Here is a 144,179-nt window from a genome sequence, read left to right as displayed (position 1 = left end):
AGGCCATTGATGTAAACCTGTCGCCGGAAGTGAGAAAATTGCCATTGAGGCATGCAAGCTTCAAAGTACTGAAAGGGTTGTTCCTAGATCGACTTCTTGGATAATGAGCTGATGTCGACAAGAAGCGATCCGTCATAGGAGGGCCTTAATGAATCCCAAATCAATGACACGGAATGGAGCAAATGATTTTAATGGAGGTGAAAACGATCTGGTGATATAAGGTTCAGGGTGGCGGTCCTGAAAGAATGGAGTGTAAATGTATTGCAGTGGGTGAGACACAGGTGAATTCTCTGAGCGACTTCTCTTGAACATATTGGCAACACTGACATGATGGATTGGTAGCATTAACCCCAAATGTGGATGGTGTGATGGGACCATGGTGATGTGACCAGTGAATGGAACAACCCAACCCGACTTGGATGCAGAGTGAAAGTGTCATGTTCAAGAACGACTTGCTACCAACAAAGTTTCTTCAAGTTTTCTTCCCAATTTTTCCCCAGTCATTGCTGACCAGTACCTCTTTATTTTTGTCAAGCTTGAGGAGGATAACATATGCTTGTTCTATAATTTGCCCTTCGGGCAAACCCATCGCTATGTTTTAACGAGCCTAGCGATAATGAAACTCGTTCTTGTCTGTTATGGACAAGTTTGTCGCTATTAGGTTTTAATGAGTTTAACGACAAAGATAACTCAGTCCTTTTCAATTTTAGAGAGTCTGAAAAGGGACGTAAAGGAAACTCCAAAAATCCTTTTTCGTCATCTAATCCCTTAAGTCCGAAAAAGTATAAAATAATACAGAAGGGATGAATTTTCGGTACTTTTAACGAGCCGAACAAAACAAGCGCTCGATCTTTTTGTGTAATAATCCCTCAGGTCCAAAAAGATTAAAATCTAAAGGAGGGATAGCACTTCCGGTCACTTTAACGAGCTGGAGAGGCCAATGGCTCGGCAATCTTTTCATATTTTATGAGTCAGTTGAAAAGAGCTTAAAGGAGACTCGTCTTTGAGGAACGAGTGATAAATTCGGGTAGCAGCTGATTCTAGGTAAGGTTTGGAATTTTCCAATCATGGCAGTGTTACAAGGATGGCTAACATGATCACTCTTCACAACTATTCCTCAAAAGGGGTAAAAAATCAAATGGAGGTGAATGATCAACCAATACAGAGTGGAGGTGGCAATGAGAACACGACCAAGGCTTTAAAGGCTGAAGTACTACATTCACGATGGTTATTTACCAGAAATTGGTTCATTTTTTAATGAGCTTAAACGCTGGGGGAAAAACTTGCTCATTGCTTATGTTTATTTTTTAACGAGCATGAAGTCCGCGTTAAAACTGCTTGATCCAGTCGTATAATAAGAATGTCTCATGTAAAAACGGCATTTTTTCAAAGCTTTGCCCCGCATCCTTTCTTTATACAAGTTAGGAAACGACCAATCCAAAAAAAAAAGATAAATGGTCGCTCTTTGCTTGCATGCCAAAAGGTTTGCATGCCCCTAGGTATAGTGAAATAGAGTTTCGAGGTTACCGCTCAATTTGCAGACAAAACATTTGTTTTATCGGGAAAGGCTTACCTTTTTCAGGTTACCAAAGATTGTTCTATTCGTACCACAAACAAAACACTTCTTCGGCGATGTCTACCGAAATAGACAAAGGCGAGTGGCGCAAACGCCTCCACTCACATAACTTTGACGAGGGAATCTTATTCCAGTCTAATCCCATTTTCCTAAATGGACGGGTGTGTCAGACTAGTCATATATCCCTCGCGGAAACCTACCCTATACTTGAAGTTTTCCTGCCGAAGCAGACGAGGGTGCATGCCCCCTGGGTTTCAGTCATGTCCCTCGAATCACTCGCGCTCATCAGGTGGTCGGACTGGGGATTGATGAGACATTCCTTGTGTGAAAATACCATTCAGGGATGGTATATGACTATTTGCTATGCGTGAACCGCGGAATGAAAGCTGGTCTACGAGCTTGACCACTCTTCCTTCGTGCGGAAAACACATTACTCTAAAGAGTGAGGAGACAATGGCCTCCATGCAATAAATATAGTCTCGTCCAAGGAGTAGATTATAATCCAGGGGTCCTTGGACTACCATTACATTCATGTGAACGGTTTTCCCTCTCAATGTTATGGGCACATTGGGAAGGATCCCTAACGGTCGACTGGTTCCTTTGTCAAAGCCTGTTAGATTTCTCATTTTAGGCAAAAGCGATGGCGAACCAAGCGCTTTCCAAGTAGTTGAGGAAATGATACTCACAGAAGCCCCTTCATCTATGATGGTACTGGCCATGACCATTATATATATTTGTGCAATGATTCAGAATGGTATACTAGCCGGTAAACGGGGTCTGCCTAGTAGATTCCAGTCAAAGGAAACAACTAGGTTTCTTGGAGGTGGGACTGAATAGACGGTTGGATATGACTCTGACGAACTTCCTTCCTGCAGTAAAGGAATGGGTAGACTGCCCCCATGTTCATCGGAGTCTATGCTTACGAAAAGAATTTGGACGGTGTCATCCTTGTTCTTTTCGGTGATTGTATCATCTGAAGATGGAACCTCTGAAGGCAAGACCGGGTCAACTGCCGCCTCGACCTTTTGACTTTCATCTGGTATGGATTCAGATGGTTTTTCTTCAGTGATAGATACTTCGGCCGACCAAAAGGGCGTGTCAGCCGGATTTTCAACTAGTGACGGACTCGGCAAGAGTTTCTTATATCCAGGAGGAAGCCGTAACGGTGAAACCGGACGGTCGTCCAAAACTCTTTTAGCCTCATCTGAGAAGGGACAACGGTGGATGACGTGATCACCTTCACACAGTTTACAAGGAAATTTACATTTTCCTTTTTGTCCAAGGGCTTCACTTTCACTAGTTGACGGTGTATTTTCAACATGATGATCAGAGGTTGACGACACCGGGTTGTGCAAACGAGGAGACCAGTCCCTTAAGGTCCGAGGGATGCAAGGACAATCTCAATGATAGTGGTCTCCTTTGCAAATGACACATGGTGATTTAGGCCTGGTCGGTGCAGTGTGTGGATTTTTGCTAGACGATGCTTGGTTGCCCCTTTTCACCTTTGTCTCCTTATTCTTCTTCTCGTTCTTCTTCTTTTCCTTCTTCTTCTCAGGTACTTGATTTTCGGCTTTACCAGCTTCATCAAGCGAAGAGGAAGGAGGAGAGGAAGAATTGGATGAAGTAGAGGGTTGGGGGGTAACTCTGGAATCGTTTAGTTTTTGACTTGATTGTTTAGGAATCGCGGTGTTCTGAACGACGGAGGTTGAGAAGAGCCATATGGGCAAGCCAATTGTCAATCCTGGAAGTGACAATGTGGCCATATGGGGTGCACCAACATCTCCCCAAGAGGAGAAGGGACTAGGATTTCCTCCAAGGGGAACTCCTTGGTTGGTGGACTCCATTTTCCTCAACCTAAGACCAACGTAGGAAAGGTGATAATTATTCCGTTTAAAATAAATTTTAGACGCTTTGACACAACTTGTTTTTTCAATTTTTAAGAGTTGAGAAAAAACAAAAGATGACTCCAGTCGCCTTCGATTTTTAATGAGCCTGAAGTGACAAGTGCTCAGATGGACCTTTTCCGTTAAGGAGTCTGAAAAGGAATGAAAGGGACTGCTTTGGAAATCTAGACAAAGGGATTACCAAACCAATCGCAAAACTGCAGAATACTTTTTACGGTACGGCAGTCAATCTTCCCGAATGCTGTGTTCAGTGCATTGCGATTGATAGGGCGGCAGACACGGCTTCCTATGGATAAAGGATAAAACCTATTGTGGTCTCCAAAAATATACTCGACGGTACGTGGGAGCACAAGTCCGTACTGGCACTTATCGTCTCAAAGTGGAGGAATCACCCAACCGACAGTGAAAACAATAGTTACCAGGCTTTACGACGCCGGAATACGTCTCTAGCCTAGACTTCTAGATGTTGTGCATTAGGTTCCAAAGCGTTTTTAGATTCATTAAATTTATTTATAGTTGATCTTGCTTAAGAAATTTTCCTTTCAGGTTCACCGTGTGATGTAGACGTGCAATTCCTAAAATGCAATCTAAGATGATAAACAGTCATTTAGTCTTCTTTTTGCAAATGAAAATCCTAGCTACTAAGGAAAGAGAGATGGCGTTCTTTCAACAAAGAGCAAAGAGCACACACTATATGAACTATCCTAAATCAAAGAAACAAACAGTCTAAATGCAAATGCACATGCATGTATTTTTTTTCAGCCTTCTTAATGTGTAAATGATAAAAAAAAAGCTAAGCGCAAATCTGAATTATTTTTCAAAGCGACAAATACTAACAAGTTTCTTTTTCAAAACACAATGAGGACAATGGAAACACTTTGCGATTTGGAATTGAAAACTTGCTTTCGACACTAGAAAAACTACTAATTCAAATCAAATACAAGAGTAACAGGGTAATCGACTATCAAGAACAATCAAGTTCTCTTCTATGACTGAAAACGACACTTACGACACTTTCAAATCAAGAAACGACAGTACAACTACGATACTTCTTTGTAAAGGAGAACTGAAAATGACTCAAAAAATACATAAAAACATTTACAGTTCTTTGCACAATGGAGGCGGAATAGCAGCAAGGAAAGGGGTTTCAAACAGAGGTGTACTGACTACAGGCAGCAAAACTCCTGAATAGATCTGAAAAGAGTGAACACAGAAACCAAAATTTAAGAACAAGGCCTTGTCTGATCAGTGCACCTGTAACACAGTGAAACTGAAATGAAACACACCTACTACACTCACGAAGTGCGCTGCATTTGAAGTTCACAGAACAGACAGTGCACTGGACTAGGGACGAGACTTTGATTGGGTTCCGGGTCACAGTTTACACTTCAGTTCAGGGATTTTGGCCAAGCAAGTGGTAATCAGTAAATCAATCACAGGGGTAGATCTAAGGAGGTTACTAGAGCCACCACAAGGGCAATTAGAGAGCTTGTAAATCAATTGTTTAATTCATAAAAAAAACCCGGAGATTGACTGAAGCAGCGTTGATCTACTTTGCACTTGCATAGAAAATGCAGTTCGAAGGCTAGCTGGCTTGACTTCAGGCTCTGTCTGTAAGTTTATAAAGTAAACAAATGTAGATAAACAAACAATCTACTCGCTCCCCAGTGGAGTCGCCATTTTTTACCAGGAATAGTGTCTATGCAGAGCTGCTAATCCCACTAAGGCTGGTAGCTACCTTAGAAACAGACAAACTTAAAACTACTTTCGTTTTCCTTTATGAGAGATAGATGAGAGAAGAATAAAGGAGACCAACCTCTGCTTGCGCTTGGTTCCTTGCTCGATTCCTCTCTCCTCTGATAGTCCTTTGCTACTTGCTTTCTTGTATACCCAGCTTCATAGAGTACCTGTAGAATCAAAGCAGCATAACACTATATGAGAACATAGATCTATTATCATAAACAATATAGGATCAGATGTATATTAACCATACAAATTCATAAAACATCAATCACACAAGTGTATGGAGGAAAAATTGAATAGCTTTATTGATAATCAAGAAAGAGCCAAGAGAATTACAACCAATTGTTCTGACCCAGCATCATCCTCTCAGCAAGAAGCCCTTCTTCACCTCATGAAAAGCTTAGATCACCCAACACTATGATGTTGCACCAATAAACCAGCAACACTTCCTTACAAGATACAAAATTCCAGCCTCCTGGATCTTTGGGACGAGGGATCCATATATAGATGTCTGTAAGGGAGATGAGTCAGCTTTAAAGATTTGATTAGTGTCTCCCCTCTAATAGTTCTTGATTCCACTTGGATATTGATGATCTCTTACTCATCCCTGGTCGAATTCAGAGAGGCAAGTGTCACAGGAGAAGTTTCTGGAAGATTCCATGCTTCTCCACCTCGCGGATTGACCCTGCCATTTGTCCCTTCTCGCCCATCGCACCCCATAGAAGGGATTTTTGACATGCAACGCACCTACTGTGTGTATTTAGGTGGGATGCAACGCACTTTGCCTATGGAGCAGGTGAAATGATCCAGTTTTGACCAGTTCTAAGTGGTTTTTCATGGAGAACTTCTGGGAGATGCTATAATCAGTTGACGTTGTTCTTTTAGGGGTTGGAGCAACACCTTTAGGGACTTAGGAGCCCTCGGTTTATGGACATTTATGCTTGGGGTTGCAGTGCCCAAAAATGTCTATAACAGTAATATCCCACAATACTCAGGTCAATCTGGAATTAGAGTTTGTCAATGGCAACCAACAATGCCAGTTCAACCAAGGCTTGTGTATCCAACACAACCAATGCAAACTTTGTCAGCTATTCCTACTACACCTATTATTACTACTGTACCACAGTCACGAGTTCAAACTGTTGTATCTCAACCTGTACAAACTGATCCTTCTACCTTGCAATCACAAGTTTCAAGTCAAGAAGTTCAAGTTCCTGAAGTTGTTGTACAACAACCACTTGTTTTTGGAGTTCAGCAACAACCTCAGGTTAGTGTACCCTTATCTGGACTGACCCAGGCTTACACTGGTATAGTTTATTCACAACCTAGCCAACCTTTCATTGCTGGACAACAACAACTGTTAAATCAACAACATTTTTACCAACAACAACAACCGTTGATTCAACAATTGTGGCGGCCTCAATTTCAACAACCCTAATTCCAGCAATTCCAACCCCAGTTTGGACTTGTTCCACAAGCTCAACCTGGTTTTGGTTAATCTCAAGCTTACCAAGGTCCTGGTCAACAAGGCTTTGTAGGTTATGGACAACCACACATTCAACCTGGTTATCTACAACCACCTTATACTGGTTTTGTTCAATAACCATACCAAGGTTACCAAATGCAGATGCCCTATGTCGGTATGCAAAGACCTATTTCTCAGGCAATTCCATCATATCCCGAGTATGCTCAACCTGACTTGAATCGACAATTGTTGTTTGTAGCAACTTTAGAATTACCAGATTTAAATCAGCTCACTAATGATCCAAACTTATATGCACCATGGTGGCCGGTAATTCCGCATAAGTTACCATCTGACATTTTGAAATTTAATAGAAATCCTGGAGAAGACCCATCAAATCATGTTATGACCTTTCATTTGTGGTGTTCATAAAACTCCTTAAATGATGATTTGGCTAGACTTTGTCTTTTCCAAAGAACACTTACTGGTCTAGTTGCTAAATGGTACATTGAATTACCAAGAGCTTCTTTCGATAATTTCACCACTTTAGCCACTACTTTTTTGACCCACTTCCAGTTACCTATCAGATACGAGATTGGAATGGAAATCCTAACCAACTTTAAATAGACTACTGCTACCCATATATTAGATCATATTCATGAGTGGCGGTGTCATCGTCGAATGTTTAAGACATATGTTCTTGATCATCTTTTAGCTGAGTGGTTCATAAAATCCTTGTTGCCATCAATCACTGAGGATGTGGCAAAAGGTGGAATTGTCATAGAAGAGCAAGTTATTGCTCATGCCTAATACTTGGATTTGATTTACAGACAATCCGGCACACTTTATGATAAAATTCCTAATGCACCTCGACCAGCTTTCACTGTTCCCCCTCCTCTACAATCGAGTAAGGACTCTCATGCTAGCGAAAGTGTGATCGGTTCTTCAAGCACATAGTCAACAAGAAGACCATCTGGTCAAACTCTTGCTATTTCCAATCAAACTACCAATGCATCAGAAAATAATCTTGCCTCCGAGATTAATGTCGTGTCATCTGACAAAGGCAAAAATCCAAAGCAACCAGGAAGTAAGAAAAAGGGGAAAAAAAGGAAACAAGAAAATTCCCCTCAAGAGAAATCATCTGATTCCTCTACTTCGGCAAGGAAACCTCATTATCCATGTCTGATATGTAATGATGAGAATTTTACAAGAGATTGTCCACATCGCTCTGAGGTATCTAAGCTTTTAAAGACTTCAAACACATTGGCGATGTTGACTGATCCGTTTCCAACCCCGGAGACACATTTGGTTGTAATAGACCATGCTTCCACATCGCAAGTAGTCATGTTATCCATCACAAAGCCACAAAACAAAGTTTTGGTGTCAACAAGAAACAAAGATTATGGAAATCTATCATCGTCAAATAATCAGGCCATTGATCAACCTAATCCTTCGACTTCGACTTCATCTGAAGTTGTTCCACCCATTGTACTTGAATTGACAATAAAATGACCAAAGGGAGTTGTGCACAAATCGACATTCAACCCTCGAGCTTGAGCAGCTCAAAATTATAACATAGTGGAAGATCTTTCTCAATCACCTTCCGCTATGTCAACACTCGAGGTGTTGCAAAACTGTCCCTCCCAAAAGCAGGCTTTACTGTCAGCAATAGGCGGAATAGATCCTACGGATTCAAATCTTGTGGTTTTTAACCATGTGGGATATTCACCACATTTACCAACGCAATTAGCTTTCCTAATCCAAGTAAAAGCTCTCAATAAGAATGTTCACCGAACTATTATTGATGAGGGGGCATCTACTTGCATTATGTCCATATGCCGCTGGAAAACACTTGGTTCACCACCATTGTCACGATCACCAACTACGTTGAAAGCTTTTGATTTAAGAACATATACTCCATGTGGGATTCTGAGTAACTTGCAAATCGAACTTGGGGGAAAAACGGTTACTGTTGAAGTTGAGGTAGTTGACGGACCCCTCGATTAAAACATTTTACTGGGAAGGCATTGGGTATATGCTATGGATGTTGTGGTTTCGATGTACTTTCGTACTATAGCGTTCCCTTTTAAGGGTGGAATCACAGTCATTGATTAGCTAGCTTTCTTTGCCAATAGTTCACAGGATACGGGAAGCATTCCATTGGTACACATACCCCCACGATCACTTCAAAGTGTTGGAGTAGGTCTCTTTAAAGATCCTTCCCAAATGGGCACTTTTACCCTCCCATCACCATCTGATTTGGCGGAAGTGGAAAGAGTAGAGACTTGCAACATGATTTCCTCCACCTCATCTGATTTAAGGAGGATTACCAACCAAGTTGAAGTTGAAAGTATTATGGAGGTGTTTTCGTTAAGCCCCATTGAATCATCATAGCAATCAATCTTTCGGGCTTGTGCGGCAAACCCAAATCCGCACTCAACATTTGTATGGGTAGATAGGTCGTTAGAATATGGTACCTCTTCGGATCCTTTTTCACGTATACATTCTACGGATGAAGGAATCATCCAATCAATGATGATAGGAGAGGAACCGTGGGAAGATTATCATCATCATTCCCATCTTCCAGATGACATCGAAGATTATTCAAATGAACTAAACCACCCATCAATTGTTGATTTCCTGTCGAATTCTGTTAGAGTAGATACTGTAGATTTTGAGCGTAATTTGTCAAACATAGAAGAAACAATTTCTATAAACATTTCGACCAAGCCTAACATTGTAGAAAACATTCATGTCGAAAAATCTTGTTCTCCATTGGAACTTGATAATTACCGTGCTCTTTTTCGTGAATTTAGAGATATTTTTTGCATAGTCTTAAGAGGAGATGCCAGGAATTGACTCAAGCATTGTTGAACATGAGATCAAAATGTACCTTGATGTCAAACCAGAACAACATCAGCTTCGACCTTTTCATCCTAAGAAAGTTGTTGCCATTAAAGTAGAGGTTGAAAAACTTTTGCGTGCTGGCTTCATTTTCCTTGTACCTCTTACTGACTGGGTATCTAACATTGTTCCAGTTATGAAAAAACAAGGGACAATTCGAGTGTGTGTCGATTATAGGGATGTAAATCAAGCATGTCCAAAAGACAATTATCCTACACCCTTTATCGACCAGATTATTGACGAATGTGTCGGATGTGAAATCTTCTCATTCATGGAAGGATTTTCTGGCTACAATCAAATCAATATCCGCCCACAGGACCAATCTAAAAAAACTTTTATTTGTCCGCGGGGCACATTCGCCTATCGAAAGTTATCTTTTGGTTTGAATAATGCAGGGGCTACATTTCAGAGGGCAGTGAATTATGCCTTCTATGACATCAAGCACATTGTTCAACCTTATCTTGATGATTTTGCTGCTCATTCACGAAAGCGGACTGATCACTCGTAACATTTGAGAGCAATATTTTTATTGTTCTGACACTACAAGATACGACTCAATCCACACAAGTGTGTGTTTTGTGTCGGCTTTGGTCGATTTCTTGGATTCGTGGTCTCAAAAGATGGAATTTGACTCGATCCAATTAAGGTTCAGGCAATCCTTGACTTGCCTCCACCTTTAAACTTGTTACAGTTAAAAAGACTTCAAGGGAAGGCAATGAGGAGGTTCATTCCAAACTATGCTAAATTGGCTAAATGTTTTACTCGTCTATTGAAGAAAGGGGTACCCTTCCATTGGGATCAGGTTGCACAAGCTTCCTTTGACGCTCTTAAAGTTCCCTGGTTAGAGCATCATTAATGTATGCCCAAAAATATCAAAAAGAGTATTACCTGTATCTCGCCGTTACAAATACAACCATTGGCATGGTTTTAGTCCAAGAAGAAAGTGGAATTGAACATCCTATTTATTATTTGAGTCGTAATCTCAACAATACAGAAAGTAAGTATTCCTATGTCAAAAAGTTAGCTTTGGCAGCCGTTCAAGCTGTGCAGATATTTCGTCATTACATCCTCCTCCGTAAAACTACTATTATATCGGATTGCAACCCTATGACATACATTTTGTCACGTCAATTGCTGGGGGGGGAATATTCAAAATGGATAGTTATTTTGCAAGAGTTTGATTTGGAATTCATCAAATCTAAATCAAAGAAATCTCTTGTTTTCGTTGAGTTACTTTGTGACCTTCCCTCATCCTCCAATGATTTAACATCAGAAGTATCAATCTTGGATGAGTCTCTGTTTCTTATCTCGTCAAGTGATCCGTGGTATGGAGATATACTGGTCTATCTCCATACCCAAGCTTTCTGGCCTAATACCTCTCACTCTGAACAACGACGTATGGGATACAAAGCCAAAGATTATCTGATCATTGGTGATACGCTTTATCGTCGTGGTGTTGACACGATTTTACGTAGGTGCCTCAGTCATGAGGAAGCCGAGGAAGCTTTGAATGAATGTCATTCAGGTGCTTGTGATGGACACTTATCTAGATATGATACCATGTAGAGAATTCTCCATGCTGGTTACTTCTGGCCAACCATATTAAAAGATTGCATTATTGTTGTTAGACGCTGTCATGCATGCTAGATATATGACCGAAAAACTAGATTACCACTTCCACCTTTACATCCAGTCGTTTCTCTTGGACCATTCGCCAAATGGGGCATTGACTTTATGACATGTAACCCCACCTCGGCCGGCGAGCATGGGTATATTATAGTCGTCGTTGACTATTTTACCAAATGGGCTCAGGCGATGCCAACATTGAACAACAGTGGCGAAACAATTGCTTTATTTTTCTTCAACCATGTGGTTGCCAAGTTTAGTGTACCACAATCCATAGTTACAGATCATGGATCACATTTTAGCAACCACATGATGGTTGAGTTGACCGCAAAGTTAGGACTGTCACATGATAGTTCTACTCCATACTACCCGCAAGCTAATGGAAAAGTTGAGGCCATCAACAAATTCCTTAAGCACATGTTGTAAAGAATGATTAGAGTTCATAAAAGAAATTGGAATTTAATCCTGTACTCGGCTCTGTGGGCATATCGAACCTCGGTGAGAAATGCGACTGGATTCACACCCTTCAGTTGGTGTATGGTTTGGAAGCAGTCTTACCAATTCAATGTGAAATCTAGTCTCTCAAACTCGCAATTGACTTGCTACTCGACACTTCTGAAGAAGAAATGCATTTCTTGGAGTTAATCCATCTGGATGAAACCCATCGTGATGCCACATTGGCTAATGAAGCGCATAAGAAACGTATTAAGGCGCAATATGATAAAAATGTCAAGCCTCGTGTCTTCTCAGAAGGTGACCTGGTCTTGCTTTACGATCAGGAGTCTGATAAACTTGGAGTAGGAAAATTTGAACCGCTATGGATGGGCCCTTATATTGTTAAGCGTGTTTTGACAAAAGGTGCCTACGAGTTAGTGGACTATGATGGGATTCCATTGTCGTAGCCCCGAAATGGGTTGTACCTTAAACGTTACTATGCTTAGTTAAGTGTAGTAAAACTCACTGTATATATGCTTTGATTGCATGTGTGTGTGTGTTTCTTTTAGAGTTTTTATTTGGTTAAGTAATCCACTTTGCATTTGTTGCAGATGTCGAACTTTTCGGAACCATTTGTTGGTTACACCGATGGGGCTAGTCGTAGTACGCAGAACCTATCCTCTGTAGCATGGGCCATTTTCGCTCCAAGCGACGAGTTAGTGAGTTTTAGAGGGATTTTTATTGGTCGATCGACGAACAATATCGCTGAGTATAGTGCGTTGATTGAACTTATCTTTGATGCCATTTCACTTGGCATACACCGAATCATCATTAGGCTAGACTCATAACTCATTATACTACAACTTAATAGCATTTATTCCATCCGAAATCCAACAATTCATCGTATGTTGCTTAGAGTTCGTATTTTGGAAAAGTATTTTGAGTTTATTCAATATTAGCATATTTCCAGAAATCTAAACAAGTTAACTGATTCTCTAGCGAATTATGTGTTAAATAGACATTTGCGACATATGTAAAGTAAATATTTTCAATTCACATCATCAGTTGAATAGGATTGCATCACATAACCATAATAAAACTCTGAAAGTAAAATAGATAGTTGTTTTAAAAGTTTTTACAAACAATTTGTGTCCAAGACAAAAATTGGTCATCTGACCCAAAAACTCAAAATGTATGCAGAAAACATCTAAGTAGACTAGTGCTGCTCATGATAATAGGTCACAACCTATGCTATCATGCGTAAAAGTCTCATCCAATGACTCAGAACACCAATGGTGTGGCGCTGCAGTTGCATAGGAAACTCCTCGATCCGGACATCCGGAATGCCTAGGGTCAAACCCTATATGTGGTCCTGTAGTTCAGCGAGTGTCTTGGCTAAATCTAAGTCTCGGAGAATTTCTCTCCCAATAGGTCTCTGTGCTGGCCCACCAGCCTCTCGTTGGTGACCCACAGGTTGAACAGGTCCAACGACTGCATACATAAAAAAATGATTTTGTTTAGTCATGGAGATAATAAAAAAACACAAAAAATGTAGAAACTTTAAAATAAAAAAACACTTTGGTCCAACAATTTACCTATAGCACCCCACTGTGCTCCAACTAGTAACATCAAGTATGGATCTCCACGAAAATCCATCCCTGAATATGGATACTTTGCGATGGCCATATCTTTTCGATCAAGCCACTCAAAGAATGCAGGGGTAAATGAGATCAATGATTGACCAGCATGCCTAGCCATAAGATCTACCCATCTCTGCATCCATGGATCCCTAGGTCCAGATACACCCAGTGAAACATGTTGCGGCTGTATAAGTGGAATTCTCTCCAAGGAGAAAGAAATCAAGATCAACCCATAGTCAAAGTTCTTTGTCCTTACGCTTTTTACCTTGGTCAGTTGTTCTTTCAAGGATGAAAGTACTGCCTCGCACCAGTTGAACACTTTTGGCTCTAAACACTCTAATGCATACTGCATGTATGATTTGTTTGCCAAATGTAGTGTTGCGCTGCCAGCCAATTTGGCAATGGTAAAGAGGATTGTCCTCAATGGTAAATCACTAACATCCTTGATGTTAATCTTTTCATCCCTGCTAGGTTTTGCACCTGGCTGACAAAACTGTCGTATGTAATCTCTCACTGAATTCACCACCTTTGGAAAATCTAGAAAGTGAGATGGGGGCACCTCGCCTCGATAGCCCGGTAAGAAAGTATATGTCATTGATGGTAATTGGGACCACTTTGTCTCTAATGTGAAATGACTGATCAGTAGGATCCCATGAACAAACAAGGAACTGGAAAATCTCAATTTGTTGCCTCATACTAGTTAATTAGAAATATTTGAGTAACCCACAATTCCTTAGGGCCTCAACTGTGCCCTAGTTATTTAGGGAAATCATATCTTGTTCTTCGTGCTCTCATTCTCTCCATGTAATCGTCATTCTAATCTGATGAATACCTGAAAATACAACCATAAGACAAATTAGGATCTATTTCTTGCAAAAAACAGAGGAATTTTTGGGTAAAAACAACTGAATGAAATTGGGTTTTGCGCTCAGTGCAACCCAGCCTTAGGGACAGTGCGCTGCAATACAGACAACCTTCTAGGTAAGTGCACTGCAACACAACTTTCGATGATGAAAGGGTGCACTGATCCCAGATTGGAAAATGGAAACCCTAGGGGCCCCAAAAACTCAGAATTTTTGCCTGAAACTGAAAATGAATGACATGAAATGAAAGAGAACAGAGATAGCTCCTACCTGGTCTAAACGGCACGAGGAATGGTCCACTGAATCCTCCGCAATCAGCTGGTGAACTTCGAGGTAAAAACTGCTCCAAAGCACCAAAATCAAAGGGTAAATGTGAAATGGTAAAACTTGTTTTTATGTTTATTTCTTGCACATTAATCGAGTAAACATTAGTTTTTATTCATTTTATCCATGAAACAGGTATTTTTAATCTATTTTGATGGTGTTTTGAGTAGGTTTAACAACTGACATGTAGAATTTGACGTGCTCAAATGTAAATTGAACATCTTTGACCACAAAGCAAACTTTTATCTCTTTTTCGAGCTTTGTTAAAAACTAAAAAGGAACCCCTTGGAGTTTTCTTTAAGCTCTTTTCAGACTCTCTAAACATGAAAAGATTGCCAAGCGCTTGTCCTTTCCTGCACGTTAAAGGATTGGAAATGATATCTCTCTTGTATTATTTTTACGCTTTTTCAGACTTGAGAGACTAATTTACGAAAAAGAACTTGTGGAGTTTTCTTTCGTCACTTTTCAAACTCTCTAAACATGAAAAGGACCGAGTTATCTTTGTTGTTAAACTTGTTAAAAACATTAAATAGCGACAAAATTGTCTATCTAGACAAGACCGAGTTTCACCTTCACTAGACTCGTTAAAGCATCAAATAGCGATGGATTCACCCGAAGGGTGGAATTATACAACAAGCATATGTTATCCTCCTCAAGCTTGATAAAAAAAGAGAGGTATTGGTCAGCGATGACTAGGGAAAATTGGAAAAATGGGAACCACTTTATGGTAGCAAGTCTCTCTTGAACATGACACTTTCACCTCATCACCATGAATATGTGGGTTGGGTCATTCAGCTTGATGGTTATCACACCATTGGTCTATCATACCATCCATTTCTTTGTTTTGGGTCAATGCTACCAATTCATCTTAGTGTCCTCGACATGTTCAAACTTCATCCTTTTCAATACCGTAAACCTTCATTTTCATGACCGCCATTCCTGAACCTTCTGTCGTCAGTCGATTTTTCATCTCCAAAATCATTTACCTAGTTTCGTGTCGTTGATGTGGGATACATCAAGACCCTCCTACGATGAGTCACTTCTTGTCGACATCAGCACATTATCCAAGTAGTTGACTTAGAAACACCCCTTCTGTACCTTGAGGCTTGCGTACATCAATCGCAGGTTTCTCGCTTTTGGCGATAGGTTGACATCACTAGCCTTCGAACGAAAGACTTTGTATGGTGTTCGACATCAAATCATTTATTCACACCATGCAAAATGTACTGTAGTAACTTGAGGGTGATTATCATTATCGATGATTCCTCTCGCGTCTGTTAATGGCTTACATCATTGGCTGGTAATCAGACGATGTCTTCCCATGTTCGACTTCAGATCATCTATTCACATGGTTAGAATTGTACTTGAGCAAAAGATTGAATGAGATTGAAGACCCCGGATCTAGTTTCATCCATCTGGGTTGTGATATTTTCAGGAGTACTAAATCAAATGTACAATGGCCTTACATTCATGGTCATCCATTCATGGGTCTATATCTGTAGACGATTATATTTGTACATGTAATGAAAGTTTATAAGCTGAGCATGGGTATGCCTTCCCTCAGCAAGTTCATGAGAAAAAATCAAATTATCATGATAGATGTATTGTAATTGATGCAGGTCACATTCCGCTTCGAAACCTCCTCTCCACATGATAAAGCATTTCACTCGACATACATATTTACGACTTCATGCTTTAAGGGGCAACTGTTACATATCTATTTGGGCACATCAACCCCAACTTACATATCAGTACTATTAGGGCCCATCAAACCATAATTCAGTTGCTACATGCCCTAAATGAAGTCAACCATCAGAATGTTGGGTGTGGAGCCTGATTATCTTCTATATTCAAAGGTATTGCCACATTGGACCCCAGTTTGAAATGGGGGCGGCAACGCCGCCCGTAAAATATTCGCTATAGGGGGGGTACAGGGGGGGGGGGGGTTGCGACCTTTGGGAGCCCCCCCTTGGCGGGGGGTTTTGGGGGCAGCGCCCCCGAAGCTAAAAACAACTGTAAAATTTCCTTGTAAAAGTATAGTAATTTCTAGTCAATCTGGGCCGTTCATTAGGCGGATGATCGGATGGTAGAACTTATGTTTAGTTTAGGGTTTTTTTCCCTAGAAGGCAACCCCTCTCTTTGTATGAGGGCATTGTATTTTGAGGCTGTGTGATAGATGTGTATTCTGTGAGCGGGAAATAGAGAGGTGAGACTGTGAGAGAAAACAAAGGATATTACAGCGGATCTGCTGTAGGTTGTGTCTCTTCATTTTGCTGGATAATAGAAAGGAAGGAATGGCTGTTTGGGGTGGACGTAGCCCAAACTGGGTGAACCATGTATATCTGTGTCTCTCTTGTTTTATGCTTTTTTTGTGTTTATATTTCTGCAATATTTTATGTGTTCCATTGCTCCATAATATATAATTTTCTAACAACTGGTATCGGAGCCGAAGGTCTATTTGGCTGATTAACTCGCAGGAAAGAAGGGTTCCTAGTTCGAGTGGGAGCAATGGTAGAAGATGGTAAGTTTAGGGTCGAGAAATTTAACGACCAAAACTTCTCACTATGGAAGATGTAGATGGAAGATTATCTGTATCAGAAAGATCTATACCTACCATTGGGAAAAAAATCAAAGATGCCGACAGGTATGACAGACGAAGAATGGAACCTTCTCGATAGAAAGGCACTCGGAACAATACGGTTGTGCCTTGCCGCGTCAGTCGCCTTCAACATTTCGAAGGAAACCACGACAGAGGGTTTGATTCAGGCGTTGTCAAAACTATATGAAAAACCCTTGGCCTCAAACAAGGTATTTCTTATGAAACGGTTATTTAATATGAAGATGTCAGAAGGTGGATCTGTTGCAGACCATTTAAATGATTTTAATACAGTTACAAGTCAGTTAAGTTTTGTAGGGGTAAACTTTGATGATGAAGTTAGAGCTCTGTTATTCTTGTGCTCATTACCAGAAAGTTGCAATGGTTTGGTAATGGCCATTAGTAACTTCGTTTCTGGATCTAGTACTTTAAAGTTTGATGATGTTGTCGGTGATATCCTTAGCGAGGAAATGCGATGGAAAAGCTCTGGTGAGACATCGGGAAATGCTTTGAGTGTAGAGTCTAGAGGAAGAAAATGGAAAGAGGAAAGAGCTCAGGATATCACAGTAAATCAAGGAAAGGCTAATCCAAGTCCAAATCAGGGATAGTGTGATGGAAATGCGGAAAGAAAGGACACCTAAAGGAAGACTGTAGATCTCGGAAGGGAAAAGAAGGAGATGCACAGCAAGAAAACAATCATGAAGCAAATGTGACAGGTGAGGTGTTACAAGAAGCTTTGATTCTTTCTTTCGAAAATATTATTGATTCCTGGGTGGTAGATTCAGGGGCTTCATTCCATGCCACACCTGATAAGAAATAATTTCATGACTATGTTCAAGGAGATTTTGGACAAGTTCGTCTGGGTGATGATAAACCCTGTAAAATCGTTGGAATGGGTAAGGTTCTTGTAAAACAGCAGAATGGAAACCAATGGCTATTAAAGGAGGTAAGGCATGTTCCAGATCTAAAGAAAAATTTGATTTCAATAGGGCAGTTAGGCGGTGAAGGTTGTGTGACAACTTTCACAGATAAAGCTTGGAAGGTCACCAAAGGAGCCCTAGTAATAGGAAAAGGCGAAAAGGTTGGTACATTGTATTTATGCAATGGTATTTCTAACTTTGTTAATGCTTTAACTTCCAAAGGAGCAGATGCAACATTATGGCATCATAGGCTCGGACAAATGAGTGAAAAGGGGATGAAGATTCTTCACTCAAGGAATTTGTTGCCGGGTTTGAAGAATGTTGATTTGGACTTCTGTGAGAATTGCATTTATGGAAAACAGAAGAGAGTCAGATTTCTCAGAGTTGGGAAAGAAAAGAAGAATGAAAAATTAGAGCTTGTGCATACAGATGTATGGGGACCTGCTCAGGTATCATCTCTCGGTGGCTCTCGTTATTATGTTACTTTTATTGATGATGCAACTAGAAAAACTTGGAATTATTGTATTAAGAATAAATCTGATGTATTTGATACTTTCAAGAAATGGAAAGCTTTGGTTGAGATTGAGACAGGAAAGAAATTGAAGTGTCTTAGATCAGACAATGGAGGTGAATATTGCAGCAAAGAGTTTGATAGGTACTGTTCAGAGCATCGAATTCACAGAGAGAAGACAGTTCCAAGAACACCACAAGAAAATGGTGTTTCAGAAAGGATGAACAGAACAATCATGGAGCGTGCAAGGTGCATGAGATTGCATGCAGGATTGCCTTTACAGTTTTGGGCAAATGCTGTAGATACTGTTGTTTATCTAATAAACAGAGGGCCTTCAAGTTCCTTGGATGGTGGTGTTCCAGAGGAAGCATGGACAGGTAAAAAGGTAAACTACTCTATTTTAAAGCCTTTTGGTTGTGAGGCCTTTGTCCATATTAATAAAGAAAATAGAACAAAGCTTGAGGCAAAGTCAAAGAAATGTACCTTTATTGGATATGGTGTTAATGATTTTGGTTATCGCTTATATGATTACGAAAATCACAAAATCATTAGGAGCAGAGATGTAATATTCAATGAAATGGTCTTGTATAAGAATTAGTTGCAGGAAAAGAAACAAGAAAAGGAAAACAAGGAATACATAGTTCTTGATGAAATCACTGAAAAAGTAAAGGTGCCTGAAAATAATAATAATCAACAACCACAACAACAGCAACCACCACAACAACAACAGGCACCCCAAACACCTGAAAGTGGTGTTAGAAGATCTACCAGGATAAGTAGACCCCCTGAACGATACTCTCCTTCATTATATTATTTATTGTTGACTGATTCCGGTGAACCCGAATGTTATGAAGAAGAAATGCAGGTTGAAAGCAGGAAGAAGTGGGAGGTAGCCATGGAAGAAGAGATGGACTCCTTAATGCATAACCAGACTTGGGATTTAGTCAGGTTGCCTATAGGAAAAAATACATTGAAGAATAAATGGGTTTACAGGCTGAAGGAAGAAGATGGAGGAAAACAGAGGTATAAAGCTAGACTTGTGGTGAAGGGGTTTGCACAGAAGATAGGTATTGATTTTGATGAAATATTTTCTCCTGTTGTTAAAATGACTTCAATCAGAACTATTTTAAGTCTTGTAGCAGTTGAAGATTTTCATCTTGAGCAGTTAGATGTAAAGACAACCTTTCTCCATGGGGATTTGGAGGAAGAGATATATATGCAGCAACCACAAGGATATGAGGTGAAAGGGAAGGAGAAACTAGTGTGTAGGTTGAAGAAGAGCTTGTATGGCTTAAAATAGGCTCCAAGGCAGCGGTATCTAAAATTTGACAAGTTTATGTCTGAACAAGGTTATACTAGATGTCACTCTGATCATTGTGTTTATTTGAAAAAGCAAAATGATGGCAGCTATATTATATTGTTATTGTATGTAGATGACATGCTTGTTGCAGGATCTAACATGCAGGAAATAAATGTGCTCAAAAGAAAATTGGAAATTCATTTGCAATGAAGGATTTGGGAGCTGCAAAACAAATCCTTGGTATGAGAATAACTAGAGACAGGAAAAATCGTAAATTAACATTGTCTCAGAATGAGTACATACAAAAGGTGTTGAAAATATTTAACATGCACAATGCAAAACCAGTTAGTACACCTTTTGCTAGCCATTTCAAACTTAGCAAGGAAATGTGCCCAAAGACCCAAGAAGACATGGATTATATGTCTAAAGTTCCATATGCATCAGCAGTTGGAAGCTTAATGTATGCAATGGTCTGCACAAGGTCTGATATTGCACATGCAGTGGGAGTTGTTAGTAGGTACATGAACAATCCAGGAAAGGAACATTGGATGGCAGTGAAATGGATTCTCAGATATTTGAAAGGTACCACAAATCAAGCATTATGTTTTGGTGGTTCAAACATCTCCCTACAAAGATATGTTGATGCAGATATGGCAGGTGACAGAGATAACAAGAGGAGCACTACAGGATATGTATTTACTGTTGGAGGAACAGCTGTCAGTTGGGTTTCAAAAATCCAAAGTGTTGTTGCACTTTCAACAACAGAAGCAGAGTATGTTGCTGCTACAGAGGCTAGTAAAGAAATGATTTGATTACAAAGGTTTATGGGTGAATTGGGTAAGGAGCATGATATGGGCACGTTATATAGTGATAGCCAAAGTGCCATTCATCTTGCAAAGAACTCAGCATTTAATTCTTGGACTAAACACATACATCTCAAGTACCATTTCATACGATCAGTGTTGGAAGATGGAGAGTTGAAGCTGGAAAAGATACACACTAGCCAAAATCCTACAGATATACTAACAAAAGTTGTAACCAGGGAGAAACTGAGAATATGCTCAGTTTCAATTGGTCTTCAAGGATGACGATGAAGATGAGAAACAGCCAGGTCCAAAGAGGAGTCATTGTCCAGCAAATGGAGCAGCGGTGGAGTTGCTACAATCAGTCTCCAAGCGGGAGATTGTTGGGTGTGGAGCCTGATTATCTTCTATATTCAAAGGTATCGCCACATTGGACCCCACCGCCTGTAAAATATTCGCTGCAGGGGGGGTTTTTGCCCTAGAAGGCAACCCCTCTCTTTGTATGAGGGCATTGTATTTTGAGGATGTGTGATAGATGTGTATTCTGTGAGTGGGAAATAGAGAGGTGAGACTGTGAGAGAAAACAAAGGATATTACAGCGGATCTGCTGTAGGTTATGTCTCTTCATTTTGCTAGATAATAAAAAGGAAGGACTGGTTGTTCGGGGTGGACGTAGCCCAAACTGGGTGAACCATGTATATCTGTGTCTCTCTTGTTTTATGCATTTTCTGTGTTTATATTTCTGCAATATTTTATGTGTTCCATTGCTCCATAATATATAATTTTCTAACACAAAATTCCTTCTTCCCAAGAGATTCCATGACTGAAATCATCCAAAAACTGCCTCTAAGAAGATCAACGCAGGCAGGCCTTTATCAGGGTGCACTACAGTGCAGTCCAGTATACTGTCAGGGTGCATTGCAACGCACTTGAGCCCTCTTTGGCCTATGCTAGGTGAATTTGAGTGAAATTTCATTGGGGTTTGGGAATATTCTTATCCATTGGATGCATCTAGAAGCTTCCCAAGTTTATCCACTCCTTTGGGCTCAAAATTGGATGAGGAAGGGAGTTAAGGAACATCAATCCCTTTATCCCTTCCTCCATGGAACTAAATCCTAAGTTTGGGAGGGCATTCATTATCACCATTTATGGCATAACTTCCTTCATTCAGCTATAAAAAGACCACTCATCTAAGTGATCAGGGGCTGGAAATCATTGAATTATAGGGAGATGCTATTAGTATGAGACTTGAGTTGGTTTCAAGTATTGTAATGATGTCAAAATGTCTTTCTTGTTATGAGGAGAGGATGGGATTGAACTGGAGGAGTGACACTGAATCAAGAAAATTGGGTTGTAACTCTTCCATATGTTTGTATTGTTCATTGATGCTTTCATATGTGTATTATGAACTTGATTCAATTCTATATTTAATCAATAGATCATTATCATATGCTTTGATTGGTTTTTGTCTTATATCTGTGTGCAGGTACTTTTCAGGCGGATTAAGTACGGAAAGGAGCGACAGAATTGGTCAAGGGAGATAAGGAGTAAGTGAAAGCTACAGGTAGGCTTCTTTACTGTCTTATTTAATCTATTGGTTATAGAAAAGGTAGAGAATGCTTTGCACTGTTGTTATAGACTTAGCTACTAGTCTAGGGGTTTAAGCGTTTATCTGTAAACACTAAAACTTCCCAAAACAAGAAGGAATTTTGAGACAGGGTATGCTGAGAGTATATTACCTGGATCTTCTTTATTGAAAATATGTTGAGACAATAGTTGTGACTAGATAGCATGTTGAGAGTGTAATGTGAGATTACTTAGATCAGAGACTGTGTTTAGTTACATTTTTCAACAATATCTAACCTTGGTTCTTCCTGTTTCATTCTCCATTCGTTGGTGTTAATTCTTGAGATAATAGAGATACCTTATCTATCATAGAATCTCAATTTGATCCTATAGTCACATGCTACATGTCGTTCATTATGACACTTGTGAAATTCTATATTGGGATTGAATATCGACGGGAAAGGCCCATATGACCTGTTATATCATAACGTGTAGTTTGATTTCCAATATGTCTATTCCCAGGAGATTGATAGTATCTTCTATACCTGACATAATAATTCGTGACATGGGCTTTACAATCCCTCGCTTTATGTCCAAACTTCAAGCATGAGTAACAATGGCAAAAAAACATATTTTTATACATGGTGGCATGAAGTTTTCTTGATGCAGAATATCTCTAGAATTTATTCCTTGGAAGAGATTCATCTTTTTAATTTTGATTTTTTTTTATTATCTTTGACACCTATTCCATTGCTGCTTGTGGATCCCTTGAGAATATTTGCTATCATGTTGGGAATTATACCTCCATCATTTTCTTACTTGGGATGGATGTAGCTTGCTAATTCCTATTGCCTTTTTGGTTGTCATCTAAAATATTGAAGTGAACATGCTTAGGCTGATCCATCACTTGTTTGGAATCTTCAATTGAGTTGCTATTAGATCCAATGATTGTGTGTACATGATTTTGAGGTTGTCCTTCATTTGGTGTTATTTAGAGATATTTATCTTTGAATATTTCACTATCTTATTGATAACTAAGATCTGTTTTTATGAGATATTTTTTGATGTTGAGGATGTGATTCAATGACTTTGATGTTTGAGAAGCTTTAAGTTGTGATTCAATTGTTCCAATTCTCCTATAAAATGCACAACTTCTTCTTCTATTTTTTCACAAATTTCTTAACTTTTGTTCAATTGTTCTGATAGAAACTCCTTTATCCTTTTGGCTTCTTCAAGTTTGTTGGGATGGGGTCCCTTAGGTCAGTTTTGGGCTTAAAAACCCAAGTTTTGATGTAAATGTTGGTAAAAGATGTAAAGTCTCCGCGATTTGTGGATGCAGAGTGCATAGGTAATTAGGAGTAAAAGGGGTTTTAGCCCCTTGATTATGTAAAGTTGAGTCGGTTTTGAGATCTACCCATGGTCCGTAGACCATGGGATTATATAAATAGTTGTGTCTTAGAAAGTATAAGGCATAATCAGATGATGATGGATGTAAGATAGTGTAGAGAAGTGATTCATAGAGGAAGGAAAGGCTCTGTAGTTGAGTGTGCAGATGCCTAAAGTAGAATCTGCAGATGAGTGCGTGGACCCTTGCAGCTAAGTGCACTGGGAAATTTTGAGTTTGTAATACCATATTGAAGATCAGTAAAGCGAATTGTTGAAGAATTCATGTGTTTATCTATTTACTTATGTTTAATTATAATTGCAATACATGATGTGATCTAATAATGTCTTTAGAAATATTTGTCTATTGATGCGCAACTCTATGGTATACATCTTGATAACTGTGCGCAATGCATGTTAAATACTTTCGTGAAGATTATAATACATTATGTTATGTTTATTAAATACTTAAGGAGATCTGCGGGAGCTCAGATCTAGGATTATTTTATGGTGCATGTAAGTGAATGATTTACCTGTTAAGGGTCCGCAAAGACCTATCGTGGACCTTTGCGAAGGTCTAGAGGCTATTTAAAGGAAGTACAGTACCGAGTCCTAGGGGCTTATATATCTGTGCGAAGGTAGATCTAGGGCAATAAAAGACATCACACTAATCTCTGGATGCAGAAACTTGGTTCCAGATTTCCCCCATACTGCTTCGGGTGAGACTTCATCCTGCGCTACGCGGGTTGATGTCGAAAGAGCCAGTAGTGTAGGGTTTTGTTTGGCGTAACTAACTCTAAACCTGGGTTAGGACCCACTAAGCCAACAAATGGTTCTGTTTCCAGGATCAATATCTGCTTAAGGATATGTGTGATTTCACATCACTGTAATCCGACCAAGAAGGAAATTGAGAAGTAGTTGGATAGAAAAATTCATGAATTCATGGTGCAGGAGAACATGAATCTGCACCTGTCAAAGGAGCAGTGGTTGGACAGATATTTGTATATGAAAATACACAAAATTTTATTCTGCACCTTCTTGATCGAACTATATGAGTGGATAGCTAAGTTGGCAGAAAACCAATGAAGGTGGAAGCTTGATTGTCCAATAGTGTGGACTACAGAGTTGGTACGACGATAAGAAGCCTCTGAAGACAAAGTCGCGCACACTGTCAACCACTGGCTCGATCAGATTATAGGAGGATTTGTTACAAAGTTCACAGTTGATACCTTAGTCAGCTACACCGAAAAAGAGAGACGCTTCTTCAAGGGACTACGAGGTAAGTATCTGAGATATTTGAATACCTAGATTAAAATGCTCTTGTGTGAGAAATAGGTTATGCCATTGCCTTGATGTTTGCAGCTACGCAAAGTGGAAAACTCTTTAGAAATAAAGAGAAAGCAGGTCTTGAATATATCCCGTTGATTGGACCTCCTTCGAGCGATGACGAGGGGACGATACAAGCCTCACCACAGAGTGCTTTTCAGCTGAGAAGACAGGGTTTTGCATGGATACACCATCCATCCAATCCACCTCCACCTTCACCTCCATAGCATACACCTTCACCCACACCTCCACCACCACCACTGCCATTCAACATGTCGAACTCAATAAAGCTACCAATTTTCAAGGGTATAGGGAGCGAAGATACATATCAATTCTGGTTTGTTGCGAATGCTGTGTGGACTGCGCAATAGATCACTGATGATAACATAAAGAAGTCGCAGTTAGTTACTTCTTTGCAGGATCGCGCACTAACGTGGTATATTAAGTACTGTGCTGATCATCCTATAGAAACGTTAGCAGAAACTAAGGATGATTTAAACAAATAATTTAGTAAGACTAAGTCTAACTTGCAATCAGTGGTTGGATTTAAGGAAATCACGACGAGGGTTGATGAAACGCCTTGGGAGTTAGATCAAAGGTTGAAGTGTGTGATCCGAAAAGCTAATATGCAGCTCACAGATGGTCAGCATCGCGAGTGGTTTATCGCCTCACTTCTGCCCCACCTGAGGATTGATTTGTCAAAAAAGAAGATAGGAACTCAGGCAGAAGCCCTGGAAATCACGATGAGATTGCATGTGACATTGATTTAGGATGTGACTTTGGGAGTCCAATAGATTCACTCGTAGTTGCATAACCTTTGCTTGGAATTACAGAGCTTGAAAAAAGAAAAGGAGGTTAGGCCAAAGGTGAGTAAGGAAGTATGGTGCCTGAAATGTAAAATCCAGGGGCATGATAAAGACCATTGCCCTATCTTCACTAATTATATTATAGGAGGAGGACAAATTCCCATGAGGCCAAAAGCACAGCAGGACCAAGTGCGGGGCCCGCGCTATGGTGCGCTATTTGTCAGGTGCCTGGAAAACATGTAAGGGATAATTGTCCTTTGCTGCAAAAGTTTGTTCAAACACCACAACAATTGTTCTGTGATTTCTGCAAATCGGTGGGCCATGATGAGTGCCACTGTCGCAACTACGATTTGATGATGGAAAGAATGCCTACCTACAGAATGCAAGAAGAAAATCGGCCTCCGGATTAGGGCACCAAAGGAGTGCGCGGAGGATATCAGGGATGAGGATGAGGTCGAGGAGGAGGAGGACCTGGTAGAGGTCGCAGTTAGGTTATTTGCTGTAACTGTGGGACATCAGGGCACTACACGCAGGAGTGTCAGAATCAAACACGCCTGTCATGTCAATACCGCATCTAGTTTGACGACACTATAAAAGAATTCCCTGTGTTAATAGCTAAGATGAAAGAGAAAAAGGCGCGGCCTTAGAAACCTACACAAAACTTACAAATGATGAGAGTTGAGCCTCGCAAGGAAGATCTGAATGTAAAGATCATGTTGAGAAGCATGACCAAAATTGGGGATGATAAGGGAAAACAACCTGAAGAGGACAGATGGGTCCGTAAGGCCCCAGAGAAGGAAGTTGGGTTCAATCTGGAGCACTGAAAGGAGATGTTTATGGAGGCCAAGAAAAGCTTTGCTGAGGCATCTACCTCAGCAGGTCAGAACAAAGTACCAGAAACCAATGCACCTACAGAGGTTGATCCCTCTATGCTTACCACATTCTTACAAATCTGCATGAAACTTCTGTGCGATAGCAAGGCTGTGAAAGACCTGCAGGAATTGATAAACAAGTGTGCTAGTAAAGAAAATGCCACTGATGGACAACGCGTAGTAAGAAAAATTGGCAAAAATAAGGCAAGAACAGTGCGCGAGATGAGGCTCACCACACATATAGGAGATTATGAGATGGACCAGGTCATTCTGGATCTGGGGTTTGATGCAAACATTTTTCCTAAACAAACATGGGAGAGAATGGGGGGACTTGTGTTGTAGTGGTCTCTGATCCAGCTTAGAATGGAAAACAACCAGAAGATCATCCCTATGGGACAACTACATGGAGTAACAGTGGATATAGAAGGCGCAAGCGCGTTGAATGATTTCGAAGTAATAAAGATCATCGATGACAACAATCCATACCCTGCACTCCTTGGAATTGATTGGGCCATAGATATGAATGGATTCATTAACTTGAATAAGAGGACAATGTCATTTGAGAGGAAATCGCTTTGGGTTGTGTTATAGACATTTTTGTGCCTTACAGCTATAAGCATGAAATGTCCATAATCTAAGGGATCCAAAGTCCCTAAACATGTTGTTCCTACCCCTAGAGGAACAAGGCTAACAAACCACAGCAATTCACAGAAGTTCTTCACCAGAAACTGCTCAAAAACAAGTCAATTCAGGATCAATTCAGAGGCTCCACTAGCTGCCTGCGTTGAAATGCAGAGGTTACACTGGCTAGTTGCATTGCAACGCAGGTGGAAGCACTACCAGGGTGCGTTGAGTGGGAAATGACAAATGTCAAGGTCTCTTGTGAAAGGTGTCAAGACTGTGGAAGCTTCTAGAATCTTCCTCCATGACACTTGCCTTGCTGAGTTCGACTAAGTGATGAGTAAGAGGCTCTTAGTCTCCAAGTGGAAGTAAGAACTGACAGAGAGAGAGGACACTAGTCAGATCACAAGCTGACTCATCCTCACTCCAAACATCTATATATGGATCTCTTCTCCATGAGATCTAGAGGCTGGAATTTTGTTGTTGCAAAGAATTGTTGTTGGTTTGAGATTGGAATCATTGGGTGCTTAATGCTTTGAAGGGAGGTGAAGATAGGAATTTCATTTGCTAGGAAGGAGATGCTGGATTGGAACTCTCTTGGTTGTATCTCCTCCTGAACCTTGTTATTCATCAATAAAGCTATCTTGGTTTCTCCTATATGCTGATGTGTCTTTGATGTATGATTGCATTAGTGTATTTGGTTTATTTCTAATCCTGAACTAGTTATGAATATGAATCTATGTCTTTGTGTAGTGTTCCCTTCTTGTGATCTTGCAGGAACCTGTTGAAGCTGGGCGAGCGAGAAGGCAAGTGGTTGGGAACTCTCAAAGAGAAGAGAAACCGGATCGAGGGAAAAACGGAAGACACCGGTTAGTCCATCCATCTCTCTTCATTCTTAATTCATAAATGAAGAATACTAGAATAGCTGTGTCTGTTTGTTGCTAAGGCACTGTCACACCTTAGGTGGATAGGATCGTCCTGCATAGGCATTTTTACCCACAAAAAATTGGTGACTCCGCTGGGGAGATCTGTTTAGTCATTTTATTTGTGTCTCTATCATTGTTTGTTTCATAGACTCAACAGCAACAATCGAACTGCATCTGCTATTCTCAGATGCAAAGTAGGCAGCTACTGCTTTGATCCAATCACTGGATTTATCTATGATCTGAACAATGGACTCACAAATGATTTGATGATCCTTTGTGATAGATCTTAGTCCTCCTTCAAAGCATCCCTTTGATTGTACCTTGCTTGTTGCTTTGATTTGGCCTGAAACTGTAGATTAAATAGCAAACTGTAACCCAAAACCCAGAAACAACTCTCGTTTCTTCTTCAGCACAGACTCTATGAAGAGGTTCTGCATTTCGACGCAGGTCCCGTGAAGGTTACCTGCGCTGAATGTCAAAACCTCTGTGTTGGGAGTGCGCTGATCCAGTTAGGCCTTGTGCAGCTGGGGTTCTCTGCTCTGTTTTGCCTTATTTTGATCTCTGATTTTTTGCAGCCTGTAACCAGCATAGGTACCTGTCTGATAACCCCTTTTCTCTGCTTAAATTCTGCCTCCTTTTGTACAAAAATACTGTGAGTGTTTTTATGTGTTTGTGGCGTCATTTACAGTTTTCCTTTGCAAGAGTGAAATAGTCATCCTGTATCCCTTGATTCAGATCTGTTGATTGTGATCTTAGGAGAGAGTTCATTGGTTGTTTACAGTTGATTATACATTTACTTTTGCTTTTGGTTTGAGTTTGTCTCTTTTAAGTGTCGAAACAAGTGTTCATTTCGAAAGTCGTAAAGTGTTGTATTCTCTTCTACCCTTTCTGATTTCGAAAAAGTAAACTTGTTTGTATTTGTCATTTAAAAGAAAATTCATAGTTGTACAAAAAGCTTTCTTTTTAGGCATCAATATTAAGAGAGCGGAAAACAAACACCTGCATTGTGCATTTGCATCTTGATAGTTTGCGTGCTTGATTTAGGAAAAGTGCATTTAGAGTGTGTTGATTGCTCTTTGAGAAAAGATGGTGTCTTTCTTTTCCCTTTGTAGCTAGGATTTTCATTGTTGAAAAGATATAAAAGCTTGATTATCATCTTTAGACTGCATTTAGGAATTGTATCATACATCTCGTGGTGATCCAAAAAGGCAAACTTCTAAGAAAGATCAACCTAAAATAAATTGAATGAACTTAACAACGCTTTGTAACTTAACGCACAACATAGAGGTCTAGGCTAGAGACGTGTTCCAGCGTCGTAAAGCCTGGTGACTGTCGATCTCGCTGATGGTGGGTGATTCCTCCTGAGGGACGATAGCGCCAGTACGGATTGTGCTCCCACGTACCGTCGAGTATATATTGGGAGACCCCTATAGGCATAAAACCTTTATCCTTAGGAAGCCGTGTCGGCCGCCCTACTGATCGCAATGCACTGAACACAGCATTCAGAAAGATTGACCGCCCGTACCTTAAAAAGTATTCTGCGGTTTTGCGAAAAGTTTGGCACACCCTCTACCTAGAACTCCAGAGAAGTTCCTTTTGGCCTTTTTCAGACTCTATAACGGAAAAAGTCCATCCGAGCATTTGTCACTTCGGGCTCGTTAAAACATCGAAGGAGACTAGAGTCATCTTTAGCTTTTTCTCGACTCTTTAAAATTGAAAAAGCAAGTTGTGTCTAAAGCGTCGTTAAAATTTATTTTAAACGGAACAATCACCCCTTCTTCCTGCGTTGATCTTTAGGTTGAGAAAATGGAGCACACCAACCAAGGAATTCCCCTTGGTGGAAATCCTAGTCCCTTCTCCTCTTGGGGAGATGTTGGTGCGCCCCATATGGCCACATTGTCACTTCCAGGACTGACAATTGGCTTGCCGGTCTGGCTCTTCTCAACCAATGTCGTTCAGAACACCACTATTCCTGAACAGTCGAATCAACAGTTAGACTAGACCAGAGTTACCCACCAGCCTTCTAGTTCATCTAATTATTCCTCTCCTCCTTCCTCTTCGCTTGACGGAACTGGTAAAACAAAAAACCAAGTTCCTAAGGAGAAGAAGGAAAAGAAGAAGAAAGAGAAGAAGAAGAAGGAGCCAAAAGCGACTGGGGGCAAACAAGTGTCGTCTGACAAAAATCTACACACAGCACTGACTAGGCCTAAATCGCCATGTGTCATATGCAAGGGAGACCACTTCCACAGAGATTGTCCCTGCATCCCTCGGATACTAAGGGACTGGTCTCCCCGTTTGCACAATTCGGTGGCGTCAACCTCTGATAGCCATGTTGACAGCACACCGTCAACTAGTTAAAGTGAAGCCACAGGACAGAGAGGGAAAGCTAGATTTCCCTGCAAACAGTGTGAAGGTGACCATGCCATCCACCATTGTCCCTTCTTAGACGAGGCTAAAAGAGTTTTGGAAGATCACCCGGTTTTACCAGCACGACTTCCTCCTGGATATCAAAAACTCCTGCCAAGTCCTTCACCAGTTGAGAACCCGGCTGGCCCTCTCAGGTGGTCAGCCGAAGCACCTATCATTGAGGATGAAACGTCCGAATCCATACCTGACGAAAGTCAAAAGGTCATGGTGGCAGTTGACCCGGTCTTGCCTTCAGAGGTTCTATCTTCGAATGATACCATCACAGAAGAGAATAAAGATGACACCGTCCAAATTCTCTTCATTAGCACAGACTCCAACGAACAAGGGGGCAATTTGCCCATTCCTTTATCGCAGGAAGGAACTTCGTCAGAGTCATACCCAGCCGTATATTCGGTCCCACCACCAAGAAACCTAGTTGTATCCTTCGATTGGAACCAACTAGGCAGACCCCGGTTGCCAGCAAGCATACCATTCAGAATTATCGTTCAAATATACAGAATGGTAATGGCTGGCACCATCATTGATGAGGGGGTATCTGTGAGTATCCTTTCCTCTATTGCTTGGAAAGCGCTTGGTTCACCAGCGCTTTTGCCTGAAATGAGAAATCTGACAGGCTTTGATAAAGGAACCAGTCGACCTTTAGGGATCCTCCCCAATGTGCCTATCACATTGAAAGGGAAGACCGTTCAAATGAACATGATGGTCGTTCAAGGGCCCTTGGATTATAACCTACTCCTTGGACGAGACTATATATATTGCATGGGAGCCATCGTCTCCTCACTCTTTAGAGTAATGTGTTTTCCGTACGAAGGAAGAGTCGTCAAGCTCGTGGACCAGCTTTCATTTCCCGGATCACGCATCGCAAATAGTCATATACCTTCCCTAAATGGTCTCTTCACGCAAGAAATGTCTCAACCCATGGTCCGTCCTCCCGATGAGCGCGAGTAATTTGAAAGGATATGACCGGAACCCAGGGAGCATGCGTCCTGGTCTGCTTCGGCAGGAAAACTTTGGGTATAGAGTAGGTTTCCGCGGGAGAATATGACTAGTCCGTACCCCGTCCGTGATTGAGACAGGGGTTGTTCTAGAATAAGATTCTTTTGTCAAAGTTATGTGTTTGACAGAACAGAGTCACTCACCTTTTTTTATCTCGGTAGACATCGTCGAAGAAGTGTTTTGTTTGAAAGATTAACAGAACAATCTTTGGGTAACCTGAAAGAGGTAGGCCTCTCTCGGGGATGCGTAAGCAGGCTCGACTGTTAAGGATGCGTAAGCAGGCTCGACTGTTAAGGACCGGAGGCGCTCGACCATAGGATGCGTAAGCAGGCTTGACTGATAAGGAGAGGACCTTTAGGTACTCGACCATAAGGGCCGCCATCGAGAGGACCCTCACCATATGAATAGTGAGTGACTCCGTCGGTTAGGCCATGAAAGTGACTAAGGCCATCATTAAGGTTGGATGTTCTGTAGTTCAGAAGAGGCTTCTTCGGTAGCAGTACCAAAGCAAGGATAGGCAGGTGCGGAGCCACCATCTCGTCCAGATCCAACTAGTAACACCTAATCCAGATCCACCAGTAGCATCTAAGTAAGCAGCATACCTTCCAGCAGCCGCTTCAGTCGTTTCTGTTGATGGAGCAGTTAATTAAGCACTTGAAGTTGACCGATAGTGATGCTGGTATATATGCTATCGTAGCAATAATATTGATCACCTATCGGGCATAGATAGGGCAGTTTATCATCATTTTTTTTTTCTTTTTCGGTTTGTTATGGAGCGAAGCCGCTTGCCCGATGCGGACAAGCTTCCAAATCAATGGCGGCCCCCCTCTCAAATGCAAACCTTTTGGAGTGTAATCAAGGGGCGACTATTTTTTTTTTTTAATTTTTAGGACCTCTAACCCTTTAAACTCGTAGGATTAGTCATTTCCGAACTTGCATAACGAAAGGATGCGGAGCAAAGCTTTGTAAGATGAAGCTCCATAAAAAATAGAATCTTAATGAGACATTCTTATCATATGACTGGATTAATCGAGCAGTTTTAGCACACAGTTCATGCTCGTTAAAAAATAAACGCAAGATCCGAGCAGTTTTAGCACATAGTTCATGCTCGTTAAAAAATAAACATAAGACTGAGCAGTGTTTTTCCGCGTTTAAGCTTGTTAAAAAATGAACCATCTTCCGGTAAATAACCACTGTGAATGTAACATTATCAGCCATTAAAGCCTTGGTCGTGTTTGCACCGTCACCTCCACTTTTCCATTGGCCGATCGTTCACCTCCATATGATTTTTTACCCATTTTGAGGAACAACTGCGAAGAGTGATTTCACTAGCCATCCTTGTGACACTGCCGTGATTGGAAAATTCCAACCCATACCTGGAATCAGCTGCTAACCCGTTTTATCACTCGTTCCTCAAAAGACGAGTCTTCTTTAAGCTATTTTCATCTGACTCGTAAAATATGAAAAGATTGCCGAGTTTTTTCCTTCCAGCTCATTAAAGCGACCGGAAGTGCTATCCCTCCTCTAGATTTTAATCTTTTTGGACCTGAGGGATTATTGCACAAAAATATCGAGCGCTTGTTTTGTTCGGCTCGTTAAAACTATCGAAAACTCATCCCTTCTGTATTGTTTTATACTTTTTCGGACTTAAGGGATTAGATGACGAAAAAGGACTTTCGAAGTTGACTTTACGTACCTTTTCAGACTCTCTAAAAATGAAAAGGACCGAGTTATCTTTGTCGTTAGACTCGTTAAAAGCATTAAATAGCGACAAACTTGTCTTTAGACGAGAACGAGTTTCACTATTGCTAGGCTCGTTAAAACATAGCGATGGGCTTGCCCGAAGGGCAAGTTATAGAACAAGCATATGTTATCCTCCTCAAGCTTGACAAAAATAAAGAGGTACTGGTCAACAATGACTGGGGAAAAATTGGGAGAAACTCAAGAAAATTTTGATGGTAGCAAGTCGCTCTTGAACATGACACTTTTCCTCCGTACCACAGTCGGGTTGGGTTGTTTCATTCACCGGTCACATCACCATGGTCTCGCCATACCATCCATATGGTGTCGCCATATGTTCAAGAGAAGTCATTCAGAGAAGTCACCCGTGTCCCATCCACTACCATACATTATCCTTCATTCTTTTCATGACCGCCACCCTGAATCATATATCATCAGATCGTTTTCACCTCCATCAAAATCATTTGCTCCGTTCCGTGTCACTGATGTGGGATACATTAAGGCCCTCTTTTGACGGATCGCTTCTTGTCGACATCAGCTCATTATCCAAGAAGTTGATCTAGGAACACCCCCTTCAGTACTTTGAAGCTTGCATGCCTCAATGGCAATTTTCTCACTTCCGGCGACAGGTATACATCAATGACCTTCGACCGAAAGATTTTGCGTGGTGTTCGACGCCAAGTCCTTTATTCATTTCTGCGGAAAATGGAAATTATCTGTCGTATGCTTCCCAGCTACCTGAAAAATAGCATACCATAGCGCGGGCCCTGCACTTGGCCCTGCTGTAGCTTCTGGCTTCAGAGGCATTGGTCCTCCTCCTACAACATAATTTTTGAAAACTAGATAGTGATCTTTGACATGCCCCTGGCTTTTGCACTTTAGGCACCATACTTCTCCGCGCGTCTCTAGCCAAGCTTTTCTGTCTTTCTTCAGACTTTGCATTTCAAGGCAATGGTTCTGCAACTGCACATGAATCTGCTAAACCCCAAGATTATCATCCTACATTGGTATCTCGTGCAATCTCATCAGGATTTCCAGAGCTTCCGCCTGGGTCCCGAACTTTTGTTGTGATAGTGCAACCCTTAGATGAGGCAGGAGTGAGGCGACAAACCATTCGCGGTGTTTCCCATCAGTCAAATTCATGTTGGCTTCATGGATCGTACACTTTAATCTTTGATCCAAATCCTAGGGCATCTCTCTAGGCTTCATCATGATCTCCTTGAATCCCACAATTGATTGCGCCTCAGACTTAGTTCTACTGACTTCCTTATTCAGCGCAGTCTGGATATCTGCCAACACGGACGTCGGATTATCCGTGCAGTGCTTAATGTACCAAGTTAGTGTGTGGTCCTACAAAGCACTAACCAATGTCACTTTATTCATTTTATCATCCGTGATAGCCTGAACTTCCCATACAGCCTTCGTGACAACCAAAACTGGTCTGGATCTTCATTTCCTACGCCTTGAATACAGGTAGCTTTACGGAGTTCACCATGTTGAACGGTGGTGGAGGTGGTGGTGGTGTGGGTGAGGGTGTAAGCGGTGGGGGTGAAGATGGAGGTGGTGTGGGTGGATGAGGTATTCGCGGGAACCCTTGTTTTATCAACTGAATAGTGCTTTGCGGAGAAGCCTATGCTGCTCCCTCGTTGTCACTCAGAGGAGGCTCAATCAGCGAGCTATATTCAGGGCCTTTTCCTCCTCCATCCCTAAAATTCCTTGCACTTCACGTAGCCCCAAACATCAAGGTAACTGCATAACCCTTTTTTCACATCCAAGTATTAAACAATTTCAAATACTTACCTCACGACCCCTTGAAGAAGCGGTGCTCTGCTTCGCTCTAACTGACCGAAGTATCGACCGTGAACTCTGCTGCAAACCCTCCTATGATACGGTCAAGCTAATGATCGAAAGCGTACATGATCTTATCTTCAAAGGCTTCCAATTTCTCACTAACTCCGGGGTCCACACTATCGAACCTTCAAGCCTCCACCTTCCTTGGTCATCTGCTAACTTCGTGATCCACTCGTATAATTCAACCGAGAAGAAACAAAAGAATATTTCGTGTATCTCTGTGTACAGATATCTATCCAACCACTGTTCTTTCGTCAATCACGAATTCCTGTTTTCTTGCGTTGCAAATTCGTGAATTTTTCTATCCAACCAGTCTTTGATCTCCTTCTTAGTTGGATTCCAATGATGCGACATCACACATCTAGTTATGCAGATCTTGGTCTCGGAAACAGAACCATTTGTTGGCATGATGGGCCCTAACCCAGGTTCATCATTAAGCATCCAAGAAAATCCCTACATTACTAGCCCTTTCGGCATCAATCGCGGAGTGCGGACTGAAGTCTCACCCGAAGCAGTATGGGGGGATGCAGGAACCATGTTTTCGCACCCTGAGATGGTTATGATGTCGATTATATGCCCTAAACTTCCTTCGCACAGATCGATAAGCCCTTTAGGGCTTATCAAAGTACTCCTCTTATTCGTCCTTGAAGCCTCTGCAAAAGTATCTGATTGTCTTTCACGAACCCTAAATAGATAGATCAGGCACTTACGCGCCTCTGTAATTACTCTTACTTATGTATCTACTTAGATTCTCTTAAGTATTGGTTACGTAAACATGCATTACGGTTATCTTCATGTAAACAAATATTCTTACTTACATTCATATGACACAGTAAAATACATAGATTCACGCATCAATATAGCATTAATTCATACCCCAGTATTCAACATAACATAATCACAACATACATAACATAAGTAAAATAACACATACACAGATAATTGCATAATACTTCTCTTTATTGATAATTCATATTTCTAGTACAGACTCCAACTACCGTGCACACACATCTGCAGGGGTCTGCGAACTCAATGGTGGACCTTTACCCTAGGCCTATGCGCACTCAGCTGCAGAGCCTCTTCCCACGCTAATACTTTTCGCTCTTAGCCCTTACAGACCCATAAACTTACTCAGAACTCTACCAAAACTTGTGACTTCGCTGCCTTAGACTCTTCTAAGACTTCCTTTTTATACAATCCCATGGTCTGCGGACCAAGGGAGGATCTCATCAAGCCAACACAACTATCTAAACTAAGGGCGGAAAACCTTTTTGACTTCTTATATCTTCACGCTCTGCGGTCGTAAAATGCAGAGACTTTACATTCTTTCCTTCAAAAATTGGGCTTTCTGCACCAAAACTTGGGCTTTTAACCCTAGAATTGACCCTAGGGGACCCGTACCCAACAAACCCCCCGTGACCCCCCCACTGTGCAACGAAGGGGAAGCTTTTCCCCCCCTCTAATACCCCGGCTTTCCTACTGGGGCTAGTCGTGGAAAGAATATAACACAACCCAACATAACATTTATCTTATTAGCATATTCTTTAATATTAGTGTGTCTTATTTAATTCATCAAATAGCTACCATAACAAAGAGACAAGAAAAAAAAATGTTGGCTTTCTTCTAGGGCCAAAACCTCTCCCTCTTAGAGAGGAAAACTCGCACAAAATTCTTCTTATAGAGATTCCAATTGATGAACACCAAGACCATAACCCTCGACTTCTTGAGCCACTCCAAGACCAAGACACCAATCCTTTTCTTCGTCTCAGAACATCATTATTATTTTTGCTTCACTGAGGTCATCATTATTGTTCTTTCACTGAGGTTGTAGCACTATTGTACATTCATATAGATCTTTCATCGTAACATATAGTAGTACTGTAAATCCATCGAGATTATGATCTTCCATCAAGATAGTGAGTATGCCTAGACAGATATATCCTCATCACAAGTATACCAATACTTATGACTATGATTTTTCCTCCTACATTGAGGTCTTCATCATTTTAGATATGTTGCTCCTGAGACAGAGTATATATCAAGATATAGTGAGATCATCATGATACTTACCATCGAAACTGAGTGTTCCTGTAGGATCTGCGAGATCATCATAACTGTGCTGAAATTGAAGGGATCACCGAGATACATTAGAACTGTGTTTGATTATGACTGCGTTCAGGATGCCGAGAGTATGTCACACAGCTACCCCGAGACTATGACTGATGTTTCATGTGATCCTTCTTTATTACACGTATGATGAGATTGTATCTCCTCATCATAGGTGTGCCGAGAGTATATTACAGTGAATTAAATTCACTGAGATTATTACCATTAAGAAGGAGACAAAGCATCCACCAAGATATATTATACACCGAGACAGAGCATACATTGAGGTAGAGTATCCACCTAGACATGTTACAGTCAGATAACGTCGATATCCTATACTTCGCTATGCCCATCGAGAATTTCATAGTTCTATCTTTTATATGTTATTGTTGTGACCCTTAGAAACACACACACACACACACACACATATATATATAGTGTTCATATCTCCATAATAAGCCGACTTGACCCATTGAAGAATTGTGTCGTTTATGCAAGCCGACTTGTCTACTTTCACTTCATTTTTTTGGACGACTTCATCAAGAGTGATCGTGCTTGTCATTGGAGGGATTTTAAACTCTAGTATACATCAGGTTGACTTATATTCATTACATGCATGCTCAAGAAGATCTCTTTAACATGACTTTGACTCTTTGACTCTCCTAGACCTATGCAATGAACAAGAAACTCATTACAAAAATAATATTTGTTTTTCTTGATAAGTACAAAGAGCAAAATTACATTTGTAAATATCGAACCTAGTTACACTTTCTTCAACACTCCCTCTTAGCTAGGGAGGTATTTATAATGGTACTTGGTTATTCTCAATCTGAATAATTTCTCATAAGAAGAATTAGATTGGTAACCTCTGATATAGCATCATAGTAACCAACATTGTTTCCGCAGCAAAGCCTTGACTTAAAGCTCTATCTATTATTATATCAATGCACAATGTTGGCAAGACTAATGACTATAGACACCTTCATCATTGTCTCTCAAGGTACATACCCGTCCGGGTGTTCACTGAGTATGCCCTTCTAGGACTGTTCTTATCTTGGGTTCCCATCCCTCAAATAATATCGGTTCTCTTGACTACTCTTGACTTGGATGCCCTACACATCCTCAAAGATCATTGAATGCCATATGATTACCCAATCCTCCATTCTTTCTTCCAAAGTGAAGAAAAGAATGTTGTGTCTATCTCTCCCTCTCAATTGGAGAAGATATGCCCAAGTTTCCTTTGGTCATAAACTTGCCCAAGCTCCCTTTTAATCAGGAACTTGTCAGAGCTCCCTCATAGCTAGGGACTCTTCCATACATCAGCAAATTCTTCTTTGTGGGTCCTTCAGCTGCTTGATCAACTTCTCTTCTTGATGTCATGAAATTCAATAGAGCTTCTTCCTTGTAGGGAAACAACCATTGATAATTTTCCTTCTTGATTTGTCATGTCATTTCTCTCTTCATGTATAGCAGCCTTGTTAGTACATATCTGGAACCTCCTTCATATGGCTACTTCTTTTCTCTTCATGCTTCTTTCAGGAGTTTCCATCCATCACATGAATACTAGTTGTACTTGTACTTAAAACTTTTGTTCCAATAGCCCTGCATGAACTCATCTAGAAATTATACAAGAAATCAAAGCATAATATTAAATATAATTGTATCTTTCGAGATGACTCTTCATCATGACATATCTCTGTAGGTATCAACATCCTGCATACATGTTGACACATTTCCCAAAGATATACATTGTCAAGGGTCTCTATCGTGTCTAGACTTCCATCAGAGTATTCTTATCTTTCAGGGAGATTTCCTAGTCAACTCTTCTTGGTCTTTTGGATGTTTATTTCCTTCATCATGGTTGCATAGCTCATGATCTCTTCATTCCTCACACATTCCATTCTCAAGGGTTTCTAATCAGAGTTATGTAGTCGTAGTCAATCACCTCATACTTTATATGAGGACATGTTATGTTGATTTCATCTAGTGTGACTTATGCCTTTCTGCATCCTTTCAAAGGAGGAGATCCTTTTTCCTTGATCATGCTTCTCAAGATAGAAGTATTGATACCTGCAACCATATGACATGAGATTATACAATTTAAACATAAGAATACATACCTTATTTTACCATTAGGTCATCTAGGTTTCTTCCAACAACTTTCTTGATTGAAGTGTCTTTAATCCCTTGATCTGCTTCTTTTCTTATGTCACCATACATCATCCATGAATTCCATAAGTTGGAGTTCTTGATGAAACACTTTCTTCCTCTCTAGGTTAGTGAATCTTCCAATAAGGATTCCATCAAAGAATCTTAAGGATCTTGAATATCCTCATCTTGTAGATGTTTCCTTTTTGACTTGATGTATGATGAGACCTATCCTAGATGACTTCTTCCTTTCCTTCAATTTCCAATGACATTCTCAAGAGTTATATCCTTCATGTTTGACTTTCATGGATTTTATCCTTCATGATTCCCATGGTGATGCCACGAGCTCTTGCTTCTAATGCTCTCATGATGCCATGATGCATCTTAATATCGTGGTCATATCTAAAGATTTAGAATATTATGATATGACCCATTTTGTGAGGGAGGTCATATAATCATAGTGGACATCTGTTGCTCGCTCTTTCCTTGGCCCCTTTCTTCAGCATCCTCCATCTTTCCGATGATATGAACTTCTTTACTACATTTTTAGAGAATATACCTTCTATCATTTCATATATATCTCTTTATGTATCCTTTTCTACTACATAGGCATGAGAAACCTTTTGAGTGATTTCATATGAATCCTATGAGTCTCTTGATGCATTCAAACAATGCTTGACCTTCATAGACATCAATGACTTCTCTTCCAGAGATTATATCTATCGTCCTTTCTTATGCAAGGAATTTTGATGACCCAACCAATTTATAGATATCCTTGCAAATATGAATTCATTTAACTAAACTTGATTATAAAAATGAAAGATACTTACTTGGCATGTGAAGATAAAATCTTCACCTTGATCACTTTGATGTTGGTTGAAGAAAATGTATGAGGGATTCTTCTTAGGTGATCTTCTTTCAAATGAGAAAGCCTCTCCTCAATAGAAAAAGGTTTCTCCTTTTGATGAGGATGATTTTTTGCTCCCTCAAATGATCTTCTTCTAGGGAAAGGAAATGATCCTTGCTTTTATAACCTTGAAGATGATGACAATGCTTTTTCTTCTTCAGTATGCTTTGCCTTCTTTCGTAGATCAAGATTGCTGCTAGGGTTTCAACTTTCTCCAAGATGATGTGATCTTCATTTTGAAATCCTTCGAGGTATCTTGTTCAATAGACATCTTGATGAGGGTCTTGGTGGCTTTTTGATGATGATTGTAGAGACACAATTTCGTGTTGTTGTAGACTGTCTCCTTGATTGCATAAACAAAAACCTTTGCTGATGTAGATTGTTGTTGTAGATTGCTAGGGTTTGATTAAGATCAGGGTTTGTTTCTTTAATGCATATCTTGATGTCCTTCAACTTTCTTTGATGCCCTGCTAGAAACTTGATCCTTGAAATGTCTCTTTTTTGCCCTTCTTTTGACTATAACCATAGCTCCAATACCATGTTGAAGAATCTAGGGCATGGATTTAAAGAGATTCTTCTTAGCATGATAACTATTTGTGAGGTATTTAACATTTAGCTTATTAGCATATTCTTTAATGTTAGTGTGTCTTCTTTAATTCATCAAATAGCTACCATAACAAAGAGACAAGAACACAAAATGTTGGCTTTCTGCCAGGGCCAAAACATCTCCCTCTTGGAGAGGAAAACCTGCACAAAATTCTTCTTACAAAGATTCCAATTCATGAACACCAAGACCATGACCCTTGACTTCCTAATCCACTCCAAGACCAAGACACCAATCCTCTTATTTGTCTGAGATCATCATTATTATTGTTGCTTCACCAAGGTCATCATTACTGTTGTTTCACCGAGGTTGTAGCATTGTTGTACATTCATATAGATATTTCATCATAACATGTAGTAGTACTGCAGATCCATCAAGATTATGATCTTTCATCAAGATCATGAGTATGCCTAAACAGAGATATCCTCATCATAAGTATTTTTGCCTCCTGTGTTGAGGCCTTCATCATTTTAGATATGTTGCTCCTGAGACAGATTATATACCAAGATACAGTGAGATCATCATGATACTTTCCATCGAAACTGAGTGTTCCTGTAGAATCTACAAGATCATTATAATTGTGTTGATACTGATGGTATCACTGAGATACATTATAATTGTGTTTGATTATGACTGTGTTTAGTATGTCGAGAGTATGTCACACAGCTACCCCGAGACTATGACTAAGATGTCTCGTGATCCTTCTTTATTACACGTATGTTGAGATTGTATCTCCTCGTCATAGATGTAACGAGAGTATTTTACAATGACTTCAATTCATTGAGATTATTAGCATCAAGAAGGAGACATAGCACCCACCAAGATAGAGCATACACCGAGATAGAGCATACACCACGGCAGAGTATCCACCAATACATGTTACAATCAGATAATGTCGAGATCCCATACTTCGCTATGCCCATCGAGAGTTTCATAGTTCTATATTTTCTATGTTATAGTGGTCATATCTCTATAATAAGCCAACTTGACCCATTGTGGAGGTGTGTCGTTTATGCAAGTCAACTTGTCTGCTTTCACTTTGTTTTGCTAGCCAACTTCATCAAGAGTGATTGTGCTTGTCATTGGAGGGATTTTAGACTCTAGTATACATTAGGTTGACTTATATTCATTACATGCATGCTCAAGAAGAGCTATTTAACATGACTTTGACTCTTTGACTCTCCTAGACCTATGCAATGAGCAAGAAACTCATTACAAAAATAATATTTATTTTTCTTGATAAGTGCAAAGATCAAAATTACATTTTTAAATATCGAACCTAGTTACACTTCTTCAACACTCCATATTAACTAGGGAGGTATTTATAATGGTGCTTGGTCATTCTCAAGCTGAATAATTTCTCATAAGAAGAATCATATTTGTAAACTCTGATATAGAATCATAGTAACCAACATTGTTTCCACAGTAAGGCCTTGACTGACAACTTTATCTCTTATTAGATCATAGCACATTGTTGGCGAGACCAATGACTATAGACACCTTCATCATTGTCTCTCAAGGTACATACCCACCCGGATGTTCACTGAGTATGCCCTTTTAGGACTATTTTTATCTTGGGTTCCCAACCCTCAAAGAATATCGGTCATCTTGCCTACTCTTGCCTTGGATGCCCTACACATCCTCAAAGATCATCGGATTCCAAATGATTACCCAATCCTCCATTCTTTATTCCAAAGTGAAGACAATAATGTTGTGTCTATCTCTCCCTGCCAACTAGGGAAGATATGTCCAAGTTTCCTCTTATCAGAAACTTGCCCAAGCTCCCTTTTAATCAAGAACTTGTTAGAGCTCCCTCATAGCTAGGAACTCTTCCATACATCAGAAACTTCTTCTTAGTGGGTCCTTCAGCTACTTGATCAACTTCTCTTCTTGATGTCATGAAATTAGGTTGAGCTTCTTCCTTGTAGGGAAACAACCATCAATCACTTTCCTTATTGATTCGTCATGTCATTTCTCTCTTCATGGAAAGCGGCCTTCTTGGTACATATTTGGAACCTCCTTCATATGGATACTTCTTTTCTCTTCATGCTTCTTTCAAGAGTTTCCATCCATCGCATTAATGTTGGTTCTACTTGTACTTACAACTTTTGTTCTAGTAGTCCTGCATGAACTCATCTAGAAATTATTCAAGAAATCAAAGCATAACATTAAATCAAATTGTACCTTTTAATATGACTCTTAATCATGACATATTTCTGTAGGTATCGGCATCTTGCATACATGTTGACACATTTCCCAAAGATATACATTGTCAAGAGTCTCTATCTTTTCTATACTTCCATCAAAGTCTTCTTATCTTTCAGGGAGATTTCCTAGTCAAATCTTCTTGGTATTTTGGATGTTGATTGCATTCATCATGGTTTCATAGCTCATGATCTTTTCCTTCCTCACACATTCCATTTTGAGGGGTTTCTAATCAGAGTTCTGTAATCATAGTTAATCGCCTCATACTTTATATGAGGACATATTATGTTGATTTCATCTAGTGTGACTTATGCCTTTTTGCATCCTTTCGGAGGAGGGGATCCTTTTTCCTTGATCATGCTTCTCAAGGTATAAGTATTGATCCATGTTACCTACAACCATATGACATGACATTATACAATTTAAACATAAGCATACATACCTTATTTTACCATTAGGTCATATAGGCTTCTTCCAAAAGCTTTCTTGATTGAAGTGTCTTCAATCCCTTAATTGCTTCTTTTCTTATGTCACCATACATCATCCATGAATTCCATGAGTTGTAGTTCTTGATGAAACCCTTTCTTCATCTCTAGGTTAGTGAATCTTCCAATAAGGATTCCATCAAAGAATCTTGAGGATCTTGCATATCCCCATCTGGCAGATGTTTCCTTTTTGACTTGATTTATGATGAGACATGTCCTAGATTACTTCTTCCTTTCCTTGAATGTGCAATGAGGTTCTCAAGAGTTATGTCCTTCATGTTTGACTGTCATGGATTTTATCCTTAATTATTCCCATGGTGATGCCACAAGCTCTTGCTTCTAATGCTCTCATGATGCCATGATGCATCTTAATATAGTGGTCATATTGAAAGATGTAGAAGCTTATGATATGACCTATTTTATGAGGGAGGCCATCTAATCATAGTGTACATCTGTTTCTCCCTCTTTCCTTGGCCCTTTTCTTTGGCTTCCTCCATCTTTCCGGCGATATAAACTTCTTACTACATTTTAGAGAATATATATTCTATCATTTCATATATCTCTCTTTATGTCTCCTTTTCTCCTACATAGGCATGATAAAACCTTTGAGTGATTTCATATGAACCTATGAGTCTCTTGATGCATTCAAACAATGCTTGACATTCATAGACCTTTCCATAGACATCAATGACTTCTCTTCCGGGGATTATATCTATCCTCCTTTCTTATGCAAGGAATTTTGATGACCCAACCGATTTATAGATCTCCTTGCAAACATGAAGTCATTTAACTAAACTTGATTATAAAAATGAAAGTTATTTACTTGGCATGTGAAGATAAAATCTTCAACTTGATCACTTTTATGCTGGTTGAAGAATATGTATGAGGGCTTCTTCTTGGGTGATGTTATTTCAAATGAGAAAGCCTTTCCTCAATAGAAAAAGGTTGCTCCTTTTGATGAGGGTGATTTGGTTCTTCCTCCGATGATATTCTTCTAGGGAAAGTAAATGATCCTTGCTTTTATAACCTTGAAGATGGTGACAATGTTTTTTCTTCTTCAATATGATTTGCCTTATTTTGTAGATTAGGATTGCTACTAGGGTTTCAACTTTCTCCAAGATGATGTGATATTCATTTTGAAATCCTTCGAGCTATCTTGTTTTGTAGACATCTTGATGAGGGTCTTGGTGGTTCTTTGTGATGACTGGGGACACATAATTTCTTGTTGTTGTAGACTGTCTCCTTGATTTCATAAACAAAAAACTTTGCTGATGTAGATTGTTGTTGTAGATTTCTAGGTTTTGATCAAGATCAGGGTTTGTTTCTTTAATTTAGATCTTTATGTCCTTTAGCTTGCTTTGATGCCCTGCTAGAAACTTGGTCCTTGAAATGTCTCTTTTCTGCCCTTCCTTTGACTGTAACCATAGCTCTAATACCATGTTGAAGAATCTAGGGCATGGATTTAATGAGATTCTTCTTAGCATGATAACTATTTGTGAGGTATTTAACATTTATCTTATTAGCATATTCTTTAATGTTAGTGTGTCTTCTTTAATTCATCAAATAGCTACCATAACAAAGAGACAAGAACACAAAATGTTGGCTTTCTGCCAGGGCCAAAACCTCTTCCTCTTGGAGAGGAAAACCTACACAAAATTCTTCTTATATAGATTCCAATTGATGAACACCAATACCATGACCCTTGACTTCTTAAGCCACTCCAATACGAACACACCAATCCTCTTCTTCATCTAAGATCATAATTATTATTGTTGCTTCACCAAGGTCATCATTATTGTTTTTTCATCGAGGTTGTAGCACTGTTGTATATTCATAAAGATCTTTCATCATAACATATAGTAGTACTGCAGATCCATTGAGATAATGATCTTCCATCAAGATCATGAGTATGCCTAGACAGAGATATCCTCATCACTATTGAAGAATCTAGGGAAAATTAGTGTAGTGTGATTCTTCGTTACTTGATAACAATTTATGGATTCTTTTTACTTTTCTTGTTAGCTTATTCTTCTTCTTATTATTATTAGTTCATATGTGTGTGCTTCATCAAACTGTTACCAAAGCACAAAAACAAGAACATAAGATATTGGATATGTTACCAAAACCCTTTAGTGAATTTCTTTTATTGAAGCTTCTATTGATAAATGCCAAACCCTAGACCTATGATAAAGATAACCTCCAAGCACAACTCAAGTCCTTCCTTCTTTCTGGACCTTATTCCCCGACACTTCTCCCGGCACTTTTTCCTTTGGCACTTCGTCCTCCTTCTTTTGACACTTATTTTTCTTCTTTTGAATCTTGTATAGAGATAGACCTTCTTTGAATGAGTCTTCTAGATAAGATGTTATTCTTAAATCCCTTTCCCAAGTATACTTCAACTTTGACCAACCGAAATCCTTCTTGAGTGTATGACTGTTTCGTTGTTCTGCTGCCCTAGTTTCTCACACGTGTGGGAGGATTACTGGGTGTTATCATCCCTTCTCTTCTTCGCTTGAGTGTCTTTCTTCCATGCTGGAGTAGGAGGCCTTGTAGGCCTAGTTACTAGCCCAAACAAGGAGGAATATATGATTGTTGTCCCATTGTTGATATAGCCGCAGATTCTCCTTTATTCTCTCACACGTGTGACTGTATATACCCTAGAAAAATAGTCCCTTACACTACGTTGTTCTTCCTCCTTACTTCGTTGTTATAGTGAACCCTTTTCCTCAGCTTCCTCTATTCCTCGTTTCCTCCTTTTCTTGTGGATTTGAGATCTGAGTGAGTGCATTTTATTTGGAGTGGACAGCCTCTATAAATAGAGGATTGTCCCTCCATTTAGGTCAACTAGAAGGTCGACTAGTCAATTGTTTGTAGGTCGACTTTGAGGGCAGATTGTAGGTTGATTTGTTGAGCAGTTTGCGGATAGCTTCCAAGGTGGTGTAGCATGCTTCAAGCCACTCCTTGAAGGTGCCATATCATAGGAGTAGACTTGACTTTTCTTTGAGGTTTTCCCTTTGACTTTAATATATATTTGTACATGGTGTAACATGCCCTTAAGGCCTTCAATATTTTATCTTGACTATTTGACTCACCTATAACACTCTAACATGTGCTAGACCTACTTCAATGAGCAAGAAACGCATTGACATATATTATAAAAATAATATTTATTTTCTTGAATAAGTACAGATATCAAAGGTATATTTATGAAGACTGAACCTAGTTACACTCCCTCTCAACTAGGGAGGCATTCATACAACATTATAAGGTGTTTGGTTATTATCAATCTTGAAGAATTCACATAAGATAAATTGGATTAGAAATCCATTTGTTATAGCATCATATCCATCAGCATTTTCATATTGCAATGCCTTGACTAACAACTCCATCTCTTTACGATACCATGAGCTATAATGCTGGCGAGACCAATAATTTATAGACACCTTCATCATTGTCTCTCAAGGTACATACGCACCCGGGTTTTCTCCGAGTATGACCTTCTAGGACTATTCTTATCTTGGATTCCCAACCCTCAAAGAATATCGGTCCTCTTGCCTACTCTTGTCTTTGATGCCCTACACATCCTCAAAGAGTATCGAATGCCAGATGATCACCCAATCCTCCCATTCTTTCTTCCCAAGTGAAGACAAGAATGTTGTGTCTATCTTTTGTCTAAATTTCCATTCATGGCCTTCATCTAGACTTACAATTGTTAGTCCTGGTCTAGTGCATGACCCATGAAATGGAAAACACAATTGTCACTCCTTTGTAATCACTGGTGATCCAAAACTCCCTCTTGATCAGGGACTTGTCAAAGATCCCTCTTAACTGGGGACTCTTTCCTTCATCAGCATCTTCTTCTTCGTGGGTCCTTCAGTTGTTTGATCTCCTTCATTTCTTGATGTCATGAAGTCTTTGTTCGAACTTCTTCTAGGTAGGGCACCATCCATCGATCACTTTCCTCTCTGGTTTTTCATGTCATTGCTTCCTTTGAGGATAGTAGATTTCATGTCATACATCATGTTTTCTTGTCATATTGGCGACTACATTGGCATCTTGTCCATGCTTTGGAATATTATTCTCATGGATGCTTCGTTGTACTTGCTTGTTTACATGCTTCGACCTAGTAGCCCATCATGACTTCATCATGATATTGCTTCAGCATTGCCTTTTGTTGGATGGTTCCTTCATCACGACATCTTCGTAGAGTAGAATCAGTTATTTGCATCTTTTATATCTCCAAGGCCTTCATAGGTGTCAAGGGTCCTTTCTTTCTTTATCAGAGTTGTATTTCCTTCTTTCGGGAGATATCTTCAAAGTATCTTATCAGATAGTGATTCTTGGTGATCACGGTGTTCTTCTGCATCCTTGATCTCTTTCTTCATTTACTTCTTATTCAATAGATAGGTCAACCATCTAATGATTCTTGTGAGAGCATTCCTTCATTGCTTGCTTCCTGGACTTGTCAACATTTCTTCTTACTTCTTAGTCAACAGTCTTATACTCCTTATGTGAGAATATTCTTTGGTTTACCTTCATTGCATTATGGTACATGCCTTCGAGCATGTTCTTGGTGAAAGATATTCTTTCATGCTTGATCATGTTATAGAACTATCCCATGACTCAATAATATACAAATGATAACATGACTAAACTTTAATGCATACATACCTCATCTTGATTCTCCTTTGATCATCCTTTAGTGTGGCCCTTCTTGCTTCATCTTAGCTTGCCCGCATATCATCCTTTTTTTGAATCCCATGAATGGGATTCCCAATGAGACATTTGCCTTGGTTCATGAACCTTCTTTTGAATATTCCATCATAGGATCTTAAATACCGTTGCCTTGCAAATGTTTCTTTTCCTTTGATGATGGAGGTATTCTAAGATACTTAATCATGATCAATTTTTTCTTTTATCATGGATGAGGTTTTATACTAGGTATGCTCCTTCTATATGAATATCTTGAGCTATATCTACCATGCTCCTATATTCTAGAAGATATTTCTGCTCATGCATTTTTATTATTATTAAATGCTACATCTTCATGAGTATCTAGAACTCTATGTACATCATGTTGCTAGATTCTAGGGGATGTTTCTAGCCATGCAATTTTAATTTATTCCTACATGCTCCTATCCTACTCAAAACTTTGAAATAAGTCTAGAAGTAAATAGTTTTACCTAGTCATAGTAGAGATCCGGAGGATCTTCCTTCTTTTTCTTCTTTCCTTCTTCTTTCATCTCTGGAGTTATGTGAGCTTCTTCCATATTCCTTTTGTTTTTGTTGTCCTTCTTAAGCTTAGGACAATTCCTTTTGTAGTGTCCATATTCTTGGCATCCAAAACATTGGATTTTGGACATGTCTTTGTTGCTTGTTCTTCCTGGACAAAACTTTCCAAATTTACCCTTTCTTTTGGCCATGGTAGCAAATGCTTGCTCCTTTGATCCCACATCTTCTTTTGCCTTAAGTATGGTTTCCTTTATCCTTCATAGAGACCACATTTCACTAAGAGTGGTTGCTTCCTTCTTGGCATATATGCTTGATGTGAAGTTTCCCCACTCCTCGGGTAGAGCACTGAGTACTACAGTTGTCATCTCCCTGTTGGACATGACTTCCCCAAGCTCTTGAAGTTGATCTCTCATTTTAGATATTTTCATGAAGTAGGAAGTTATTATGTTAGAAAATTATATATTACGGAGCAATGGAACACATAAAATATTTCAGAAATATAAACACAGAGAACGCATAAAACAAGAGAGACACAGATATACGTGGTTCACCCAGTTTGGGCTACGTCCACCCCGAACAGCCAGTCCTTCCTTTCTATTATCCAGCAAAATGAAGAGACACAACCTACAGCAAATCCGTTGTAATATCCTTTGTTTTCTCTCACAATCTCACCTCTCAGTTTCTCGCTCACAGAATACACATCTATATCTCAGCCTCCAATACAATTCCTTCATACAAAGAGAGGGGTTGCCTTCTAGGGAAAAAAACCCTAAACTAAGCATAAGTTCTACCGTCAGATAATCTGCATAATGAACGGCCCAGATTGACTAGAAATTACTATACTTTTACAATGTAATTTTACATTTGTTTTTAGCTTCGGGGGCGCTGCCCCCGCCGGGGACCGCCCCCGGACCCCCATCCGGGGGGATCGGCCCCCCCAGACCCCCGCGGGGGGGACAAGTCGGCCCCGCGTGGAGGGGTGTACAAACTTCCTGGGGTATACATCCGGCTAAAACAAAGACCTCTGAATAATCATGCTCCACACACAACATATTCCTTCCTCTGTTATCTTCATCTTGTATAATTCATTCCTTATAGATATTACTTCTCCAGTTGTAGATACCGAGAATATCTCTAATATCTTATCATAAATTTCTTTCGGTGTCTCAAACTTGGAGACATAAGGAGTGAGAGAGTCTTTGATTAATTCTATCAAAATCCTTTGAGCACGTGTCTCATCCTTATTGTACTTGGCTAAGGCTTGATTCTGTTCCTTAGCAGGGATAGCGATATTCCCTTTGATATGTTCTAGGAGTTCATTCTCCTTGAGAAGTAGCTCAGTCCTCTTCTTCCATGTAAGAAAGTTATTGGTACCTACCAATTTATTGCTTTCCTCGCAAAAATAAATTGATGTATATTCAGAAGGGGACATGTACTTACTTGATAGATTTTGAGATGTAATGGATTTGGTTCCTCCTTTAAGACTTGATGTCTTGTCTTCCCTGGATATTGATGTTCTTCAAGTTTCCTTCTCCAAGTGGACTCACTTGATGATGCGATTTGCTTGAATATTTGTAGCTTGATGTAGGTCCTGCTTCAATCTCTTCTTCTTTGTAGGTGCCTTTATATAAGGCTCTTCTTGTAGCTTTGTAGACCTTCTTGATGAATGATGGATTGTATACCCTTTTTTTCCATGAAGTGATTGAGACTTCTAGGATTGATGCTTCAACTTTGTAGATGCTTCTCCTTGATGAGTGTTCTTGAGTTGCCCTATCCTTGATATGTCACCTTAGCTATGGTACCATATTGAAGAATCTAGGGAAAAGTAGTGTAGTGTGATTCTTCGTTTCTTGATAACAATTTGTGGATTATTTTTACTTTTCTTGTTAGTTTATTCTTCTTCTTATTATTATTGGTGCATATGTGTGTGCTTCATCAAACTATTACCAAAACACAAAAACAAGAACACAAGATGTTGGCTCTCTGTCAGTGCCAAAACCTCTCTTCTCTTGAGAGGAAAACCGTTTAGTGAATTTCTCTTATTGAAGCTTCTATTGATCAATGCCAAACCCTAGACCCTTGACAAAGAGAACCTCCAAGCACAATTCAAGTCCTTCCTTCTTTCTACACCTTATTCCCTGACACTTCTTCCGGCACTTTGTCCTCCTTCTTCTTTTTCTTCTTATGAATCTTGTCTAGAGATAGACCTTCTTTGAGTAAGTCTTCTGGATAAGATGTTATTCTTCTATCCCTTGCTCAAGTATACTTCAACTTTGACCAATTGAAATCCTTCTTGAGTGTATGACTATTCTGTTTCCCTAGTTTCTCGCACATGTGGGAAGATTACTGGGTGTTATCAACCTTTTCTTCTTCGCTTGAGTGTCTTTCTTCCATGCTGGAGTAGGAGGCCTTGTAGGCATAGTTACTAGCCCAAACAAGGAGGAATATATGATTGTTGTCTCATTGTTGATATAGCCACAGATTCTCCTTTATTCTCTCACACGTGTGTGACTGTATATACCCTAGAAAAATAGTCCCTTACACTACGATGTTCTTCCTCCTTACTTCATTGTTCTAGTGAACCCTTTTCCTCATCTTCCTTCATTCCTCTTATCCTCCTTTTCTTGTGGATTTCAAAGCTGAATGAGTGCATTTTATTTGGAGTGGATAGCCTTTATAAATAGAGGATTGTCCCTCCATTTAGGCCGACTAGTCAACTGTTTATAGGCTGACTTTGAGAGCAGATTGTAGGTTGATTTGTTGAGCAGTTTGCAGATAGATTCCAAGGTGGTGTAGCATGCTTGAAGGAGATTCTTGAAGGTGCCATGTCATAGGAGTAGACTTGACTTTGCTTGGAGGTTTTCCCTTTGACTTTAATATATATGTGTACATGTTGTAACATGCTCTTAAGGCCTTCAATATTTTCTCAAGACTTTTTGACTCACCTATAGCACTTTGACATGTGATAGACCTCCTTCAATGAGCAAGAAACTCATTGACATATATTATAAAAATAATACTTATTTTCTTGAATAAGTACAAATATCAAAATCAAATTTATGAAGACCGAACCTAGTTACACTTCCTTCAACAATCACAAGTATACCAAGACTTACGACTGTGATTTTTCCTCCTACGTTGAGGTCTTCATCATTTTAGATATGTTTCTCCTGACATAGAGTATATATCAAGATACAATGAGATCATCATGATACTCTCCATCGAAACTAAGTGTTCCTGTAAGATCAATGAGATCATCATAATTGTGTCGAGAATGATGGGATTGTCAAGATACATTATAACTACGTTTGATTATGACTGCACTCAGGATGTCGAGAGTATGTCACACAGCTACCCCGAGACTATGGTTGAGATGTCACGAGATCCTTTTTTATTACATGTATGTTGAGATTGTATCTCCCCATCACAGGTGTGCCGAGAGTATATTACAGTGACTTCAATTCACTGATATTATTACCATCGAGAAGGAGACATAACATCCACCGAGAGAGAGAATACACAGAGATAAAGCATACACCGAGGCAGAGTATCCACTGAGACATGTTACAGTCAGATCACGTCGAGATCCTATACTTCGTTGTGCCCATCGAGAGTTTCAGAGTTCTATCTTTTCTACGTTACTGTGGTGACCCTTAGTTGCATATATATATATATATATATATATATATATAGTGGCAATATATCCATAATAGGCCGACTTGACCCATTGAAGAGGTGTGTCATTTATGCAAGATGACTTGTCTGCTTTCACTTCGTTTTGTTGGCCAACTTCATCAAAAGTGATTGTGCTTGTCATTGGAGGGATTTTAGACTCTAGTATACATTAGGTTGACTTATATTCATTACATGCATGCTCAAGAAGAGCTCTTTAACATTATTTTGACTCTTTGACTCTCCTAGACCTATGCAATGAGCAAGAAACTCATTACAAAAATAATATTTATTTTTCTTGATAAGTACAAAGATCAAAATTACATTTGTAAATACCGAACCTAGTTACACTTTCTTCAAAATAAAGTGCCATAAATGGGGTCATTTTTGTTGCAATATGGAAGGAAGTTTTATACCACCATTCAGCTAGAGGTAACCACTTGACCCATTATGTTTGTTTATCAGATACAAAGAAACAAAGATATCCTTCCAAACATTTGTTCAATATCTTAGTTTGCCCATCAGATTGAGGATGATAAGATGAGATATGAGCTAATTGAGTACCAAGACAAGAAAATAATTATGTCCAAACATTTACAGTGAAAATGGGATCTCTATCACTTACTATAATCTTTGGATTTCCATGAAGCTTTTGAATTGTTTCCATAAATGCAGTAGAAATTGTACTGGCTTTAAAAGGATGAGATAATGCACAAAAGTGTGCATAATTGGTAATTCTATCAACTACCACCATGATGACACTCTTTCCTTTAGACTTGGGTAAACCTATGATAAAATCCATTGAGACCTCCTCCCAACACTAACTTGGAATGGATAAAGGTTGTAATAGACTCGGGGTCTTAATTGTCTCAACATTATTTTGTTGGAAAACCAAGCATTCTGCCACAAACTTATGAATATCATATTTAAGGCCATCCCAAAAAATTCCTTCTTTACCCTATGGTAAGTTTTTAAAATCCTGAGTTCCCTCCCAAGGGAGAGGTGTGCAATTCCAAAAGAATATTTTGTTTGAGTTGGGAATTCTTACAAGGATATAAGTGATCTTTGTACCATAATGAATCATTTTTCCAGTTAAATGTATTAGATGTACAGGGATATTGCTGCAACTTTTTAATTAGTGACCACACCTCTTCATCATTCTTCCATTCATCCATTGCTTTTTTTATCCACTTAGGTTGGATAATAAAAATGGCACAAAGAAATCCTTCCACATCCTCATACTTTCTTGAGAGTGCATCTGCAACAACGTTTTGCTTCCCTTTCTTGTAGATGATTTCAAAGGTATAACCCAACATCTTTGTCACCCATTTTTGCTGCTCTTCTAAAGATAATCTTTGGTCCAAAAATTATTTAAGACTATCATGATCTGTTTTTACCTTGAAGTGTCTTCCCATTAGGTAAGGTTGCCATTGCTTTAGTGTATGTAGTATTGCCAGCATTTCCTTCTCATAAATAGGTTTGTGTAAATACTTTCTTTTGATTGGATGACTTTCAAAAGCAATGGGTCCTCCTTCTTGCATTAAAACCACAACAATTCCATTTCTTGAAGAATCACATTCCACAATAAAAAAAATTGTGAAGTATGGCATAGCTAAGACCGATTCTTGGCACATTGCCTCTTTAAGATGTTCAAAGGCATTCATTGCTTCTAGATTCCAAGAAAATGCATCTTTCTTCAGTAATGATGTTAGAGGTGTTGCTATTCTCCCATAATTCTTAAAAAACTTGTGATAATACCCTGTCAACCTGAGAAATCCTCAAATTTGCTTTATAGTTGTGGGGATTTTCCAATCCTTAATGGATTTAATTTTGTTAGGGCCTACCTTAACACCCTCATGAGATACAATATGACCCAAATATTCCACCTCCTGTACTCCAAAGAAACATTTGGAGGTTTTTGCATATAATTGTTTCTACTCCAATAGTTTGAGCACCCTGTCAACATGTTGAACATGATCTTTCCAAGAGTTGTTGTAAATTAATATATCATCAAAAAATACTAACACAATTTTTCTAAGGAAGGGTTTGAAAACGGAATTCATCAAACCTTGAAATATGGAAGGTGCATTAGTACGGCCAAATGGCATGACCAAAAATTCATAATGACCCTCATGAGTTCTGAATGTTGTTTTTGGAATGTCTTCAATCTTCATTCTAATTTGATGATATTCTGAACAAAGATCTAGCTTGGTTCACTATATTTTCGGAGATATGATATGAGGAAGTTAGGGTTTTTGCAGGCTTCATAATTCAATCTCAAACAGGTGACCTAGGGAAAATCGTCACAACTTTCGTTTCAGGCATCATATTCGAATTCGGTAAAATGTAGCTGAAAGTGCACGAACAATAGTTTTTTGTGTATCAATTTTAGAGCTGAAGGTTGAAATAGTGACACATGGCATCCCATACAACTTTGATCTACTGAACCAGTCTATAATCAGGTCATCGTGGGAAATTTGGCATAACTCTTTCTTGAAGAATCCAATCTCGATTAGACATCTAGGGTTAGAAATAAGACTTAGAGAGCTACCATAAGAAGCGATTTCAGAACTTGGAGATCCTATATTAAAGAGTTACAATCGTGTCAAGATCGAGCTCCTAAAAGCAAGAAAAAGGTGTGTATTTTTTTTTTTAATTGCAAAATTTTTGTTTGAAATATCAGTATGAAGTGATTCCAAAAGAATATTGAAGATATATATCAATATTTTGAATTATTTCATCTATATCACATGTTTCTATTATGAAGGTAAATCCGCTCTACGGATAGAGGTGATCCCTCTAGCCCAATGAGTGGGTCTAGCAACAAACTAACATACACTTTCCTAGCTTATGTTTAACAAATGCAGAGAGAGAGTTTCCTATCTCACTCTAATGCTAATCTCTCAATCCTTTGGATATGACTTTGAATCCTTTGCTTCCAGGCTTGCTTCTTACTTTTTCTTTACATCTGAGTACCTACAACAAAGATCAAAGAGTTATGCAAGATACAAGAGCATATATGGTATACATGAAAAATAACCTACTTAATAGATCGAGTATTAAGCTAAAAGAATAAATATTTACAAAATTATGGAAAGTGAACATCATATGTATATATTAATAAGCCAAAAAGGGAAGAATACAACCTATCCTTGATGTTGGAAACCTCCTTTTGGTGGATGTCCAAGTCCAAGCAAAGACTCTTCATGCACTCCTTCTCCAAGTTAGAATGGGTAACATGTAAGCATAATCTCATCATAGGAATGCAGCAATCAATGAACAACCATTTGGGGGTGGAAGGGAGTTGATTTATAGAAAGGGAGAGGGAGTTAGGGATCCACAAAAGAGGGAGGAAGGTCCACATATCAAGGGGAAATCCCATAATGATAAGATCAAGAGGTCCAAATGGTAGAGCTCAACCATATCAACAACAACCAATATCCAGCTCGTTGTTCTTGAATGTTCTAGTGCACGAAGCTTCTCCTCCAGTTTAGTAAAACATGCCAGAAGAGGTTCAGCATGGCTTTTCATATCAAAGCCTACGGTAGCAGCACTAGTGTAGAACAGTGCAACCTGCCATCAGCATGGGTAGGCAGTGTAGCAAAATGTGTCGGCCCTAAAAATTAGGTTTTTAGTTAACCTTCTTCAGAATTGACTTAGGGTAGTTTTCCTTTGATTCTTCACGGAGGTTTTGGTATGTACATCATGATGGATATGCTGCATAGTTGTCAATGTTTTGGCACTTCGGGATATGGAACAGGAAATGAAGAGGAGGTGTGACAAAATACTATGTAACAGATGCTCCCTAAAGCATGAAGGCAGAACATGGAGTGATGGTTGAGATTCTTTACAAATCAGTGCAAGGACTAGAACAACAGTGTCAGGAGACCTGCAAATCAAACATATCCATATACATCTCTGACATCTTTGATGATCATGCCTAATGATACATGAATATGCATCGAATAATACACAAATCCACGCTATAGACGCAACCATCCGAACAGAAGGGATCATGTGTATGGATCCATAATATGGTCGCAACCATCTGAATAGAAAGGATCATGAGTATGGGCCCACGGTATGGTTGCAACCATCCATCCAAAGGAAACATGTGTACAATCATGAATAACTCATAACTCCATGCAACCTGGATTCTATCAGACAAAAAACCAGGGTCTTGCGCTCAGTCTCGACCCGATCAATGTATGAATTATAACATGCGAATAGATGTGTCAAATTTGAACATGATAGAAAACCACCTGATTACCAGTGAATAATGTAAACCATTAACAGCCATGAGAAAAAACACCAATAATGACAATGGCTCTCAAGGTACAATCAGCACAATCCCCGAATGTGAATAACAAAGTTGAAGTCAGACACTTGTGGAATCATCTGATCGAAGGTCAATGATGTAAACATGTCGTCGAATGCGAAGAACTTTCCATTGAGGCATGCAAGCTCTAAGGTACCAGAAGGGTTTTCTAAATCATCTTCCCAAATAATGTGTTGAAGTCAACAGGAAGTGATCTATCAAAGGAGGGCTATAATGAATCCCACATCATCAAAATGAAACAAAAGGATGTAGTAGAGTAAATAAGTGATCCAAGACTATGGTAGAAAGTCAGACCGTGTATAAGCGGTAAAGAACTCTAGATAAGACTTCTCTTGAACATATCGGCGACACGACTCTAAATTTTGGTAGCATTTGACTAAACATAGGATCATAGGTCATGATGATGAAGTGGTATAATCAAATGAGAGGAAAAATAGATTTCCCAAACCCAGGAAGGAAATTGACTAAGTGAGGATGTCCCAAACCCAACACGAGAACAGATGAGTGTCATGTTCAAGAGTGACATGCTACCTTTATAGAATACAAGAGATGATCGCTTTCACTTTTTCCCCCACCATTTCTGGCGAGTACCCCATATATTTTTTTATTGCAAGCTTGAAGGGGATATCATATGCTTTCCATATAAGTTCATCCTTCAAATGAATCCATCCTCGTAAGTTTTACAAGTCCTAGGAAGGAGAAAATCGGTCTCGTCATGGTGACAAGTCCTGTGTAGTTTAAGTTTTATGAGTCCCACGGAGGAGAAACTCAACATTTTTTTCATGTTTAGAGAGTTTGAAAAAGAAGCGGAAAAGAAAACTCCAAAAGTCCCTTTTCGTAAATCGTCTCTTGAACCCGAAAAGGTAGAAAACAATATCCAAGAGAACCTCTTAGCCATGTTCGACTAAGGTATTCCTTTTTTGTACAATAGTCTATCTCAGTCTGGAAAAGGGTTAAACTTATACTGAGTAGATGTCATTTCATTTACTTTAACAAGTTTGAAACGACAAGTACTTGAGAATCTTTTCATTTTTCGAGAGTCAGAAAAGAGCTTAAAGATTACTCCAAGGGGTCTCTTTTTCATTTATTTTGTACTAGTCCGAAAAAGTGATAAAATAAAACATGTTGAATCAGTAAAAATAAATCACCGTCACCAAGAATGTATGACCTATCGCTGCACAAGTAAATACACATTACTGATTTCGAGGGAAAATATTAAAAAATGAGTGAAATATGCCCTAATATGGTAAAAGATATTATTTTAAACTTATAAAAAGGCCAAAAAGTAAATCATTTTCACCATTTTACCAATTTGCAATTCTGAGAGAACTTTACCTCATTTTACCTTGATTTTCAGGTAAGGAGTACGATCAATCCCGAACACCATTCACCGAGCCACTTGCCGCAGGTAATGGATTTGTCCCTTCCCTTCATTTTGGTACTCGTTTCATGAATTTTCATCCATATATTAGGTTGTAAGGAGGACTTGCAAAAAAATTATGTTGAGGATGACCAACACGAGTTTTACCCATCAGACCCTTTCTACTCACCTTGTGGTCAATTAGGCCCTCACACTAGCAGTGCATGAAAATTCACACATGGTCGCGCTAGCGCTAAGTTAAATTTTTTACGTGAAATCCTCCATGCTAAATGGTTTTTTTTTTGTCTCCATGGAAACTCATGAAATGTTGTTTTATTGATTTTCCACAGGATAATCAGTCCAAAATGGTGGTTGAATGGAAATAAAGAGAACATGAAGTCGAAGACCATCAAGCTGCTCAGGATCAAGATTGTATTGATGCCTTATGAGCATGTGGGTTTCTCAAGTTCCTGGGATTATTGCAGCATCTAATTAGTTGGTGGGATGTTGATCGCCAACTATTCATGATTGGGGATCAAGAACTCGAAATAAGTGTCACAAACATTTATTTCATCTCTGGCTTATCTAGAAAGGGACAACGAATTCAGTTGTCCAGTTTGCGCACTGGAGGAGAGAGCACAGACATGCGGATTACAAGGCATTGTCCAAGGACTAAAAAGACTCAAAGTGGAAAACTCGACATAAAGACCATCACAAATATCCCACTACAGACAATCCTACACACTATGGCCCAAATAGTAGGGGCTCAAGCGTTGCATGAGGCAACCAAGTCTCATTTCCAATGTGCAATTGAGTGTCTAAATCCCATGGTCTTCAATTGGAGTGAGGGTTTGTTGGTTTGCATGAAGCGCTAACTTACCAAGTGCAAGTCAGGGAGTCTCAGGGAGTCTGGAACAATTCAGTTTCGGATCCATTTTGGTGACGTTCTTCCTGGACATGTGCAATTGTTTCACTATCAGTGGATAGAAGTGGATGCACCAGCACCCAATGATCCACGATTACTTAGATGGGGTGAGTTGATGCCTCGACATGGAGGTGACCAAAAAATGTCATTTCCTCCGACATTTTTTGGATGGCTACATCAAAAGCTAATCATGGTTGATTATTGGGCATATACAGGCATCGATTTCCGAGGAAATCTAGATGTTCCACTTTCGCAAGGCGCATAGTGGACTCATGAAGGTAAAAACTATTTTTGAATTTTTTTGAAGTTTTTGATTTTTTGTATGTGTACTAAGATTTTACTTATGATGTATTGCAGATGTGGGACCATAGAGACCCCCAGGGGTGTCTCTGATATCCAGATGAGTGGCATGCCAGATTGAAGAGGCTCCTTATGAGGAGAGAGCAGATCCAATTGTCGAGGTAAATCGTAACCTGAAACCTTTAACCAAGGTATTCCAGAATACGCCTCGATAGATGAGGTGCCATTACGGTACCAGAGGCACACTGTAGGGGTATCCACCAGACTGTGTCAGTTTTTGGTCTAATTCATTAGGTCTATTTCGTGCTATCATGAGCACCATGTGGGCGAATAGCTAGCTCTAGTTTACTTTCTGCACTAATGTAGGCTTATAAAGCCATGTGTCTCAGAACACATATTTTGTCATTTTGATGTAGAAAACTCATTTGCAAACACTCTATGTGTGTGTGTGTGTTTTTTTGTTTACCATGTCTATTATGTGATGCTTTATGATTTACATGTTTCGCAAATGTATATATAACACATAGTTAGCCAATGCATCTCCTAATGTATTTATGCGTCTTGGAATGTGATGATAAGTAATAAAATCAAAGTCTTGTTCCAAGAGACGAACTCGCAAATACATTCTCAAAATTTGAGGGTTTCTAACTGAATATTTTCCATTAAGATGTAGTACAATGAGTTGTGAATCAAGTTTCACGATTAACTCTCTAATGCCAAGAGCGATAAATTCTGACAAAATCTCGATGACCGCACTATATTCGGCAATGTTATTAGTTGTACGACCTAAACATATACCTTGTAAATTCACTAACTCACCATTAGGGTCATATATTTCCCATGCAGCGAAATATAGATTATGTGTACTACGACAAGAACCATCAACAAAATGACATAACAGTTGGATGACATCTGCAAACCAAGTAGAGCACTAGGTAAGCAGAGGAAAACGTTTGCAAAATAAAACTAACACACCAAAACCATACTGCAGACTATTGTACAAAAGTATTTACATGAAAAATCACGCATAATAATTCTTTAGGTAAAGCCCGTTTTGGGGCTTAGACAAAGAATTTCCTTCATAATCGACTGACTCATAGGCACCTTTTTGTAAAACTCGTTTAACAATGTAAGTCCCATTCCACATTGGTTTGAATTTCCCAACTCCCAATTTGTCATTGGCTTGATCATATAGCAAGACCAAGTCACTCTCAGCAAAAACATGGGGAGAAACAATTCTATCGTATTGGGCCTTAACTCGTTTCTTCTAGGCTTCAGTTACTAACGTTGCAATATGATGAGTTTCATCAATCCTTTCGAGGTAAAGTAAAGGTTCCTCATCAAGTAAGGTATCAGGGAGTAATTCGACAACTAGTTTCAATGAAGGAATTTCACACTCAATCGGAAGTGTTACCTATAGACCAGACACCAGTTGAAAGGGTGTGAATCCAGTGGTGGTCTTAGCTATGGTTCAGTAAGCCCAGAGAGTTTAAAATAGCATGAGATGTCAATTTGATTTATGCATCCCAATGGTGCATTGAAGAAAGGTAACCAAGACTTTGTTGACTACCTCAACTTGGTCATTGGTCTGTGGATAATAAGGAGTTGAGTTGTCGTGGCGCAAACCCAACCGAGAAGTGAGCTATTCCATCATGTAATGTCGAAAATGAGATCCATGTTCAATAATGATGGCTTGAGGGACACCAAATTGAGCTATGACATGGTTGAAAAGAAATTGAGCGGCAATTTTACTGTCAACAGCACATGTGGGCATCGCCTCATCCCATTTAGTGAAATAATCAATAGTAACGATGATATAACCATGCCCCCCAGTCGAGCGAGGGTTTCATGTCATGAAATCAATACCCCATTTAGAAAAGGGGCCAACGGTAACAAATGGGTGTAGGGGTGCGGGTGGGGCGCGTTGTTTACGGTTGTAAATCTGGTAGGTGTGACAATTTTGGACTGCTAAAATGCAATCTTTAAAGATCGAAGGCCAAAATAACCAGTGCGAAGGATTTTCTTAGCAGTAACATATCCTGACATATGAACACCACAAGCCCTATAGTGACAGTCATTTAGGATTCTCTCAGCTTCTTCAAGTGTCAAACATCGACGAAGGATAAAATCGACACCAACATGGTACAAAGTATCGCCAATGATTCGATAGGGTTGGGATTGATGTCGAATGCGACGATGTTCATAATTAGACAACTCTGATCAAAAAGTTTGGGTTTGGAGATAAACAATAATATCCCTGTACCATGGCTCAAGAGTGTTGATGAGAAAGAGAGTTTCATCAGGAATGCGCTCATCAAAATCCATAGATGCGGTCACGGAGGGAAGGTCGCAAATTAACTTGGCGAAAACCAGTGATTTATTTTATTTGGTTGTATAAAATTCCAAATCAAACTCTAGAAGGATAAAAATCCACTTAGAATACTTGCTCCCCAGCAACTCATGAGTCAGAATGTAGGTCATGGGTTTGTAGTCAGAAATCACTGTGGTTTTCCGTAAGAGAATATAGTGTCAAAAGCGTTGAACAACGTGAACAGCTGCTAATGCTAGTTTCTCGACATGGGCATATCGAGTTTCAATATCGATAAGATTTCGTCTTAAGTAGTAAATCACGTGTTCATTTCCTTCATCATTGTCTCACACCAGTACCATGGCAATACTGTACTGTCAACTGCGGCTAAGTACAAGAAGTAATCGCAATGATAATTGGGGGGACACAGTAAAGGAGCACTAATGACAGTGTTATTTAATGCATTGAAAGACCTTTGAGTGATTTCATCCCAAATAAATGGGATCCCCTTTTTCAGCAAATGAGTAAATCCCTTGGCAAGTTCAACATAATTGGGCACAAAATGACGAAGGAAATTAGCTTTCCCTTGCAAGCTCTACAACTGGTGTAAAGATGATGGAGGGGGTAAATTCACAATGGCCTCAACTTTGAGGGGGTCAATCTGAATGCCTTCTTTAGATACAAAAAACCCTAGGAGATGACCAGATTCGACGCAAAATACACACTTATGTAGATTTAAACAAATATTGTAGTGTCTACAGCGAAGAAAAATCACTCGAAGGTGGTCAGGATGGTCATGATGCTTAGCAAAATGTGTTGGTAAGTCATCAAGATATGGTTGAACGATGTGTTTAATGTCATGGAAATCATAATACATCGCTCACTGGAAGGTAGCGCCAGCATTTTTCAGACCAAAGGGGAGTTTTTTGTAGGCAAAGTTTCCCCGTGGACGGAGAAAGGCATTTTTATGTTGATCGACAGGAAAAATGTTAATCTGGTTATAGCCAGAAAACCGTCCATAAAAGAAAAAATCTCGCTTCCCACATATTCATCAATGATCTGGTCGATAAAAGGAGTTGGATAATTTTCTTTCGAGCACACCCGATTTATATCACGGTAATCAACAAAAATACGAATAGTCCCTTGTTTTTTAGTCACAAGGACAATGTTCGAAACCCAATATTTCAATGGAATAGGGTAAATGAAACCATCCTTCAAAAGTTTTTCAAATTTTCCCTTTATAACAGTTGCCTTTATAGGGTGCATTAGGCAAAGGCGCTGACGAACAGGCTTCGCATTTGGATAAGTAGGTATTTCATGCACAACTATACTTGGATCTATGTCAGGAATTTCTTCATATGACCAAGCAAAGACATTGCAAAATTCCTTAAAGAGGGCAGTGTAAATCTTGATCTCATATGAAGAACAAGAAACCCGACATGGATGTTTTTGACAATTCCTAGTTTAATAAAAATGTCAATGGGCATCGTAGCAGTAATGTTCCCCATGTTTCCCTCAGACAAAACTTAATGTACAAAAATAAGCGTTTGAAGTGGATGGGTCAATGCACGAGAAACAAAGGTATATAAACATGAAGAAATCTTTCCAAGACTCGGGAGAAACAAGGAATGATGATGGGCAACATTCCAAGGAGTTTATTCAAGAGACATAACCTCGGTGATACTCTCATAAGTGGGAAATGTCTCGTTCATAGGATTTGAAGAATACTAAGAACCAATCCATGGGGATTGTGAATAAGCATTTAGATGCATACTAAGATTAACACAATTTTCAGAAGTGACCGCTAAAGCCAAAACAACAGCTTGATAGGCTTGTTCTGTTGGGCTGAGCGGCATGACATTGCCAAAAGAATCAACTTGATCAGGATGAGGAATGATCCAAGGATCATGAGAAATGGAGATCATGTTAACAGAAGTGACGTTTGGAGGTGGTGTTATGTGGAATTTTGCATCTACGGATAAATACAATTTCCCTAGGTGGGTAGCTACACCTAGAACAACAGATTTAAAGTGATTAACCTTTTTCTATAGAATATAAATAAGACAAGGGACCTACTTGTTATCTTTCGCTTTCCATTTGTCTCCTTTGTTTGGCTCTCATCACTCCTTCTCAAAATTAATCCGCTCGACAAGTACCTGCAATCATAAATAGAGGACAAAAACCAATCAAAGCAAGAATTCTATCTACTATAAGCAAATGGAATCGAAAGCATTTACACATATAATCATCATACATAAAGACAAGAATATGGGAAAAGGTGTAAACAACTTTATTAAGTAGAATGAAGAATTACAACCATGAAGTCTGATCCATTGTCACTCTTCCAGCTTGGGTTCCAACCAACATCACATCAAAAACACAACACTCTGGTAGCATAACAATACTTGCTTACAATCTCAAACCTCACACCAATAGTATCTCCTTACAAATTCTCAAAGTCCAGCTCCTAATCACTTAGATGAGTGCTCAATTTATAGGAAAATGGAGGAGGTTTGGTCATCAATGGGGGTATTGAATGGCCTTCCAAAATTAGAGTTAGTTTCCATGGAGGAAGGGATGAGAGGATAGGAGGTTACTTAACTCATTCCCTATCCAAATTTCAAGCTCATAGGAGATGATAAGTGTGGGAATCTTCTAGAAAGATCCAGAAGATAAGAATATTCCTAAAAACCTATGAGGATTTTGCTCAAATTCACACAGCGTAGGTCAAAGTGGGCCTATGTGCTCTGAAATGCACCCTGACATGGGCCTATCTACACTGAAGTGCACTTACCCTTGACCAAGGTCATGCTGGTCCCTCAAGGAGGAATTTCTAGAGGGGTTCAGGCCAAGAAACTCTCGGGGAAGGAGGCATTCAAAGTGATAACTTGTCTAGGGCATGTAGCAACTGAATTAGGGTTTTATGAGCCCTAAAAGTGCTTATATGAATGTTGGGAGCGATGTGCCCAAATATACCTGTAATAGTTGCCCCCTAAAGCATGAAGTTGAAAATGTTAATTTTGAGTGATATGCTTTACGATGTGATGAGGAGGTTCCGAAGCGGATGGTGACCTGCATCAATTACAATACATAATATCATGATATTTTGATTTTTCATGAATTTTTCTGAGAGAAGGCATACCCATGCTCAACGTATAAACTTTCATTACAAGTACATAGATAATCGTCTCCAGATATAGACCCATGATGGGATGACCATCAGTGTAAAGCCATTGTACGAATGATTTGGTACTTTCCTGGAATCGCAGCCCGAATGAATGAAAGTAGATCTGGAGTCTTCTATCTCATTTAATTGTTCGCTCAAGTACGAGTCTAACCATGCGAATATGTGATCTGGAGTCGAACATGGGAAGACACCGTCTGATTACCAGCCAATGATGTAAGTTGTTAACAGATGCGAGAGAAATCATCGATAATGATAATGATCCTCAAGGTACTAAAGTACATGCTGCATGGTGTGAATGGATGTTTTGATGTCGAACACCATACAAATTCTTTCGGTTGAAGGCTAGTGATGTCAACCTATCGCCGGAAGCGAGAAACTTGCCATTGATGTATGCAAGCCTCAAGGTATCGGAAGGGTGTTTCTAAGTCAACTTCATGGATAATGTGTTGATGTCGACAAGGAGCGACTTGTCACAAGAGGGCCTTGATGTATCCCATGTCAACGACACAAAACGAGTGTAATGATTTTCGGAGTCTGCATGTGACTGACGACACAAGGTTCAGGAATGGCGGTCATGAAAATGAAGGTTTATGAGTATTGCAAAGGATGCATTTTAACTGAGTGACTTCTCTTGAACATGTCGGTGACACTGAATGGATTGGCATAATTGACCCAAAAAAAAAAGTAATGGATGGTATGAAAAACCAAGGTATGATGACCATCAAGCAAATAACCCAACCCAAAAAGTCATAGTGATGAAGTGAAAGTGTCGAGTTCAAGAGCAACCTGCTGCCATAAATTGGTTTACCCATTTTCCCATTTTCTCCAGTCATTACTGACGAGTACCTCTTTATTTTTACAAGCTTGAGGAGGATAACATATGTTTGTTGTATAATTCCACCCTTCAAGTGAATCCATCGCTATGTGATGTTTTAACGAGTCTAGCGAAGGTGAAACTCGGTCTTGTCATGATGGACAAGTTTGTCACTATTTGATGTTTTGACGAGTTTAACGACAATGATAACTCTGTCCTTTTCATGTTTAGAGAGTTTGAAAAGGGACAAAAAGAAAACTCCACAATTTCTTTTTCATAAGTTTGTCTCTCAAGTCTGAAAAAGTGTAAAACAATACAAAAGAGAACCTATTGACCATATTCGATCAATGTATTCCTTTTTCGTAAATAATCTATCTCAATCCGGAAAAGGGTTAAACTTATACTGAGTAGATGTCGTTTCCAATCTGCTAACAAGCCGAAAAGGACAAGCGCTCGGCAATATTTTTGTATTTAGAGAGTATGAAAAAAGCTTAAATAATACTCCAAGGGGGTTCCTTTTTCGATGTTTAATAGAGCTCGAAAAAGAGATAAAAGTATGCTCTATGGTCAAAGTACAATTCACGATCATGCACATCAAATTCTATAAGTCAGCTGTAAATCTATTCAAAAAAACACTAAACGGATTAAACATACCTGTTTCATTGGTAAAAATAGGTAAATACTAAAGTTTACTCATTTAATGATCATGAAATAAACATAAAACAAGAATTTACCATGTTATTTTCACCATTTGATATTTACCATTCAGTTTGTGCTCTAACCCTATTTTTTACCTCGATCTTCAGTAGTTGATTACGAGAGATTCTATGGATCATTTCTCGTGTCGTCTAGACCAGGTAGGAGATCTACCCCTCCTCTTTCTTTTCATGTCATTCTTTTACAGTTTCATGCAAGTTTTTAGGGTTTTTAGGGCCCCTGGGGTTAGAATATTTCGCCTTGGGATCAGTACAACCTTCCATGTCGAAAACTGCACTGCAGAGCACCCAGACAGAAGGGTAGTTGCTCTATCGTGCACTGTCTCCTTGCCTGGGCTGCGCTGGGCGAGTTTCACAAACTTGTTTCACTTGTTTTGCCCAAAATTTCTCTAGTTTTTTGCATGAAATGGATCCTAACTAAGCTTATGGTTTGATTTCAGGCTTTCATTGGATCATAATGTCTATTACTTGGCGAGAAAGAGAGCATGAAGAACAAGACATGGTTTCCCTAAATGATCCGGGTACTGTTGAGGCCCTCAGAAACTGTGGGTTGCTCAAATACTTCAGGTTGTCTGGGATGAGGCAACAATCAAAACTATTGCAGTTCCTAGTTCATGCATGGGATCCAATGGATTAGGCTTTTCACATAAGGGACAAAGTGGTCCCTATTATGATTGATGATGTTTACTTTCTTACAGGGTTGTCAAGACATGGTGCCCCCATTTCTCTTTCAGGTTCTTCCTATGGGGGTGAATCAGTGAGGGACTATGTTCGAAAAAAAATTCAGCTAGGTGCACAACCTAGAAAAGATGAAAAGATAATCATCAAAGATATTCATGATTTGCCTTTGAGAACAATCCTATTCACTATCGAAAAGCTGGGAGGTAGTGTGACACTTCATCTGGCAAACAGATCATACATGCAGTATGCACTTGAGTGTCATGAGTCAAATTTATTCAACTGGTGTGAGGTCGTACTTTCTTCATTGAAAGAGCAGCTAACAAAGGTAAAGAGAGGTAAGACGAAGAATTTTAGCTATGGGTCGCTTTTAATCGCTTTTACCTTAGAGAGAATTCCATTGATGCAACCTCAGCATGTAACACTGGATGTAGTTGGTCCTAGAGATCCACGGATGCATAGGTGGGTCGAATTGATGGCTAGACATGCTAGTCAGTCATTGATTACATTTTCTACTACATTCTTCAGTTGGCTCGATCAATAACACATTGTCATCAAAGAGCATCCTCACATAGGGATGGATTTTCGTGGAGATCCAGAGTTGAGTTTACCAATGAGCGCTCAATGAGGTGCTATAGGTAAATTGTCTTTGACCAAATGTTTTTGTTTTTCAAGTTTCTACATGTTTTTTGTGTTTTTGATGTTTCCAAGACTAAACTAAAATGGTTCTCATGTATACAGATGTCAGTACTGTTCGACCTATGGGACACCAACAGGAGGCAGGTGGACTAGCGCGGAGAAATGTCGAGGGAGAAGTTCTCCGTGATTTGGATTTGACCGAGACACTGGCAGAGTTGCAGGATCATGTAGAGGGGTTAACCCTCGGTATTCTGGATATCTAGGTCGAGGAGTTACCTATGAGGTTGCTGCGCCATTCTATTGGTGTTCCTGGCCGTTGGATGCAACTATTGCGCATGATAGCTCAAGTTGTGACCTGTTCTCTTGAGCATCACTATGTCTACTTAGAATGATTTTTATATGCATTTTGAATTTTTAGGTCAGATGACCAAACATGTCTTGGACACAAATTTTGTAAAAACTTTTAAAACATCTATCTATTTTTATACTTTCAAAATTTATATATGGTTATGTGCAATCCTATTCAACTAATGATGTGAATTGAAAATTTACTTTTACATGTGCCGCAAATGTCTATTTAACACATAGTTCGCTAATGAATCAGTTAATGTGTTAAAGTTTCTGGAAATATGTTGATATTGAATGTACTCAAAATGTCTTTCCAAAATATGAACTCTAAGGAACATACGAAGAATTGTTGGGTTTCGGACAGTATAAACGTTTGTTAGTTGCAGTACGACGAGTTGTGAGTCCAGCCTAACGATGATTCGATGAATGCCAAGTGAAATGGCATCAGAGAGAAGTTCGATCAACGCACTATACTTAGTGATATTGTTCGTAGAACGACCGATACAAATCCCTTGAAAACTCACTAACTCGCCACTTGGAGCGAAAATGGCCCATGTTGCAGAAGATAGGTTCTACGTACTACGACTAGCACCATCGACGTAACCAACAAATGGTTCCAAATATTCTGACATCTGCAACAAATGCAAAGCAGATTACTTAACCACATAAAAATTCTAAAAGACACACTGACACACACACATGCAATTAAAGCATATATACAGTGATTTTACTACACTCAATTAAGCATAGTAAAGTTTGAGGTACAGCCCGTTTCGGGGTTGCGACAATGGAATTTCGTCATAATCCACCAACTCGTAGGCACCTTTTGCCAGAACACGCTTGACAATGTAAGGGCCCGTCCATAGTGGTTCAAATTTTCCTGCTCCAAGTTTATCAGCTTCCTGGTCATAAAGCAAGACCAGGTCTCCTTCTAAGAAAATGTGAGGCTTGACATTTCTGTCATATTGTGCCTTGATTCGTTTCTTATGTGCTTTGTTAGCCAGTGCAGCTTCACGACGGGTTTCATCCAGATGGATGAGCTCTAAGAAATGTGCTTCTTCATCAGAAGTGTCAGGTAACAGGTCAATCGCGAGTTTAAGAGATGAAATTTCACATTTTATCGGCAAGATTGCCTCGAGACCATACACCAATTGAAAGGGTGTGAATCCAATTGAATTCCTTACCGAGGTTCGATATGCCCACAAAGAAAAGTACATGATTAAATTCAAGTTTCGTTTATGAACCCCTATCATTCTTTGAAGCATTCGCTTCAGGACTTTGTTAATGGCCTCAACTTGTCCATTAGCTTGCAGATAATAAGGAGTAGAACTATCATTTGAAAGTCCTAACTTGGCAGTTAACTCAGTCATCATGTGATTGTGAAAATGCGACCCATGATCTATAACTATAGCCTGTGGTACACCAAACTGGGCAACCACGTGGTTGAAAAATAAAAGTGCAGCCATCTCGCCACTATTGTTTAATGTATGCATCACCTTTGCCCATTTTGTGAAATAATTAATGGCGACTATAATGTACCCATGCCCCCCGACTGAGGTATGGTTACATGTCATGAAGTGAATGCCCCATTTGGCGAATGGTCCAACAACGACAACAAGATACAGTGGTGCAGGTGGTAATCTAGCTTTACGGTCATAGATTTGGCATGCATGATAGCTTCTGACGGTAATAATGCAATCTTTGAATATGGTAGGCCAGAAGTAACCAGCACGGAGAATCCTCTATGCTGTAGCATAACCAGATAAGTGTCCACCACAAGCACCTGAATGTGAGGCACCTTCATAAAATCGTATCAATACCACGAGAGTAAAGAGTGTTGCCAATGATCAGATAATCTTTGGCTTGGTAACGGATACGTCACTATTGCGAGCGAGAGGTATTGTGCCAGAAAGTTTGGGTCTGGAGATAAATCAATATATCTCCATACCATGGGTTAGATGATGAAATCAGGAACAGATACTCATCCAGAATTGATGGTTCTGATGTTGAATCAATGGTATTCGAGGGAAGGTCGCAAAGAAGCTCGGTGAAAACTAGAGATTTCTTTGATTTGGATTTGATGAATTCCAAATCAAATTCCTGCAAAATGACAATCCATTTTGAGTATTTCCCCCCAGCAATTGACGTGACAAAATATATGTCATAGGGTTGCAATCCAAAATGACAGTGGTCTTTCGAAGCAGGATATAGTGGTGAAATCTCTGTACAGCTTGAACAGCAGCCAGAGCTAACTTTTCGACATAAGAGTACTTAACTTCTGTATCATTGAGATTGCAGCTCAAATAACATATCAGATGTTCCATCCCATCTTCTTCTTGGACTAAAACCATTCCAATGGTTGTATCTGCAGCAACGAGATACAGGAAGTAGTCGTTTTGATAATTCAAGGAATACATTAATGACGCTCTAATCAAGGTATCTTTAAGAGCATCAAAGGAAGCTTGCGCAACCTGATCCCAATGGAAGGGTATCCCCTTTTTCAATAGACGAGTAAATCCTTTAGCCATTTCAGCATAATTGGGAATGAACCTCCTCAGAAAGTTAGCCTTCCCTTGGAGTCTCTGTAACTGTAGTAGATTTGAAGGTGGAGGAAAGTCAAGAATTGCCTGAACCATAAGTGGGTCTAGTCGAATTCCTTCCTTAGAGACTACGAAACCAAGCAAATGACCAGAACCAACACAAAACACACATTTGTGTGGATTGAGTCGTATTTTGTAGTGTCGGAACCATAAAAATATAGCTCTTAAATGTTGCAGGTGATCAATCCGCTTTTGTGAATAAGCAGGTAAATCATCGAGATATGGTTGAACAATATGTTTGATGTCATGGAAGGCATAGTTCATTTCCCTCTAAAAAGTTTCCCTTACATTCTTCAAACCAAAAGGGAGTTTCTTATAAGCGAATGTGCCCCATGGACAAATAAAAGTTGTTTTAGATTGGTCCTCTGGGTGGATATTGATCTGATTATAGCCGAAAAATCCATCCATAAATGAGAATATTTCACATCCAGCACATTCATCAATAATCTGGTCGATAAAGGGAGTGGGATAATTTTCTTTTGGACAAGCCTGATTAACATCCCTATAATCGACGCACACTCGTATTGTCCCTTGTTTCTTCATGACAGGAACAATATTGGAAACCAGCATGCAAAAGTTTTTCAACTTCTGTTTTAATGGCAGCAACCTTCTTTGGATGAACAGGACGGAGGCGTTGTCACACTGGTTTGACATCAGGATACATTTTGATTTCATGTTCAACTATACTAGAGTCAATTCCTGGCATCTCCTCATATGACCATGCAAATATATCTTGGAATTCATGAAAGAGAGCACGGTAAATATCAAGTTCTGATGGAGAACCAGATTTGACAACATGAATGTTTTCTACAACCTTAGGTTTGGTCGAAATATTGATAGAAATTGTTTCTTCGATATTTGGCAGGTTTCGCTCGAAATCTATTGTATTTATGAAAATAGAATTCGAAAGGAAATCAACAACTGAAGGGTGATTAAGTTCATTTGAAAAATCTTCTGTGTGATCTGGAAGATGGGAACGATGATGATAATCTTCCCATGGTTCTTATTCCGTCATCATTGATTGGATGATTCCTTCATCAATAGAAAATATATGTGAAAAAGGATCAGAGGAAGTACCATATTCTAATGAACGATCTACCCATACAATTGGTGAAGATGGATTTGGGTTCGCCGTGCAAGCCAAAAAGATTGATTGTTATGCAAGCTCAATAGGGCTTAGCGGTATGATTTCATTATTACTATCAACTTCAGAACTATTGGTAATCTTCCTTAAGTCAGATGAAGTGGAAGATATCATGTTGCAAGTCTCAACTTTTTCCACTTCCGCCAAGTTTGATGGTGGCGGTAGTGAAAAATTACCCATTAGGGAAGGATCCTTGAAGAGACCTACACCAATGTTTTGAAGAGATAGTGGGGGTTTGTGTACTAACAGAATGCTTCCAATAGCTTATGAACTAGAGGCGAAGAAGGTGAGTTGATCGATAACTGTGATTCTGCCCATATGAGGGAATGCAATCGTACGAAAATATGTTGAAACCATATCAGCCATAGCATAAACCCACAGTCTTCCTAGAAAAATGTTGTAGTCAAGGGGTCCGTCAACAACCTCAACTTCAACAGTTATTGTTTTTCCCCCTATTTCAATTTGCATATTACTCAAGATTCCACAAGGCATATATGTGTGACCGTCAAAAGCTTTTAACGTTGTTGGTGAACGTGACAAAGGCGGTGAGCCAAGTGTTTTCCAGCAATTCATTGACATAATACAAGTAGATTCCCCCTCGTCAATAATGGTTTGGTGAATAAGTTTATTCAAGGCATTTACTTGAATCAGGAATGCTAATTGTGCTGGTAATTGTGGTGTATAACCTGTATGGTTGAAAACCACAAGATTGGAATTAGTTGGATCGATTCCACCAATTGCTGACAACAAACCTGCTTTTGGGAGGGACAATTTTGAAGCACCTCGAGAATTGACATAGCAGAAGGTGACTGAGCCAAATCTTCTATTATGTTATAGTTTTGCACAGCTCAAGCTTGAGGGTTAAATGTTGATTTATGTACAACTCCCTTAGGTGGTTTTATTGTTAACTCTGGTGCAATAGATAGTGGAATAGGATCAGACGAAGTCGAAGGCGAAGGATTAGGTTGATCTTCCTGGTTATTCGATGACGACGGTTGATTTCCATAATCTTTACTTCGTGTTGACACCAAAACTTCAATTTTAGGCTTAAATGCAAATAGCATAAGCACTTGGGAAGTGGAATCATAGTCTGTAGCAACCATATTTGTCTGCGGTTTTGGAAAAGGATCAGTCAATATTGCGGATGTACCAGAAGTCTTAAGAAGCTTTGAGACTTCTGAGTGGTGAGGACAATCTCGCGTAAAATGCTCATCGTTACAGATCAAACATGGGTAATGAGGTTTCCTAGCCGAAGGAGAGGAATCAGATGATTTCTCTTGAGGGGTATTATTTTGTTTCTTCTTGTTTTTCCCCTTCTTCTTGCTTCCTGGTTACTTTTCATTCTTTCCTTTGTTCGATAACACGGCACTAATTTTGAAAGCAAGAGTGTTATCAGATGCATTTGAAGTTTGATTGGAAATGGTCTACCTGTCGTTTGTGTGCTTGAAGAACCAATCACATCGTCATCGGCATGAGAGTCCTTACTCGATGGTGGTGGAGGAACAGCGAAAGATGGTTGGGGTGCATTCAGAATCTTGTCATAGAGCATGTCAGACTGTGTATAAAATAAGTCCAAATATTGGGCACGAGCAATTACTTGATCTTTAGTGACAACTCAACCTTTCGCCACATCCTCGGTGATAGATGGCAACAAGGATTTTATAAACCACTCAGCTAAAATCTTATTAGGAACATAAGTTTTAACCATTCGACGACGACGACACCACTCATGAATATGATCAGAGATATGAGTAGTAGTAGTTTGTTTAAAGTTGGTTAATAGTTTTGTTCCAGTTTCATATCGTATGGGTAACTGGAAGTGGGTTGAAAACGTGGTAGCTAAGGTAGTAAAGTTATCAAAAGAAGCTCGTGGTAACTCAATGTACCACTTCGCAGTCGGACTAGTAAGTGTTCTTTGAAAAAGACGTAGTCTAACTCAATCATCATTCAAGGAGTTTGATGAACACCATAAATGAAAAGTCATGACATGGTTGGACGGGTCTTCTCCAGGATTTCCATTGAATTTCAGAATAACGAAAGGTAATTTATGAGGAATCACCGGCCACCAAGGTGCATAAAGAATTGGGTCATTAGTGAGTTGGTTTAGATCTGGTAATTCAAGTGTTGCAACAAAAGGAAACTGTCTATTGAGGTCAAGTTGAGCATATCCAGGGTAAGATGGGATTGCCTGGGCAATAGGCCTTTGAATACTAGCATAAGGCATTTGTTGTTGGTAACCTTGATAAGAGTAAGTTTGTTGAGAAAATCCAGTGTAAGGTTGTTGTTGAGCACCAGGATACATTTGCTGTTGTCCAAACCCAGCATAGGCTTGTTGACTAGGACCTTGGTAAACTTGTTGCTGACCAAACCCAGCATAGGCTTGTTGACCAAGACCTAGGTAAACTTGTTGCTGACCAAACCAAGCATAGTTTTGTTGACCAAGTCCAAGATGAGGTTGGTATTGCTGGAATTATTGTTGTTGATATTGGGGCTGCTAAAGTTGTTGAAGTAACTGTTGTTGTTGTTGTTACAATGGTTGTTGATTTAACGGTTGCTGCCCACCAATGTAAGCTTGACCAGGTTGTGAATACACTAAACCAGTGTAAGTTTGAGTCCTTCCAGTAAAAGGTAAACTGGCCTGATGTTGTTGGACTCCAGGCACAAGTGGTTGTTGTAAAACTGCCTGAGAAGGTTGAATCTGTAAACCTGAAACTTGGGGTTAAAGAGAGAGTCCATACAGGTTGCTCGAATTTTTTATAATTTTTTATAATTTTGCTAAAACTTGGGGGTCTGAGGTTGAAGGACCATCTTGCATATGTTGAGATACAACAATCTGAGCTTGTGACTGTGGTAAAGATGTAACAACAGGCGTAGCAGGTATGGATGAGACGAATTGCATAGGTTGTGATGGATACACAAGCCTAGGTTGAACGGGCATTGTTGGCTGCCACTAACAGATAGTAATTCCAGGCTAACCTAAAAACGACGACATGCCGACATATGGTTGCCCCCCAGAAAATGGAGGATAAGGAGATTGTGCATATTGTTCTCCGTATGGGGGTAGTCCAGTGTAAATCAGATACATAGGATGGTACCCAGATGAACCAGCTTGATATTGACTTGATGGGTTTAGCTGTTTGGTATCCGTTAATGAAGAACCAAATAAAATTCTAGTAGAGGACATTGGTGAAGACCAAGGGCTAGAAGCAACACATGAGTGGGTTCCAGATAAATATTGGTAACCCAATGGGATGGACGGAACACCATACAAGTGTGACTCGGGTGTCGTAGTAAACATCGAAGAGGTTGTGACAGAAGATTTTGCCATCGCTGTAACAGATGGTACAGTCTGGGATGTTGACTCTACCATAGTCAAATGTCCAAATAAATTTCCTAATGAATCAACGGGTGTTTGAAAGTAATCAAGATCAAAACGAGCAGTAAAATGAGGAGTATGAGGATACATATAAAGTCGAGTTCTAAAATGGAATGGAGTTCTGGGTGTTTCTACCTCGGGTTCCTCTTCTATCAAAATCAAACCAGGTGGAAGGATTTCACCATCAAGTCCATAATAGATTTCTGGTATTTGTTCCTGAGGTAAAGAGGAAGTCTCAATAGTTATGGATGTCTGAGGATGTACCGGTCATAAGGTAACAACTTCTGATTGTTCAACCTCTAGATCCAAGTGTTCTAGTAAAAGAACAGGTTCAGGTTGGGCTTCTTGAACAACTTCTGGTTCATAAGTAACTTCTGATTAAACAGTGATAGGTTCAGGATCAACTTCTGGTTGAACAGATTCAGGTTCAGAAGTAATTTCTTATTGAACAACTTCGGGTTGAGAATCAACTTGTTGAGCAACTTGGGTTATCGTTTCACTAGATTCATTTCTAGTTTCCTCGGGTAATTGTGGAGATTCCACTTCAGTAACAGATGTACCAATAAGTGTAGGAGTGACTAGGGTCACAGTACTTACCGGTATAGGTGTTTTTGGTAATTCAGATGAAGAACCAGAAGTTTGTGAAGTACTGGATTCAGTCAAACGAGACCTCTTTGACTGGATGGGTGTAGCTTCAAGCGGTGAAGGTGGTTTACTCGTTGTCCTCCGCGAATGACGGGGTAAGGGTTGATTTTCCTCCACAACTGCTAATTGATTTTATTACAAAAAAGAAATAAACAAAAAGGGGTAAGCTATGCAAAAGGTTTACCAAGCAACTGTGAACTGCAGAATACCTCCCGGCAAACCGAGAAGTACGAGCAGGCAATCTCCTCGAATGTTGTGTTTGGTGTATCACAGTGTACAAGGCGGCCGACTCGGTTACCTAAGGATGGATAGCCACCTAGTGTTGTCCTCCCATATATACCGAAAGTACATGGAGGCCCAATTTATATTAGCGTTGTCTAATGTGAAACTGCACAATGAGAGCATTCCTTTATACTTTACGTATTGTAACACCACCCTATATACCAGAAGGTGCGTGGACGAGCTACGATATACTCACATACGTGGAATGAGGTATCACACTCGGAATGTATCAAAGACAAGTTAGCGACAACTTCTATGTTTTACGACGCCAGAACACGTCTATAACCTAGAACCTCTAAATGTTTTTCTTTAGGTGACAATGCTCCATTAGGTTAATTGAGGTTAATTTTAAGTTGATCTTGATTAATAATTTGCCTTTCAAGGTTCACCACGTGATGTCTTTGAAATTCCTAGAATGCATTTAATATGATAAGCATCCTTTTCATTCAATTTTAACAATTAAAACCTTAGCTAGTAGGGATAGAGCAATCAAATTCTTTTAATCAAAGAACAAAGAGCACATCTAATGCAATTTCCCTAAACTATTCCTATGAGCACACACAAACTTTTTCAATGCACAATGCAAGTTTTCTTTTCAATTCCCTTAATGTTGAGATGAATAAAAGGAAACTAATGCACATACAATCAATCAATCTTTTTGCAAGAACGAAGACTTTACGACAGTTCCTTTTCAAAATAAATGAAGACTTTTACAACACTTTCTTTTGAACAAAGATTAATCGACTATAAACTAACTTTGACAAAGAATTGATAGTGATAAATAAATAATTTAAGAAACACTAAATAATCAAGGCCAAAGTAGGGCTAGCAAAGGAAACACAAATTGATTTCAGAAGTACAACAATCATTGATCTTTCAGCAAGCAAAAACAGAAGGAAAATTGGGAAAAATCAAGTCAAAGGAGGGACTTTTGACCTAAGGAGGATCAACACAACCCTAAATAGGAGACAGTGTGCTTCATAGCACTGTCCTCAAGCCAAGGGTGCTCTACAGCGCTTTGTCTCTTGATCAAACCTGCGCTGGTGCCAGAGAGGCCATCCTAGGGGCTTTCAAGCACAATTTTTACCAAAAAACACTGCAAAAAATGTTGAAACAAGATCAATGGAAGCAAGTAAAGTCTACTAGGGTGTACTAGGATGAAGGTAAACTACTCGGAATGATGATCGTTCCCCAGTTATTTCGCCAGTTTGTTATGTGGAATTTTGCATCTACGGATAAATACAATTTTCCTAGGTGGGTAACTACACCTAGAACAACAGATTTAAAGCGCTTAACCTTTTTCTATAGGAGATAAATCAGACCTTGTTATCTTTCGCTTTCCCTTTGTCTCCTTTGTTTGTCTCCCTTCGCTCCTTCTCGAACTTAATCCGCTCGACAAGTACCTGCAATCATAAATAGAGGACAAAAACCAATCAAAGCAAGAGACCTATCTACTATAGGTAAATGGAATCGAAAGCATTTACACATATAATCATCATACATAAAGACAAGAATATGGGAAAATGTGTAAATGGCTTTATTAAGTAGAAGGAAGAACTACAACCATGAAGTCTGATCCATTGTCACTCTTCTAGCTTGGGTTCCAACCAACATCACATCAAAAACACAACACTCTGGTAGCATAACAATACTTGCTTACAATCTTAAACCTCACACTGACAATATCTCCTTACAAATTCTCAAAGTCCAGCCCCTTATCACTTGGATGAGTGCTCAATTTATAGGAAAATGGAGGAGGTTTAGTCATAAATAAGGGTATTGAATGGCCTTCCAAACTTAGAGTTAGTTTCCATGGAGGAAGGATGAGAGGATAGGAGGTTACTTAACTCATTCCCTATCCAATTTTGAGCTCATAGGAGATGATAAGTGTGGGAATCTTCTAGAAAGCTCCAAAAGATAAGAATATTCCCAGAATCCTATGAGGGTTTCGCTCAATCTCGCCCAACGCAGGTCAAAGTGGGCCTAAGTGCTCTGAAATGCACCCTGACATGGGCCTATCTACACTGAAGTGCACTTACCCCTGTCCAAGGCTACGTTGGTCCCTCAATGAGGCATTTTTGGAGGGATTCAAACCAAGAAACTCTCAGGAAAGGAGGCATTCAAAGTGATGACTTGTCTAGGGCATGTAGCAACTGAATTAGGGTGTGATGAGCCCTAAAAGTATTGATCTGAATGATGGGAGTGATGCGCCTAAATAGACCTGTAATAGGTGGGAGGGAAAAAGTTCCCATAAGAGAAGAGTCTTTAAAAAGACCCACCCCAACACTGTCATACGGGATGTCAGTATTTCCCACATATGGCACATTGTCATTCTAAGAGCTAGAAGAGAAAAAAGCTAATTGATCAACGTTGACCATTTTCCCCTCATGAGGAAAACGGAGCACACGAAACAACATAGAAACCACACAAAACATAGCATGGGTCAAACTTCAACTAAATAAAAGGTTATAATTCAAATTTGCATCAACGAATTCTACTTATAAGTTAACATTTTTCCCTTCCAACGTTATGGGCAATGTTGTGAGAATATTGTAAGGACGAGATCCTCTGCCATCAAAGGCTTCTAAGGTGTTAGGAGACTGGTTGAGAGGGGTAGAGCCAATATCTTTCCAACATGAGATAGACATGATGCGGGTCGAAGCACCCTCATTAACCACAGTTCAATGAATCATCTTCCCATTGATAATGACTTGGATTAAGAAGGCGAGTTGATGTGGAAGACATGGAACATGATTCTCTAGGTCAAAGGTAATCAAACTCGAATTAGTAAAGTCAATTCCTCCTATAGCGAATAGTAATTCTTTCCGCTATGATGGATAACTCTGAAGAACTTCCAAGGCAGACATTACCGAAGGTTCTTGAGCTAAATCCTCGATAATATTGTAATGTTGGCAGCTCACGCATTTGGATTATAGGACGATTTCTGAAGGACACCCTTAAGAGGTGGTCGTATAACGAAGTCACTACTAGGTCTCTCAATATGAAGAGGACCAGAACTGGGTGGAGTAGAAGTGGAAGGTGTATCAATAACTTCTTTCTCTACAACAGGATTGGGAGGAGTCGAATAGTATTTTGACCAAGTGGAAACAAAAATAGGTGTCGTCCCACTCATATAAACTTGAGAACCCGAAGATGTAGAAGACACTGTTTGTTCTACCAATTAGGTTTGATGTGATGGAAAAGGTTCCTTTAATACAGTCAGTTTCCCTTTATTGCCTTTTAATAAAAGACTAACTTTGGCATGGCGGGGACAATCCTTGGTATAGTGATCTTCCTCACAAATGAGGAAATGATATTTGGGCTTACATTTAAACGCATCATCAACAGATGATTTCGGAGGATCTTGTTTTGGGGTATTAGATTTGGCTTTTCCTGTACCCTTCTTTTTAACTTTTGAGGTTTTGTCAGTCGAAGTAGACTGAATGACATTAACCTCAGAGGTTTTACCAGTATGCTAAGAGGGATTCGAAGGAGGAATAGATGCAGTAGTTGAAATGAATTTTTGCTTCGAAGAAGATTTACTGGAAGTTTGAGTCACTGAACTAATAATACCGTCGACAGGTGGTAGCTCTGGAGGTTTGGAATATGCAGGATCCCGTAGACGGTCTTGGAGCATCAGGTAAGAGATCATATAACGTGCCAGATTGGGAATATACCAAATCTAAATATTGGGTAGGGGTAATGGCTTGATCTTTGGTCACACAACTACCCATAGCTATATCCTTGAAAATTTTATTAACAAATGATTTGGTAAACCATTCAGTTAACAGCTCATCAGGTATATCAAACTTGATAAGGTGACATTGATGTCTCAATTCATGAATATGATCAGAGATGTGGGTTGTAGTATTTTTCTTCAAGTACGTAAGTAGATGGGTACTAGTTTCATATCGCATTGGTAGCTGGAAATGAGTAAGGAAGGCCATTACCAAAGAATTGAAGTCTTGATAGGTAACTCGATGTACCATTTTGCGGCATAACCTGTCAAGGTTCACTGGAAAAGACATAGACGAATTGAATCATCAACCCAATAAATGGATGAACACCATAAATGGCAAGTCATAATGTGGACCTAGGGGTATTCTCCAGACTTTCCTTCAAATTTTGGACAGTTGCCAAGAATTTTAGTAGGAACCAGAGGCCAATACGACGAATGGAGTATTGGGTCATTTGTGAACCTTGACACATCTAGTAGTTCTAACATTGCTAGAAATGGAAATTGTGGATTGAAAGGCATGGGAGGCCTTTGATAAGGCCCAGTTTGTGGATTCCAACCTTGTTGGTATGGGTTCTGCCCCCAAAGTGGCAGACTTTTACCATAAGGAGCTTGATATTTTTGCCACTTATGATACAAATGGTGTGCCCAAATACAAGGAGAAGTCATCAATCATACTTCTATGTTAGTAATTCTTCCAACCATTGATCCTTAAGGGTATGGATAGCCTTCTGATGTTCCTCCAAAGAAATCACTCCATTTTTCATGGAAAGTACCATTTGCTTCCAATTTTGCAATTAGGATGTCAACAGAAGTCTTTCTGAATGCCACCCTGCTTTAGAGTCTTGTGTTATTTTATGTGTGTTATAGCCTAAATCTACCTTAGGCTGAGAAAGTCAGGTCTAGGGTAACAACAAACCACGCTTAACCTGGTAGATAGCCCTACCAGGTCAGGAGAGGGCTCTCTCCTTGTCAATCTCAAAGAAAATATGGCAAGTAAGGCTTGAGATGACTGATATGAAAACTAATTTTAGGCTAGGTATATGTTCAGAGGAATTTGATTGATTTTAATGGTTGTTTGTTGGATCAGATGAGGAAGGCAGCTTTGGGTCCGGGAAATCAACTCAGATTTGCAGAGGTTTCTGTGGGGTGAGGTAGGAAAGTGTTTTAGCACTTTGAAATGAATGTGATGGTGAGTCTAAAGACTGGTGAGGAGTTGGAGAGGGAAAGCAAGTTTCATGAGTCCTCTTCAATCAGCAGAAAACATTAAAGACTAAATGTATCCTCTAGGCAGAGCATGGAATATTAATGGATTCTACCTAATTCTCTTGATTCATCTAGTTATGCAGAAAAAGAGAGATGGTGGCACATATACACATAAGATAAACTGAATAACATAGGAAAAAACAATGGTAAATCACATTACCACAAGAATCCCACAAAATGTTGCAAAACCATGGTTCATTTCCTTGCCAAACTGCAGAAGTGATTTACAAAGTAGCTCAATGCATCCACAAAAGTCCAACCTTGACAAATGACTAAGAAATTACAAGATATAGGCATCAAAACACCTATGCTATCCATCAAAGGTCGAATCTGTGAGTCAAGGAGCTGTTTTAACAAGATCTAAACTAGGAACTGAAAAATAGGTTGTGGAACAGCTTGCCTCTTGTTGGCTAGTTGAATTGTTTATGAATTAAACATTCAAGTACCACATTAATTGTCAACCAGGGAAAGTCTTTTTATTCCAAAGGCTACTGCGTACTGTATGTACTCAAAATCTAAAAGCATTGAAAAGCTGTAGTATACATGATTCTTACGCTATGTCATTACAGTACTTGTTAAAATAAAAGCAATTAATTAAAACTACAAATCTGGAAAGCAAAATGATGGATGCTCTGTTGGCAGAGGATCAGGACCCTATCCTCCAGGTGGGGACGTTCAGCACCTGCCCCTGTAATCAGATTTACTAATGCACATTGCACTCTCATTCACCGGTGAGAAACAAACTCAAATGATTAATGAAACAGAGTACTAGCAAAACAGAGAATACCAGAGGTAATGCTATCAAATCCAAGCAGAGTACCAGAAAGAAACTATTGCACACTTACACACTTGACAAGAAAGTAAATGGGTGAATCTTGTGAGGAAGGTGGGCCCAGTCCCTCTCACAAGATTCCCCAGGAAAACGAAGACTGGATTAAATGCTCAAAACAGTTTTATATTCATCTGCCAAAAAGATTTAGATACAATAAAGTTCAGACTTGCTGATGTTCTCAAGATCTCTTCTTACAGACTGACCATAGACACCGACTAATCCCCTTTTCATGTAGATGTCTCCTCTTTATAGAGGAGACATCTATTACAATAAAGTATTACAGCCCATTCAGTTAACCCATCTTATCAAAAATAAGCAATTCAGAACGCTGTTACAACAGTATGATAATACGTTCTTTCTTGAGCTCTGGCTGTTACACAGTGGGTAACTGACTTCGACCGTCTTCTCGGGATCTTCATATTCCTTTGCCATTTCCCCATGTTGTTCCTGATTTAGGCCATGCTGACTGTGTTCTTCTTGCTTTAGACCTCCGCTTGATTATGCCACATCAAGGTTCTTTAAATAGTTGCCATCTGTTATTCGCGGCTGTTACAAAATAGCTTGCTTTAGGTGATTGTTGTTGCTGACTGTAGCAACTACGGAGTTGCTGCTTCTGGTGTTGCAGCAACTGCGTAGTTGTTGTTTCTAGTGTTACAGCAACTGCGTAGTTGCTGTTTTTGGTGTTACAGCAACTATACATTATAATTCCTGCAAGCTTAAGGCAATTACTTGACAATTTAGTCAGCGTTTCCAAGGATAAGTATAAAGATATTCATGAATATGAAATAAACAATTAAACATAGATATGCGGGAGGTTACTTCATACCTTGGGGTCAATATGTCATTATAAAATAAAAGCTTTCAACTTATGACTGCAAAAGGATAATAATACGGCAAAAGATAACGTCAAAAATAGGTCAATTCTGAGTCCCAACATCCCCCCAACTGAAGAGATTGCATGTCCCCATGCAATGGCTACTCTGAGTCTGAGTCGGAGAACTGGGACGAACAATGCAGATTACTAAGACAATAGCTGTAAGGAGTAACATCAAACTTGTTTATGAAACCACAAACAGTTTGTATATGCTTCCATGATGCTGCTTCTTCTCCGTTAGAAAGTCCAAACTGGCCCTTATACTGATCACCAGACAACCATAAAAGTGGGAATTTAAATTTATAACCCATCCAATTTTTAGCACAACGCTGCATGCATTCAACATACTGAGGTACCCTTGAAAGTGCTACTTGCAGATTTGATGGGTTATACAGGTGATATTCCTGCCTTTCTGCGGGGCAGTTATCCCAAAACAGTTTATTTGCTTTAACAGCCAAGGATGCTTTGGTCTTTACATACTGCTGATAGTCTGTTAGGACCTCTATTTGCAGTCTCATGACATGATCCTTCATATCAGAATCGCTTACCATTTTTAAGTGTTGTGAAATGAAAGTGGCAGCGTTCTGTGGTTCAGCTCGAATCCACAGAAGACAATTTTGTCCGTTTTGGTGGCCTGAGACATAGGCATTCTGCCAAGTAAGTTGATTAGCCAAAAAGGAGATGAAGGCTCTCAATTGTATGTCACCAACTACAGGTATCATGTTCATGTTCGTTTCTTCAGACACGGCCTCATTATGGAGGTATAATTCACATAGCAGGTTTTGATCGCTTTTGGGTGCCTCTGCAAAGGTCTGCATAAACTGCTCTGCTATGACCACTTGATGAGGCCTCCCCTCTTTGATAGCCTTCAGCTGAATGAATGCAAGTCTTTCCCTCAAAAATGTAGCATAATTAAAAGAGGGTTTCCTTGTGGCAAGCATCCTTTGACATAACTCAAACATCTGGGACATTCTGTCTTTCAGTTCCTTGATTTGTTTATACTGGGCCCTACACTGTTCCAGTGCTTCCCAGTTCTTATAAGCATGATCAAACCAGGTCCCCTTTTGTTGTTCGAATGCTTTGCCTTGAGACTGCTGATATTCTCTCCACCATATACCTTTTAATTCCTGAAAACTTTCTGTTTCTATACATGCATCACTAACAGTGAGGAGCTCTGTTTGCATACAGGCATCAATCATGGTCATCTGCTCTGTTGAAGTGGGCTGGGATGATCTAGCATCTCTCTCTTCATCTCTGACCAGCGTTTCTTCCTCCTGTTGGACTAATCCATTTTGCTCCAAATTGATTTTGGTGGACCAGGGTGAATCTGTCTCTTTTTCTTCATCTGCTCCTTGCTTCTTGCTGGGCGAATTCAATTCTTCTTTATTCCCTTCTGAAACTATTTGCTCTTCCTCCATAATAGTCTGGGTAGGCCGTGATGAATCTGTATCTTTTTCTTCTTCTTCTAGCTCCTTAGCAACTTGAATAGGGCTAGGTGAGTCCAGTTTTTCTTCATTTTCTCCTGAGATTATTTCTTCTTCCATAATAATCTGGGTAGGCCGTGATGAGTCTGTGTCTTTTTCTTCCTCCTCCATAATGCTCTGGGTATGCCGGGGTGAGTCTGTACCTTTTTCCTCATTTTCTTCTATATCTTCTTCTTGTTCCATAACACTTTCAGTGTTTCTTTCTTCATTTCCTGGTTCTTGTGTAGCTTCTTCTTGCATAGCAGATTGGGTAGGCCGGGGTGAATCCTTGTTTTCCTCTTTCTTTTCTTCCTCCATAGTGTCGGCAAGTTCCTCTGTTTGTTCCTGTGCAGTCTTTGAATAACTTACTGGTTCTTGTGTGTCAGTAAGCTCCTGGTCTTGTGCAGTTTCAGATGAACTTACTGGTTCTTGTGTGTCAGTAAGTCCTTGATCTTGTGCAATTTCAGGTGAACTTACTGGTTCTTGTGTGTCCGTAAGTTCTTGATCTTGTGCAGTTTTAGGTGAACTTACTGGTTCTTGTGTGTCAGTAAGTTCTTGATCTTGTGCAGCTTCAGGTGAACTTACTGGTTCTTGTGTGTCAGTAAGTTCTTGATCTTGGTCCTGCATGTTCTCTAGATGACCTGTTGGTTCTTGTGTAGCAACAGGTCTTTCTGCCTGCATTTCTTCTGCAGATCCTGTTGGTTCTTGTGTATCAACAGGTCTTTCTGACTGCACTTTTTCTGAAGATCCTGTTGGTTCTTGTGTAACAATAGGTTTCTCTGTCTGCACTTCCTCTGAAGATCCTGTTGGTTCTTGTGTAGCAACAGGTCTTTTTGCCTGCATTTCTTCTGTAGATCCTGTTGGTTCTTGTGTAGCAACAGGTCTTTCTATTTCAGCAGAGAATTGTGGGATTTCTACTTCAGCATCAGCAGACTCCTTTGTTTCATTTTCAGCATCGGAGGCTTCCTTTATTGGTTCTTGTACTACCTTATATCCTGCCTGAGTGTATATTTCCCCACAATTTGTACACATATATTCGTTATCTTTAGTTTTCTCTGTTGCTGACGCTACTCTTGCTAAAACATGCAGGCTGAATTCTTTCTGATATGCTTCCCTGACCCTTATTATCTCTTCCTGGTAGTCCTGAATCTGAGATTTCAGAAACTCAATTTCTTCTTGCAGGGCGGGTATAGTAGGTTGATCTTGTGAGACAGTAGATTCCAGTGGAGGCAGAGATTCTGCTTCGTCAATTTGATCAGTATTCTCCACAGGTGGTTCTTGTGTGTCACCTGGGGTAGTGGCTGTTTCTTGTGTTGCAGCCACTTGGTCACTATCATTCTGGGTGTCGGGAGTTGGTTCTTGTGTATCAGCTGTCTTAAGATATGATGCCACGAAGCTATGAACGCTCTGCATCTCATCCTCTGTGGGTGAGGGAGAGGGGTTTCGAGGAGTGGCTGGAGTGTGGGTTTTTAAAGCGATGGGTGGTGAACTGGAGGAATTAGGGGATTCAACTACTACCGATTTTCGTTTTGGTAGAGAGGCAGGGAATTGAGGTGTTTTTCTCTTCCTGCTGGCCTTTAAGGTTGGAACAGTAGTCGGGGTAGTAGGTGCTTTGGTTGAAACCCTCGTTCTTCTTCTTTTTGCTGGGGTTTTCTTTACCTGCTGCATTTTTCGTTTAAGCTGAGTAATTGGGATATTATCGTCGGAATCATCAGTAGAAATACTGAGTATGGGAGCGGGAGAATTGGTTCTTTTGGGAGACGTGGTTAATTCCGCTGCTGCTTGTTCATTCTCTGTAACATGCAGGGGTGTTTGCTGGGGTTGTTCGGGAATATGCTCTGTTTGCTGAGGGTTTTCCAAAGGGGTTTGTTCAGGCATGTCGTCTGTTTGTTGAGGAGGCTCTTGGTCTTGCTGAGGTGTGTCCTCAGCTTGACGAAAAGTTTCCTCTTCTTGATGAGGACCTTCATGCTCAGGCTGTGGAATTCTTTCCTCCGGATGGGGATTAATGGGGGGTGGAGGGATGTTTAGAGCGAGAGCTCTGTTAATCAGCAATTGGATTAAGCGATGGTGTTTTAGGGAGAGAACTGGATGCTTCGCTTTCATAGCATATCGTGCCATATTTTTGAGACAACCCAGCAAATAATATGGCATGTTCAATAATTGACCATTTCTTAAGTGATTTAACAGGACGAAGTCGTGCTGGTAGATTACCTGGTAACGACCTTCACACGTCAGATATTGCTTGACGAATTCAGCGACTTTTGGCCATGGTTGCGGTAACGACCGCAGTGCTACACCTCTGCCTTTGGTTTCTACTTCCTCGCCTGGTCGGAGAAAGTCTTGCTGTGCATTCAGAATCAGGTGCTTTCTGCTGAACCACCGTGTACCAGTGGCTGGGAGTCCGGTGACTTCAGCTATGATTTCTTCCGTGACCGGAACTTGAATTCCTTGGACGACAGAGAATCCTTCTGTCAAATTGCATGTGAATTCCAGGACTTGCTGCTCGTCAAAGTCCGGAAGTCTCTTGAAATACTCTATCCATCCAGCTTGCAAGAAAATTTGGTAAATTTCCGGAAAGAGTTCCAGGACTGCTGTCGTGGCTGGTTCATGAGTAATGAGGGTTCTTCCCATGGCTATTGTCTCGGTAAATCTTCAGAATTCAGAGCCAAGCTACCGATTTCAACTCAGAGTATACATCACAAATGGTAACCTGCCATAGTTTTTACATACAATTGGGAGAATTAAGGGTGGCGGTGGTTGGCGTGATTTGTCATTATGGGAATTGCTTTGGTAATCCCCCCCCTTCCTATGTGTAAATGATATGATTGGGAATGCAATAATTTGATGGACCTATCAACCTTTTTCCGCTTATCTATTATTTAATGCTCATTCATAAACGTGCCTACCTTCGTACTTTACCTTTTTGATCGCTGCGTCAAAAAGTCTTTTCTTGTCTGCTGTCAAATTATAATAATTACCGCGGATCTGAAAGCACGGGAATATGGGTGATTTGTAATGATAATGACGGGAAGTGATAGTAAGGTGTTGTAATCATCACGAGAAGTGGTATATTTTGTGAGGGAAGGATGTTTCGTGATCGGGAAGCAATATCGTGGCACCGGGACTGGTGTTGCAGCAACAGAAAATTACCGTTGGGGCAACAGGGATTAGGGGAAAACATTTGTGAAAACGGGGAATGTGCTGGAGTAATGGAACTAGTGTTACAGCAACAGGAATAGTGTTGTGGCAACGGGAAATGGTGTTGCAGCAACAGGGATTATGGTGTTGCAGCAACGGGGAATGGTGTTGCAGCAACGGGAAATGGTGTTGCAGCAACAGGAATTCGGAGTCCACACAGTAATTCCTTTCGAGACTTTTGTTCTCAGCTACTTCCCCATGCTAACATCTGCAAAATACCGAAATGTAATATCGCAATCCTTGGCAGGATTTATTAGTTTCTAAAAAAAATGTCTAATCCTAAAAATTACATAAATAATAGAAATTCAAGTGCTTTGAGGGACAGCAAGTTCCCCTGGAAAGGAATACTGTTTTATTGCCATGCAAGTGGCTTTAAAGTCCTCTTTGGAAACCGGCCGCTGATATAACCGAAGTCGGTAGCCATTCACTAACAGTGGTGTTCTGCTTCCATCAATTGTTAATAGTCTAACCGTTCCATTTGGGAAAACAGTATCCACTTCATACGGCCCTAGCCATCTTGTTCTCAGCTTCCCTTGAAAGTTCTCGAAACTTGAATCATAAAGTAGAGCCCAGTTACCTTTCTGGAACTGCTTTTGCTTAATGGTTCTGTCATGCCATCTGCTCCTTTGTTGCTGTATCATAGTTGTTTGATGGACGGCATCCAGTCTTTTCTCGTCCAATTCCTGCAACTGCTGCAACCTGGCTGTCTGTGCATCAGTTAAATCAAGGTTAACAGCTAAGGCAGTTCTTAAGGTTTTAATTTCAAACTCTACAGGAAAAATAGCATTCTTTCCAAAAACCAATTCATAGGGTGAAAATCCTGTTGTATTTCTCCAAGTGGTTTTGTAGGCCCAAAGAGCCTCGGGCAAGCGTTGGAACCAGTCCCTTCTATTCTCCTTTATTTTTTTTGTTAAGATAGCTTCTATGACCTTATTTGTGCTTTCCACCTGCCCATTTGCTTGGGGGTGGTAAGGTGTGGTCATCTTATGCTTGATATGATATTTTTGGAGCGTATCTTTGAAACCATGAGAATTGAAAGGAGGTCCTCCATCAGTGACTAATTCTCTGGGTAGTCCAAATCTAACAAAGATTTCCTCAAACAAGAATGTTAGTACTGCTTCTTCATTAGTTTTAATGAGTGCTTTGGGCTCTACCCATTTAGTAATGTAATCTGTGCATACTAAAATATAAACTCTTTGATTAGATGGAGGATTAATGGGACCTACGAAATCTAATGCCCATTTCTCAAAGGGTTCGAGAGTTACCTGGGGGTTGAGTGGCATTTCATCCCTATGGTTGGGCTGGCCCATTCTTTGACAGCTGTCACAAGCCTTCACATATTTTCTAGCATCTTTAAAAAGTGATGGCCAGTAATAACCCATTCTAAGTACCTTGTGAGCTGTTCTTTTATCTGCAAAATGTCCTCCACAAGGACCATCGTGACAAGCTTTCAATATGTCATAAATCTCGTCTTCCCCAACGCATCTCCTGATTTCTTGATCTATTCCTGTGTGGAACAAACACCCGCTTATCCAGTTGTACCTAGCACTTTGCTGGATGATCTTCCTTCTTTCCCTGTCTGATAGGTGTGATGGTAATTTTCCTGCAACTAGATAATTGGCAATGTCTGCATACCAAGGTGAGTGAGCAGATACTGCAAATAGATACTCATCAGGAAAAGAATCATCTACTGGAACATATTCATCAGTTTTTAATCGAGAAAGAAAATCAGCAACTACATTTTCTTTTCCCGGCCTATCTACAATTGTGATATCAAATTCCTGTAATAGTAATAACCACCTGGTGACTCGAGCATTTGTAATTGATTTATTCATTAAATACTTGATGGCTGAGTGGTCAGTATGCACAAAGGTAGTATAGCCAGTAATATAATGCCGAAATTTATTAATAGCATAAATAACTGCTAAAAATTCTTTCTCAGTTACTGTATAATTTAGCTCAGCTGGTGTCATGTTTTTGTTGATGAAATAGATAGCATAGGGGAGATTGTTTTCTTCCTAACCCAGGACAGCTCCAATTGCCGTGTATGAGGCATCAGAGGAAATATGAAAGGGTAATGCCCAATCAGGTCCTCTCAAAATAGGGGCTGCGGACAACTGATGCTTAAGTTTATTGAATGCATTCTCACAGTCATCAGTCCACTTGAATTCAGCATTTTTCATTAATAACACAAACAAAGGAGAAGCTATTTTAGAAAAATCCTTAATGAATCTTCTGTAATATCTGGCATGTCCTAAAAAACTTCTCACCTCAGTTTGTGTTTTGGGGATAGGAAGGTTCTGAATCACCTGATTCTTAGCTGGGTCGACTTGAATTCCTAAAAATGAAATGAAATGACCTAATACAATGCCCTGATTCATCATCATATGGCACTTTTCAGTGCTTAAAGCGAGGTGTGCTTCTATGCACCGCTTAAGTACTTTTTCAAGGTTTTGCAGAGCATCTTCAAAGGTCACTCCATAAGGAGTAAAGTCGTCCATGAATATTTCTAATGAATCGTTTAACATATCAGAAAAGATTCCTATCACCGCTCTCTGAAATGTCGTTGGAGCGTTACACAACCCAAATGGAAGTACTCTATAGGCAAAGGTTCCCCATGGGCTGGTAAATGTGGTTTTGTCCTGATCCTGGGGTGCAATCCTGATTTGGTTGTATCCACTAAACCCATCCAAGAATGAGAAGGATTTCTTACCTGCTAAATTATCCAATACTTGATCAATAAAAGGTAAAGGGAAATGATCTTTCTGGGTTGCTTTATTTAATGATCTATAGTCCACACATACTCGCCATTTCCCATTCTTCTTTGGTACAATTACGAGTGGAGAAACCCACTCACTGTCAGATATTGGATATATGAATCCTGCATTTAAAATTTTTTGGAGTTCCTCCTTCACAATTTCTCTGAGGTTAGGGTTCATTCTTCGCTGGGGTTGACAGACTGGCCGGGATCCCTTCTTAATATATATACGGTGAGTACATAATTCAGGGGAGATCCCTTTCATGTATGTGTAGTCCCATGCAAATGCCTCTTTGTTTGCTTGGAGTAACTTTATTAATTTCTGTTTTTCATCATCAGTCAAATCAGGATTTATATTCAGCGTTTTACCAGGTTCAATTTCAACTGTTGTGCTCTTGGAAGGGTTGCCTAATGTTGTCTGGCATAAGTTTTCATCTTTCATATTCTGCTGGGATTCGGGTTCTAGGATTGCAGCGAAGTGGTTAAATGTCTCTAGATTAACCGAAGAGGGTTCAGAAATAAAGCTGCTAATTAGTTCATCTTCGGTGGAGTTTTTAAAAGTCAAAGCTTGCCCAATAGTTAATATCGGTTGGGTTTCCTCATCCTCATAGTCTACCCATATGGAATTATCACTGTTAATCATGGGAGTGGCATGAGGATAGAGGGTCAGCTGTTTAGTTTCTTGTCCATTGGAGATGGTCATTGATCCAGATCTACAGCTGATGAAAGCATCTGCTGTAGCCAACCAAGGTCTCCCTAGAATCAACGGATGACCCCCCAACTTTGTTTTAGTTTGTAAAACCACAAAGTCAACCGGGTAGTTCCAGGATTCTACAGAGATTATAAGGTCTTCAATGACCCCTTCAGGTTTAATCGTAGAACGGTCGGCTAATTCTAAGATAGTAGGAGTTTCCTTGATAAAGTTTTTTAGCTGGAGCAATTGAGTTGTTTCGAGTGTCATGATATTTATTGCAGCTCCTAAGTCTACTAAGACTTTAGAGATAAAGGTTTTTCCGACCTGGACTGTTACTGTAGGGTGACCAGGGTCACCATACTTCACAGGATAATCTTTTTCAGTCATTAAGGCAGTTAATTCCCCCATCACATGAACTGTGAGGGGGTCTTTAGCCTTCCTTCCAGGTTTTTTTACACAAATGTCTCTAATAGTTCTAGCATATATAGGAACATCCCTTAGTGCTTGCAATAATGGGATTTTGACATACAAGTTCTGTAGCTCTCCTAAAAGATTGAAGGTAGGTTGCTCAGGTGTTTTAGTGAGAGTCAGCCTTTCAGGGAATGGTGGATCTACAGTTTGGTCATTATTGTTAGGTGTTGATTCTGCTGTTTCAGCACTATGGTTAGCTGGTTTCTCTTTTCTAGTCTCTTCTTTGTCAGAGTCCGTAATATCATCTATAATAGGTTCGACTATTCTCCCTGAGCGAAGGTGAATATCATTACATTGCAGGGGAGAGATAGGCTGATTTTGAATGTCAATAACTTGCAGGGCCTTATTATTATTTGGATTAGGGTTAGGTTGTACAGGCAGCTGTGGTCTCATTGCCTGATTATTCGGAGGATTATTAGATGGTAAGGAAAGAGATTGTTGTTGTTGAGGAAAAGGTATCTGTTGGGCTGCCCAGTTTGGGTTCCATTGATTAAAGTATGGTTGCTGGGGAGCCCAAGGATTCCACATAGTAGGGTCAGGAAAAGGAATATTTGGTTGCTGCATAAGTGGAAAGTTCATTGTGTTGAAGGGTGGGTATTGCATTTGATTCATGGGTGGGTAAAAAGGAGAATTATTATTCCAACGATTGAATGTTGTATTAGAGCTCGTACCTTGTCTTTGCGGCCATTGCCTCCTCTGTGTCATTACATACACTGCTTCAGCTTCTTCTTCAGTCGTCTACAGTGCTGCTTTGATTCCAGGCAGAGAGGGGCATTGTTGTGTTTCATGATCCTTCTCGCAGATTGTGCATATAGGTATCCTATCCAGTGGGCATTCTCTGAGTGGATGTTTTTCTCTGCATTTTGAACAGAAAATTGCCAGAGCAGCTTCTGCTTCTGCCTGTTTCTTCTTGACCTGCAGAGCATCAATTTGTGAAGCAAAAGAACTTAGCATTTCAGTTTTAAATTCTTCTAATAAGTTACCTATCTCAGCTCTTGTTGCTCCTCCACTGGCTGACTTCTGAACCCTTGAATACACATTATCTCTGCTTTTTGATCTGTCTGCCGCTCCCCTTGAACACCGCATGCAGAGCTTAATAATTTCATCAAAGGGTTCTTTGGAAATGTCCCCTTTTCCAAGCATGTTCAACATGTCCAGGCAATCATCTCTTACCCCTTTCAGCAGTATGGTCTTCAAAATGTCTTTGCTCATATTAGGATGATCAGACCGTTGCAGATTATACTGTAATATTTCCACGAAATCTTCCAAATTTTCGTCCTCTTTCTGGACCATTTTAAACAATTATTCCTTTCTTTTTCTTGTCCGGCAGTAGTCTTGATACTTGGCCAGAAATCCCTCTTTCATCTGGTCCCAGGTGGTGATTGCCTGAGCTCCTAAGCTCATAAACCACCTCAGTGCGTTCCCTTTTAGTGTTGCTGGAAACAATTTCAGCTTCTGATTAGGACTTATGTAATCATAGCTTCTACACAGTATGTCAAATTCAAAGAGGAATTCGTCCGGGTCTTCGGAAGATAACCCATGAAAATTGGGTAATGCCGAGAGTGGAATATTTTTCATGGGGGTCGTCCCTCTCGGGAGCTCCCCAATAGGGAATTCCAGGGTAGAGAGCGAGTTTTCCCCTCTCCCTTCTGTTCTGTTATCCTCCATCGGTCTTTTCCCTGAATCACTCGCTTTATCTTCTGTGTCTTCTGTTTCTTCAGGTTCCTCTACCGGTTCCTCAGTGTACTCTGGTGCTTCCAGCTTCCTTTCAGGTCCTATTACTTCCTCCGTCTGTTGGTCTGTTTATGAGGAGTATTGGATCTGAGGTCTCTGGGAACTCGTCCTCTGTGATGCTTCGGCCTTAGAGATGATTTCGTCGATGTAAGTCTTCCTTCCTCCCTTGCCGCCTGTAAAATTAGGTTTCTTGCGTCCTCTCATACACCTGTTATTTTCACAAAGAAACCATTAATGCTTTTAGAATTCTTTAGTTGCCTTCCCCGGCAACGGCGCCAAAATGTTGGCTAGTTGAATTGTTTATGAATTAAACATTCAAGTACCACATTAATTGTCAACCAGGGAAAGTCTTTTTATTCCAAAGGCTACTACGTACTGTATGTACTCAAAATATAAAAGCATTGAAAAGCTGTAGTATACGTGATTCTTACGCTATGTCATTACAGTACTTGTTAAAATAAAAGCAATTAATTAAAACTACAAATCTGGAAAGCAAAATGATGGATGCTCTGTTGGCAGAGGATCAGGACCCTATCCTCCAGGTGGGGACGTTCAGCACCTGCCCCTGTAATCAGATTTACTAATGCACACTGCACTCTCATTCACCGGTGAGAAACAAACTCAAATGATTAATGAAACAGAGTACTAGCAAAACAGAGAATACCAGAGGTAATGCTATCAAATCCAAGCAGAGTACCAGAAAGAAACTATTGCACACTTACACACTTGACAAGAAAGTAAATGGGTGAATCTTGTGAGGAAGGTGGGCCCAGTCCCTCTCACAAGATTCCCCAGGAAAATGAAGACTGGATTAAATGCTCAAAACAGTTTTATATTCATCTGCCAAAAAGATTTAGATACAATAAAGTTCAGACTTGTTGATGTTCTCAAGATCTCTTCTTACAGACTGACCATAGACACCGACTAATCCCCTTTTCATGTAGATGTCTCCTCTTTATAGAGGAGACATCTATTACAATAAAGTATTACAGCCCATTCAGTTAACCCATCTTATCAAAAATAAGCAATTCAGAACGTTGTTACAACAGTATGATAATACGTTCTTTCTTGAGCTCTGGCTGTTACACAGCGGGTAACTGACTTCGACTGTCTTCTCGGGATCTTCATATTCCTTTGCCATTTCCCCATGTTGTTCCTGATTTAGGCCATGCTGACTGTGTTCTTCTTGCTTTAGACCTCCGCTTGATTATGCCACGTCAAGGTTCTTTAAATAGTTGCCATCTGTTATTCGCGGCTGTTACAAAATAGCTTGCTTTAGGTGATTGTTGTTGCTGACTGTAGCAACTACGGAGTTGCTGCTTCTGGTGTTGCAGCAACTGCGTAGTTGCTGTTTCTGGTGTTACAGCAACTGCGTAGTTGTTGTTTTTGGTGTTACAGCAACTATACATTATAATTCCTGCAAGCTTAAGGCAATTACTTGACAATTTAGTCAGCGTTTCCAAGGATAAGTATAAAGATATTCACGAATATGAAATAAACAATTAAACATAGATATGCGGGAGGTTACTTCATACCTTGGGGTCAATATGTCATTATAAAATAAAAGCTTTCAACTTATGACTGCAAAAGGATAATAATACGGCAAAAGATAAGGTCAAAAATAGGTCAATTCTGAGTCCCAACACCTCTAAAACTATGGAAACTGATTCATTCATCTTCAAACCAACTCTAACTAATGTATCTACCTCCTTAAGTCATTTTTCATCATATTTACATCATGGTACATCAAGTTACATCAAATTACATCATTAATTGACCAAGAGAGAAGAAAAATTCAAACTGACATCAAACTGGGTGAAATTCTGAACAAACTAGCAAAACTGGCAAATTTTCCTCCTATGCGCCGCACCACTGATCCTATGTGCAACGCTTTTTCCAGGCCAGTTTTGGAAGGCTTATCAAAGTCCAAATCAGGTGTAGAATAGCTCATTAGAAAGCTTGGTGAGTCTACTTTCTGGGACAACTTGAATTTTTTTATTTGGAGTCCATTTGCCCCTCCAAAAATGGAATCTCCCAAGACTGCTTCCTGTGTAGCAAAAAGTGGCAGAGGGGGCACTTTTTGGGTGTTTTTGGGCCTTTTGAAGGTCCAAAACTTGTGAAAATTTCTCAGCCATTTCTAAGCAAGCATAAATTTTCATGTTGATTCCAAAAGTAAACCTTTTTGCAAATGGAGCCCCTAATCAAAAGCGTAGCGCCGATGGCACTACACACCTACTGAAAAAACCTGTTTTTTGCTTCAAAAATTTCAAAAATGACAAAAACTTTACCAAATTTCTTGAAATTTGGCATGAGTGATCCTTTTTATGTGTTATGCTGGGCCAATGATGCTTCGCCCAAGATCTTAAGCTTGTTTTTCTCTTTTTTGCTTCTCAAATCTCTCTTTAGTTTCACCTTTAACTTCTTCACCCTTGTTTTGCAAATCTTATTCCGGGTTAAGTAGTGATGGGCCATATGGCACACAATTTTCTTCTCTTTGTTGGCTTTCTCAAGCAATTTCTCCAGATGAATGTTTGTCCTCTCTAACCATGATTTCTGATCAGCCTCAATTTCTTGCTCAAGGGGTGTCATTTTGGTTTTCCTTCTTTTTGCCACTTGCCGGTTTTCTCTAATTGTGTGCAGCTCCATGATTGCTTATTTGTCCTCCACTTGCTTGTTCTCTTGTTTAAGGAAGTTAATAATCCATTTAGCCCTCTCAAGGTCAAGTGATAAGGCCCGAATTTCAGCCTGCTTCTCTATAATGAACATATCCTTGAGTAATGTCATCCTCCTCAACCAAGACAAAATATCTGTCTTTCCCTTTAGAAGGGCCTTCATCATGCACCTGTTGCTTTCCTTTTTCTTTGTCCCGTACCTGCTCAGCTGAAGAAGAAGGCAAAGCCCCCTTCACCCCTAGTGAAGATAGCATTTGCCTGTGATCCGGTGAAGAAAACGAGACCCCTTCCACCCCTGGTGAAGATAGTACTCGTTTGGTAGCAACAAAAAGTCTCCTGGTGCCTTTTTGATAAGTGACAAACACTGGCACATCTGTAGTTTCAGTTTCATGAACATCTGGTTGTCTAGAAGGCTCTCCTTCTTCTTAAAGCACTGATGGAATCACCTGATGGCATTTGAAAATCTCATGTGCAATGAAGGTATCCCATGGTATGTTCAACAAGGTTAGCTGATGCAAAACAACAATTTTGATCAGAGAGAAGTGGTAAATGTTGTTGAACTGCTGAGGAAAAGGTTTCCTTTGCACATATAGAGCCATCTTCTCAATATTCCTGCAGATAAAGTATGGGAGGTTCATCATCCTCACTCTTGTGAAATGCATCAACAATCTGACATGGTAGGTATAGAGACGAGAAAACCTCCCTTCACAGGTGAAATACTTGATGATGAGTTTCATGAGAGGAACATAAGTGTCCTGCAAGTATTTGAAAGGAAAAACCCTATTGATTTGCCTCTGATAACCAGCCTTGATGTAAGGCTCATAATGCTCTCTGCCCACATGCTGCCCCTTATTCCACTGTTCACCTACATTAGGGATGCCTGTTGCTGCTGCAATGGTTTCAGGTGTCAAGGTGAAAGAGACACCAGCTAGGTTCACCTAGTCATTATGAAGATGAAGAACAAACAACCTAGCCAGCTCATGATGATACTTCACCCTTTCTACCATTTCACAAAACTGATAACAAGATTGATGTTTAAAACAGGCTACAGCAAGAGGGCAAGCAAGTAATTCTGTGAGAGTGGTGGGCTCCTCCCATATATGTTTTCCTCCTTTATGTGGTTTTCTGGGCACATGGGCTTCTTGGGAAGAATCACTAACAGTTTCATCATCCCTCTCATATGCTGAGTCTGTCTCCATGCTTGTGAATTTGGAGTGAAAACTGATGAGTATGAAGAGATTTTAAAAGTATGAGGGTGAACAATTTATGTAGGAAATGACTGTTGTTTTTCTTTTGGGAAATGAGGGAATGACTGATATTATGACTGTAAATGAGGGTTTTGATGGTGGAAGGAATGTAATGAGGGAATAGGAAATGGGAATTAGGGTTTTGGGAATGTATAGGGTTAGGATTTTGTAATAGGGAATGAGTGCCAATGATTTTTGGAGAGGTAAGAGGAAGGGATTTAGGGAAATTTAGTGTCAGGGAATGGGGTGTAGAAAAATAATCAAAGGGGAATAAAAACAGTAGAATACAATACCCTATGAAAATTTTGCAAGCCAATTTAGAGACAGCTAGGGTTTAGTGTTTTTGACATGCAAATCACCACCACTGATGAAAAATTGCTTACTAGACAAGATGAGAGGCTTCACTTACTTGCTGAGAGGTTAATTGTGAATTTGGAGGCAGAGGAAGATGATGAAAATCGATTTGAAGCTCAACAGGCAGGTGTGTAGCGCTGCCTCCCAGGTGCGTAGCGCCTGAACAAAATTCAGTGTAAAACCTGCGCCAGGTGCGTAGCGCCAGTGTAATTTCCAGTTTTTTGCTCAGTTTCGCCTCTTTCTCCCAAAAACATGATTTTTCCCTTTGAGCTCACTCACTTGCAAAAAATGAAGACCTTCAAATACATAGATGAGCTTTATATCCCCTTGGCTTTAATTTTTCATTTAACAAACCCACTTTCCTAAAGTCTTATTCACTTTTGCTTTAAAAACTCTATTTTTCATTTGCAGTTTGACTCTTCTTGATCACTTGATGAACTAATTTATTGATGTTTTTGTTTCTTGCACTAGCTGGAGTTTGGCAAGGTGACCAAGGGCAGCAGCTGGAACTTATTACATATAGAAAACACTTTAAATTACATAAATTTTGCACATAGAAATAAAAAAAAACTATGTTTTCACCTCAAAACAGAGTTTTGAGGTAAAAACTATTTATTGAGCATATCATCAGTAAATTTATTATCTTATGAACTTATAAAACCTCCTCATGTGCCTGCTGACCTTTTATTGACTTTTGGATGACCATGGTGGCAAACCCTAGACCTAGTGAGACCTAAAACCCTAAAACTGGCTTTTGCAAATGAAATGACACAAAATGACAATAAATGACCTAAACATGTGAAAACAAGCCAGCAGGTAAATGCCATGAGGGAAATTAACAATGAACCACTACCATCAGTTGATCCATGACCTAATGGAATGCAGCTGATTGGATAGGACACCTAATATGCATGCAAAAAGAGAAATTTGATCACTGATGGAGGAATGAAGATACCGACACTAACAATGTGCAATAGTAGTAGAGGGTGTAACAACATCTCGTGTTTTGAGCTACTCTACCTCAGTTGTTGGTTCTTGTGTATCAACAGCATCATTGATAGGTTCTTTTGGAACAACTCTCAATTTTTCTTCCTTAAAAACCTTTGTCTCAACTGTTGGTTCTTGTGTATCAATAGCATCATTGGCAAGTTCTTGTGTATCAATTTCTAGGTTAAAATCCATGTGGTGCTCTATTTCAACACTGGTTCTTGTGTGTCAACAACATCGTCAACGGGTTCTTGTGTGTCAGCCTCCCATGGTTCTGTTTGGGTTCCTTCTGAGATGGTGTCTGCAACGCAAATCTTATACCTTGTTGTTTCCAAACCCTCAACACATGCTATACATAAAGGCCCCTGTGTGGTTTCTAATCCTAACTTATCAACAGCCTCAGCCAATGTATCGAGACCCGAAACCTTTGTTTTCATTTTTCTACCTCCTAATTTCCGCTTTAATCCCTTATTTTCTGCTTCTAGCTTCTTAATTTTAAGCAACAAAGTTTGGGTTTCATTCTTACCTAATGAAGAAGTGTCTTCCTGCTTGGTTTGTTTCCTCTTCTTCTGCTTCTTTGTCTCTTCTTGCTTCTCCTTTTTTTCTTTTTGCTTGCATGGTTTCTTCTTGGATGGTGGCGAGGGTTCTAGTTGAGCAACAAACTTAACCCTTTTCTTCGGTATTCTTCCACCCATAGGTTTCTCAAGTGACCTCTTCTTAATTCTAATTCCTGAAGACTGTCCCTTCTCCTTAGTTGTATCAGCTTCCCCCGGAGCATTTGTAGGAGTTTCAGGTTGTCTCTGTCGTGGGGCTTCTATTCCTTCATTGATAAAATTTTCCCAATTTCTTCCTTCTTGCTCCAAAGCTTCCATTACGATCAATTTTATGAGGCCATGATTGGTAATGCATCTCTCTGGATGCGAGGCTACCTTTACCGAGGCAACCATGTGTTTCAAATTTTCCAACAGAAAATAGGGAAGATTAACCAGTTTCCCATGTCGAAGATGGCTCAACATCAGAAAATGATAATTGAATACTATTGTCAAGCACCCCTCGTATGTAATGTACTTGATAATGAACAGGGTAACATCATTCCACGGCTGAGGAAGGGAAATGCAGTCAATTCCTCTTCCCTTCTTGACCAATTGTTCTTCTCCCTGCAAGAATTCAGCTTTAAGGGTTGGGTCATTAATTTTTCGATTGAACCACCTCTTCCCTTTGGGTCGAAGTGTTGTTATTGTGGAAATCACTTCCTCCGTAATCTCCAGCCTTAGGCCTCTTACCTCTATTCAGTTACTATTCAAATTTCGAGCAAATTCCAAAGCAACACTCTCATCCGACCCCATGAGTCACTCGAAAAACTCAATCCACCCAGCTTCTCTGAAAATTTGATATGCTTTCGAGCATTTTTCCAAAGCCTCGGTGGAACCTGCCATCATTCGATGTTATAGAACCTTCACTAATTGTTATAACAATCATTATGAACTTTCACCTGCTTGCCATCACAATTTTGGAAGAATAGGGTGTAGAGCTATGTCGGGACAGATATCAGGACAATATGAAAGGATATCAAGTCGAAAAGTTGTGCAATACAGGTTATCGTTTCGTCATTAATTCAAAGGTGTGAAAATGTGACTTGGATATGATTCAAATTAATGAGATGATCATTCCTACAGATGTAACAACAAAAGAATTTCTCAAGGATGGTTGAATAAATTTATATCAATACTTTATTACAACAATGTATTTCTTTGAGGGCATTGCAATTTGTGCCTACAAAAGAATTCTCATAATAATATATTGAAATGAATAAAAATGGGCATGTAACAAGCATGTTGTTACATATATGTCATGTATGTCATGCTATTACAGAACGTATTAAAAGGAAAATGTGTATCAGCTACCACAAAATAGTTGTTAGCTGGTACAACTATCTACCTACACCCCACGAGAGGTTTTCACAGGCATATTTACTTATTTATTTTTTATTTTTATTATTATTATTATTATATATTTGGTGTATCAGCTGCCAACAAAAGTTGGTTTTCAACTGGTACACTTATTGGAATTTAAGAATTTGACAGCACAGGAGAATTTTCCCCTGCCCTCATAACTTGAAGATCAAATCCTTAGAAAATGTTGACAAATGAATCCTTTGAGGTTGGTTTATTATATAACCGAACACAATTCCCATTGGCAAGTAATGGCACTTTGGCACTGTCTCTGGTAATTAATATCACGGTCCCATTTTCAAAGACAATATCTACTTTATAAGGACCTAGCCATCTAGTGCAAAGCTTCACCTTGATGTCTTTGAATAGTGAATCATATAGTAGAGCCCAATCGCCTTTCTGAAACACCTTATTTTTTATAAACTTGACATGCCTCTTAGCCCTTTACCACTAGATGATGTCTATTTGCTGCATGGTAGCCAATCTCTTCTCATCTAGTTCATTTAACTGGTTCAACCGATGTTTCTAAGTTGTAGTCAAATCCAGGTTCACTTGCAACGTTGTTATGAGTATTTTTATTTCGAACTAAATGGGAAATAATAGGTTTTTACCGTACACCAATTCGTATGGTGAAAATCTAGTAGTATTTCTCAATGTATTTATGTATGCCCATAGTGCTTCTGGAAGTTTATCAGCCCAGTTCCTCTAGTGGCTAGCTACAATCTTAGTGAGAATTCCTTCAATAACCTTATTAGTGATCTCCACTTGATCATTTGCCCAAGGATGATATGGTGAGGTAATTTTGTGATAGATCTTGAATTTCTCAACTAACCTCTAGATCAAATGAGATGTGAATTGTGGTCCTCCATCTGTCACTATTTCTCGAGGTACTCCAAAGCAAACAAAAATGTCTTCAAATAAAAAATCTGAAACAACTTGTTCAGTTTCCCTAGTTAGTGCCTTTGCTTCAACCCATTTTGTGACATAATCTATACAGACTAGAATGTAGGACTTCTGCTGAGATGAAGGATTAATTAGTCCTACAAAGTCTAAGGCCCACTTCTCAAATGGTTCCAAGACTATTTGAGGTTGTAACGACATTTCATCTGATCAGAGTGGTTGACCCATTCTTTGACAATTGTCACATCCCTTCACAAATTTCTTTGCATCCTGGAATATGGTAGGCCAATAATATCTTGTTGAAAGAACTTTATGCCTTGTCCTTTTGTTAGCAAAGTGTCCTCCACAAGGTTCCTCGTGGCAGGCTCTGAGGATGTCAAAAATCTCATCCTCTCTCACAAAACTCCTAATCTGATCATGGCAGGCTCTAAGGATGTCAAAAATCTCATCCTCTCTCAAAAAACTCCTAATCTGATGATCTGGCCCTGTGTAGCAGAGGTATCCTTATACCCAAGAGTATCTTGCACTATGTTGAACAATCTTCTTCTTTTCTTTTGAGGACATATGTCATGGAAATCTCCGTCCAACAAGGTAGTTAACTATGTCTGCATACCACGGTGAGTGAGTTGAAATAGAAAAAATATATTCATCTGGAAAAGAATCCTCAACGAACATGTAATCACTATTAACAGTTAGCCTAGAAAGAAAATTAGCCACTACATTATCTTTTCTAGGTTTATCTAAGATTTTTATATCGAATTATTGTAACAGCAGCAACCAACGTGTAATTGTACCATTAGTAACAGGTTTATTCATTATGAAACGAATGGCAGAGTGGTCAGTGTGCACAAATATTTGATAACCTGTAATATAGTGCCTAAATTTATTAATGGCGTGCACTATTGCAAGAAACTCTTTTTCTGTAATTGTATAATTTAACTTTGTTGGATGTAGTAGATGGCATATGGCTTCTTGTCTTCTAGTTCACCTACCACATCTCCTACAGTAGTATCAGATGCATTTGTTGCTATATGAAATGACAGGTCCCAATTTGGTCCTCACAAAATAGGGGTTGTTGATACACATTGCTTTAACTTTATAAAGGCACGTTCACATTTCCCTGTCCAGACAAATTCCACATCTTTAGTAAGCAAAGAAAATAATGGGGATGCAATTTTTGAAAAAAAATCTATAAACCTCCTCTAATACCCTACATGTCCCAAAAAACTACATAGCTCTTTCTGTGTTTTGGGGGCTCGAATTTTCATAATCACTTCTATCTTAGTAGGGTCTACTTTTATTCCTGCAACAAAAATATAGTGCCCAAGCACAATTCCTTCATTCATAATCATGTGACATTTTTCAGTGCTTAAAGTAACATTAGTTTGCTCACATCGTTCTAGCACTTTTTCAAGATTGGTTAATGATGGTTCAAAATTGTCACCATAAGGTGTGAATTCATCCATGAATAACTCTAAACAGTGATTTAGAAAATCCGCAAATATCCCCAACATTGCCCTATGGAAGGTTGTTGGAGCATTAAACAGTCGAAAAGGGAGAACATTGTATGAAAAAGTCCCTCAAGGGCAAGTAAAGGTGGTTTTATCCTGATCCTCTGGGACAATCTATATTTGATTATAACCACTAAACCCATCTAAAATAATTTTTTCCCAGATAAGGTGTCAAGGACCTGATCTATAAATGGCAAAGGAAAATGGTCCTTTTGAATCTACACAGATCCTCCACTTGTCCTTATTTTTAGGAACAATAACAAGTGGAGATACCCATTGGTTGTCAAAGATAGGATAAATGAACTTGGCATTTAGAATATTTTGCAATTCTTCTTTTACTACTTCTTTAAGTGTTGAGTTCATGCATTGTTGTGGCTACCTAATTGGATTGCAGTCCCCCTTCAAGTAGATGTGGTGGGTACATAGGTTGGGTTGAATGCCTTTCATGTCCATGTAATCCCATGCAAATGCCTTTTTATGTGTCTGTAATAGTTGTAACAACATATTTTCTATTCGGGAGTTGGATTAGGATTAATATTTAGATTTTTGCTCAACTCTTTTTCATCTGGGCTGCTCTTGAGATTAGGGGCGGTTTTCATATGTTCTAGACTCAAGTCTTCCATGGTATCTTCTACCCCTAAATCATTAATAGAAGTAACAACAAGGGAATTACTGATAAAGCCATTGATAATGTCATCCTCTATTTCATTCTTAAAATAATGGGTTTTTCCAAGAGTGAGGAGTGGCTGGGAATGATTTGATTCAGGTTCAAATTCATCCCATAAGGGATTTTCCAAATCCTTACTTGGTTTTGCAGGAGGATAAAGGTTGAGGTTCTTTGTGGATTGTCCATCTGAAATCGTCATGAAGCCTGACCTACAACCTACAACCTAAAAATTCATCCACAGTGGCCAACCAAGGCCTTCCTAATATTAGGGGATGTCCCCCTAGATTTGATTTGGTTTGAAAAATAAGAAATTCTACTAGGTACCTCCAGGAATCCACTGTGATGACTACGTCCTCTACCACTCCTTCAGGTTTAACACGTGACCTATCTTCTAGTTCTAGCACTGTAGGTGTTTGTCTCAACCTGTGCAGTCCTAAAGTGGTGAATATTTCCTTAGTCATTACATTGATTGCTGCCCCTAAATCAATTAATGTGTTTAGAATGGGCTTCTCATCAATATAAACAGTGACTATAGGATTCCCTAGGTCATTGTATTTAGCCAAAAGAGGTTGACCAATCATTAGTTCTGACAATTTTCCCATCACATGGATGGTAATAGGATCTTTGGGCTTCCTTCTAGGTTTCTTAACACATAGGTCTCTTACTATTTTCACATAGATGGGGACATCCTTAATGGATTGCAGCAAGGGAATCCTTATGTGCAGATTCTTTAACTCCCTGAGGAAATCAGATTAGGTTGTGGAATCATCCTAGTTTCAACTAATCTTTGCGGATATGGAGGATCCTTAGTCACTATAGCAGTTGGATTGGTTGTTACAAATGTGTCAGCATTATTTGAATCAATTGTTACAGGTGTAGCAGTTTCGTCAAAATCCACAGGATCATCCCTAGGTGATTCACATTCCTCTTCAGTAATAATAGAGGAGTTTTTTGAATTTACTACTTTTCTTGATCGAAGGTGGATATCATTGCATTAAATATAGGTAATGTAGTAAGTCGAAAAGGAAGCGGCGCCTTCTATATTATGAGTTTCCTTATTATTTGGGTTAGTGTTAGACTATACAGGGAATTGGGACGTATGGGAGGAGTAGTAGCAGACGATGAGAGAGGTGGAAGTTGCAATTGTTGTTGCACTGGTAATGAAGGAGGGACTGGGCCTAAAGATTTTCCCCTCCAATTTTGAGGCCAAGAGTACAACTAAGACGGAGGATACTGAAAAGGTGGAGAAGGAAACCATTGGTTTCATGGTGAAGGAAATTGAGCTGGAGGAGGAGAGGGATATTGCCATGGAAATTGTTGAGCATTATATACATTATTCCAAGGATTGAAAGAAAAATATTGAGACATACCTGGTGGTCATGTTTGCCAAGGCTTCCTAGACCCAATAAAGTAAGAAGACTGAGCCTCCTTTCCTGATTCCTTAAGTGTTGCCTTCAACCTTGGGAGCTCTAGACAGTCGCATGTGGAATGCTCCAGGTCACAAAGATTGCACAAGTTAATTTTGTTGACTTTGCATTCCTTCAGGGAATGTTTCTCTTTACATTTTGGGTAGAACACGGCTAACGCCTTATCAGCTTCATCCTGTGCTTTTTTCACTTGTGTTGTCGTCAATTGGGCAGATAAGGTACTGAGAAGATTGATCTTGAGATTCTTGAACAGGTTTCCAATCTCAACTCTGGTCACACCTCCATTCACAGATTTCTGTATTTTAATAGAGGCATCCCGTGCCATGCTTCTCCCTCGTGACGATCCCAGCGAATAGCTTAAGCAAATTTTTATTATATTATCGTATGGCTCCTGAGATATATCTCCTTTTCCTAACAGGTTCAACATATCAAGGCAGTCATCTCTCATTCCTTGAATCAATATTATTTTCAAAATCTCTGGATCCAGATCACTATGTTTGGATCTTTGTAGATTATAATGGAACTGTTCCACGTAATCTTTGAAGTTCTCTTATTCCATTTGTGTCATTCTGAATATCTCCTCCCTTAGATCTCTAGTTCAGAAATAGTCCTGGTATTTTGCTAGAAACGTAGTTTTCATATCTCCCCATGTTTGGATAGTGGCACAACCTAGTCCTATAAACCATCTTAATGTTGCTCCTTTCAGAGTGGCAGGAAATAGTTTTAGCTTTTGAGCATCTGAAGTGTAGTCATAACTCCTGCACAAAACATCAAAATCAAACAGAAAAGTATCAGGATCTTCTATAGTCAATCCTTGGAAAGGTAGAAGGGCTGATAGATGGATATTTTTCATAGGGGCTTCTCCCCTTATATCACTTATTGGAAATTCAAAAGTGTTAATAGTGGCAGTTGTCCTGTTATTTTTGTCGCTATCCCCCATTGGAATTTCTCCTCATTCTTGTTTTGGTGAGTATCCTTCTAAAGATTGTTCGGACAAATGTTATGTAGATAAGAGTTCTTGTGATAATTGCTCGGATTGTTCTGGGGGTTATTGGAAAGTAAAAGAATGTTCTTCTGATTCTGGTTCTTGATATTTCCAATTGGTTTCCCCTTGTTCTTCTAATCCAAAATCTTGACCACTAGTTTCTCCTTGTTGTCCTTGAGTTGAGTTTACAAATTTGGGGGTTTGTAGGCTAGTTTGAGGAAAATGGGGTCCTAAAATAGAGGAACCAAATACTCCTGGTTTTGATGTAGGAGCAACAGCTTTCTGTGGGCATGTTTTTCTCATGTCCCTATGTGGTGTTGACTACTCCCTTTCTACTTTGAGATCAATTCTTGGATAAATGTTACTCTCCCTTAATTAGTATTTTTCTTGTTCTTCTTGTGACCCCTTTTGCCTATAGATTTATTAAAGTTCCTACACTTTGCTTCTTATTCACTCATACATCCTACACATGGAACCTATGTGTAATTATTATCACACCCTAAGTGTCGTAATCATTACAGTGGTAAGTCTGCTCAGGTATGTCAGAGCGATGTGCAAGTTCTTCCCTCTCATCTTACCGCCCAGCGCTTGTAGAATTAAAGCCACTCTATCAAAAGGAAATTCCAAAGTTTACACACCCTAAGTGTCCTAATTATTACACTGGTGAGCCCGCTCAAGTATTTTAGAGCGATGTGCATGTTCTTACCTCTCGTCTTACCACCCAGTGCCTATAAAATTAAAGACACTCTATGAAAAGGAAGTTCAAAAGAAAGCGTTGGTTGATTGTATCATTAACAACCTTCCTCAACAACTGCGCCAAAATGTTTGTGCAATTTTATCACTCTTTAAAGTAACTAAACCAAAATCATTAATTATAAACCATGGTAAGTCTTTTTATTTCAAAGTCGTTTGCACTATATGTGTTGATACATGTAATAGTCAGGTAAAATAGAAAAGATGTCGTTGAACACGCTTGCAGAAATTAAAGCACTCTTGCAGAATGGAAATGAAAGCTTGTGGGAATTAAAAGGCACACTACAGAAATGAAACACACTCGAAAAGGAAAGAATCCACACTTCATAAAAACTTTAGAATAAAGATAGGCACGCAATACTCTATCAGCTAAAGATATAACAACAGTTGAATAGCATAGAATTGATTAACATGTGTAACAACACACCATAAATCTAAAAGCAGAAGTGTATCTATCCCACAATAAAACGTGTGCAACAGTAATAAGAAATCCACACTAACACGTGATAAACAAATATCACATTAACACTGCAATCCCTGCTAAAGAGGAGGGCCCTTCCTCCCTAGAAGAGTGCAATAGTAAAACGAAAACTAGTTAAGGATTCAACACAAAAATTGCAGTAACATCACCAGATATATGCTCGTATTAAAAATAGTTGAAGAGTACAAGATCAAAATGTCAGTATTATCTATGTTTCATCCCCCTTCACATGAGACTAATCTCTTTTATAAAGTCTTTACAAATCCCCAAAATTAGGAAAATAAATTAGTCATAAAAATTTGCAATTCTCATGTTGATTAAGCTAAAAGAAATAATAAAAAGATATAAATTGTTACAAACTTCTTTTAATAAATTTTTGTTATGGTTACACCTCTCTTGTTTAGACATAATTATAACTACTCGGATCTTCTTAACTATCCTCATGGAATTACTTCATGCGGCCCTTGATAGGTGTCTTTGAAAATGGCAGCTACAGTCTTGACAATTCACAGTGTAACAACAACTTCGTGGTGTAACAGCAGAAAATGACAAACCCAGGGTGTAACAACAACTCACACCGTGTAACAGCAAGTAACAACAACAACTATTCACCCATGGATATCAGTAGTTATGGCAACACCTGAAAGAAAAACATTTAAAATAACTCTTCCAAAGATACCTTGGTTAGTCGTCCAAAAGAAATCATTGTTTCATTCAATACTTAGCAGAAAATAATATAATAATACACCAAAGAAAAAGGTTGCTTCTTTATCAGAGGGAGTGACATTGTACTAGGGAAATTATAGCTTCAATGAGGAAAAATAGCCAAAAATGGGGAAAAGGATGCCTGAAATATCCTCAAATATGCACACACACACACACACATATTCTAAAGAAATAAAAATGGGCTTCTATGGATTTTCAAGGATTTATCTCTATAACTCATTAACTCTTTTATTGAATTTGATCCCTTAATCTGTCACATCATTGTGCCATTTTCCTGCTAGATTTTATCAATAATTGGGGATTTTTCCCAATTTCACAATTTTCCTACCTTTGTATGCTTAAACAAAAATATAATTTAAGGATTTTAGCACTTATTCCCTCAATTCCCAAATTCAAAGATTTTCCCTAAATTAACACCTAGAGGGAATTTTGTCAGACATATGACTTGCAACATGTAGTCTTCTTCATTTTCCAAATCTAGCATCATCTAGGCCATACAACCCCAGTGCTATAATCATGGCTTTGATACTGCTTTGTAATACACCCAACCAACCCTTTGCACTATTAGGATTTTGAACTACTTCAAATTTCGATTCTTCCACTAATTAAAATTAGCTCTAATAACATAATGCTTTCTATCCCACTTTTAATTAATGAATGCATGCAATATGACAAGCAAGCTCACGCAACTATCATCAAAACATTCACAATTATAGATGCAATTAAGCATGCAATATAACAACATTTAAACAGACATTATACACAACATAGACATAATAAACTAGAACACTTCTCTTTATGAAATACTATATCAAATAGTTGCATATATCCAACATTCTACCTAACCATAGACTTTGTTACACTTATTTTTGCTACAATGGGTCATCATTGAGCTAGGATTACGAGTCCACAATGATGAACTAACTCATATGGATATGTACAATCCTCACACATAGTGTAATTCCTAATAATATCATAGTATTTCACTCCAAAAATCCAACCACCAAACTCTTTTTCCCCTTTAGTCTACACAGACCAAGGAATGGGATCCCCTTCTTTTCATGCAGTCCCTCGAGCTATCCCAATCCCTCCATGGCTCCAACATAGACCAACCAAGAAATTTCCCAATTGGGGGATTCAAGAATTCTTAGTTGTAATGGCGATCTCAATAACAATACTTATTCACATGGACAATTTCTCACATAATTCACATAACAAGCATTTCCAACACTCTATTATAAGACAACTCTCTCACACGACTTCCCTTCTAAGAATGTATAATTGTCTAAGAGAATGATGGAAAACACCAAAAACTATGATTTCTTTTTATGTGCCTATAACTAACCACGTGGCTCACTAAAAACCTATGTAACCACCCTGGAACTCATCCCAAGGTTGATTTGATTTAACATAATTCAAGGTAATGGCTTTGGCTTATGATAAAATATTATTATTTTGCCTTTGGCCTTTTTGAGACCCCTAAGCCCTCTTTCATTTTTCTCTTTTGGAATCATAGTCTCCCATTTTTGTGTCCTTGCCATCTATAACCAATAACGTATTATTATTATCATTTTCAATGTACAATTTTTACAGATTACAATCACTTGATCCCTGGCCAACTTGTTCAACTCTTAGTTTTTTGTCATGTCTACATTTACATTATAGTTATGGGGATCAAAATTGGGGTGTTATAGTTTTAAATTAAAAATATCAACCTTGGTGGCAACAAGGTGGATGTATACGATCACTTGAAACTCACATTTATCATGATAGTGGAGTTTGGAAATGTGAAGGATCGCCTTCCATTAAGCTATTTCTTATAAATATGTTAAAAATATTTCCTAATAAGCTAGCTAGATTGGGTCAACTAAAGCTTCATTGAAGGAAAGGCTTGTAGATTTTTCTACTTTTTCCATGGGACTAAATTAGAGTCATGCCCTAAGTACTCCATTGTGATAAGCTTGTCCTTGCTTTGTTCAATGCTTCTCCTAGTCATGCTCAAATTATTGAAACATACTTATTATTATTATTCCTCTCTCAATCATACTCAAGTTATTCAAACCTACCTTTTATTATTATTATTGAGAGGTTGAAGTCGTATGAGTGTAGCTATTTGAATATCACTCAAACTAATCTAAAATTTCAATCAATGGACATCTCGAATGTCTTGTTTTTAGCGATCTGGGTTACATAGATTTGGGTTAGACAATAAAAACTTACACACAATTTGTTGCAATCTCATGTTTTAGGTAAAAAAATTGGACTAAATGTGCATGTTTATATGATGGTCTATATTGTAAACAAACACAGATCCAACCAACAAATAAATGATGATGTGGGAAAGGAGCCGGTTGATGGTGCAAATCCCTTTGAATTGCATAAGGTAGTTTCTAGAAAGAGGCCGCACCATGGGCTGTGTAAGCATAAGTTGACAATCACTCTTGTAAATTGTAGTAGGGGGTAAAGGTATGATGAAAATATACAAAGTTCAATGGATAAACGATAATTTAGTTGAAATATTGAACCATAGTTAAAAAGTAAATAATGCAATGAACTTGGTGTATATACTCATGTCCTCAAGAGAAGAAATAACGAGCGGAAGATGGAGGCGTACACGGGATCTAGGGTTTCAGAGTTTTCTCACAGGGCCGCCGCGGTCCCAAAGGAGCTGCTCTGTTGCGGACGTCTGGTCGATGGTTACTATGGGCAGGCTGGGCCTCAAGGATCCTGGATTGAACCGGACGATGGGAAAAAATCCAACGAAACGAATCAGGGCAAACTGAAATGCTCCTCCGTCTTGGTGCAGAGTTTCTCTTCCGCGGCGGCAACAGAAACCTCATGGCCGGAGTCTCACTCCCAAAGTCAAATGGTCTGCCCTTTGTATTGTTTTGGTAAGCCATCGCAAAGGCATGAATCGGTGGGGAGAGAAAAAATGGAGGCGCGTCGAGGACTTAGGGCTTCTGAGGAAAAACCCTACGCAGTCGAGGTCCTAAAAGGCCTGATCCGTATTGGATCAGTTGGATGCATGGCCGCGGGAGATCTAGAGATCGATTCACACGGTTTCTGGTCTGGATCGGCGGATGGAAAGGTCTCTTGCGAATCAAATCTCATCAAATGGCGGCTGGGGCGACCCTATTCATTTTTGCAGATGGTTTACCGCACGACGGCAATGGAAACCCTCTGTCTGGAGTTTATTACTCCAAATCAAACAGTTTTTCTCCTGTTCTGGATTGTTACGCCCGCATTCAAGAACACACTGCGCAGGTATGGAAACTCTGTGTTGGAATACGGAGACAAGTGGAGCATGCTAGTTCTCAAGCCTCGTTTTGGTACGCCGGGGCTTCGTGCTGCAGATCCAGGGCGGTTCTTAAAAGGTCAAAGCCAGAAAACAAGTATGGGGTGGAGTAGGGATTCGGGTTTGCGGGGGAGTAGGGATATGGGCTATGAGGTCTCTATACCTTCGGCAACGCAACAAATATTACCAAGGAACCAGAACAAGGCAGACATAGCAGAACTGAAACATATCTTTGTTAGATCAACAGACGGAAGGCATTTTTGTGTACAGATCTGGGCATGGATGACTGTCTTGAATTTAAAAAAAGAGATACAGGTCAGACTGGGCTTTCCAGCTATGGCACAAAACCTATTATTTTCTGGGTTATGCATGCAAGATCATCACACCCTCCAGCACTACAGGGTTGAAAAAGATTCTACTGTTATTCTCAATCTCCGGCTGCGAGGTGGATCAAAGGGATCTACATCAAAACCTACAGGATCCTACAGAGATGCAGCAAAGGGGACAGGAACTCAAAAGGGGAAAGAACATGCAAATGCAAACACCCCTCCAGGGCAGTTATCGTAGATGAAGCACCAGAAAGCCCATCCATTCTGTTGGATATCCCAGAGGTAAAGGGCATTTTCACATATCTACAAAAAAATGCAATCATTTGTAGATTTAACGGCTTCTGGCCTAGATCGGATGCTTTGTACCAATGGATACACATGACATGGACAAAAAACTGTCGGATTCAGCTATGCTCGAAAGGTTTCTTCATAGTAGTCTTTCGAGCCGAAGAGGAAAGGGATAAAGCCCTCTCCGAAGGACCATGGTTCTGGGGCAGCGCGGGATTATTTGTTACACCCTGGTTCCCGGAGTTTGATCCAAACTCCATGGTGGTATCAAAAATGCCGGTATGGGTAAGGCTACATAATCTTCCGATGCATTTTTGGCATTTTTCTTCCCTAGCAGCCATAGGAAATACTCTCGGAAGAATGTTAAAAATAGACACAGAGAGACATCTAAAAGGGATCTTTACATTTGCTAGAATTTGCGTCGAGGTAGATCTCAGCCAAGGATTACCAGAAAGCATCATCCTGAACTTCAACAATACTCAATGGAAACAATCTCTGGACTATGAGAACACAGCATTCAGATGCAGGGGATGTCAACAAACAGGTCATTTGTTCAATGCATGCAAAAGCCAAAACAAGAACAAGCCACAACAAAGGAAGCACAAAGGATGGCAGAACATAGACAATGTCATAAAGAAGAAAACAGAGGAAAAGAAAGTCCCCACAGTACCGGAAGATGCAGAAACAGAAGAAGAGGAGGACGATACAATCATAGAGGAGGTGGATCTAGAGACCCAAAAGGAAACTACAGTAGACAACAAGGAACTACAGTCAGATACTTTCCAGGCAGAGACTCAGCATCAGATGACAAGCATGGATCCAAGCATGGGAGGCATCAAACGGCAGCATCATTCAGATACATCCGATTCAGATAAGGAAACTGGACAACAAAACGAAACAACCCAGTTAGTCATTGTATCAACCGAGCCCATAGTGGGAGAATGGCGCAAGGTTGAAAAGAAAAAGGGGCGAAAAACCTGAGCCGAAAGCCAGGTTTTTCCCCTTTTTTCGTTTTTTTTCTCTTCTCCTTCATATTCTTTGTGCACGTTAGTTCACTAACGATGCAAGCCCTTGTGGCAACATATCTGTTTCAGGCAGTGTTTTTAGCTGCCGGATGTTAACTCATCTTTTGTAGCTCTTTTATTTTTATAATAGAAAAGCGCGGTTTTTTTCCTTGGAAAAAAAAAATATACTCATGTCCTCAAAGAATTAAATACAGTGACAATAGTAAGGGGAGGATGAAAGTCATTATTTCTCTTTTTTTTTAATAAAAACACAAAGAATTGTACTATCATAACAAAAATATATAATATTGTAATCATATTGGGTAAGTTATCTATATGGATGTAGATTTATGGCTTTAAATTCAATTTTTTGTCCATCTTAATTGAATCAAAGTAGTTAGTCACTATTATGCTACCTCAAACCCTTAGTCTAACTAACTATTGGATAATTTCTACAAAAATGGTAACAATTCCCACATCTCCTCACTAAGAATATGAAACATTCAAATGACTTCTTATCTTTTTCCCTTTCTTCTTTTAGATTTATTTCCACTTAGTTGAATTGTGTAGGGCATGTGGAGGCTCCAATGAAACACCTTGTCAACCTACACCATAATCACTCATTAGGATTATGTCCATTTATGGATTTAAGGTATTTAAGTCATGTGGTCTCTTCAACCCCCTAGGGGGTTACAAGTCAAAAATATCTACAATAGTTAAGATCTTGGCTCATTCATAATACCCTCACTTTGAGCATGGTTGTAAATGTTCATGTACATACGATATCGGTTGGTGAGCTAGTATGTTCTAGGTCAAAATGCCCAACTGTGTAAGTTTTGGGATGGAGTGCTTGTGTGATATTAGGGAAAAGAACTTGTATGTTGAAAGGTCGGCGAGCCTAGCATTGTATATTGTAATCGTAATAAGGTTAAACAAAAGGTCCATGAGAGGGAAAGGGGGCTATGAGCTTAAGGAAGGGGCTTAAGCTAAGAAATATTAAAATATTACTAATTCATAAGTTATGATATCATGATTATATCTTAAGTTACCAAGTGATGGGGCAAGTTACCAAGTAATGGTAAAGGGAGCCCATGAATGTTATTTTTCAAAAAGGGGCCATGCATATTGAAAGTGTAAGCTCAATGGAAAATCCATTCATTATAATTATATTATGTCATTCCAAGATGGTTGCTTTCCATGGGAAGTTAGGTGCGAGCTAGGAAAGCCACTATGACCTAGTTTCCTACGAAATTTGTGGATCTTAGGTGGTATTTTATGCACAATTATCCTTGGGATGCCTTAGGGTAGGTTAAATCCCTAGAGGGAGGATTATGTGATTAGAATTGCCTAGTGTGTGAGGCCTAGAGGAGTCCTGCAAACTCCATCAAGGTAGCTAGACTTATTGGAGCTAAACCTCTGAGACTTCATGTCCAACCTGCATTAGAGCCTTGGAAGGTAAGTGGGGTAGTTTAAAGGGTTGGGGTTTAAATAAATTGGTACACTTCATTGCGTCTTATAGGTTGAGGGGAATGAGAGACTATAAGTTAGAATTTTCATCGAAGTTTACTACCTTGGCCTAGATATTTTATAGTATTAACTATTAATCCTGACTAGCTTTGGTGGCCTTTTCCATAGTGGAGTCATAGCCCTAGCTTAGGAATGACCCATTGATGAGAGATTTAGAGCAGGACGCTTATGGATAATTGGAACATCTGAGATATATATCCAGTTGGTGCTTTCATTAAAGTAAATATTATTTATTATACATGCTTGTATGTTGTTGTTGTAGCAATTACAACCAACCTCCAAAATTTTGGCCTGCACCCAATTTCGGAGCCTCCCTTGAGAGTTTCACTTGATGACTGCACACACTCGGGTTCACTCCATGAACTCGTGTGAGTCTTAGAATTCGCCTTGCTTGCTCATTTCACCAAGTCTTGCATGATGATGTCAAATTCATGCTTGCGACCATGTTATGGTTATGCCCAAAGTCCTCGCCTTGTGTATACTTGTTGTGTTCGCTATGAAAGCATCTATTGCACTCACACACAAAGTCACATCCATTGTCGCACAAGCGTTGTCACGGTCGATCAATGATCAATCACGAGTGTCGCGCTTGTCACTTGCACTATTGGTCAGTCATGTTGAACATGTGTGTCGGGTTGGTTTGAGTCGTCTCGTCATCAAGTCATGTTGGTGTGTGTTTGTAAGATCACATTTGCATCTTTCACTCATTCACACACTTAATCAGTTTGCTGAAGTTCTGATGACCAAACTTCCCTTTGATAGTCGAACCATCACTCTGCTATCGACTCGAACGAATATCACCCAGAACAGCGCAGAAGCACCAAGCAAGTCATTTCAAGTTGCTCTGCCTACAAGCAATAAATCAGCCTTCAAGTTGGTCAAACAAAGGATTTGACTTGAAAGCCACCCCGAGACTCATTCCCCTAAAAAATTGCACAGAGGCTGCAGACCTTTCCCACTCCGCTGGTTGGGAAAATTGCGCAGACAGGCCGGATAAACACCTAGTTCCCGTCCCTCTCTCCCTTAGAAAATTGCACAGTTTTTCAAGCCAGTCCTCCCGACAGTCGACCGACTACTCATCCAGAAAATTCCGCAGTTTTCATGAGCAGGCCCTCTACTTCCCAGTAGTTCGCTCAGCTCAGAAATTTCACAGATATGCTCAGAAGGTCGGCCTCCCAGCCTCAGTGCATTTTCTCTCGCCAACATCTCCCAGCAGCATACTGCCAATTCCCTCCAGGAATTGCGTAGTTTCTATTGCCAAGCTCCTGACAGCTAACTGCTAGTTCCCCTTGGGAATTGTGTAGCTTTTGTTTCCAGTGACCAAGCAGCCAACTGCCAGTTCCCTATGGGAATTGTGTAGTTTTGGCTGCCAGGCTCTCGGCTAGTTCCTCCAAAAAATTGTGCAATTTCTGCTTGTTGATCCTCCATGCAGTGCGGCCTGTTCCCCAAGAAAATTGCACAAATTTTGTTGCCAAGCCCCTGCTATCCGCTTGTTTCGAAAAATGCGCAGATTCTGTCTACCTTGCCTTCCTGCAGCTCGGACTGTCCCTCCCAAAATTCGTATAACTTTTCCTTCGATCCGAGCCAGACCTCACAGACGTCACTATCGACACAAATTTCCCATCTCCATCACCCAGTGACTGTTGCGCAATTTTCATCAACAGTACCCGGAGCCATCATCCCGCCTCGCAACCTTGCTTCCTCTCCCAGTCACCCACATCCAAAATGATCATGTGTCATGGTAGACTAGGAGGTTTTTGGATTTGATGTCATCTCTTCATGAGTGAATGCAGGCACAGGTACACTAACAAACATGGCACGACGACAAATGGGATGAACAAAGGGAGCACATGAAGAAGAACAGGTTCACCAACAGACTAACGAACGATGCATGCAAAGAGATGTGCTTGTGAACGAATGATCATGCAAATATGTGTTCACGGATGGAAGGACGAGCAAACATGCAAGATGTGCTCACGGATGGATGAACATATGAACATGCGCATTTCACGAACATATGATCCTATCAAGCCTTCCAACATACAAGCAAGGAGCAACGTGCTAAAGCAACATCAAGCGAACCAACGACCATCGAAGACTCTGCGCACCTTTCCATGCGGAGGTGAAGCTATGACACACCATGAAGACATCCATCACCCAGCAGCACTGCAGCTCGACATGCACTCCAACAGTAATATGAATGTACCAGCACTGTCATGTCGAATCGTTTCATGGGTCATGTCATCCACATCTCTATTGTGGGCCATGTTGTCAATCAATGGAATGTAACGTGGAAGTCCAAGAGATCAACTTATTGTACAAAGAGTCACGTAAAGTCGAAAATTCATGGAAGTAAAATAGTCATGAGGGTAGAAGAACAACCACAAGGGTCAGTTTCACCCTTGGCTATAAATCCCCCCTCATTTGTACATGCAAAAGAATTTTCACCTCAGCTCCTCCCACATAGCCAAGAGAGTCTGTAATCTTTCCTTTGAGGAGTAAGTAGTGGCTCCAACGCCCCTCACATGGGGTTAGTGATGTATAGTGTAACGATGTGTCTTGGAACTTTCACTTAATTCATAAGCCTGCTAACAGGCCAGCACATTTTCACATATGTATTGTAACTGTTGTAAGACTAATATTTAACACTTGTGATGCATGTTTCTTTAACCTGTGTTCTACATTTGAACTATTTCACTTATTGTAATACATAATCTATTAATGGAAATGTGTTGTATATGTTTTTAACGTTATCTCGCATGTGTAGACTACTCTCCTGGACATCAGACAACCCTTTCACATATAACTTTCTATAATAATCGTTGTACTCGTGCAAACTAATCTGCTGAGTGTTATACGTGTTATCTTCCCTTGTGTGTTGTGACTGTCACATTCGTGTGGACTATTCCGCCGGAAGCTGTGCATGTCCTATTGTGTTGTGTGTTCCTAGCAGAGTTGGGACTTCTCCCAACCGACTTGGGACTCACTCCCACCCTCTCCCTCTACGGTGAAAGAACCATTGACACAAGTGACACTTACACTCACCAGGCACGCGAACCTCACTTCTCGAAGACAAAGCAGACCACTCTCCTGTGCTGACAAGCAAGAGTTGAGGCAAATACTTAAGATAATGGAAACTGGGCCATCGTACTGGATGGGACTCCCACACCAAATGGTTTGAGGTCTAGTTGGGACTTCATACTGGGTTGATCCCTTGAATGTTGACAGATCCATCATCGTCAACAGTTGTTTATTATGTATCTTTGCATGCTTAATTTGTTGTTACAAATGACTACACATTTATATTTATGTACACTTATATTAGTTATGCATTAGATTAGGTGTTATTAATATTGCATAATCGTATCACATGTAGGAGGTAAATATTTGGTTGGAAAGTGGTATGGAAAATATGACCCAAGCTTAAATGAAATTTAAAAATTAAAGTGTGTACAAAGTAAGAATTTTAGTAACATGGCTCGACATGGAGTTGGGTATGTTACATCATTTATATAACAATAATTGTGGGGCCATCCCTTCCATCTAAAGGCAAGTTAGGAACCTCTATCAAATCCCCAAGCTCAAGGCACATTACTTGTTATTTGGGTGTTGCTCTAAGAGTCTTCGGAGAATGGTTCCAACCTTAAGGTTCCCTACTTTTCCCCTTTCTCAATTGTGAGATGGAAGCATTAGGACTTGAACCTTAAAAATGTCCATTACTTGATATGTTTATCATTTGAATGTTGTGCTTTAATATCAAGTTTTTGAATGCAATATGAATCACATGATTGTAGGAGGGTGAGGAGGTGTTATATTGTATGAGGGAACCAAACTCTTTACAACCATATATTTGTTTCTCGTAGATAACATTCCCCATTACTTCTTATTTGGATGTTACTCTAAGAGCCATAGAAGAATGATTCCAACCTTGAGGTCCCCTAATTTTCCCCTTTCTCCATCGTGAGGTGGGAGTATAACACCCTCCTCCCACATTTACCCAAGTTAACAGGTCCGATGGGGTAAACATGTGACGATAGGCTACTGTGATCTAATTCAAGTCTCCATGTACAGTTAAGGAAGTGGAACCGACACAAAACAAACAATTTTACCTTCTACACATGCTATAGAACCCTTAGGAGCCAACCAACCCTTCCAGGTGATCACCCTTGAGAGAACCTAGAATTTCACTAACCTAGAGCCTCAGTCTCTCCCATGACATGGTCATGCATGTGACTGGGACCCTCCAGTCGCTATCACAGCAAGGGCATGCAAGTGACTAGAGTCTTTTTCAGTTAGTTCAAAGCCAATGACCTTGAATTTTGTGCCACTTTTTTGGGATCGGGACTCAGGCCACTGCCGAGAACTCCATGAGATGTCCCAAAATGAAAAATAACATCAAAATAATGATACAAATGTAAATACTTAAACAAAGACTTGACTGGACCCCTACTAGCCATGACAAGCATTTCGTCAAGCATGTCACAAATACTACAGGTCATAACAACGGGTATGAGCATAGGGGTCTCATACTTATCTGAGAATCGCTAAGAAGTATTGATGCCTTATCACATTAGTTGCATGGTCATCTATTAGGTCATATATTCATTGTTAATTCATTTACAAATCAAAAGATAACGAGAGTCATACATCATCATTGTCATAAAACATACTCATAACCAACATATAAACAACAGAAATAATAAGGATACAACAACCATAGAATCCACATATAAACCAATACATTTACACATGAAATACCAAGGATAAGGAACCCTTATTAATGAATGTAAAAGCCAACCAAGTTTGGGACTTCCACGAACCACCTGACCATAGATTGGCTTAACCAAATATTTCTTTCATACAATCACCCTCATGCCATATTCCAAGCACGAATGTGGGACTCTGTTGTAGCGGCCACAACCACCCTCCAAAATTTTGGCCTATACCCAATTTTGGAGCCTCCCTTGAGAGTTTCACTTGATGACTAAACACACTCCGGTTCACTTCGTGAGCCTATGTGAGTCTTTGCATCCGCCTTTCTTGTTCATTCTATCCAAGTTTTTGCATGTTGATATCGAAGGCATGCTTGCGACCATGTTCTGGCCATGCTCAAGGTCTTTGCTTCGTGTGTACATGTTGTCTTCACTATGAAAGCATATGTTGTACTCACACACAGAGTCACACTCATTCTCACGCAAGCTTCATCACGTTCGATCAACAATCAATCACAAGTGTCACGCTTGTCGCTCACACTGTCGATCAGTCATGTTGAGCATGTATGTCTGGATGATTTGGGTCGTCTCGTCATCAAGTCATGTTGGTGTATATTTGCAAGATCACATGTGCACCTTTCACTCATTCACACACTTAGTCATTTTGCTGAAGTTCCAATGACTGGACTCCCCTCTGACAGCCAGACCATCACCCCACCATTAACTCGATAGACTGCCACCTAGAATAGCGTAGAAGTACCAAGCAAGTCATTTCAAGATGCGCTGCTCGTAAGCAATCAATCAGCCTTCAAGTTGGTCAAACAAAGGATTTGACCTGGCAGCCACCCCGGGATTCATTCCCCTCAAAAATTGTGTAGAGGCTACAGACCTTTCCCACTCTGCTAGCTGGAAAAATTGTGCAGACAGGCTAGACAGATACCCAGTGCCTGTCCCTATCTCCCTCAGAAAATTGCGCAGTTTTTCTAGCCAGTCCTCCCGACAGTCGACTGACTGCTCATCCACAAAATTGCACAATTTTCATGAGCAGACCCTCTGCTGCCCAGCAATCCACTCAGCTCAGAAATTCTGCAGAGATGATCAGTGGGCCAACCTCCCAGCCTCAGTGCAGTTTCTCTCGCCAGAAACTCCCAACAGCAGACTGCCAATTCCCTCCAGGAATTATGCGGTTTCTGCTGCCAAGCTCCCGGCAGCTGACTGTCAATTCCCCTTGGGAATTGCTCAGTTTCTGCTGCCAATGACCAAGCAACCAACTTCCAGTTCCCTCTGGGAATTGCACAGTTTTGGCTTCCAATATCCTGGCTAGTTCCTCAAAAAATTGTGCAATTTCTGCTTGCTAATCCTCCATGCAACCCAGCTTGTTCCCCAAGAAAATTGTGCAAATTTTGTTGTCAAGCTCTTGCTACTCGTTCGTTCTGAACAATGTGTAGATTCTGTCTGCCTTTCCTTCTTACAACCTAGACTGTCCCTCCCAAAATTTGTGCGGTTTTTCCTTCCAGCTGAGCCAGAGTTCGCGAACAGTCACAGTTGACTTCGATTGCCCATCTTCATCACCCAGTGACTCCTGTGCAGTTTTCATCAGCAGTGCCCAGAGCCATCATCCCGCCTCACAACCTTACTACCTCTCTTAGTCACCTACATCTGAAATGATCATGTGTCATGGTAGACTAGGAGGTTTGTGGATTTGACGTTGTCTCGTCATGAGTGACTACAAGTACAGGTACACCAACAGATGAAAGAACGATGCAAGTGACTAGAGTCTTGGAACTTTCACTTAATTCATAAGCCTGCTAACAGGCCAACACATTTTCACATATGTATTGTAACTGTTGTAAGACTAATATTTAACACTTGTGATGCGTGTTTCTTTAACCTGTGTTCTACATTTGAACTATTTCATTTGTTGTAATACATAATCTATTAATGGAAATGTGTTGTATATGTTTTTAACGTTATCTCGCATGTGTAGACTACTCTCCTGGACATCAGACAACCCTTTCACATATAACTTTCTATAATAATCGTTGTACTCGTGCAAACTAATCTGTTGAGTGTTATACGTGTTATCTTTCCTTGTGTGTTGTGACTGTCACATTCTTGTGGACTATTCCGCCGGAAGCTGTGCATGTCCTATTGTGTTGTGTGTTCCTAGCAGAGTTGGGACTTCTCCCAACCGACTTGGGACTCACTCCCACCCTCCCCCTCTACGGTGAAAGAACCATTGACACAAGTGACACTTACACTCACCAGGCACGCGAACCTCACTTCTCGAAGACAAAGCAGACCACTCTTCTGTGCTGACAAGCGAGAGTTGAGGCAAATACTTAAGATAATGGAAACTGGGCCATCGTACTGGATGGGACTCCCACACCAAATGGTGTGAGGTCTAGTTGGGACTTCATACTGGGTTGATCCCCTGAATGTTGACAGATCCATCATCGTCAACAGTTGTTTATTATGTATCTTTACATGCTTAATTTGTTGTTACAAATGACTACACATTTATATTTATGTACACTTATATTAGTTATGCATTAGATTAGGTGTTATTAATATTGCATAATCGTATCACATGTAGGAGGTAAATATTTGGTTGGAAAGTGGTACGGAAAATATGACCCAAGCTGAAATGAAATTTAAAAATTCAAGTGTGTACAAAGTAAGAATTTTAGTAATATGGCTCGACATGGAGTTGGGTATGTTACATCATTTATATAACAATAATTGTGGGGCCATCCCTTCCATCTAAAGGCAAGTTAGGAACCTCTATCAAATCCCCAAGCTCAAGGCACATTACTTGTTATTTGGGTGTTGCTCTAAGAGTCTAAGGAAAATGGTTCCAACCTTAAGGTTCCCTACTTTTCCCCTTTCTCAATTGTGAGATGGAAGCATTAGGACTTGAACCTTAAAAATGTCCATTACTTGATATGTTTATCATTTGAATGTTGTGCTTTAATATCAAGTTTTTGAATGCAATATGAATCACATGATTGTAGGAGGGCGAGGAGATGTTATATTGTATGAGGGAACCAAACTCTTTACAACCATATATTTGTTTCTCGTAGATAACATTCCCCATTACTTCTTATTTGGATGTTACTCTAAGAGCCATAGGAGAATGATTCCAACCTTGAGGTCCCCTAATTTTCCCCTTTCTCCATCGTGAGGAGGGAGTATAACACCCTCCTCCCACATTTACCCAAGTTAACAGGTTTGTTGGGGTAAACATGTGATGAGAGGCTACTGTGATATAATTCAAGTCTCCATGTACAGTTAAGGAAGTGGAACCGACACAAAACAAACAATTTGACCTTCTACACATGCTATAAAACCCTTAGGAGCCAACCAACCCTTCCAGGTGATCACCCTTGAGAGAACCTATAATTTCACTAACCTAGAGCCTCAGTCTCTCCCATGACATGGTCATGCATGTGACTGGGACCCTCCAGCCGCTATCACAGCAAGGGCATGCAAGTGACTAGAGTCTTTTTCAGTTAGTTCAGAGCAAATGACCTTGAATTTTGTGCCACTTTTTTAGGACCGGGACTCAGGCCACTGCCGAGAACTCCACGAGATGTCCCGAAATGAAAAATAACATCAAAATAATGATACAAATGTAAATACTTAAACAAAGACTTGACTGGACCCCTACTAGCCATGACAAGCATTTCGTCAAGCATGTCACAAATACTACAGGTCATAACAACGGGTCTGAGCATAGGGGTCTCATACTTATCTGAGAATCGCTAAGAAGTATTGATGCCTTATCACATTAGTTGCATGGTCATCTATTAGGTCATATATTCATTGTTAATTCATTTACAAATCAAAAGATAACGAGAGTCATACATCATCATTGTCATAAAACATACTCATAACCAACATATAAACAACAGAAATAATAAGGATACAACAACCATAGAATCCACATATAAACCAATACATTTACACATGAAATACCAAGGATAAGGAACCCTTATTAATGAATGTAAAAGCCAACCAAGTTTGGGACTTCCACGAACCACCTGACCATAGATTGGCTTAACCAAATATTTCTTTCATACAATCACCCTCATGCCATATTCCAAGCATGAATGTGGGACTCTGTTGTAGCAGCCACAACCACCCTCCAAAATTTTGGCCTACACCCAATTTTGGAGCCTCCCTTGAGAGTTTCACTTGATGACTAAACACACTCGGGTTCACTTCGTGAGCCTATGTGAGTCTTTGCATCCGCCTTTCTTGTTCATTCTATCCAATTTTTTGCACATTGATATCGAAGGCATGCTTGCGACCATGTTCTGGCCATGCTCAAGGTCTTTGCTTCTTGTGTACATGTTGTGTTCACTATGAAAGCATATGTTGTACTCACACACAGAGTCACACTCATTCTCACACAAGCGTCATCACGTTCGATCAACAATCAATCACAAGTGTCACGCTTATCGCTCACACTTTCGGTCAGTCATGTTGAGCATGTATGTCTGGATGATTTGGGTCGTCTCATCATCAAGTCATGTTGGTGTATGTTTGCAAGATCACATGTGCACCTTTCACTCATTCACACACTTAGTCATTTTGCTGAAGTTCCAATGACCGGACTCCCCTCTGACAGCCAGACCATCACCCCACCATTAACTCGATAGACTGCCACCTAGAATAGCGTAGACGTACCAATCAAGTCATTTCAAGATGCGCTGCCCGTAAGCAATCAATCAGCCTTCAAGTTGGTCAAACAAAGGATTTGACCTAGCAGCCACCCCAGGATTCATTCCCCTCAAAAAATGTGTAGAGGCTACAGACCTTTCCCACTCTGCTAGCTGGGAAAATTGTGCAGACAGGCTAGACAGACACCCAGTGCCTGTCCCTGTCTCCCTCAGAAAATTGTGCAGTTTTTCTAGCCAGTCCTCCCGACAGTCGACTGACTGCTCATCCACAAAATTGCACAATTTTCATGAGCAGACCCTCTGCTGCCCAGCAATCCACTCAGCTCAGAAATTCTGTAGAGATGATCAGTGGGCCGACCTCCCAGCCTCAGTGCAGTTTCTCTCGCCAGCAACTCCCAGCAGCAGACTGCCAATTCCCTCCAGGAATTGTGCGGTTTCTGCTGCCAAGCTCCCGGCAGCTGACTGTCAATTCCCATTGGGAATTGCTCAGTTTCTGCTGCCAGTGACCAAGCAACCAACTTCCAGTTCCCTCTGGGAATTGCACAGTTTTGGCTTCCAATATCCTGGCTAGTTCCTCAAAAAATTGTGCAATTTCTGCCTGCTAATCCTCCATGCAACCCAGCTTGTTCCCCAAGAAAATTGTGCAAATTTTATTGTCAAGCTCCTGCTACTTGTTCGTTCTGAACAATGTGTAGATTATGTCTACCTTGCCTTCTTACAACCTGGACTGTCCCTCCCAAAATTTGCGCGGTTTTTCCTTCCAGCTGAGCCAGACTTCTCGGACAGTCACAGTTGACTTTGATTGCCCATCTTCATCACCCAGTGACTCTTGTGCAGTTTTCATCAGCAGTGCCCAAAGCCATCATCCCGCCTCACAACCTTACTACCTCTCCTGGTCACCTACATCTGAAATGATCATGTGTCATGGTAGACTAGGAGGTTTGTGGATTTGACGTTGTCTCGTCATGAGTGACTGCAAGTACAGGTACACCAACAAACATGTCGCGACGACGAATGGAATGAACGAAGGGAGCACATGTAGAAGGACAGGTTCACCAACAGATGAAAGAACGATGCATACGAAGAGATGTGCTAGCAAATGGATGATCATGCAAAGATGTGTTCACAGACGGATGGACGAGCGAACATGTAAGATGTGCTCATGGATGGATGAACGGAAAAACATGCACCTTTCACAAACAGATGAGCCTGTCAAGCCTTCCCACATACAAGCAAGGAGCAATGTGTCAAAGCAACATCAAGCGAACCAATGACCATCGAAGACTCCGCGCACCTTGCCATGCAGAGGTGAATCTGTGATACACCATGAATACATCCATCACCCAGCAACACTACAACTCAACATGCACTCTAACAGCAGCATGAATGTACTAGCACTGTCATTGTCGAGTCATGTCATGAGTCATGTCGTACACATCTCTACTGTGGGCCATGTTTTCAATCAATGTAATGTAATGTGGGAGTCCAAGAGACCCACTTGTTGTACAAAGAGTCATGTAAAGTCAAAAAGTCATGGAAGTCAAACAGTCATGAGGGTAGTTGAACAGCCACAAGGGTCAGTTTCACCCTTGGCTATAAATAGCCCCTCATTTTCACATGGAAGGGACTTTTCACCTCAGCTCCTCCCACATAGCCAAGAGAGTCTGTAATCTTTCTTTTGAGGAGTAAGTAGTGTCTCCAATGCCCCTCACACGAGGTTAGTGATGTATGGTGTAACGAGGTGTCTTGGAACTTTCGCTTAATTCAGAATCCTGCTAACGGGCCAACATGTTTTCACACATGTATTGTAATTGTTGTTAAACAAATCTTTAACACTTGTGATGCATGTTGCTTTAACTTGGATTCTACATTTTAACTATTTCACTTGTTGTAATACATAATCTATTAATGGAAATGTGTTGTATATGATGTTAGCGTTGTCTCGTCTGTGTAGACTACTATCCCAAACATCAGACAGGCCTTTCACATAAAACTTGTTGTAAACAATCATTTCACTCGTGTGGACTAATCTGTTGAGCGTTATATGTGTTATCTTTCCTTGTGTGTTGTGGATGCCGCATCCATGTGGACTACTCCGCCGGAAGATGTGTACATCCTATTGTGTTGTGTGTTCCTAGTAGCATTGGGACTACTTCCAATCGACCTGGAACTCACTCTCACCCTCTCCCTCGACAGTGAAAGAACCATTGACACAAGTGACACTTACACTCACAAGGCATGCGAACCTCACTCTCAAAGACAAAGCAACCCACTCTTTTGTGTTGACAAGAAAGATTTGAGGCAAATCCTTAAGATAATGGCAATGAGGGCCTTGTACCGTGTTGTTCCTTAAGAAACCAATTTCCTAGCTATAGGGAAATTGTGCTTAAGACATTAATAAATATTATTTATTGTCACTTATTTGTCACTTAGATATATGTTGTGTCTTTAAATGAAGGACCTGGAAACTTGGTCTTTAACCCTTAGTACATGTATGACCAGAACATCTCAGAATGCCATTTGTTGCTAGATATAAATGATGAATGAAGAAAGCTTGAAGGAAAAGTTAAAGATAGTATGTTGATCTTTCACAGAAACTACTATCCATCACTTAGAAGAATTATGGAAATGAGAACTGAATCATAGACAATATGTTGCTTAACACAGAAACTACTATCTGTGACTCTGGGAGAAGTTAAAGATAATATGTTGGTCTTTCACAGAAACTATTATCTATAACTTAGAAAAGAAGGTGGGAACTTCAAGTATAGGAGCGCTCTTTTAAGGAATTTTAACTTTATCTACATAAGCAAATAAAGACCTGCAGCTTCATTATTATACTTGAAAGAAGAAAACATAACATGACACATAACAGAGAAGGTTACAAAATTATACCCAACAACTCATGGAAACTTATGATTCTTTCATTAATCAACGATGATATCAGGAATATAGTGGCCTAGTCTCCAGATTCTCCAAAATTCCAACCACCAACCCTTTCTCTGTAAATTTTCCTCTTCTTATACATTATGAAACAGTTGTTGATCTCTGAAATTGTCAAACTACTAAAAAATTTTCTCTAACTATCTAAATTAAAAACTATTACAGTATTTTACAAAGGGTAGAAGACACCTCAAAGAACATGAAATAACAGGAACATAACTGAATTTGGAAGAGGATGATAACCGCTATCGTGCTCTGTTAATCCGCTACCGAGTTCCTCTACAAACGCTTTAATAATAATTAATCTGCTTTTACCATAATTAACTGCATTAAACTTTGACCTGTACGAAAACTGGGGCTTGCATATATATATCAGGTGCGCTTATATTGGCCAAAACATAAACAAAACATGCCCATCTGCCTTTTCTTCAGACTCAGCTTTAACATTGATTTTTCCCTTTACCAAGCAAAATTAACGCAAACCTTTAGTAACTGCAGAACTGAAAAAAGTATTAACTCTGCTTCATAAATCCATCAGATCCGCCTTTTCAATGCTCCGTTGACTTCCCTTCGTAAATTGCAATTGGACCCTTTCCAGTGGTGCATTAACGTAATGTTGGACTTACGCATAATTCCTTCATATCTACACTTTTCTATTATATACCTTTAATAATGAAAATATACCATAAAGCATGCTTTTTATGCTTCTAACGCAGGCTTTGCACAACTATCGAGGCATACCCTTCCGCCAATATATCCCCACTGTAGATCTGCGCTTTTCATATCGAGTAGCCTATAAAGATTTCGGGTGGGACATAAGCCCAGAGAATACCCACTCGAAATGGGCAGTTTTCTCTCTCCACCCAATTGCTACATGTCGAATGATAAGTGGGATCGAGTGAGTTTCAATAAAAACCATTTACCGTTTTTTGCTCCGCCCGAAAACCTGCCTTATAACTTGAAATATGCCTTTTAATACACCTTGCGGACCCGCCGAGGCTTTTAGTTATAATATATATATATGCTTTAAGTCTGGTCTTTTTATTATGACCCTTTATAATAGAAATGCATATAAAACTGTGTAAACAAAATATATATGAAGGGCTTTTGATATATCAAAAAACCTTTACAACCCGTGATAAAATGGACGCACTGAGTTATAAAATATAGCATATAAGCTATCAGGTCCGGAATCCCCATCGCTCATCGCAATCGGCGCTTTCCATATATATATATATATATATATATATATATATATAGATATTATTTTTGGTCAAGATTTCGGGACAGCTTTCCAAAAGAAATTTCTGAAGCAACACGATTCCGGGGAGAGAAGGCGGAGGGATTCGAACCATGTCTGAGGGGAAGAGATCTGGAAAGACCCCTGATGATGGCAGCGAGGACCTGTCTGTGCATCAGACTTCGATTCATTCCAATGGGTTTCGATCGCTGGCCGAGGGAGAGGCCGTCGAGTCCACGGACGAGCATGAGAATGGAGGACGTACCAAGGCCCTAGATGTCACAGGGCCCGATGGTGCCTTCGTCCAGGGTAACATCGTGCAAATGAGAGATCGCCTCGCCAGGAGCCCTGATCTGGGGAACGGCTCATTAGATCTGGCCAAACACTGTAGATCCGGGGTGGATCTATCAGATCTGGCCAGATCCAAGCAGAAGATAGATGAAAGTCCGCCAGATCCAGAACTCAAATTCGTAAAATGGGAATTGACCAAGGCAGACACAACGGATCTGAAGCAAATCTTTATCAGATCAACAGAAGGCAGACACGTTTGTGTGCAGATCTGGGAACGGATGAGGGTATTGGAGTTAAAAAAAGAGATCCAGGACAAACTGGGAATTCCAGCTGCATTACAAATTCTATTATTTTCAGGGCTATGCTTGCAGGATCAACACACACTCCAGCATTACAGGGTTGCAAAGGACTCAACTATTATCCTCAATCACCGATTGTGAGGTGGATCTAAGGGAGCTTCCTCAAAACCTACAGGTACCTATCGCGATGCAGCCAAAGGGAAAGAACCTCCAAAGGGGAAAGAATCCACAGCTGCTAATGTACCTCCAGGGCAGTATATCGTGGATCAATCGCCAGAGAGTCCCTCCATCTCTCTGGATTTACCAGAGGTAAAGTACATATTCTCAGATCTACAAAAAAATGTTGTTATTTGTAGATTTAACGGCTTTTGGCCTAGAACCGATGCATTATACCAATGGATCCACACGGTCTGGACAAAAAACTGCCAAATCCACCTATGCTCTAAGGGTTTCTTCATAGTAACTTTCCTCGTAGAAGAAGAAAAGGAAAAAATTCTCAATGAAGGGCCATGGTTCTGGGGCAGTGCGGGACTTTTTGTCACCCCATGGTTCCCGGAGTTTGATGCCAATACTATGGTGGTATCAAGGATGCCAGTATGGGTAAGGCTGCATAATCTCCCGATACATTTTTGGCACTCCAAGGCCTTATTAGTTATAGGGAATACCCTTGGAAGAATGTTAAAGATTGATACAGATAGACACATAAAGGGAATCTTTACTTATGCTAGAATATGCGTCGAGGTAGATCTTAGCCAAGGATTACCTGAAAGCATCATTCTGAACTTCAACAATTCACAGTGGAAGCAATATTTGGCCTATGAGAATACAGCTTTCAGTTGCAGGGGATGTCAACAAACAGGTCATCTGTACAATGCATGCAAAAGCCTCAACAAGAGTAAGCCACAACAAAGGAAGCCCAAAGGATGGCAGAATATAGATGATGTCGTAAAGAAGAGAGACTCGGGAACGAAAGCCTCTTCGATATCAGAAGACGAAGAATCAGAAGCAGAAGAGGATGATACCATCATAGAGGAAGCTGAAACAGGGAATCAGAAGGAAAACATATCAGACAACAAGGCTCCACAGTTTCATCCAAATCAGGCAGAGAAGATAAACGATGACCAGAATATGGGAGGGATAAAACGGCACCATCATTCAGACACATCAGATTCAGACAAGGAATCAGGCTTGCAGAAAGCTGAAACACAGTTAGTCATAGCCTCAATTGAGCCCACCCAAGGAGAGTGGCGCAAGGTCGAAAAGAAAAAAGGAAGAAAAACCTGAAGCGTTTATTCAATTTTTTTTTGCTTTCATTTCTCTTCCTCTCTCTCTCTCTAATTTCTTCTCATCATTCTTTGCACGTTAGTCATTTAACGTTGCGTCGGGTGCCATGGCACTGGAGCCCATTGGGCAGCTTATGGAAATGCATCATGCATCTGCAATTGTAACTTATCATTCTTTAAGAAAAAGTTACAGATTTTTTCCACTGGAAAAAAAAAAAAAAAAAATAAAAATATATATATATATATATAATATGTTATGCGATATGACAGACCCACCGCAATTATAAAACATAATATATATGCTTTCGGGTCCAGCCCGCGATCGCAAATCACAATCGGCATAAGTCATAAACGTTGTGTGATAATCACGGACCCGACAGAGTTATAAATCATGGCGTAATCAATATCAAGTCCGGCCTATCATTATCGCGGACCTGCCGGTATTATAAATACAATATATATCTTTTCAGGTCCGTCATCACAAATCGCGATCGGCGGAACCCGTATGCATGTATATAAAGGGCTTTTTGATACAGCGGACCTGCCGAAATTTTAAACACAATGTATATATTTCAGGTCCGACTATATATGTTTTAATACTTGTTTCCTTTGTAAATCTGATGTATTTCTTTATTTCTTTCTCATTTAGATATGCACTTACATACATACATATCAAGTCTAGCTCCGTATAACCCTTTATATTTGATTCTTTTACATTTCTTCCTTTAGCGATGCCAATATATAATAAACAAAATATTTCATTTCTTTTAGACTTTTCGGGAAGGGTAAAGAATATAAAGGAGTTTTATTGAGTTTGAACTCCCGACAATGCTATAACTGATAAATAAACCTCAAGCACAATATAAGCTACAACATACCGGATGGGACTCCCACACCAAACGGTGTGAGGTCTAGTTGTGACTTCATACCAGGGTGATCCCCTGAATGTTGGCGGATTCAACACCATCAACATTTCTGGCGCTAGAAGGAGGGCCAGATGACAAGTTGTGTCCTCTCATCCTATTTTGAACCTTTGCATATCTATCATGGATTCTTGCACTCTTCTCCCTCCGCGATGTTTTTCGAATCACGAAGATGTCACCATCACGAGGGAGTTTTTCGATCACTTGTCCACTTACACATATGATGGTGAAGGCGAAGTGGCCTGGCCTGAGTTCTTACATGACTTTCTTTCCATGCTTCATGAGGAAGATGGATGTTCTGACAAACAGGCCAGTTTGCTGCTTGCATACACACTTCGCGAATCCCCACATCGGTGGCTGTGTAGCCTACCAACTGATAGTGTGCACTCACTTTAGCACTTATGTAATCTCATTGAAGACACTTTCCATCACTTTGATCCAGAACTTCTTGACCAAAAATTGTTACAACAACGGAAGGCTCTGCATGAATCAACTATGGATTTTTGGCAGTGCTTCCGTGATTTGCAGTTTCAAGCTCCGAAGAGCCAGATGAAATTTTTCTATCTTTGGGACTGATTTGAGTATTGCATTAAGAAATCTGCTCATCCCAATAAGAAGTTTGAAATCAAGTCTCGCTCAATATTCTTTAGTGATGGAGCTAGGCAATCGCAAACGGTTGCAGTCACTATCACAAGTGATTGTCCGCCATCCCTTCATCAAACAGGTCCGCCACTGCAGAGTGATGTTGAGGATCATGCTCACACACCTATTCAACTGTCACATCCTCCCAACATAACTTCGCTTAATTTTCATGCAAATTTGGTTGTGATTCCATCAATTTGTCATACACATTTTGTTCTACAACCTTCATCTTTTCACTCGGTTGTTCCTTCGAATGATATTGTCTTGTGTTCTTCCATTTCAAACTCTACACTTGTTGTGAACGAGGAACAAGCCACTGACGGAGTTGGTGTTGCACAACCAACATGCGATGTCATTCATGAAGAGTATGATTGGGATCTTGAGCATCCACAGTCGGTGAAGGATGACTCCCTTCCATTTGAGTCCCCTCCGTTCTTTCCTGACATTTTTGGTGAACCTGCCATCCATGATTTTGCATGTGTATCTTCACCCATGGATGCACCCAATGTTGATCACTCGTAGGATACACCGTATGTCAGCCCATCATCCAACAATGGAGAGGACCAATCATTCATTGAAAATCCACTTGATCTTTCATCTGCTCTCTCCAGAAACATAGAGGGTGAACATCCTTCCTTCTCATCTACCCCTCTGTGTGATTCATCAAACCATGAGGATGCCGACAAAAATCCTGAATTTTCTGACCTTAGTTATCGTGATCTCTTCAATTCATCATCCAATCATGATGTTGATTCACTCATTGTTAATCCGTCTAAGCCACTGCTCTATGAAGATCCATCTGTCAATGAAGTCGAAACTCCACAGACTGTCGAGGCACTTCAACTCGAGCTGATGGTTATGTCAGGCCCTTGTTGTCCTTAGGTTGGTTTCACTTTTGATCAAGAAATTGTTCAAACACTCAAGGCTCCTCATCAGTCATTTGTATGCATTCAAGATCAATCTAACACTCAGATTATACTTCCTCCACTCGAACTACATGATCCCATCGCTCATGCACTAGAGGAATCTCACACAGCAAGCACACTTGCGCAACGTAAGTGGTCTACCTTTCTCACATTTTCTTGGATATCACGATCAAGTGAATGGATACACTCAACATCTGCACGAAGTGTAGAACAACACCATGGCAAGTCCATAGAGTACATGTCATGCTCTTTCACTCATCTTTGTTTTGTGGATGCTTGTAAGCTTGGAGTGTGTTTGTTTTCATTGTTGTATCTTTCACATTTGTTGGTTCGCACAATTGGGTTGCTCGCGAACCAAGCCTTCACCAACATGGGTCAACCAATGCACTGATGGCTGCATTAGAAATATCACTTCACATAATCAGGCCCATGCACTGATGGCTGCATTAGAAATATCACTTCACGTGATCAGGCCCATGCACCGTTAGCTTAGGAGTAGGAGTAGTGTTTTCTTTTAGTTTGCTTTCTTGCATGCTTGTTTGATTTCTTACTTTGCATGTTTGTTTGTTTGCTTGCTTGTGTGTTTGCTTATTTGCTTTTCTTTCACTTTTACTTCTTCTTCTATATTCAATTTGGTTTCTTCACTTACTATTTTTGTTTTCGTTTTTTTGAGTTTCTTAATACCTTACTATTTTTGTTTCCGGAAATAAGTGCCGACAGCTACTGCGTTTTAGCTTTTGAATAGAGTATGTGGATGAGATTTGAAGAAACTTATGACACTGCAGCACTCGGCCAGTCTTGTGTTCGTCTTCTCCATGCTTGGTTATAACCTTCGGCCGATGAAGTCTTGACGGAAAATATGAACCGTCTGCGAGGGAACTTTTGTTCGAACCATGAACTTCTGTCCACACTGGGAAGCCTCATGCCTGTACTCGGCGTTTTGCTCTGTGTGTTCAAGCTCATCCAACTAGTAGAAATGGAGAAGGGGAAAATCTAAACGAGTAAACCTATGTCAGAGGTCTTACATGCTTCTCTGAAGGAACAACCTCTTTTGCTCTCAATAATTCGGGATCCCTCTTCCGCCCCAAAAATAAATAAGTGTCGTTGCACAGTCCTCTTTAAAAAATACAAAGGCGAAAGAAGTGAAAGGCTTCCTGTGCAGAGAGGTGAAGCATGCAACTCCACTCGGGTACTGACCAAGCTCGCTAGCAGTGGATAAATTTGTATGTTCTTGCATGACTCTGTTCGGGTACTGTCCAGGCTTGCTAGCAGCGGAGCAACACCAGAGATGAAAACTTATACTCTGAAAATCTTCAACTCACAAGCTAAACTACCCTTCCCGAATTTGAAACAATGTGATCAAGCTAAACTTTTGATTATGTCTGAATGAGTTAGCAAAAGGCGAACCATGTATGTCCATGGGGTAAGTGGGGAAGCCGAAGTAACCCGCACAATGATTCAATACTCCCCGAAAGACCAAGGCCCTGTGTTATCAATGAACCGAAACTGAGAAGCTAGAGTTCTACCAGTGTGTCGCTAAGTGTTGTAGCGGCTACAACCACCCTCCAAAATTTTGGCCTACACCCAATTTCGAAGCCTCCCTTGAGAGTTTCACTTGATGACTACACACACTTGGGTTCACTTCGTGATCCCGTGTGAGTCTTTGCATCCACCTTGCTTGTTCATTCTATCCAAGTTTTTACATGTTGATATCGAATTCATGCTTGCGACCATGTTCTGGTCATGCTAAAGTCTTCGCTTCGTGTGTACATGTTGTGTTCGCTATGAAAGAATCTATCGTACTCAAACACGGAGTCACACTCATTGTCACACAAGCGTCATCACGGTCAATCAACGACCAGTCACAAGTGTCACACTTGTCGTTCACACCATCAGTCAGTCATGTTGAGCATGTGTGTCTGGATGGTTTGGGTCGTCTCGTCGTCAAGTCATGTTGGTGTGTGTTTGTAAGATCACATGTGCACCTTTCACTCATTCACAAAATTAGTCATTTTATTGAAGTTCTAATGACCAGACTCCCCTCTAAAATTTGGACCATCGACTCGATTGACTACCACCCAGAACAATGCAGAAGCACCAAGAAAGTCATTTCAAGTTGCGTTGCCAGCAAGCAATCAATCAACCTTCAAGCTGGTCAAACAAAGGATTTGACCCTACAGCCACCCCGGGACTCATTCCCCTCAAAAAATTTGCAGAGGCTACAGACCTTGCCCACTCCACTGGCTAGGAAAATTACGCAGACAGGTATGACAAACACCTAATGCCTGTCCCTCTCTCCCTTAGAAAATTGCGCAGTTTTTCCAGCCAGTCCTCCCGACAGTCGACTAGCTACTCATCCAAAAAATTGTGCAGTTTTCATGAGCAGGCCCTCTGCTGCCCAACAGTCCGCTCGGCTTAGAAATTGCACAGAGATGATCAGAAGTTCGGCCTCCCAGCCCTAGTGCATTTTCTCTCGCCAGCAGCTCCCAGCAACAAACTGCCAGTTCCTCCAAAAAACTGTGCAATTTCTGCGTGCTGATCCTCCATGCAGCCCGGTCTGTTCCCCAAGAAAATTGTGAAAATTTTGTTGTCAAGCCCCGATTGCCCGCTAGTTCCGAAAAATACATAGATTCTGTCTGCCTTGCCTTCATGCAGTGGGGACTGTCCCTCCCAAGATTTTGTCTGCCTTGCCTTCATGCAGTGGGGACTATCCCTCCCAAAATTTACACAGTTTTTCCTTCCAGCCATGCCAAACTTTGCGGACAGTCACTGTTGACTTGGATTGCCCATTTTCATCACCTAGTGACTCTTACGTAGTTTTCATTAGCATTGCCCGGATCAGCAGTGGCCGGAGCCATCATCCCGCCTCGCAACCTTGTTACCTCTCTTGGTCAACCTACATCTGAAATGATCATTTGTCATGGTAGACAAGGAGGTTTATGGATTTGATGTCGTCTCATCATGAGTGACTGCAAGTACTGGTAGACCAACAAACATGGTACGACAACGAATGGGATGAACGAAGGGAGCACATGCAGAAGGACAGGTTCACCAATGAACGAAAGAACGATGCATGCGAATACATGTGCTCGCGAATGGATGACCATGCAAAGATGTTTTTGTGGATGGACGAATGAGCAAACATGCAAGATGTGCTCACGGACAGACGAACAGACGAACATGCACCTTTCGTGAACATGCACCTTGAGTGAACAGATTGAGCAAGGAGCAATGTGTCAAAGCAACATCAAGTGAACCAACGACCATTAAATACTCTGCACACCTTGCCATGTGGAGTTCAAGTTGTGATACACCATGAAGACATCCATCACCTAGCAGCACTGTAGCTCGACATGCACTCCAACAACAGCACGAATGTACTAGCACTGTCATGTCGAGTCATGTCATCCACATCTCTATTGTGGTCCATGTTTTCAACCAATGTAATGTAACGTGGAAGTCCAAGAGACCCACTTGTGGTACAAAGAGTCATGTAAAGTCGAAAAGTCATGGAAGTCAAACAGTGATGAGGGTAGTCGAATAGCCACAAGGGTCAATTTCACCCTTGGCTATAAATACCCCCTCTTTTGTACATGGAAGGGACTTTTCACCTCAACTCCTCCCACATAGCCAAGAGAGTTTGTAATCTTTCCTTTAAGGAGTAAGTAGTGGCTCCAACACCCCTCACACGAGGTTAGTGATGTATGGTGTAACAATGTGTCTTGGAATTTTTGCTTAATTCAGAAGCCTACTAACATGCCAGCACGTTTTCACACATGTATTGTAACTATTGTAAGACTAATCTTTAACACTTTTCATGCATGTTGCTTTAACCTGTGTTCTACATTTTAACTATTTCACTTGTTGTAATACATAATCGATTAATGGAAATGTGTTGTATATGTTATTAACATTGTCTCGCCCGTGTAGACTACTCTCTCGGACATCAGACAGACCTTTCACACAAAACCTGATGTAAACAACCGTTCCACTGATGTGGACTAATCTGCTAAGTGTTATACGTGTTATCTTCCCTTGTGTGTTGTGACTGTCGCATCCATGTGGACTACTCCGCCAGAAGCTGCGTACATCCTATTGTGTTATGTGTTCCTAGCAGCATTGGGACTACTTCCAATCGACCTGGAGCTCACTCTCACCCTCTCCCTCGACAGTGAAAGAACCATTGACACAAGTGACACTTACACTGACCAGGCACACGAACCTCACTTCTCGAAGACAAAGAAAACCACTCTCTTGTGCTGACAAGCAAGAGTGAGGAAAATCCTTAAGATAATGGAAACCGGGCCATCGTACTAGATGGGACTCCCACACCAAACGGTGTGAGTTCTATTTCAGACTTCATACCGGGGTGATCCCCTGAATGTTGGCAGATCCAACACCGTCAACAGACTCATAACCAAAAAAATAAACCAAGGCTTCCCGAGGCTGAACCACCTGACCCTCATCAATAGAATCGGGCTTTACCACAATCCTCACTATATCACTAGGCCCTAAACAAGCATGGATGCCATCGGATTTCTCCACCTATATTGTGAGGAATTTTACTATCTCCTAGTCTCTAGGCTTTAACACAATCCATAGTTCGATTCAGGGATCACTAGGCCATAATCAAGACGCAACCCTCTAAGCTTTATCATATATCTTGCCATTCATCGGCCAAGGATTCCTAGGCTTGATCAAGGGAACCCACCTCTAGGATTTACTGTATATCCCTCCTTTCACTGGTCAAGGATTCCTAAGCCCACTAAAGCAACACAAAATTTAGTTGTACCGCAACCCACAGTCTGGTTCAGGGACCACTATTCCATGTGTTCTTTCTTTCAAATATCCACCTCACTCAGTTTTAAATCCATCCAACAATCTAGGTCAACCAAAACATAAGAATCCCATCACACCATGGCTATCTAGAAATGGAAACGCTAGGCTAAAAAACACTGTCACACCTGGAAAAACCCATGCTAATGGTAGAAAGAGAACCAAGAACACACATTCATAACCATGCATGATAAATCTAGTAAGAAAATCACACATGCAAATCGATACTTGCAAATAATCCCACCATATCTGCTTGATCCTGCTTTTCCTTGCTTGATATTTGCTTCCCCTTACCTTCTTTTCTTTCCTTAATCTAATGCTGAAGTGCTCCAAGAAAACTCTAAGTGTTCAAGAGTGTGAGAGAGATAATAGAGAGCTCCAAAACTAAACCGACAAAAGGTACAAACTAATCCTTAGAAGCCTTTTTATTAATGAGGCCTCTATTTTCTTCATTTTCCATTATTTTCTTTCATTTTCCTCCTCACATGCAACATGTGACCTTTCACCTTCCTTTTCTCCAAATTTCCTTATTTTTCATAAATAAAATGTCAATTAATGCCTCATGTCTTTCCAAAGCCTTTTGTCATTTCCTTTGCCATAATAAACCAAATGAACACCCACACTAAGATGTTTTTCCCAACATTCAGCTTGGAATAAGTGTCCCATAACCGTGGTTGTTATTTTACCTTTATTAACTTTATTTACATGGAATTTTCACCAGGGTTGTAAAAAAACCCTCCCCTTTGGGGGAACACCGTCCTGAGTGTTCAATGACACCTACAGCCAACAATATTGTTGTAAGAAAAACGTACTGCCCATGGAGCTTTATAACTTAGCTCGATGCAGTATTTACAATGATCAACTTGCTAAAAATCAAACCAACATGACATCAATATTGCTTATTGGAGCTTTATAACACAACTCATGGTGATATTTACATCCATATGCATATGTACATAAACCAAAATATCACACCAAAACATATACCAAAAACATTTGTTCAATCAACGAATAGAGAAGAATACATAACCCACATATGATCCACCATTTCCCATGTAGCTTCATCAAGCCCAAAGTGCTTCGAATACACTTTAACTTGCTCAATTGCTCGGTTCCAGAGCATGAGCATCTTTCTCTACAATATACATTGTGGTTCCTGCTAGAATTATCCATCTGGCTCCACCTGCAATACAGACCAGTCAATCACATGATCAACAAATTTAACATGCTTCTTAAGCAATGACACATGGAAAACACCATGGACTTTCACTGTCAAAGGCACTGCAAGTCGATAGGCTACTGGCCCAATCCTTTCAAGAATCTTGAAATTTCCACAAAATTGAGGTGTCAACTTGGAACATGATCCAGTCCACAAGGAGCTCTTCTTCAGCTTGATGCGCAAATACACTTAGTCCCCAACCTGAAAATCCTTAAACTACATGTTCCGATCTGCATAGCTTTTCTGCCTGTCCTGTGCTACCTTGATATTCTTCTTGATTACCTACGTTTCCTGCTCCATCTCTGCCAACATATCAGGTCCACTCAACACCTTATTAATTAGATCACTCCAACTGATGGGAGTATTACAACTTCACCCATACAATGCCTCAAATAGACTCATTCTCAAAGATTATCGATACCCATTGTTGTAAGCAAACTCAACTAGTGGAAGATACTCTTTCCACTTCCGTTGTTGATGCATCACATACATCCTCATAGTGCGTATCAGAACCAGAATCAGAATAGTACATGTGTCCATCAGCTCTCCTATTCGGAGTGTCCAAGAACCTACCATATCTAACTATGTCATACCTATCTGACATGTGACCACCATGAGACCTACTACCATATGCCCCATTAGTTTTGTCCTCCTGCCCATGGCTGATCCAAAGCAGCCCCTGTCTCTGCAATTCTGACAAACTCTGAATGATGACTGCATTGACTTCTGCTTGTTTCTCTTGTGCCTACATGATTCTCTCATTGTCTGCCTTACAACTCATTAATTCTTCCTTCACACTTCTCAATGTGTCTGCTAAGTCATAAGAATTGGAACTATAGTTTACCATCTTGTTGGTCATCTTTGTTGTTTTCTTCCTGCAAGGTATATCATGTTAGCTAAACCAAAATATAAACGTAATCAACATACCTCAGTATAGTTCAGGGAGGATATCTCATCTGCAAGATCAACTAGATTAGTGAAATACATGTATAAACATAATCATAACAACATATAGATATCATCCTAACCATAGTTCAGTCATCAATGCATGACCATATCAACCACACACCATGATCCCATGCATGACAACTATAACCATGTCAATGTATGCATAATCAACATGTGTATGACATGCATGCATACATGATACATACAAACACTGACATGCATAACCAGTGCATAACCGAATTCTACTCATGATAAACATATCCAACATCAATACCATAAACTTTTAAATGGCGACACCATTGCAGCCATGACCAACATCATGCATACACAACAAGTACATAGACCACAAGCATAGAGAACACATATGCCACTGACATGAATGCATAACCAACACACTACCCATCCAGTCCAAGGGGTGAAACATGCTCTGATACCACTTTGTAACACCCTCCTCCCACATTTACCCAAGTTAACCGATACGTTGGGGTAAACATGTGACGAGAGGCTACTATGATCTGATTATACTCCCCATGTACAGTTAAGGAAGTGGAACTGACACAACACAACCAGTTTGACCTTCTACACATGCTACAGAACTCTCAGGAGCCAACCAACCATTAAGTTATCATGCCTAAGACAACCTAGCATTTTACTGACCTAGAGCCTCAATCGCTCCCATGACATGGGCATGCATGCGATTGGTACCCTCCATTCGCTCTCACAGTAAGGGCATGTAAGCGACTAGAGTCTTTTTTCAGTTAGTTCAGAGCCAACGACCCCAGATTCTGTGCTACCTTTTCAGGGCCATGACTCAGGCCACTGCCAGAACTCCATGAAACTTCAAGAAATGAAAAGTAACATCGAAACAATGATATAAATGCAAATACTTGAACAAAGACTTGACTGGACCCTTGCTAGACATGACAAGCATTTCCTCAAACAAGTCACAAATATGCATTCTACAGGCCATAACAAAATATCTGAGCATAGAGGTCTCATACTTATTTGAGAATCGCTAAGAAGCATTGATGCCTTATAACATTAGTTGCATTATCATCTATTAGGTTATATATTTATTTTTCATTCATTTACAAATCAGAACATGACGAGAGCCATACATCATCACTGTCATAAAACATACCCATAACCAACATATAAAAATAAATAAATAAAATATAAGGATACAACAACCATATAATCCACATATAAACCAATACATTTACACATGAAATACCAAGGAGAAGAAACTCTTATTAATGAATGCAAAAGCCAACCAGGTTTGAGACTTTCACGAACCACTTGACCATAGATTGGATGAACCAAATATTTCTTTCAACCAATCACCATTGTGCCATATTCCAAGCATGGACGTGGAACTCATAACCAAAAAAATCAACCAAGGCTTCCCGAGGCTACACCACCTCACCCTCATCAATAGAACCAGGCTTTACCGCAATCCTCACTAGATCACTAGGCCCTAAACAAGCATGGATGCCGCCAGATTTTTCCACCTACACCCTGAGGAATTTTATTGTCTCTTAGTCTCTAGGATTTACTACAATCCATAATTCAATTCAGGGATCACTAGGCCATTGTCGAGACATCACCTTCTAGGCTTTACCGTATATATTGTCATTCACCGACCAAGGATTCCTAGGCTTGATCAAGGGCATCCACTGATGAGCCCTAATATTGCTACAAGAATGTTGCAAATCCTAAGGCTACCAACTTAAATTATCAACCTGGGGTTCATACAAACGTAAGAGGTGCTGACATTGTAGTGCAACATGCAATGTGTCCTCCTTTCATTGATCTAATGAAGTGAATGTCATAAAATCTAACCTAAACTAGTTGTAGAAATAAACCACGGCACTCTAATTTCAAACAAATCAAATCAATCATTCCACTTGTAAAATGGAAATCATTAATCTAATTGCAAATTTCTTGGAAATAAGAAAGTTAATCTACAACACATAACTAGGAAATTCAGAAACTAAGTCTACTTCACTTGCATTGAAGAGTTTCAATTGTGAAAAGTATTTCCTAACTCTATTTGTTGTTTTGTGCTTGCAGTGGAGGAAGGAGGGGTCTATAGCGATCCTCAGGTCTCCCCCCTAAGGATCGATGATTGCTCCAGTAGATAGACATCAGATACTGCCTTATCTGGGATATGGTAAGTCGATGAGCGGGGAGGCTCCATCACATTGAGACTGATGTACAGGTTGCAGACATTTTTTGTCAAAGCCCATCTAGACTAAGTAAAAGTTGTAGTGGGGATCAAAACTGGTGAAGATAAGTGATGCTACAGGTTTGCTATAGGTGATTGCTACGAGAGGCCTATAATGCTACAAGAGTGAGAATCTTGTTAAAAGCCCAAGTAAATAAATATAAAAAAGGATGATTTTTTATTATTATTAATTAGGATATCTTAGGTCTCCATTCCAAGTGGAATCACCCCAAAATACCCATGTTAACAAGTGTTAAAAAAAAACAGAAAGTTATTACTCTAAATGCTGGAAATTCAAGAACTAGTGAGCTAGTTAACTTATCAAATGCCTAACCTAATCAAGTGCAAATTCAATGTAGTGAGATAGTTAACCTATCAAATGCCTAACCTAATAAAGTGAAAATTCAATGTGTTAATTTTTTTTATTAACTTGAATGTTTTTATGACCTAACCCAATTGGAATCAACTCAAATGAATCTCATTAACACGTTCTAAAAAATAACAGAAAATTACTACTATTTTGCTACAATGGACTTCCAGAAATTCTAGATTTGTGAACTAGTAAATCAATCCAAGTAGCTCAATGATGAATATGATTTTTCAAAGTTGTTCTAAGGATGAATCATACTTTGACTCTGTAAATAACTTGAAAATAACTTATTTCAATCATTTAACCCAATCTTACGGCAAAAGAAGCATCAATATTAAATGCAAAGATAGGAAAAACAAGAATAAGATATGCATGTGAATAAGAAGTGAAAAGAAGAAAAATAAAATATACAAAAGGGTTTTGAGGCTCCTGGGATGTCTAAGCCCAAAGATACTCAGAGTACTATGAAGGATACCAAGCTTTAGAAGCTAAAAATGGCACCAAACTTCATTATTTGAATCAATCCAATTACATCCCTGCAAGAAATGAAAGTGGAGCTGCTCAATAACAAGTTTTCTCCACAAGAAAACTAAGAAATACATGCATCTAGAGGCAAATTTGAATTGGTACGTATACAAAACGATGATGAAGCATTCTCCTTGAAAGGAGGAAGTTTTCCCCTCTAAAATCCCTCAAATAGTGGATCTGGTTCCCAACATTAGGAATATGCATTAAATGACAAGGAACACATTCCTAAATTTTCTCAATCACTAGAGGTCCAAAATTTGTTAATAATTTCATGATATTTTGTTTATTTACTATCCAATATTGATCGTCCTGTAGTAGGGAGCAAGTCCCTAGATTATCTCCTCCAAATCTTCATAATATGCCCAATATTCATCAAAAATAAATAATATTATACACATAATACACAATCATCTCTAAACCTTCCTAAGAACATATTAAATAATAATAAAAACATTGTTAAGTGTAGAATGAGAGGTTTAATATAACCTTCAAGTGCATAAGAAAGGTTATATGGACCTTAATTTGTGTCTAATTTAGAGGTCCATCATACCCCCTACTGAAATTGTTGCTCATCCTCTAAGCAACCTATCCATCTTCTTGCCATGTTGTTCTTTTCTTATGCCTCAGATGACTTTCATGATGTCCCATATTGATGTGGATGTAATTTCCCCTGCTGGATAGTATTTATGTTTATATCAATTTCCCATCATTTCTTTGATTCTCCCTCTTGGTTTTAGTATTTCGGAAGTATCTGTTGATTCTCCTCCTCTCATGACTTCAATAAACTTTTATCAATGTGAAACAAGGAGTTTCTCTTTTCTACTACAGGAGTGAGAGTGTTTATGGAAACAAAGGTAGAATAAATGTTCTTTTTATGATGCTGAGGAGAAGGTAGAATTCAACATGCAACCCAAGACACTTTATCCTTAATGACACAAATTCACTGATCTTTCTTACTGAGATTTAAATATGTGGCAGCTATAGAGTATGCTTTTTATAATTGAGAGAGTTTTAAGGGTTTTCATGCCAAGTATTGGTGGAGAAAAATTGTACTTACCCTTTCCCTCATGATTCTTTCCTCCTTCTTAGGTTTTGAGGGAAATTATGTCCACTAACAAGCTTCCTATAGCAACCTGTGACTTTCTTGTAGCACTTTTTGTAGATGTTGCAGGTTCATATGCAGTGGAGGTTGTTGTAGCAGAATAAGCTTTTTGATAGTCTTGTTTCAAGGTTGAGGAAAGAATAATTACAACATGCACCCTGTTAGCGCTCGAATCTACCTTAGGCTGAAATAAGGTAAGACTCAAGGCTACATCAAACCACGCTCAGCCTCGTAGCTAGCCCTACGAGGACAGGAGAGGGCTCTCTCCGGTCAATCTCGGAAAAAGGTAATCAAAGAGGCTCGAGATGACTGAATTGATGACTAATTTTAGGTTAGGTATGAAGTACAAGGACTATAGAATTGATTTTTTGAAGTTTTGTTGAATTCAAGGGAAAGGCAATTTTGGGTGCGGGGATGAGGCACAGCTTTTGCAGAGGTCTACTTGGGGCAAGATAGGCGATTGTTTTGATGCCTTTAAAGTGATTGAATGAATAGACCTGACAGGTGAGGAGCTAAGGAGAGCAAGGAAGTCTCAAGGATTCTCCTTAAACTGAAGAAAACATGGAAAATTAAACAAATTTAAAGGCAGAGCATAGCAAAATTATGGATTCTACCTTAACACTTCATTTGTTTAATTGCAGAAGATTAAATAAGGAAAGTGGTACACATACACAACTTACAAGTACTGAGAGAAACACACCATCAACACATAAGGCCACATGAATCCCAAATA

This window comes from Pinus tabuliformis, chromosome J, assembly GCF_031772625.1.
Source record: "Pinus tabuliformis cultivar Carrire ecotype Pingquan chromosome J, CPIR1, whole genome shotgun sequence".
Lineage (NCBI taxonomy): Eukaryota > Viridiplantae > Streptophyta > Pinopsida > Pinales > Pinaceae > Pinus > Pinus tabuliformis.
Note: the sequence above shows the minus strand (reverse complement) of the source record.